Here is a 141,261-nt window from a genome sequence, read left to right as displayed (position 1 = left end):
CGACGCCCGAAGGCTCATCGCCGCGGCGGACGCCACGCTCGCGCGTCGTTGCGACGACGAGGACCTGGAGCTGTCCTTCATCTACAGCTCCAAGGAAAACGAGTACATCGATGGCCCGTACACCGGTTACGACTACGAGCACTGCCACGCCGCCGACATCACGTCGGCGCACTGTTGGGTAGAAAATCGTCCCTAAAAGTGGGACCAACAAGTTTCTAAACGAAGAGAACGAGAAGAGAAAAATTAAGAATGACTTCGGGAGAGTTTAATGGAACTCTCTCTCCGTCTACAACATGTCCGTTTACATTCCTCTTGATCCCATTCTGTAGGGCCGTAATTTTTACACTTTACAACATAACTTCTTACTTTTTTACTTTGTGTGAAGCATATTCGAGGATATTACAGTAACATTACACCACTTTTACCAAACCCTTTACAACTCAACACTTTACAGCTAAGCTTGTGTGGGCTAGCCCTATTGAAGTCATCTTCATCACTTCACTCTGAGTAACGTTTGCCAAGGTTCTCCCAAACCTAAGTCTTCTGTTTACAACTTCGCCTTTGCAACCCGCCCTTACCAGGACCAACCTCTTCCAACGAGAAGTCGCTCCTCCGCTCCACTCACTTTAGTTCGACGTGATGTCCTGTCTTTGCGGCATCCCGTCTTCACGACCCGCGAAGTCACCTTAACGTGCGAGCCCCCTTCACACCTAAAACAGACAACTCACCCCTTCGCCTTTGTCAGTTTAGCGCGAAATCCTGGAATGAGGGAGGGGATACCAAGCGGAGTCCTTTTCCCCAACAGTAGCCCCGTGCTAGTGAGGGTCATCTTTGACGAGCCAAACTAGCGAACTAGCTCTTGAGCTGGGGACACTAGGACTCCCCGAAGCGCCTCCCCATTTCGGCTCGTAATATATTTTTTTTATGTCCCATCCTAAGATGCTTCCTTGTATCACGCTAACTGAACGGTCGCCTTTTGGAAGTTGCGCCCATTGGTTGTCTATATAACGTGGGCTCCCCCTAGGATTTCCCCGCCCACTTCCATTCTCGGCTGTTGCTCGTCTCGCCGCCTGCCTTTTCATGTAGACCCGTCTTGGCTTCATGGTACTCTTTTTTCCTCTTTTATTTTCTTGCTTCATTATTTTACTTCATCTCTAGATTTAAACGCTTTCGCTTCTTAGGACTTCGTTATTAATGCCCTATTGTTCTTTTAGGATTAAACATGGCTCCCCCGAAAAATCAACCTAAAGCTCCCCACTACTGTTTTTGGTCGAAGTCGCGTCACTCCCAAGATGATCCGCGACTTCGTTACTGCTGGACTCATCCGAGACGGGAGCGGGCGTGCCCCTGGTGCTGAGACTACTCCTGTGCCCCAAGACAATGAAGTTGTTGTCTTTCGGGATCTTTTCACTGCTGGACTTCGGTTTCCTTTGGACCTGTGGTTTCCTTTGGGCCAGGTCGTCATTGATATCTTGCTTAAGTACGGGATGTTTCTCCATCACCTTACTCCCAATGGTGTACTTCGCCTCAGCATTTATATGTGGGTCTGCAAGAGCATGGGAGTTATGCCAAATGTTGACAATTTTCTTCGGGCTCACGTGATTCATCATCAACCGAAGTACATTGAGATGATTGGGGAGAATGGTGCGCTAATTAAGGAAGAAGCGCAATTTGGTTGTCTTAACTTTCGATACAAGACTGAAGGCTCTACCCCAGTGACTTTGTACAAAAATCGGTGGGAGGATGACTGGAACTGCTTTTGGTTCAATCATACTATCAAAGTGGATAGTACGTCTGGCACTCACCCTCTTGTGTGCAAGGAATTCAAGGATATTCCTAACGATATGAGCTGTGAGACCGAAGACAAAGACTCCAGTCGCCTTTTCATGGTTGCCTTCTGTGAATTGGTGAAGTCATACGGTACTCGCGACTTAGTTGAAGAGTACTGTGCCGTCAAAATTTTTCCTATTAAAGCTGGTTGGTCCATTGTTGCTTGGAAAGATTTTGGCAGTCCCATAAAGATTCCCGACTTCGCCCGTAGCTTTAACCTTAAGAAAGACGGTAAACGAACCCCTAGCTTTTTTTTTTCATCTTTCTTACTTTCGTTGCTTCTGTGCGCAGACATAGACGTCAAGGAGGTCGAGGAGAGGGCTAACATTATTTTGGGCCCTGAGAGCACCAAAGAGTACAACGAGGTAGAAAAGCGACTGGATGGCTCTCGCAGCAATCGTGTGTTCTTCTTCGGGATTCAAAGTGGTACTCGTGAAGCTACCCTTGTTCGCAAAGAGAATGCACTCAAGCGTGCTCTCCCCCCCGGCTCGTCGCAAGAGGCAAAGCAAACGTAAAACTTCACCGACGCCTCATGCCCAGAAACGCCTTCGCGTTGAACCTTGTCCTTCCAAGGAAGTTGTTGAATCCAGCCCGGAAGGAAGCGATGATCAGGCTACGGGTTCTGGTTCCGATGATGGCCAAAGGAACTTTCTGGACGATGCGCTTAATGCAAGCCCCAGTCGCGAAGAGGATGTTGAGATCTTTTCGTCTCCGATGCAGTCAGTTGCTGCCACCCGTGCTACTCTTAATCGTTCAATCCCTCAAGCTTCTACTGTTCCTCAGTCCACTAGCACTGCTGACAAACCTTTTGAGATCCAATATGGCGATGATGAGCCTGATAGCGACGATGATGAGCCCCTTGCACGTCGTCCGTGAAGCCGGGACCCCGTTGCTACTCCAAGCATTGCTGCACCCGAAGTCCCCACTAGTCACGTGTTAACTGTGACACACAAAACCGAAGCGCCCGAAGATGAAGCTGCCATTGCCAGCATTATGACTTTGGCTCAACAAGCGGTCCAGGATACTTTGGGTCTCGATGTAGGTTCTGACTCCGAGACGGAAAGCGATGATCCGAGCAGCGATCTCTTCATGAGCTCTGAACTGCCCATTGCTGCTGCGGAACGCTTGGACTTAGCTAAAGGCACTCTTCTATTTGGGGGCAACCAACGCAAGCTGCTCAAATTCTCCAGTGGTCACCGAGAGCGCGATGTGCTGCAAAAAGCTCAAGACAGCTTTAGTTTTCCTATCATGGAAGAAGATCTTTGCGAGGACAGAATCGAAGATATATTGAGCCAAGCTCAAGACTTGTCTATGAAGGCATTTGTTGCTTGCCGCGTCGCGCAACGTCGTGTTCGTGAAGATCTTCCGAAAGGCGATCTATCACAGAAATCCTCTGAGAGTGCTTTAGCTAAGGAAATCGAAGTTGTTAAAAAACTTCAGCTTGAAAAGGAGAATTTGACTGCCGCCCTTGACACTGAAAAGAACAAATCTAGGCTCGAGGCTGAGAAAAATTCCCTTTCGAAGAGAAACGAAGAGCTTGATGCCAAAGTTGAGAGACTTTGCGCCCTTGCACAGGCCTGAGAACGAAAAATCTCGTGTGGACCAGCTCCAACTTTCTCTCGACGCGAAGTTCCAAGAGGTTGAACAATTAACATGCTTGCGATCAGAGTTTGAGAAACTGAAGAAAGATCATCAAGAATATACTGATGCTATTGATGAATGCTTCCATTATATTCATGCTAAACTGAAGAAAACACTCGCTGGCTTTGGTTCACTTCCTCCTCCGGTCAACCTTAAAGACTGCATGATCAGTGACATTCTGAAATGGGTTGTGGATGGCATTCAATCCCTTGGAGTCAATGGGCATGCTTTTGGGGAGTTGGGTGCTGCAGTATCTGGGCGAACTCTTACTCATGCTATCTGTTCTCTCATGACTACACCTACAGACGACAGCGAGCCGGTTATCTCGAAGTCAGACTTGTGCCATCTTCGCGACCGTGATTATGCTTGGCCTGATGATGTCTCTGCTGACACGATTTCTCCCTTTCCTAAGAACATTGCCAAGAATTTTATGCGGGGTTTCTTTCAACGAGCTGGTTATGCACTCAGTGTAGTTCATCAGTTTTTCATTTCTTTTCGCTTTTGCCTTTGCTTGTTACTCCTTTGCATTCTTTACTTATCTATACATTGTTTCTTTTTGCACAGCAACGAAGTCAAAGCGCTGGAACTGGTCCATCCGGTACTACACCTGCAGATCCTGCGACTACTACTTCGCAAGGAGCCCCTGCCGCTACCTCCGCTGTTGCTTCTACAGAGACTTCTAGCGATTTAGGCACTAGAGGAGAGGTCTGAGGAAACATCTAGGTCTTTTGCGCCGGTGTAAACTTTGACTTGATGTAGGACCTTTTGTACTAAAACTATGATGGTTTTTGCGCAGGTACCGGAGGTGGTTCCTGCGCAGGTTACTGAGGGTGTAACTATGAATCGTGGTGATTACTTTATGTCTGGCTCTTTGTAGCGTAAATTCCATTCTAAATTTTCTGTTGCATTATTCGACGATTTTTTGGTCTTACAAGACCCATAAATATGATGAGTGCAATGCTTCTTTTTTCCAAGAATTTACTCGCAATCAATATGAACATGACTATGTTCTTCACCATCGTTATGTTGAGAGAGAACTTCGTCGTCTTGATGGTATTAGCCACGGTTTTCCCTTCGTCGGTCGATTCAACCTGCTTGAACCAAAGCCCGAACCTATAGACTTCATTGAAAATTCTACCTTTGAATTTATCCACAAGCATTCTCGCGAGTAAATGTATCAAGATGTAATTTTCCTTTGTGTTAATTCCTTTTACTTTATAATTTCAGGTGTTGTAATTGATGAAATTTTTCTCCATTAAGCTGCAAATGAGATTGTTGATGTTGTGTAAAGCGTTTGATTGAAGAGTGTTGTAATATTGTATGTAACGAAGACTAAATTTTTTAATATTTTAATTAAAGAAATCATGTGTTGCGAATCAAAGAGAAAATTGTTCTTCGCGAAGCACCTCCCCCCGATTTTCTATTTGACTTCTCAATAGAAGATTTCTTATTCATGCTGTACCTGTGTGAGAATACATGAAGTGGCTCGTCAGCCTGACTTTGATTTTTGCTTGCAACTTCGTGGTTCATGAGTTGACTCTTTGTTTCCCTTCACGTTTCATGAGGGGCTGTCACATTTCTGCGACAGAATTTTTGCTTCATTGTTTCTAGCAAAATTAGCGTCACGTTTCCGTGCACTTAAGTGAATATTGTGGACTTCGAGGCTATCTACCTTGCTGTTCACTGATTCACTTATTATGAGTCTTTGACTCTGGTTTGCCGAAAGTGAGTCCTCTTCGAATTGTAGAGGTTTGTCACTTCAGCTTTTTATGCTGTATTTCTCCTCTTTTGTTTTTTCTTGGGGAGCCCTTATTTATATTTCACAAGGAGATATTACACAAGAAGTCCACCTTGTTAAAAACTTCATATCTTCTCTGAGACATTGCATCCTAACAAAGACTCTCCCCGTGAGGAAAGGAGTATGGCTTCGCTCAACATTTCTAATACAAAGATTGCGTAATTTAAATTACAAAAGCTTAAAAATAAAAAAAGAAACTAAAGAACAATACTAAATTTATTCTTCTTCGACTCCTTTGTACCCAATACTTATGTAGCATGTCTTTGTTCCAGGAGTATGGCACTTCTTCACCTTCCATAGTTTGAAGTCTGTAAGCCCCCGGTCTTGTTTCTGCCACCAAGAACGGTCTATCCCATTTCGACTATAAATTTCTCACGGCTTTAGCTTTTCTTCGTAGCACCATGTCTCCCGTTGTGATTTCTCTTGGATGCACTTTCTTATTCCTCCATCTCCTTGTTTCATCTTGATAAGCTGATTGATTGTGGAGTGCTTGCACTCTCGCTTCTTCTCTTGTGTCTAATGCCACATTCATGTCTTCACTTATCGGCTCCTGCTCTATTCGTAATGAAACTAGCTTTATTTCCTCCAGGACCATTGCATCTTCTCCATATAGTAGCATGAAAGGAGAGAACTTCGTTACTCTCAATTCTATTGTGTTATGTGACTAGATCACTCTTGGTAGCTCTTCAGCCCACTTGCCCCTTGGCATGTCAGTTATATTTTTCTTGATCCCCATGAAGATTATTTCGTTGGCTCTTTCTACTGCACCATTTGACCGCGGGTGATATACAGAGGCGAAACATAACTTCGTTCCCACCTGAAAACAGAATTGCCTGAACTCTAAGCTATCATACTGTTTTCCATTGTCAACTGTGACTTCGTGCGGCACACCAAACCTGCATATTATGTTTTTCCAGAAAAACTTTTGAATCACACGTGAAGTTATCGTCTGTACTGGTTTGGCTTCGATCCACTTTGAGAAGTATTCTACTGCCATAATTGCATACTTGTAATTTCTTGGTGCCACTTGCAGTTGACCCACGATGTCAATGCCCCATCTTGCAAATGGCCAAACTGGTGGAAGCAGTTGTATTTCATATGGCGAAGTCTTGCTGTAGTTTGCATGTTTCTGGCAATTATCACACTTCCTCACTATCTCTTCAGCATCTAGAATGCTGTTGGCCAGTAAAATCCTTGACGAAAAGCTTTGCTCACCAATTTTCCGGTGCCAATGTGAGAAGAGCACATTCCTGAGTGTATTTCTTGCAATAAGTTCTTTCCTTCTTCTGTGGATACACACTTTAACAATGACGTGCATACTCCTCTTTTATATAACCCTTTCCCCTTTATCAAATAACTTCTTGCCCTCAAGGCCACTCTTTTAATGTCTGCTTCACTCTCTAGCTCGTAATAACATCTCAAAAATTTGATTATGGGTGCTCGCCAATCTTTGCTCGTGATAGCATTCACAAATTTTACTGGGGCTTCATCGCAATATATGGATTTGTACTTTGCCACTTCATAGAACACATATAGTGGCAATGGCTCTTTTGTTGCTGCTTTCTTCGCTAACTCGTCTGCTTCACCATTCATTTCTCTCGATATTCTTTTGACTGTGAAACCGAAGAAGTATTTTTCCATTGATCTCACGGTTTTTGAGTACTTTGCCATCTCTGGGTTTTTTGCTTTGTATGATTTGCCAATTTGATTTTCTATAAGCTCGGAGTCTGTTCTGATTATCACTATCCTAGCCCCCAGTGCTCTTGCCTTGCGAAGTCCCAGCAACAATCCCTCATACTCCGCAACATTATTTGTGTGACCAGCGAAACTCAAGCACACTGCATATCTCAACTTGATTCTTGAAGGCGATAACAACACAGCTGATGCCGCTGCTCTGTCGTCATAATATGCCCCATCACAATACATTTCCCAAGGTTTCTCTTGTGGCTCTTCATTGTTTTCGTACTCATCAGACGGAGTCCAATCTGCCACGAAGTCAACTAAAACTTGCGATTTTATTGCGGACCTCCAAGTGAAGTTCATTGCATACTGTGACAACTCCGTTGCCCACTTGCCAATTCTGCTTGAAGATTCTTTGTTTTTAAAAATGTCTCTCAGAGGGAAAGAGCTTGGCATAGTGATTGTATAGCTCTGAAAGTAATGTTTTAGCTTCCTGGAAGCCATCACGACTACATAAGCCATTTTCTCCATCTCAGAATAAAACCTCTTCGCACCCGCCAAAGCCTCAAAAACAAAGTACACTAGTAACTGCTTTATGTTACCATTAACCTCTCTTTCTTCTACTAACACCGCACTCAACGCCAAATTGGACGCTGCGATGTACAATAACAACTCGCCTTTTCTCCTAGGCTTGTCAAAATTACCATATTTTCTAGGTGCGTTTTCAACTCTTCAAATGCTTTCTGCTCTGTAGCCCCCCCAAACAAATTTATTCTTCGCTGCTAGTACCCCAACAACTTTCTATGACCTCAAAATGAAACGCCCCAGAGCTACAATTCTTCCTGTCAATTTCTAGATATCTCTTTTTGTTCTTGGCTGCTTCATTTTTTTGATCACCTCAATTTTATTAGGATTTGCCTGTATGCCAGACTTTGACACCATGCAGCCCAACAACTTTCCCTTCTTTATCCCGAAGACACACTTCTCCAAATTAAGCTTGAGACCATACTTTCTCAAATTTGTGAAAGTTTCACACAAGTCTGCGATGTGGTCTTCTTTCTTTTTACTTTGCACAACTACATCATAACCATACGTGGAGACATTTCTTCTCAACTGAGGGCCCATCACTATTTGAATCATTCTATTGAATGATGGTCCGACATTGCGAAGGCCTTCTGGCATTCTCATAGAACAGAATACTCTGAATGGCGTGTGAAGCTCATTTTTTCTTCGTCAATTTTTCTCATCCAAATTTGATGATACCCAGAGAAACAATCAAGTAAAGACATCATTTCGCAGCCTGCTGTGGAGTCAACTAGTATGTGTATTCTGGGTAGGGGGTAGTCATCTTTAGGACACGCCTTGTTCAACAATGTAAAATCTATGCATATTCTCCAATCTCCATTCTTCTTCAGAACCATGACAATGTTGGAGAGCCAAGTAGTATAATGCACTTCGCGTATCACTCCAGCATCTAACAACTTTTGTACTTCGCTTTGCGTTGCTAAAGTTTTCTCCGGGGATAACACCCTCAGTTTCTGTCTTCGTGGCGACATTTTAGATCTGTTTCTAACTTGTGTTCAATGACACTTCGCGGGACACCTTGCAAATCTTTTTTGCTCCATGCAAACACATCTTGATTATTTCTGAGGCAAGTTATTAAGTGTTGTTCTTCTTCTTCGGACAAGTCTCTTGCTATAATGACTATCTTGTCCAAAACATCTTTGCACAATTGTACTCTTTTGGTATGCTCAATGGGACAAACTCTTTCTTCGTCTTTTGATTTCTCATCTTGCTCTTTAAACTTGATCTCCTCTTCCTCCTCTTCTTCGTGTGTACTAGTTTCTAATCTATCCCAGTACTGTGCTCTCTTTCCTTGGCATCCTTTTGATCTCCATACAAAATGAGCACTCCGTTGTCTGTTGGAATTTTCATGCATAAGAATGGCATGTGGATTACGGAAGCAAACTTGTTGATAACTCCTTTGCCAAAAATTGCCAAATAAGAGTATGGGATGTCAATCACATCGAAGGTGACCATCTCTGTTGGCATCAGTGCACCCTCACCTAAGCTTACATTCATCTCAATGGTGCCAGGGGCCTCCACTCTTTTGTTTCTGAAACCATATAATGGCTTCGTTGTTGTCTTCATTTGACTATCTTTGTAACCCATCCTCCTGAATAAGTCATAGGTTATGACATCAGCTGAACTCCCATTGTCTACCAATATTCCCCTGACGTTGTTGCCCAACAAATGCTTTGTATTTTTGCCCATGATGGCCCTGATCACTAGAGGATCTTTGTGTGGGAACTTGTCTAACCTCATGTCTGCCTCTGTAAAAATTATTGGAATGTGAGACCACTTTGATCTGAATGCTCGACCAGCAGAGACATGACTAACTTCGCGGATGTGATCTTTCTTCTGTCTATTGCTTTCGAATACTGGAAAGTTGCATCCCCCTCTGATCGCATTGATCACATTTACTCTATGGCCCGAATGATCTTGTTCCTTGATAGGGTGGTGTTGCAAAGGCATTTGTTGTGGTGGGTCTATCTTAAGTGGCTTCGGTATATTGTAATTTTGATGCTAAACTGGGATAGGCGGTCTCATTTGACTGTACTGTGGAGGAGGTGGATAAAAACCTTGTGCGAAGTAATTTGGTTGTTGATATGAGTGCCAATTTGGCGTGGAGCTGTAAGCAGCTGACTGAAAAGTGGACGAAGTGTGGTTCACTATCTTCACCTGCTCTTCTGCTTCTCTTTGCTTTGCGGCTTCTTTTTCTCTCGCCTCTAGTGCTGCTCTACACTCATTTGTCCAATGACCTCTGTTTTTCCCATGCAACCAACAGTACGGTATTGTGTTTACTTCAGAGCCTCTTCCTGAGTGACCTCCTCTTAAGTTCGTACGACCCCCCCCCCCCCCCCCGGTCCCCTCGCGTTCCAGAGAACTGATATGAAGAATTTTGGAAGTTGGGCTGCGTAGAAACATTGTTGACAGTATTTTTACGCTGCTGAAAATTTGGCTTTGCTGGGTATGCTTGGAATTTTTGGCTATTCAATTGCTGCGGCCGCCAATTTTGCTTCAGTTTGTCATTTCTCTTTCGTGCATTGTATTCATCTATTATCCTCTATCTTCCTCTATCAGATTTGCAGTACTCTTGCATTATGTCAAAGAGTTGTTTTTGGACTTTGGTCTTCATCTGTCCAAGTACTCTCCGCAGGGCCCCAACCTTAGCCCTCCAATAACAACATCAATTACTATGTTTTCTGGTACCTGAGGCACTTTTGCTCTTGCCTTCACAAAACTTCTCATGTACTCTTGCAAAGATTCCTTGTCTCCTTGCTTGATGTTATGGAGGTCACCCGAAGTGTACCCTTGAGGCTGAAATCCTTGAAAATTGCCAAACAACTTGTCCTGAAGTTGATCCCACGAAGTAATACTCCCCTTAGGCAACGATGCGTACCATTGTTGAGCCGAGCCTTTGAGCGCCATTACTAGTGCTTTTAGCTTTTGCACAGTCATTTCCACCTCCCGAAGAAATTGCAGCATTGTACCTCAAGACGAAGTGTCTCGGGTCTGACTCCCCATCGTACTCTGGCATCGATGCTGGCATCCTGAATCTTGGAGGCCAGTTTGCTAACTCCAATTCAATTGTTAGAGGTGAAATTGGCTTCAGTTTGTAAGGATATGCATTTCCCTTCTGCTGCCACTACGGTGTACTTTCCGCCAACACCTGTAGACTTGAATCATCTTCCCAATATTATTTGCTATCACCTTGACCCTCTTTGACATGGATTGGGTTGTTATCATTCTGCGCCTACAAAGAGTTGATCTGTCCTGCAATACATTCATTTGCGCTTGCAACTGTGTTATTCTTTGCCTTACAGTATCTTGCATTCTCTCTTTCTGCAATTGTTCTAGCACTTTTCTCTTTTTCACTACCTCTTTCAACATAGCTTGGCATTTTAGTTTTTCTCCCTTTGGTTACCTTGCTGTGGCGCTTTTGCCTTCCCTATGCCTTCCTCAACTTGTGCTCTTGTTTGGACATTGGACGTGGACTGTGCATCTCTGAACCTCTTCAACAATCTTGCTTCGATTTGCTTGAGAGCCGCCACATCTTCATCTTCCACTCCAGCATCAGTCAAGTCGACTTCGAACTTGCCGTCAGCGATGTCTTCGGCCTCAACTTCATCTTCACTTTGTCTTCGCACCCGCCTGGAACTTGGTACGATGTCCAGGGGGTTCGCTGCTGCTGCCGACGGGTCATCAGCAGCATTTTGTGTATTGGTATTTTTTGCTTTCTTGATCGGTGCCATTGCAGTTAAAGGAATGAAGCACGGTGGGCACCAAAACTGTTGGGGTATAAAATCATCCCTGAAGTGGGGCCAGCAAGTTTCTAAACAAAGAGAATGAGAAGGACAAAAAACTAAGAATGACTTCGGGAGAGCTTAACGGAACTCTCCCTCCATCCAGAACGTGTCCGTTTGCCTTCCTCTTGGTCACATTTTATAGGGTCGTAATTTTTACACTTTACAACACAACTCCTCACTTTTTACTTTGTGCGAAGAATATTCGATGGTATTACAATAACATTACACCACTTTTTCAAACCCTTTACAATTCAACACTTCACAGCTAAGCTCGTGTGGGCCAACCCTATCGAAGTCATCTTCGTCACTTCGCTCTGAGTAACGTCCGCCAAGGTTGTCCCGAACCCAAGTCTTCTGTTTACAACTTCGCCTTTGCAACCCGCCCTTACTAGGACAACCTCTTCCAGCGTGAAGTCACTTCTCCGCTCCGCTCACTTTAGTTCGATGCAATGTGCTGTCTTCGCGGCGTCCCACCTTCACGACCCGTGAAGTCACCTTAACGTGTGAGCCTCCTTCACACCTGAAACAGACAACTCACCCCTTCACCTTTGTCAGTTTATTGCAAAGTCCTGGAATGAGGGACGGGGTACCAAGCGGAGTCCTTTTCCCCAACACACACGTCGCCTCATGGATCCTCTTCGCCGTGCACCGCGTCACCGGCCGGTTCATGCTCAAGGTGCCGATGGTGCCGAAGACGAGGATGCCGCGGCGTTATGCTTCTACTGTGCCAGTGCTCAGATACAAGTACGAAGACGAGAAGGAGGAGGAGAGGGTCCTCCTCGCCAAGCTACCAAGCTCCATCAAAGCACGGGAGATGAGCCTAACCCTAGGCAAAGCAATCCTCACGATCCCAGCCGCCGGCGCCGGCACCTTCCACGCGCTCACTGGCATCCTCCTCAGCCACGCCAAGCTTGACGCCGGCGGCGATGGCCACGCCCGTCTCGGGCACCTCCTCTCGTTATCTTGCAGCCCGCGGTTGCGGAGGCTGCGGCTCAGGTACGTCGAGGGGATCACCGAGCTGCGGCTCGACGCGGCTGCCATGCTGGAGGAGCTCCAGCTGCTACGCCTCAACGGCCTCCGGTCACTGGACGTTGCGGCGCCCGGCCTGCGCGTGCTCGCCATCGAGGAGTCCTACGGGATCTCGGCGCCGCGGCTGTAGGTGCTGGCGTGCGATCACATAGGTCGCGTGGGGTGGCTGCGCTTTGACGACAACGGCACGGCGTGCCTCCGGAGCATGGAGAAGCTCCGCCTGTCGTCACACCGCCAGATCTGGCTCCGCGGCACAGGCAGCTCAGAAGATGATGGCTGCGACATGAGTGCGGCGACCTTGTGGTTCCTGCGACACTGCACTGCAGTGAATCGGCTCGGCGTGCAGTTGGAGTTGCCCTGGCACCAGATGGTGGCTAAGGTATATCGTCTAAGCAGCCATGTCATATTTCTTCCTTTTAACTATAATTTGAGAAGTTTCATAAGTTTGACCTAGGACAAATCTAAAGCGAACTATAATTTGAAACTATAGTTTAAGACAAATATAGCCAGCTTTGCATGATGAACAAGTAGTCTGGTATTATTAGTATTTTTTAAAGATCAAGGTTAAAACTAAGCCTGTCCTCAATTTTGTTGTTTCACATAATTGAGTGATCTCTCCAATCCTTTTGTATAATGCTTTGATTAATTCCCCTTCAATATTATTAATCACTTCCTGTGCTGATTCCTGCTGAAGAAGGTGATGAATGGAGAAGAAGTTGATTACGAAGACAACATGCTGCAGATACCGCAGCTTCCCCACGTCAGCAATTTGAAAATTGAAGTAGGTTACTGGCCAACAGGTGGACATACAATTGGAGCCACCGTAGCCAAGTTCATTGCAAAGTGTACTGAAATTGAAAATCTCTCCATTGACATAAGCTACTTGGTAAGAATGAACGACCTCGCCATCTATTCCCTCCGTCCAAAATTAGATGTCATTTTGGTTTTTCTAGATTCATAAATTTTGCTATGCATGCATCTAGACATAATATATATAAGATAAATCTACAAATCTAGAAAAGTCAAAATGACCTATAATTTGGGACCGAGGGAGTATAGAATTTCCAAAGAGCTTTGGATTAAGCAATGCAAACATCTTCGTTGGGCTGCAAATCAAACCAAGCTAACCTATATTCTGCTATTTGTAGGTCGAGAGGTGCTCCGATCCAAACTGCTTCTGCAGCCACCCAAAGGGCTGGGAGGATCAGAAGCTTCTCTTGGAACACCTAACAAACATAGAGATCAAAGGCTTCCTACCATTTGACAGCCAGATACGCCTCGTGCAGCTGTTGCTCGCAAGCACAACATCACTTGAGAGAATGACTCTGGCTCTTCAGATGCTAGGAGTTGAAGGAAGTGAGGCGGTAAACTTTCGCATCCCTTGTTATGGTGGGCGTTGGGTACCCCCCGTGCTTGGCGATGCGAACGTGAAAAGGGCCTTACATGGGCCACGGAGTGTGAGTGGACGCGGGCAAGCGATGAAGGGGAAGAGGGAGATAGTGTTAATTTGGAGGGTATATGTATATGTCCTAGTCGGTCGTAATTCAATTTTGACCACAACAGTCAAATTTTATATGTCATAGTATATGTGCGTAGTAATTGAACCAAAAAATTACAAGTATCTCAAGAACAAATGGACATGGATTTGTGATAGATAAACAAAAGGATAACTAGACACTACAAGATCCATAATTATTACTTAGGGTTTTGTGAGGACCCATTCGGCATGCATGAGATAAATGGCATCATCACCATGATGACTACCCAAAAAAAATGCAAAGTTCTACCAACAGTTATGATTTTGCATCCGAATGCCTTCAGAAAAAGAGAGGATTTCTACTGGAATGCAAAGGACTAAGATAGAGAAGAATGATCTTTCATCCGAACGAAAAGCACAAAACACAAATAGAGAGGGTGCTTGATACCGCTACCGGTACCCATATCTATGACCTCCCTGCTCTAAAATCATACTTCTTGATGACCATATCATTGATGCCCTCTCCAACCTCCAATGTTCTTACAGCAGGCGTCTAGGATTTATTGGAAAATAGTGGTGACGAGTATGAAAGAGAGAGGATGCAAGGCTATAAGAAGAGGAAAGAATGCACATGTTTATACTGGAAACCAGAGATGGGAGAACTCAGCAGCTCAGTTGTTAGAGCATCTCCAGTAGTCCCCAATAAATATTTCTCAATAACTAGATAATAGGGATATCCCAATATCACTTTTATCATTATTGGGAGAGTTGCTTTTGTAGTCTTTCAATAATCTCATCCCAATACAACTACCGTATTGGGAGAGTCACAACTCCTCCTTTATTTATGGAGAGTTGGGATGAATTATTAGGTTATCTCAATAATTACTAGGAAAAGGGAAAGATAAAGGGAGATTGCTGGAGCACTATTTTCTTATCAACTCTCCCAATATGGTAGTTGGATTGGAGAAAGGGAGACTGCTGGAGATGTTCTTAGGTCCCTTGTGGTTGAATATAATCACCTGGGTTCAAGTTTTTAACTCAGCTCGGGTGCTCATATTTTTCTAAATTCATTCCAAGAACTACCGAACTCTATTTTCTTCGTCGATGGTAAGTGATCCGGTTTAGTTAGTTAAGAGGTTGATTTGCACCAAATGAAATATGGGGATGAATGTCACACTTTTGCAATACTTAATGGATTAAAAATACACTTTTTCCTCAATTTAAATATGTCATCAATCAGTACGGACCACACCCTATTTCATCAAGAAAACATTGAGACTTCCTAACATAAACACCCCCGTGTATTCGTTGACGCAAAATATGGATTTCAGGCTTCTGCGTTGAACAACACAAAGGACCTGGGAGATCTGCTTAACTCCAGTGTAGGCTTGAAATCGACTCGTGTGTGGTGCAAGGCGTGCTAGTAAATTTGACCTAAAAATTAACAAGGTAAACCGAAGCCTTTCGAATTAACGGGTAGGCGTTCTTAGAATAAACACCACAAAAGATAGATTATTCAATGTAATCATGCGATGTAAATAAATAAAGCATTAATGGCATGAACCATCGGCTATACGAGCTAACGGGCTAAGATGAAGTATTGTAAAGCAACAGCCATAAAAGGAGCCCTTGCTAACCATACGCACACCAAATAGACTAACAGATCTAGTCAATATCTTGATAAGTGTAATTGAACTTAGACAAGGTAACACGAATGAGAGGGCATTGACATCAATCGAATAACCTAAGAGATTAGAACATAGCAAACAAGGATTTCTTGCCTACCGCTTACGAGCTAATTAAGCTAATGGAATCCTAATTAATGTCATGGCCGTGTAATTGAACTTAGATAAGGTAACATGGTGAAAGAGCATTAACTTTGGCCCACTAACTTAGTCAAATAAGCTCGCAGCAGCAAGGCCTCGTACACGCTAAGCTCAATGACGTCACCACGCTTATGAGAGAAACGAATAAGACCCGACCAAAGTATCGGCTCTCAACAGTAGCGTGTTGACGTCAAAGGCCAGATGATTAGCAATACGAGGGGTAGGAGCAAAGACCTATTGAACCTAGCATAATTAAAGCAATAAAAATATGCAAGATCTACTAGCCGATATGATCTGATAACTGTGAACGTTTAAACAAGGCAATGGAGCCGATGAAGATAATCTAACCAGATCTAAGCCGTTTGATAACTGTGAGCAACCGTCGAAGACAAGTAGAATATTGGACAAAATCTAGAAAGTTCTACTTGCAATCTAAGATAACTCGATAACTAGCCACACAATCGAATATCAAAATATAAGCCTTTAACTTAGAAAGTTCTGATAGAGGCCATGATGACCGGGTGACGGTACTTACAAGCTCGCATGAGATCGAAGCCGATACAGCCATGCGCGCAGGAAGGAACTCGTCGAATCTACTCTACTCCTACTCCTAAGATTTTTGCGGTGTGGTGCCGAAAGATTGTATTGATTGATTGATTATTATTCTTTACAGTACCCTGGGCTAATGACTCCTAGCTGGTTACGGCGTACAAAACTTACCAAAAAGAAATATCTAAAAAAAGGAAATACTAAGATACATGGACTCTAATTTTTCTTATGTAAAATCATTTCTGATGAAGCTTCCTTTCTCCTTGAATCTGCCTCGGCCAAGGTAATTAGATTAGGAAATCTTCCGATATGCGGCCACAGCTTTCCCATTGACTTCTACTAAAATAATCCGGCCAAGGTGCTAATCGCTTTGGTGAGGGGTCTTGGACACTATGTGCTCCCACTGATCCCCACTGTAGATTATATGAGGGGTCTTGGACACTATCATGACGCTTTGGTGACGAAGGTCACCGGGGTGACTATGGAAGGATTCCGTGGTAGTCTCTGACTCCCTCCAACTCAATCAATATCAACAACATGTCCTGTAAGCTCCTTTAAAATTGCTCCAAAACCTTATTTAGGGGGAAAATAAAAAAAATTTACCTCCACCAGCTCACCCATCCTTCCCGTAAAAATACACGGATGCTAAAAACACTTCCGTTGCCCCACATATATGTAGGGGACCGGTCCTTCCCCAATTCCCGGAATTTCCTGCGGCTCTGGCCTCCTTCCCACTTTTCTCCTCTTTCCCTATTCTCCGCTCCGGTGTAGCGACGAGCACTCCGGCGAGCGTGATGATGACCCTAGACCTAATGGGAGGATACGGGCGGGTGGACGAACAGGTGGCCATCAAGGAGGAGGAGGCGGCGGCAGGGCTGCGCGGGATGGAGCACCTCATCTCGCAGCTCTCCCGTGCCAGCACCAGCAAGCGACCGTCATCGCCGCTGCCAGGGATGGCTCCGGCGCAGCAACATCAGCAGCAGCTGCCGGAGCAGAGCCACCCGCAGCAGCAGGTGGACTGCCGCGCGATCACGGACATGATGGTGTCCAAGTTCAAGAAGGTGATCTCCATCTTGAACCGCACGGGCCACGCCCGGTTCCGGCGCGGCCCCATGGTGGCGCAGTCTACGGGCCCGGCGGCCGCCTTCTCCAAGCTCACGGCGCTCCCGGTGCGGTCGGTACCGGCGGCGAGGCCCGTGACATTGAACTTCACCAAGTTGGTGTCCGGGTACAGCCGGGACTCTGGGTTCAGCGTGTCCGGTGCCAGCTCGTTGTTCCTGTCGTTGGTGATGACCGGTGACGGGAGCGTGTCGAACGGGCGCGGCGGCGGCATGTCATCATCACTGATGCTCTCGCCGGCGGCCGAGGTGACCAGCTGCGGGAAGTTGCCGCTATCGTCATCTGGCGCTGGGCAAAAGCGTAGGTGCCACGAGCACACGCACTCGGAGAACGTTGCCGGCGGCAAGTACGGGGCCAACGGCGGGCGATGCCACTGCTCCAAGCGCAGGTAATTAATCGAATCCGTTGTTGTTGCTGGTGCTTGATTGTTACCGAATGAATCAATCGATTGAGCAACTGAATCTTGTGAAATTGAGCAAGAAGCACAGGGTGAAGCGCACAATCCGCAGCGAGGATGACGAGTTGAAGGAGGAGTTCGCTCTGTTTCGATTCTTCTTCAGCTGGAGGAAGAAAAGAAAGAACGAGACAGGGAAAGAGCAGGAAGGCGCTGGGCTGGGCCCAATTATGATGACGTGGTCTGTTTTGAAATATTGAGGGCTAGTTATTAGCGATCTGTTGTGGGTTGATATGTTTTTTAAGGAAAACTTTTTTGGAAGAGCCTCCAATACATAGTTTTGGGAAAAAAAAATTTGGGTACTCTTGAAGTTGCTCTTATCCCTTCTTTCTTCATGTGTGACCTCATATACGTGCATGCAAGTCTTATTAGAGCAAATCTTCTTAGACTTCCTTCATACATGAACTCCAGCTAGCTGGAACCATCATGTATCAAAGTTCCTGTACGCCTAACATGGCTGGCAATTATTTCCATCAAGCTGATGCCCTTCCTTACTCTGGAATTTATCGGCCAAAATCTGGTATCAACAGCATTGTGCTACATATGTGAAACCTAATAGCAGCAAATATGTTACTCTTGTGGAACAAATCAAGGACGAGATGCACTTTATCAAAAAAAAAATGACGAGATGCCAACAAATCACCCAAGCAAAAAAATCAATTTCAAGATGTGGCATCGAAACATTCCAATGCAAAATACAATCTCCACCGCGCTTCGAACCGCACGTATCCTACGTTTCCGCTCCGGGCGTTCGTGCATGCAGCCATCGGCGGCGGCGCCGGCATTGGCGCCGTCCATGCCGCTCAGCTTCGACAGCCCGAGCAAGATCGTCGGGCTCAACTACGACGACGAACAAGTCCTGCACGCCCCGGCCCTCCGGTTCGCCGTCACGCCCAACCCTTTCGGCGCTGGCACCGGCCTCAAGGACACGGAGGACGGCCGCCGGCTCATCGCGGCCGTGGACGCCGCCCTGGCGCGGCGCGCCGGCGACGTCGAGGAGCTTGAGATCAACTTCGTCTACGGCTCCCCCAGGAACAGGTACATCGATATGACGTCCGGCGGGTTCTACCTGTTCCGGCACGACCACGCTGCCGACATCACGTCGGACCACGTCGCCGCCTGGCTGCGCTTCGGCGAGCGCCTAGTCACCGGGCGCTTCACGCTCGCCGTGCCCGTGCCGCCGCGGCACGCGAAGAAGACGGCGGCGCCGGCGCCTGGGAGGAAGCTCTATGCCGCGATGCCGGCCTCGGCGAGATCCCAGAGGATGAGCCTGACCCTGGGCAACGCCACCCTCGCCGTCCCGGTCGCCGGTGCCGGCGCTTTCGACACGCTCGCCGACGTCCTGCTCAGCCACGCGCGGATCGCGCCAACCATCGCCAACCAGCGCAACCTCGGCGACCTGCTGTCTGCTGCCTGCTGCCCACGGCTGCGGCGCCTCCGGCTCGAGTACATCACCGGCCTCGACGCGCTCCGCCTGCGCGCCGCCGCCACGCTCGAGGAGCTCCGGCTGGATCACGTCCGCGACATGGCGTCGCTGGAGCTGGACGCGCCGGGCCTCCGGGCGCTGCACGTCGCCGACTGCTACAAGATGGCGTCCGACGACGCGGCGGTGACCATCTCGGCGCCGAGACTGGAGACGCTTGCCTGTGCGGAAATGTGCCACCCAGACCGCCTGCGGTTCGACGGCGCGGCAACTGTCCGGCGATTGGATAAGATCTTCCTCTGGTCGCACGGCCGCCCAGGCGTCTACAGCAACGCCGGGGCCGTGTGGCTGCTGCAGCACTGCACCGCCGCGGACAGCCTTGGCGTGCACATATCGCCGCCCGTGGTATATCATGGATGCATTTTTAATTTACTATTAGTAATAGTACTGTCTGATTTTTATTTGTTTTCCAGTTACATTAAATGTTTTCATTTTGAATCTATTACAATTATTCCAGCACTAACAGTACCTTTTGATTTTTCTTCTTGCACCTTATTAAATCGGGGACCTGAAGGCAAAGAATTGGAAGGATATGGAGGAGATGATGAGCCCTGTGCCACAACTTCCCAACTTAATCCAGCTTGACCGCAGATGCACAGTGGCAGCACCTTGAAGCAAGCATTGCCAAACTCATTGCAAAATGTAGTAGACTCGAGCGCCTTACAATTGACATCTCCAGGCCGGTGAGTCAAAATTTTCGTGAGAATTTGATACCTGTCCTGATGTACCGGTAATATAATTTCTATCCCAAACCAGTAATTTGAACTGACATTATTATTTGCAGTGCGATCCATGCTCCAATCCACATTGCTTCTGCAACCAGGAAGCTGGTTGGGATGACCAGAAGATCTCTCTGGAGCACCTTCGAGAGGGGAAGATCACCGGCTTGCAGCCATCAAATGAACATTTAAGCCTCATACGACGTGTAATTGCGAGTGCACCTGCGCTTGAGAGGATGACGGTGGAATTGTGCATTGGCAAGGAGCTAGACTGCAGCAGCATCCCTTGCAATAGAGGGCATTGGGCTCCTTGTGTGAGTGGACAGTCATCGAGACGGGTCTGTGACCAAGCGTATGAATGGACACCAGGTAAGAAAGGGGAAGCAGGACAGGTAGTCGTGCACCCAGGAAAACGAAGTGTTCATCCTTTACTGTTTTGCTCAAAAACTAGTTGTGTGCCTCCACGTAAACGGAGCAATCGAGACTTGTAACCTTTACTGTTGGAGGCTTATGTGTTGGCATGAGAATCCATGTTCTTGTGGCAACGGATAGTCATATATTATCCATGTTTAGGCACTACGGGAAACCTCAAAGTCGCCGAGTGTAATTTCTTCGCCGAGTGTATTATTGCGGGCACTCGGCGAAGGACCGGTTTGCCGAGTGCAATCCTAGAAACACTCGGCAACAATAATACACTCGGCGAAAACACGATTTGCCGAGTGCCACCAAAAAAACACTCGGCAAACACCCACGGGGCACTCGGCAAACATGGGGCACTCGGCAAATACTTGAGCACGTGACTTCCACGTGCCGCGCTGTGCCGTCGCCGTGACGGACGTTAGGGTTTGCCGAGTGTCGACGGGGGGCACTCGGCAAACTCCATGTTTGCCGAGTGTCTCGATGGGGCACTCGGCAAAGATGCGCGTTTGCCGAGTGTCCCAATGGGGCACTCGGCAAAGCCTCTAGTTTGCCGAGTGTCCCTATGAGGCACTCGGCAAACCTGAGGGGTTGCCGAGTATTTTTTGGCACACTCGGCAAAAAAAAAATCCTCCTCCCCCCTCCAAACATTTTATACTCCACATGTATGAGATTTGGCACTGCATGGTACAAGGTGGACTTCTTATTGACCTGTTTGCTATATTTAATCAATTAATTTCATTTAGAGTAATTTGTTGATTTAAATCAAATTTGAACTGCAGGTGTTTGAAAGAATGGAATAATATGAGTGGAAAAATCATATTCATGTTAGTGAGTCCAAATTGAGGTCTTACCCAGAAAATGAAAAGAAATTTTGAACATTTTGTTAAGGAAACACGAGTACGAATGTGTGGCCAAATGATTGTTTAATTCTCAAAAATACAAACGAAGTTTGAAAATCACGAGATTTTGCAAGATGTTATGATTTCATATGCAGAGGCTGTGGTAAAAAATTGACAAGGTTTCACACAAGTTTTGACATATGATGTTTAGAATTCGAAGCATCTCCGGAGAGGATTCGTAGAAGTTGGAAGGATCCGGTAAGATTTTGAGACGAATCGATACTTGAATTTGTCATTGAGTCCCAATTTATTTTTATAGGCCATAGAGAACATAGATTGGTTCATGTCAAATTTTGGGGATTTTTCGGATCCGTTTGATAATTTTTATTTATTAATTGCAAGTATATGAATTTAATAGATATAAATTCAATATGAGCTATAAATCCATGAAATAATGGAACAATATTACTTAAAAAATGTAATACGCAATGTTTAGTGAATTTGACTAGGTTTACACAAAGTTTACATACTTTTAATTACTAAAAGTGTTGTTGCACATGCAATATAGGTACCTTTTTGCCGAGTGTCGCAGTAGGGCACTCGGCAAAGAGCACCGCGGGTCTACGTGCCAGCGTCAGTAAGCAATCCGGGGGAAAAATACCCTTTGCCGAGTGCTAGATCAGGGGCACTCGGCAAAGGTTTCGAATATCATCCGGCTAAGTCCCCACACGCACAGGCATTAGCACACGCACCGCACGCGCCGCCCCCGGCCGCCCGCCCCGCTCGCCGCCCGCGCCGCACGCCCCGCGCCGCCCCCGGCCGCCCGCCCCGCTCGCCACCCGCCCCGCGCCGCCGCCGCGCGCCGCCCGCACCACCCCGCCCCGCTCGCCACCCGCGTCGCCCGACGCCGCCCCGGCCCGCGCCGCTCGCCGGCCCCCGGCTGCCGGACGCCGCCCCGGCCCGCGCCGCTCGCCGGGCCTCGGCCGCCCGACGCCGCCCCTGGCCCGCGCCGCACCGGCCCCGGGCGCCCCGCCGCCGACGCGGGCCGACCCCCCGGCCGCCCGCCGCCGGCCCGCCCCGTGCCGCCCGCGGCCGGCCCCGACCCCCGGCCAGCCCCCGGCCGTCCCGGATCGATCCCGACCCCCGACCGGCCCCGACGCACCGCCCCCGGTCCCAGCACTAGGTGAATTGATGCAATATTATCATGCTTGTTGTAGAGTCGGCCATCGTGCCGTTGTGATGTTGTAGATGTGATTGTCGGCCATTGAGCCATTTTATTTGATGCAAGTGTAGGAAACCTTCCCGTGCAGGGGAGGTGCTGTCGAAATTTTAGCTTGACAGGAGTATTTTTTTTTCAGGAGAGCGTACGTTACTGTCCTCCAGTCGTCACTTTGCAGGATAGCAAGGTGAGGCATCCTACACCTTTCTTTCCGTATAATGTTCGTATATCACGTAACCTAGTTAGGCGTCTCCCGTTCGAAATAGATACGGTTGGAAATATGCAGATTTTTGCATATCTATAACCGTATTTGTTTCGAATTGTCCACGTTTTTTGGACAGCCCGAGGATGTGTAGGTGGGTTTAGTATCCATGATCTATTTCGGTCCGAGATAGAGTTTCGGCAGCACCTCCCTGTTGTTCTCCAGATACACAATCACCTATCAAGGACGTGTATTTGGAGAACAGCGGGGAGGTGCTGCCGAAATTTTATCTCAGGTCGGAGTAGACCATGGATACTAAACCCACCTACACATCCTCGGGTGGGATTAGGACCTATCTTTACCTAGTAGACAATATAGGAACGTGTATATGCAATGTGAATTTTGTATTACTCACTTAAATGGTAGAGGATGGAGGATCGTCAGTGGATGTACACGGGTCGCACTAGTCAGAATACGTTGACCAATGAATGGCTTGACAAGACGGATGCTTTCTTGGAACGGGCGTTTGCAAGTGTCAATGGAGCTCGATCGACTTGGTGTCTGTGTAGCAAATGTGGAAACATGCGTCGGCAAACCAAGCTAGACATGGGCAAACATCTGGTGAAGAACGAATTTACGTCAGACTACACCAGGTGGATCTACCATGGTGAATCTGACCGTGGGAGAGAGGAGGTCTTGAGACAACGCATCGAGGAATTTGATGATGATGCCGAGGTGGGAGACATGTTAAATGACTATCATGAAGCACACTTCGAAGAAGCACGTAGGGAGGAGGAGCCAGAGGCTACCGCTAAGGCTTATTACGAAATGTTGTCTGCGGCACAGCAACCCCTTCACGGCCATACCAAGGTTTCTCAACTAGATGCCATTGCATGCCTAATGGCTGTGAAGTCTCAGTTTAGTTTGAGTCGAGATGCGTTTGATATTATGTTGACAGTTTTTGGAAGCCTACTCCTGGTTGGTCACATCTTGCCAAAGAGCATGTATGAGGCACAGAAACTCCTTCGTGCACTTAAGATGCCATACAAGCATATACATGCTTGCCCGAAGGGATGCATGTTATTTAGGAAAGAGTATGCGGAAGCAAAATACTGTGTGAAGTGCGAATCGTCTAGGTTTCTGGAGGTAGATAGTGGTGACGGTCAGAAAAAGCAGCTAGCAATTCCTGTGAAGGTTCTACGGTATCTTCCTTTCATACCGAGGATCCAACGGCTTTTCATGACTGAAGAATCCGCAAAACAGATAACATGGCACAAAAACGGCCGTCGCTATAATCCTGATAAGCTGGTACACCCATCCGATGCTGAAGCCTGGAAAAGCTTTGATGTGATTTATCCTGCAAGAGCTCTAGAGGCCCGTAACGTACGCGTTGCGTTGGCAACTGATGGGTTCAATCCTTATGGAATGGCGGCCGCCCCATACACCTGTTGGCCCATTTTCGTTATCCCCCTGAATCTCCCCCCTGGCGTCCTCTTTCAACGACATAATATATTCTTGTCGTTGATAATTCCAGAGCATCCGGGGAATAATATGAGTGTGTACATGGAGCCTCTGATTGATGATTTGCTCCGTGCTTGGGAGGAAGGGGTATGGACATATGACCGATCCACAAAGACAAACTTCAAGATGCATGTTTGGTACCAGTACTCACTGCATGACTTGTCGGCATATGGGATTTTCTGCGGATGGTGTGTTCACGGGAAGTTCCCATGCCCAGTATGTAAAGCATCTTTGAAGTTCATTTGGTTGTCGAAAGGTGGCAAATATTCTTCGTTCGACAAACATCGACAATTCCTCCCTCCTGACCATCCATTCAGACGAGACATCAAGAACTTTACCAAAGATGTGGTAGTTACAGACCCCGCACCGCTGATGATGACAGGGGCCGCAGTTCGTGCTCAGTTAGACGCTCTCGAGATCAATAATGAAGAAGGTGGGTTTTTGGGATATGGCGAGCAACATGCTTGGACGCAGAAGTCGTGCTTGTGGAAGCTTCCCTATTTTGATGACCTTCTTGTTCCACATAACATTGATGTAATGCACATGGAAAAAAATATCGCCGAGGCAATTTTTGGTACCATAATGGACATTCCTAACAAGACAAAGGATAACGTTAAGGCTAGAGTGGATCAAGCGATGTTGTGCAACAGACCACAGCTAAACATGGCGCCTCCAAGAGCTGGCAAGTCATGGAGGAAGCCTAAGGCCGATTTCGTTCTGACGAGGGCCCAAAGGAGGGAGGTTCTAGAATGGTTCCAAACGTTAATGTTCCCTGATGGCTATGCAGCGAACTTGAAGAGGGGAGTGAATTTAGCAACTATGCAAATCAACGGGCTCAAGAGTCATGATTACCATATATGGCTTGAGCGCCTACTTCCGGTGATGGTTCGAGGCTATGTCCCTGAGCATGTGTGGCAGGTGCTAGCGGAGTTGAGCAATTTCTTCCGCCGGCTTTGTGCGAAGGAGTTATCTCGTACCGTGGTTGCAGAAATGGAAACAATGGCGCCTGTGTTGCTCTGTAAGTTGGAGAAGATCTTTCCTCCAGGCTTCTTCAATCCAATGCAGCATATGATTCTACACCTTCCGTATGAAGCACGAATGGGGGGGCCTGTGCAGGGTCGTTGGTGCTACTCAATTGAGAGATGTCAAAAGGTTCTTCGAACTAAATGTAAGAATAAGTGCAAAATTGAAGCATCCATTGCAGAGGCATATATTTTGGAGGAGGTGTCAAACTTCACATCAAAATACTACGCTGACAACCTTCCTAGCGTGCATAATCCACCTCCTCGTTACAATGCCAACGAAGATGAATTGAGCCTTAGCATTTTCCGAGGGCAACTCGGAAGTGCAAGTGGTGTGACCCGCAAGACTCTAAACCATGAAGAGTGGCGCTCTATCATGCTATATGTGTTAACCAACCTTTCTGAGGTGGAGCCATACATGATGTAAGTTCTCAACAAACTTGTTTCGAAGTAGTCACCATTCTCTTGCTTAAACGTATATTTCTCGTTGCTACAGGCAATTTCATCGTCAATTCTGACGTAAATCAAGGCAACCGTACCCGCACGAAGCTGAGACTCTTCTCAAAGAGGGTGCGGGAAATAGAATGCCCGATTTCATTTCTTGGTTCAAACAAAAGGTACAACTTCATTTCTTCGGGCATTCTCGTACATACGATTAATATAACGAACCGCCCTGTTTGAACTTGCAGGGCCGAACCGATGCGTCTATGAATGTCGAGTTGAGACAGGTTGCCGATGGCTGTGACTATAGGGTCAGGTCGTTTGCCGGTTATGACGTCAACGGATATCGTTTTCACACAACAAGGCACGAGCAGAGTCGGCCCAATCGAAGAACCACAAATACCGGAGTTTTCACGCCAGGCTCTGATGGGGTCGAGTACTACGGAAGAATTGAAGAAATATACGAACTCACTTTTCATGGGTGCAAACCTCTTAATCCAGTTATATTCAAATGCCATTGGTTTGATCCATCTGTCGTGAGACGGGCCCCTAATCTTGGGCTAGTCGAAATTCGACAGTCATCCAGGTTACCAGGAGACGATGTCTATATTGTGGCTCAACAGGCCACGCAAGTTTATTATTTGTCATACCCGTGCCAAACCGACAGCCGTCTTAAGGGTTGGGATGTTGTGTACAAGGTATCGCCACACGGTAAACTACCTGTACCAAACAATGAAGATTACAATATAGACCCCGACACGTACGAAGGAGAGTTATTCCAAGAAGATGGGCTCAAAGGGAGGTTTGTGATAGATTTAACCGAAGTGATCGGAATGGAAGTAGACAATGAGAGGGTTGAGATAGAGGACGGTGGAGACGAGGTTCAGAATGTGAAGGACTTAGAATTACTTCAACGATTACAGTTAGCTAATGATAGTGATGACGACATTCCTCCTTCGGAGCACGGGCTTGACTATATCGACACGCGTGATAGTGATGATGAGACTTATGATCCAGCTAATCCCGATCATGATGATTATTTCTAATACATGTATGATTTGTACTAATTTATTTATAATTTAATTATAATTTCCATATCTTTGTAATTATGTTTTGTGTGTCTATGCTGACTAGTTTACTCTTTTTAATTGCAGGTCATTAAGCAATGGTGGGCGGTATGAGGAAGCTCACGTCGATTTGCGAGAGACTGGCCGCGTCAGGGACTGGTTCAGGGTTAGGGTCACGTTCAGGGAGCGGTCGAGGGAGGCGTCGAGGCAGGCCTCGACGTAGGGTTGAGGAGGAGGAGGAGGAGGTGGTCCAGAGGCCTCGAGGGAAGGGTAAAGCAGCGAGGCCCCCGTCGCCTGAACCTGAGGTGGAGGAGGAGGAGGAGGAGGAGGAGGAAGAGGTACCTTCTGCACACGCCTCTGGGGACGAGGAGGAGGAGGAGGCGGAGGAGGAGGAGCAGCAGGAGCAGGAGGAGGACGGGGAGGCAGGGGATTCCCAGTCCAAGATATGGTTGCGAGGTCCCTCATCCCTCCCGAAGCGGCCGATACCTGAGCATTTACGCCCGCTCATTAAATCGGTTGGGACCAAGTAAGTAACTTTAAATATTCTTAATATTTTTCTTTTGTTGGAAGTTACAAAAACTAATAATTTAAATTAATGACTTGTGCAGGAGTTGGATTAAGCTCAGTGGGGGTGACCACAACCGTAAGGCCAACGGGATCCTTGGCCTTTTGTGCAGAGTTCACTTCCCTGGCTTGGTGGTGTACGCCGGACAGCAGCAGCCGGCCTACACGTGGGACCACTACGTCGCCGCCCCCGACATCCCTGATCGTCAACAGAGGAGATTCCCCAACATAGCGGAGCGGGTCAAGGCCGAGCTGTGGGTAAGTACTCCTCGTACTAAATTGCTCAATACATCATCTAGTTTCGACATTCTTGAAATGATAACTGTATACGCGTCTATATGCAGGATTTCTATAGATGCCAGGAGGGGCTCGAGGCCAAGGCGAAGGCCATCTGTGATGTAGCCGCCAAGAAGCTCGTGAAGGACATGCATTACGAGGCGCGCATGCAGGCCATCATCGAATTCCACGCTCAATACAGACAGATGAAGGTTAGAAAAGAGGAGGCAAGAACAATGAACATGACTAAGGACCAATTCATGAGGGTAAGTAAAGAACGTTGATGCTTACTATTTAAGATTAATTAGGCTCATTTTATTTTTCATATGTCACACGCTTGATGATGTAGGTGCCTCCGTGGTGGTGTCGTGCGCATATGCCGTGCTGGGAGAGGATGGTTGACGTGTGGTTGGAGCCCGGGTGGTTGGAGAACCACCTTGCTTGCCGGCAGCGGCGTTTGCAGATGCCGACTGCACCACACCATCAAGGCAGCCTAAGCCTTGATGAATATAGAGAAAAATGGGTACGCAACTTCAATTCTTTATTGTAACGTTCAGTTCTACATAATTCCTAATCATTTCGAATTTTTTGCCGCAGTTGGCGTCACATGATGGCCAACCTTGCTCCCAGCTCAAGGCATGGGTCCTCTCCAAAAAGGGCAAGGCGACGGCCGATATCGATTTCAACCCAGACGACCCGTCCGAGGCGTACAGCCACCCTAGCATACACAGCCGCGTCAGCGAGTATACAAAGATGGCTAGGGAGGTTCACGGGCCAGACTTCGATCCGAGCTCCGAGGATGTTGATGGAGAAATCATGATGAGGGTGGGAGGAGGCAAGAAGCATGGCCGATATTGGATTGGCGACGGCGTAATCGACATGGCCTCTACTCCCACTCTCTCCCAGATCCGAGCTAGGAGCACGGACTCGAGCCCGGCGATACGGCCACGACCCACCGCTGCACAGTTCCAGATGGAGGCTCTCCAGGTTCTTTCTCTTCCATTCATCGTTCGTTTGTTGTTATACTTTAGCTTTGCATTATAACATGTCAATGAAATATTGTAGGCCCAGGTGGAAGAAGCAAGGAAGAAACAAGAGGAGATGGCGGCGCAGATGGAGGACATGTGGCGGAGGATGGAGGAAGAAAACCGGATTAGGATGGAGCAGATGTTCCAGTACATGCAGAATTTTGCTTCGAGCATGGGACAGTCTTTGCCTCCGCCACCGCCGATGATGTTCCCTCCGTCTCAGCCACCCACGACTACTCCTGTGAGTCACTTGACACATTGTGCTTAAGATTCAATACTTTAATTTTTACAACTTTAGATGTTAGCTTAGAATATCCTATCCTATGTGCAGAATCAATCGGCGGCTTCGAATAATAAAGATCAAGACTTGTCGCAGTGGTCTCCTTGGCCTCCACGGAACTAGACTTGGTTGTGAACTAAATTGTGACTTGAACTTGGATTTATGGATTGTTTTGTGCTTATGTTGAATTATGCCTGTGGTGTTTATGAATAATGTTTCTAATGGTGGTTGTGAATTATGCATGTGATTGTTTATTACAAATGCATGTGATGATGTGTATTGTGAATTGAGAGGGGTCCGTTATACGTGGGAAAACGGGGAAAAAGGGGGGGTTCTGGTCACTTTGCCGAGTGTAACACTCGGCAAAGAGGAGCCTTTGCCGAGTGTTTTGGCTTTAACACTCGGCAAAGGTGCATTTCCCAGGTGTACGACAGCTTGTTTGCCGAGTGCCAGGGACAAGGCACTCGGTAAACAAGGGGTCTTTGCCGAGTGCCAAGCGCGAGGCACTCGGCAAAGGCCCTAATTCCCAGCTACACGGGCAGGGTTGTTTGCCGAGTGTTTTGGCTTTAACACTCAGCAAAGGTGCATTTCCCAGGTGTAGGACAGCTTGTTTGCTGAGTGCCAGGGACAAGGCACTCGGCAAACAAGGGGTCTTTGCCGAGTGCCAGGCGCGAGGCACTCGGCAAAGGCCCTAATTCCCAGCTACACGGGCAGGGTTGTTTGCCGAGTGCCCACCCCCTGACACTCGGCGAAGACACCATGTTTGCCGAGTGCCAGGGGCCAGGACACTCGGCAAACAAGCCCGCTTTGCCGAGTGTTGGCACTTGGCAAACGTCGGGTCTTTGCCGAGTGCCTCCCGTCTGGCACTCGGCAAACCCGCCGTTACGCCCGACGCCGTCAGCGCGTATTTCGCCGAGTACATCTTTTCGCCGAGTGTTTTTTGGCCGTCGGCAAAATGTTTGCCGAGTGCTCGCGTTTTGACACTCGGCAAACTAGTCTTCGCCGACACAAAATTTTCCGTGTGCTGTTTGCCGAGTGTTACACTCGGCAAAGCCTTTGCCGAGTGTTTTTGGGGTTTCGCCGAGTGCCTGTGGCACTCGGCAAAGTTTCTGGTTCCCGTAGTGAGGTAGTTAGTAATATGGTATAGATGGATTTAGCTGTTAGCTTTAATCTTCTCTAGGAGTATTGAATAGATCATGAGAAGCAAATGATATGTATAAGTTCATTAGTTTGGAAGTCCCTAGGATATATAGTCTATAAGAGTTACGCGTTAGGTTTTGCCCCTTTTTCACTGCTACACGGTTATTGTGGTCTTCTCCATTCCGTTTCGTCGGCATCCACCGACAGGCGGGAGAGTAGTCTCCAGATCCTCTCATCATTGTGATTCTGCACCGGGAGAGGGCGAATAAGCTTTTCGGTGCTCCGTGCGATTTCACCGCAGTCATCTTGTCCTGTGGTCAGTGGTACTAGGACAAGGGTGCTTGATGGTAGCAGAATTTCAAACTTTTATGATGTTCAGAGACTTGTGTTCAAGAGAGCAGGAGATAAATCAGCAATGTGCATGTGTTCCAGGTTTGGATGTCCCAATCCTTGAGAAGTAAAGAGGATAAATGATGACAGCATCATTGGAGGTACACCTTGTGTTAATTATTATGTGAACTATGCTTAGCGTTTCAGGCACCATTTTGTGTTTAAGTTAAACAGAACTTCACTGATTAATTTTCACCACAATAAGAAACCAACATTAAAAGGGCTTATTATTCCATATAACAAGTTGCAGACTCGCATACAAGTCCAAGATTCACTAGGTTACATTAGAATATTACAATGGGGCTCCTCACAACATGTTTGTCAGAGACCCACCTGAGGCTTCCTTCAGCATGCTTAGTTCCATTGGCATCCCAAGTTAAACTCACAGTAAATGTTTTCTTCTCATTTGCCTTGGTAAATTCTAGCTTTCTTGGTGACACTGAAGCTGTTACTTCCTTTGGCATCTCAATGTCCACAGAGTAGGATGAAATTTCATCTCCGACATTGGTGACTGTCCTGTTCACCACAAGTTTGCCGGTGCTGGCAGCTACTGCAATTGAAGGATAGTTCAGCTCGGCTTCGGAGATTTTTCTTCCTTCTCCGCAGGCACCCTTGTGATTTGTGATTATCTCAACTTCTGACTCTGTGTAACCAAGCCCACAGAGATACGGAATGTACTGCTCCTCTTCAGTGTCATAGATTAGACCAGGATTGATAGCTTGAGAGGAGTTAACATGTCCTGCACCTATAATGAAATGCCCAGCTGGATTGAGCTTCTCATCTAGGATCGGCTTCTTGTTATCATCCAGCACATAGGCAGTTGTCATGATTGCGGACTTGATCGCCGCAGGTGACCAGTCTGGATGCGCACTCTTGATAATAGCTGCAATTCCACTAAGGTGAGGTGCAGACATTGATGTTCCAGATAAGGTATTAAATGTCATATTCTTTTCACCTTCTGCTCTTGGTCCAACCTTGACTGGCCAAGCTGCAATAACATTCACTCCTGGGCCGATTATGTCAGGCTTAAGAATACCAGGGGTTTGAGTACTTGGACCGCGAGAAGAGAAGTAAGCAACCACAGGAGATGGAGTATTTCCCAATGATGTGCCATTGAAGACAATCGAGGCCGTCGGCTTGTCTGAGTTCTTGATATACTGTCTAATTACGGCAGCATCTATGGCATTGACATATGATGCTGGTAGCATGTGTGCTGCAGCAAAAGTATTATGTCCACCCTCCTCTTTTCCAAGCACTATCATCCCAGCACCCCCAGCATCATGAACAGTTTCTCCAAGCTGGAGTTGGGCGCGAGAACCATCAAGGTCGCAAGCAACAACCTTCCCCTTAACTTCTTCAGAACCAAATTCATGCACCAGCGGCAAAGAATCAAGGTTAGATGGTTGGTAGGCTGACTCACCAACAAATGAACGGCCATCACCAAGCTTGACAATAGCTTCCATCTTCCTGTCTACTGTACTTGCACCAACCGTCAGGACCCAGGGTGCTTCATTTTCTACAGTGCTAGATAATGGACCCGAATTCCCTGCAGAACAGCTGACGAATATCCCTTTCCTCATGGCAGAAAATGTACCAATGGCTATAGCATCTTCATGGAATGGCACTGACTTACCACCGAGTGATATGGACAAGATGTCAACACCATCGGCGATTGCTGCATCCATTCCTGCGATAATGTCTGAGGCATAGCATCCAAATCTATTGCATACCTGATACATAGCAAGGTGTGCATGTGGAGCCATGCCAGCTGCAGTACCATTTCCATTGCCAAGCACACTTGCACCTTCTACAGATCTTCCAGCAGCTGTGCTTGCAGTGTGTGTTCCATGGCCAACTCTATCCTCTGGAGGAAATTGACCTCCTAATAATGACCTACCACCGATCAATTTCTTGTTGCAGTTGACATCCCCAAAGTTGCAGGACCCACGCCACTTGGCGGGTGGTGGCTTCATCCCTTCATCATCAAACGAGCTGTGTGAAACATCTATCCCTGTATCCAGAACACCTATTATGATCCCCTCACCCATCCCTATGCTACTCCAAGCCCCTTCGTTGGACCGCAGCCCCAAGAATTCTGGGGTGTGGGTTGTCAAGAGTGGTATAAGGTAATCTTCATACACCTTAAGGACACCATGTCTCTTCGTAACATACTCTGCCTCATCTTTTGTGAGGTTCACAGCAAAGCCAAGAATGGCTTCCCTATAGGTATGGATGAATGGTGTATCAGACCTGGATGTACTCACTAACGGTGGGAGGAGTGATCTATACCAGGTCTCAAGGTTGGTCGAGCTCATATCAGTGGAAAAGTTTGGTGGAGGGCGCACATGTACAATGTATGTGGATCGGCTAGATCTTCCGTGACTTCCATGGATGACAGTTGCTGTTGCACAAGCTAGAAGGCTTGCAAGAACAAGCAATGCCAATTGGAGTCTCGGATCCATAGGTGAAAGCTGGGGACTGGAGGCAAGAACTGTATGTAAAGAGTTTGGTTGCTAGCCTATTTATAGAATAAATTTGATTATTTTAGTATCTTCAAGATTATTTTGTGAATATCTATGTAGATGGATCTTATTCATTGAATATCTTCTATTATATTGTGAATATTTATGGTTGGAGATATGATACAGATGGTTTGTACTATTTGGATACCCTAGAGGTAATTAGAATTTTCTATACTAGAGAAAGATACACTAGGTAGCCTTCTCCAACACTGAAAAGATTTATTTTCTTTTCTTAGTACATAATGTTACTATAATATTTATGACTACATGTACAGCTTGGCTTTGGACGGATTGGATATCTCTATTAGCATTAAAAGTATATAGATACCTGGGTCTTGTTATCTCAAATGCCTTGAAAGATGTAATAATATTTATGACTAAAGATAGGTTTTGATAATACGTAATGTATATAGATACATTGTCATTTAGAACTATATACATACGTGAGCCTTTGTTCATTAATTTTGAATCCTTGTTTGGATATTTTGACAACTCTAGATTGCAATTCTTTATTTCCATGAAGCTAGTCCAACAACTGTTTACAACTCTAGATATCCTTGAAGTGATCAGAATTTTTAATATAAGGGAAAGATACAGTTGGATAGCCTGCTACCGAAATAGATATAAAAATGTACAATGATCACTAGAAAGATTTATTTTGTTTTCATAATACTTAAAGGTAATACAATATTTATGACAATAGCTGGAATTTGGTTTTGAATAGATTCTACATCTCTATTATCATTCCCACACCAAATTTTAAAGGCAAAACTGAGTGGCAACCGTATGTGTGCTAGAATCAAGTTACACACATACAGTGACAATAAGTGAATAACAAAAATAGTACCAAAATGGTGCCGAATTTAATTATTACAAAGTGACACAAGTCTTTAACAGAGTAAATAAATAAAGTGTAGCAGCGGAACACCCAAACTCCACGGGAAGTCAACTGGGGAAACATATGCCTAAACCTCCTGGAAATCTTGAAACTCCTCAAAATCCTCTTATTCTGAGTAGCGGTTTAGCAAGGTGAGTACACTTATGATTGGTACTTAGCAAATGCATAGGAATCAAAAATGAAATGCGGCCAATGAATAAAGGAAAAGGTTGGCTGACTGACTGCATTAGCAACCTGATTGCTACAGTGCAAATATTTTCCATCCCACAATTAACATATAAAGAACATAAACGTTAATACTAAGTAAAGGTTTAGGTTCTTTTATCATGCGAGGTCCAGGTCACTCTTGATTGTGAGCACGGCTATTATAATAGTTTACATCTTTATCCACAAGTCATTACTCCCGTTTGTCATGCTGATCGGGCATATCCACACTAACGAGGTGTGGTGGCTGGGTTATTTCACTACGTGGCCTTTACAAAGATGCTCTGGCATGTAGTAGTCCGCTAAGGTTGCAGGGTTTGCATGAGTCAACACTCCCCCAAGGCATGACCAACACCAAACAAAAGCATCCTTGCCAGGCAATGAACCACTCCATCGCATTGCTCCTTGTGCCCTTTCGGTAAGACTACCACACCCTAGAGTATCTGATTAGTTAGCCAAGACTAAAGCCCATTAGTGCTTGTGGTTGCACTATTTCCCTGGGTGGTCACTCCATGTTTCAATTAACCATTAACAGATGTGAAGCCAAAGTGAAACAATAATAGTTGCAACATCTCATTTATTGCTATTGTTAAGACCACCCACACCAAAGTGCAGCAACTAAGCATAGCTAACCCAACAAGAGAGTAAAACCCATGCTACAAGGACAATATAAAGAAAAAGGGTCGCCTCAAATTACACACATGCGTGAATTGTATAGTTACATATTATTAGGACAAAAGCATGAACACATGCCTTCCGGGTATTGCTGCTGCTCAAAAGCTTCAAACTCTTGTTGAAAGTTCACGTACTACTACTCGTCTACACGTCACGATCATCCAAAGCAACCAAGGTGAAACATATAAGTAAACAAAGGAATAAAAATAATAATAATAATACACCAATAATCATGAACAGAACAATTAAAGCACTCTAAACTGTTCTACACACTTCTATGATTGCAAGAGCTCAAGAGTTATTGAAAACAGAGCTAAAATGGTTAAGATATACTTAAAACAAGGCTCCAAGGGCTTTTCTGCAAGAACTGAGGGACATAAACATAAATATGTATATCAACCCGAGGTATGAAGCACTAAAAACTATCCATAGGAGGGCTTTATGCAAGGAAAATACTAAAACCTAAATATTGTTGTATTGCGGCTAAGTGGAGAGAAAAATGCAGAAGTGCAAGGGCTTTTCTTTAAAACAGTCGGTGACCGGCTAGGTTGACCTCACCGACTAAGTACTGGTAATCGGAGCCTGAGCATCCGATGGCCCAGGATGGATCCGGGTGACCGGGGTCATCATCGACAGCGGCAATCGGCGGTGCTATGCGCTGGGGCTGTGACACATTGCTGGAAATCTGCCGGGAAGAGACTGAGGCGAACAAAAAATTGCATGGATGAGCTCCACCGGGGCTTGATGGCAAAGTTATCCAACGGGTTCTTGTCGGAGGTGGAGAGATGACGGACGGCGGGTGACAGCGACCTATCAAAGTTGAGAGGTGGTGGAACTCCGGTGAGCAAAAAACACGAGCAAATGAGTAGGATAACGAGCGTGGCCAAGGCAGAGAGGTTTCCCCACCTCCAGGTGGTGCTCCGAAGTGGGTCGGGCGAGCCGGAGGGGCGACGAATAGGGAGATCGCTGGCGGCGGGCGAAGCTCGGGTTGCTGGTGGTGGCATGCAGCTAGGGCACGCGCGCTACTTCCGGGAATGGGCAACAAGATGGTGGCTACAGACTTTATGCACGGCGTGTCAGGCTCATCCATAGCATCGATGTGCGTGCCTGATCGGTGTAAGGCGTGGAGTTGGATTGAGTTTGGGTTCGACTCGGGGTGATTGAGGGAGAAAGGTTAACCCTTGGGGTCTACCTGCCAGTGGGTCAAAAGAAGGGCACCACCGCGACAGTAGGCTAGCAGGAGCAGGAGATAGGCTGCGGCCCAAAAAACCCAGGCAGGAGCCGGAAGAAGAAATAGGGTCGACCCAGATTCGGCTTAGCAGGATGAAGAGATAAATGGCAGAAAGAAAAGAAAACACTTTCCTATTGAACAGAAAAATACAGAGAACTTCAATAAATTGAATAATGTCTGAATAAATTCAGGAAAAATTCAGAGAAGTCTAAACTAATCAAACAAAATATTATGCAGGAGCATGAATGCATCAAACGCTTGTATAGCATAAGATTAATTGATCTTGCTTTAGAAAAGAGTTTCTCCTGGACCTTAGTTCATAAGCAAGCACTCTAATAAATCTGACTAAATTCTAAACTGTTGGAAAACTGAAAATTCAGGGTGTTACAATCATTTATAACAATATAGACATGTAGGTCTTGCTCTTTGAAAAGTTGTGATAATATTTATGACAAGAGATAAGTTTTAATGTATATATCTCCATTACCATTTAGAACTATATAAACTAGTGGAGATTTTCTTCCTTCAATTATTTTTAATGCTTATTTATATATTTTGAAATATTTAATTGCAACTCTTTATTTTTCAAAAAACTAATGCAACCGCTGTTTTTAAAATGTAAATGTCAAACCTAGTAATGTAACAAATGGAGTTTTTTTGCCAAATGTAACAAATGAGATACGATATAGATGGTTTTTTCTCATTGAATACCCTTGAAGTAATTAATGTTTTTAATACATAGAAAGGTAGTTCAGTAGCCTTCTACACTAGAAATATAGATGTACAATGATGACTACACTAGAAATCATGGAGTTTTTACGTGTTCAAAGGTTTCTCATTGAACCTTGTTTAAACATTGTTTCTTGCAGAACCATGTTTCTTACTGAAGTAGAGAACCTTGTTTCTTGCAGAACCATGTCTCTGTATATGTGACACATTATTTCTTGCATCTATTTGAGTGAGGATTTTTATATGACACAATTTGAAGGTTTTGTTGATCTTAAAAATATTGGGAAAACATGCAAGCTTTAGAAGTCCATCTATGGATTTAAGCAAGCATCTCAGATTTGTAATCTTCATTTTGACGTAGTGGTCAAAGGGTTTGGCTTCGTCAAAACTGAAGAAGAGCCCTGCAAGAAGGCTTTTACCTTTTACCTTTTCTAAGAGTTTTGAATAGATGAGCAGAAGCAAGTCATATGTATAATATAGATAGTGCAGCAAAAAGAAAAAAGACCAACACTGCTGCCTCAATCCTACATGTTCATCAACTAATAATGGTGCACCAGATTGCTGCTGTAAACAAGCGATCATCCTCCCGTCAAAACCCACCTTGGCGTGATTAGACCTGAGGGCATGAATAGAGGATTAAGCTCAAGAACAGCGGATACTAACTGTATATTCAGGACGAGCGGCGCCGGCCGGATTCTCGACAACGAGGTTCAATAATCACCAGCAGCTCAGGCAATCACCAGCTTGGAGCAGCCTCGCTGTGATGTCCTCCTTGTAGTTGATTGGTTGCATCGTCTTAGTGAGAAGAACCACAGGGTTATGTGCAAATTTGTAGCATTAAACTGTCCACTACCAGGACCGCCTGCAATAATGCACATGCCGCAAACTAGCCATTAACCCTATGACCTGACATGTCAGCATGTATTTTGCCACGCTATCTACATTTGGACTGCAGACACACCAATTTGCCAAGATGTTGCACCAATTGAGCTTCCAATGATCATAAGAAAATCATACGCCAACAGTTATGGATTATTGGCACATTTTTCATTACCAGTACTCATTGCATATAAGAAAAGGCCTATAGAAAACACTAAAAATATTCTAGCAGCTAAAAATAAATCCATGATACTAATTAGCTAGCAACCCCACAAAACCCTAAAACCTTGAAAAATATGACCATATGTCAACCCTTGACTTCTTCATCTTCTTCCCTTTTATTATCCAGTGTCCACTCATAGGCTTTGGTATGAACCCTTTTCGAAGAGTCCATTAGACAAGGAGCCCAATACCCTCTGTCACAAGGGATGCCGCTGCAGTCTAGATCCTTGCCGATGTACAACTGCACGGTCATCCTCTCGAGTGCAGGTGCACCTTCCATCGTAAGCTGCACAAAACTCATGTGGTACTTCGATGGGTGAAAGCCGGTGAACTTCACTTCTCGAAGGTGCTCCATAGAGATCTTCTGGTCATCTTTCCCGTTGCAGAAGCACTGGGGCTTTGAGCATGCGTCGTTCTGCAAATATGAATAATCCAAAGTGTTAAGAGTTTGATCCATGGAAATCTATTTCTCCCTCCGTTCCAAATCGTAGGTCGTTTTGACTTTTCTAGATTCATAGATATTATTATGCACCTAGATATATACTATATCTACATGCATAATAATATCTATGAATGTAAAAAAACTAAAACGACCTGGAACGGATGGAGTAGCTTCTTTCAGAAAATCTACATTTTTCTCAGAAAAAAAAGTTTGTTGGAATCCCTATCTTGGTCTTACCGCGCATTGGATGTTAATGGAGAGGCATTCAAGCCTGCTACATTTTGTGATCAGCCCGGCAATGATGGCTTTAAGATTGTGCCAGTGCCCTGGACTAATTTCGATGGTCAAGTTTGTAATGTTGGGGAGTTGTGGAGCATGACTCTTCATATCCTGAATATCGTCGCATTGCTTCATCGTCTGGTCCTGATTCAATGCGTAAGAACAACAATTGAAAGACTTTGTTAAGCGATACAAATGTAAATGCTTACGATAAGATGGATTAGAGAATCGGAATTGAATAAAACTAGTTAGCTATTGAAACACCAAGAGTTTTGAACTTTCAATTGCACCATACCCATGGCATTGCTAGGTCCACGCCTAGGCTGTCACACCGGTGCAGTGCTGCAAAAGACACACGGCTCCGTCGTTACTGTGGTCGTCACGGTGCCCGTGCGACCAGAGGGAGATCTTCTCCAGACGCCGGACAGCCGCTGCGCCGTCGAATTGCAGGCGGTCCGGGTGGCACGCCTCGGTCCATGCCAGCACCTCGAGCCTCAGCACTGAGATCCTCGCCGTGGCGTCGTCATCCACCATCCTGAAGCTGTGATAAACCAGAGGTGCAAAGGAATTGGTGGAACAACGTGACCTCTTCCTGTCCGACAGGTACGTGTTTATATGGTGAGGAAAAACCCCTCACATGGTTGTTACAGAGATGACGTGTGTGGCAAGATGCATAGCTGGAGATAAAAGATTTACAACAACATATATCTCTAAGCTTTGACATACAACAGAATATCTCCAACCCTCAACTAACCCATGCACACACACAGTTTACATATATCTATTATTCTATCTAACAGCCCCCCCCCCCCTCAATCATAACCGCACAAGGTTAGATTGTGCTTAAAATTTTGCAGAAGCCTTATAGTGAGCGCCTTTGTGAACCCATATGCTATTTGATCTCCTGAGGGGACAAAATCAATTTCCAAAAGATTCCTGGTTACACGTTCTCTGACAAAATGGTAATCCACTTCAATATGCTTAGTTCTAGCATGGAAAACAGGATTAGCTGATAAATATTTAGCACCAATATTATCACACCACAGCTTTGCCTTCGGTGGACATTGTATACCAATTTCCTTCAGCGAAGTTTGAATCCACATTATTTCTGCAGTAGCATCAGCAACAGCCTTATATTCTGCCTCAGTACTTGACCTTGACACGGTTGCTTGTTTCCATGCACTCCATGATATCAGATTTGATCCAAAGAATATGGCAAAAACCCCCGTCGACATTCTATCATCCAAGGACCCTACCCAATCAGCATCAGAGAACCCACTTATTAACATAGAATTACACTTGCTAATTTTCAAACCAATTTTGGTACCGAGCTTCACATATCTTAGGATGCGCTTGACAGCAGCCCAATGAGCAATCGTTGGTGCATGAAGAAACTAACAAACCTTGTTAACAGCAAAGGTAATATCTGGTCTTGTGAGATTTAAATACTGAAGTGCACCAATTATGCTTCTGTACTGAGTAGCGTCATTAGCACCTAAAGGAGTTCCCTCAAAGGCAGATAGTTTCTCACTTGTTGATAGAGGAGTAGTAACGGGCTTGCAATCAAACATATTAACCTTCTTTAATAAATCCGAAGCATACCTTTCTTGTGATAGCACATTCCCATCACGCACAGTGGTTACCTCCATGCCTAAGAAATAATGTAGTTCACCCAAATCTTTTAAGGCAAAATCTTGCTTAAGATTGCCAAGAAGACCTGTTGTAGCTTCCACACTTCAACTTGCAACAATTATGTCATCAACATTAACCAACACAAATACTATTACTCCCCCTTTGTTAAAGTAAAACAAAGATGTATTTGCTTTCGAGGAAGCAAATCCAAGTTCATAAAGTTTGGAACTGAGACGTGCATACCATGCTCACAGTGCTTGCTTGAGCCCATAAAGTGCCTTGTCAAGTTTACACACCTAATCTGGTGTGTGTCTATCCTCATAAACATGTGGTTGCTTCATATATACTTCCTCTTCTAAAATACCATGGAGAAAAGCATTTTGCCCCAAGTTTCATCCTTTTGACATGGCAATAGATAAAACAGTCCTAATTGTAGCCATTTTAACAACTAGACTAAAAGTATCTTCATAGTCTATGCCATACATTTGCTTGAATCCCTTTGCAACAAGGCGTGCTTTATATCTATCTAGGCTTCCATCAGACTTGAGTTTGGTCTTGTAAACCCATTTGTAATCTATGACATTCCTGCCTCTCTGAGGAGGGACCAAGTGCCACGTTTTATGGAAAAAGGAGTTATGAAATATTCAAGCAGTTGTGGTTTTTAAGAAATGGCATGTACTAGATGTCCAAATTAAAATCATACCGGAAAGTTATCCCTGATAGTAAGTTGTTCCTTGAACAGTCCTAGGTGTTTTTCTATGAAGCGAACCCATACCCTGTTAAGCGTGTTTATGAGGTTTTAGTACTCTACTTTTGGTTTCCTCTTCGGGTCCAGCACTGTGATGTGGCTTCGATCAATCTCTATAACAAGTAGTATCCAGTGGAACTTGTTCATATACATATACACACGCAATGTTAGATATACTTATTATTAACTTGAATGGATGATGAAAATAGGGATGAATGACTCACTGAAAGTTGTACGGCAAAAGTATGTATTGCATGTGATGTTGTTTATCTAGAGTTGAAAATAGTCTTCACAGTCCGCTTTGGCCATTGCATTAAGCATTCCTCATTTATAACATGTGGGTCCATGAAGCCGACATGATTGTATTGTTTTCTCTAGCAATGTTGAATCTCCATTCTGCATGATACAAAATAAAAGAGGGGATGAGATGGCGCACAATTAATGTAGGAGCTAGGATGTAGATATCAGAGCAAACACTTATAGAACTCATGCACTAATGAGGGACTTGTCAAGGGCATCTTGATGGTACAAGTATTCCAACTCAATCCATATGTCATCTGGCCCTTGAAAGTAATCACGATCTTGAACCCGAGTAGCGAACATGATCCGTCCATTTGCAGTTGCCTCCATGTACCATTTATGAAATGCATACATTTTCGTTGCCAGGTGAGGCACCAACTGTGGCCGTACAAGAGGTTCCCCCAACTTAATTCCCATTTACCAGCACCTGGGTGAGTTTCGATATCATCCTCCCCCCCAGGAGTTGCTCTTTTGTGAGATTGGTCTCACCAATCCATTGAACTGGAATCTCATCTTCTTTTGAAAGAACTTTGTTGAGATTGTTCTCTGAGTTGGGGAATGGTGTACCGTAATCCTTTTTTCTTCTCAAATGCCTTGGTAATTGAGCGATCATAGTCCAAGATGGGTTCTTTCACCAGGGATTTAAAGTATTTCTTTGTTGCTTCATCAATTGGTGCTTCCTCAAGCTTCTTCTTTGGCCTGAAGTGAGCAGCAACCTCAGCCATAGATATCGCATGACTTTCCTCCATAGTTCATTCATATGGAAGCTTCGGAGGTGGAGGCTTTGCTTTCTTAGGAGGTAGGTTCTTCTTCTGCTTCGGAGGTGGTGGGACCGAAGCCTTTGAGTTTTTCTTTTTACGAAGTGCAGGCTGAGGTAATGGTGGACTCATGTTGTGGTCCCTTGTAGCTGGTGGGGACGATGGACTCATGCTTTGGTCCCTTGGAGCAGGTGCATCCCTAGATGGTGGCATTGGTGATCTATGCCTTGAGCTCTGAGGGGATGATGCGGGAACTGTGGCTGCATGTGGAAACCTTATGTAGAGCTTAGCCCAATAAATCCAAGTGTGGATGGCGTGTCCCAGTTCCATTTCACCATTGCCTCTAGGGATCTCGAGGTCCAAGTCTTCCCATCCTATTTCCACTCGGTCAACATGGAGTCTAGCATATCCTTAAGGAATCTGCACGCCATGAATTGTCCCGCCCGGTATCGGTACTTCAGCAATACCGTGAGCCACTACTTTGATTGTTTTCCTCACTAGAGTAAGAAGCCCACATGGGGTCCTCACAATGATGTCGTCCACGTGGTAGTGTTCCTTGTTGCCCGCAACCTAGTCAGATGATTCTTCTACTGGTTGGAACTCCGTGGAAGCGACACTGCTACGACACTGGGAAGTAGGGCTTATTCTGTCCACATTAGCACCTGATGCAGCTCCTACTTGGCTAAGTGCTAACGCCTCTTGAAGCCGATCCATTCTTTCGTTAGTCAAAACTACTTGTTATTCTAGGATACACAGCTTCTCTTCTGTTGCGGCCTTGCTTCTTCTTCGACTTCTATAAGACTCATTATCTTCACTGAAGCCTTTCTTCCATGGAACTACACCCATGCCTTGGACACATCCAGTGTGTTTCGAATTCCCAAGTGCATAAGTCAGCTCATCTTTCTCTCTGTCAGGCTTGAAATTTCCTTGTTGTTTAGCCTTTAGCGCAACTTGCAACCTGGTGAATTCTGCTATTAATGAATCGGTAGTAATAAACGATCCATCTTCCCTATTTAGTGTGCCACCATGAGTATAGAAAAAGTTTTTTGCTCGCAATGGCCAATCGACAGTTGCCGGCATGATTCCTCTTGCCATTAGGTCACCTTCCATCCTTTTCCATTTCGGCATCGCCGTCTTATAACCTTCTTGGCCAAGACGATGATGATGTTTCTTTTTGCTCGCATTATCTTTAGCTTGTACAGCTCACTTTTTGGTATCGACAACTTGTATTGCTTGAATGCTTCCCAATAAGGTGCTAGCTTCTAGAACTTGTCCTCCAAATCTGGTTCGATGCCCTTCTTCATAAAGTTTTTGTGCAAGTTTTTCTTGTACGTCTGGAAAGCAATTGCCATCTTCCTAAAGGCAAGCAAATTCCTTCAGTTCTTTTGCTTTTGCTTCTGGATATATGAAGTGCAGTATCAACTATTGCCAACACAATTCCTTCTCTCGCTTAGAGAGGAGGTCTTCAGGTGCATCAGTAACTATGGTTGCTCTCCATTTTTTAATGCTTATGGGGATGTTTTCCCTAACAACATACCCACATATATTGAAAAATGTCATTAACACACCGGGAGATGATGGTACACCCCTCCAACTTTTTCTTCCCGCCTCGTTTCCATTTAGGCCTCGACGAGGATGCCGATGGGTACAAAAAACTTGCATTAATTATGGGCATCAGTAAGTAATCTCACTGATTTCTACCAATTCCCTATATGTTGTAATGGTTTCCTATATTTTTATCTTCCATATTAACAAGTAGTTCTAACCATTACTAAAAGAAATAATTAACAAAGTAACTGTAAATTGAATGAAACTAAATCAATAAACGAAATAATTCTAGGCATCATATAAGTAAGTTTCCATGCCATTTTCCAATAATTTCAATGATTTCTACCAATTCATTGTTTATTTTCTAATTTCTAGTTGTTCACATCATCATGGGGCTTGCTGACATTAGCGATCGGGGTGGGGGTTGGAGGCTTACATACGCAGACGAAGGGCCAAGGGTGCGGCGGCGGGGGTGGAGGCTGGAGCACGACGAGCATGGGGTCCTGGCGACCAGGGCGAAGCGCGGCCGACATCGAGGAGCCCGGAATCCTACAGGGCGGAGTGCGCCGCGGTGATGGGGAGCTCCAAGTGCGATCGGACATCAAGGATGTCGAGAAGGAGCCGGGGCCACGGCCAGCAAGGAAGGGGGTGGTTGGCCGGGACGGCAGACATCGAGGAGGAGCACTCCGTGCGGCGGGACGGAGTGCGCCATGATGTCATGGAGCGCCGGGTGCGGCCGAACATCGAGGAGGAGCTGGGGCGGCGGGTGATGGTGGACAACAACGGCAAGGGCGGCGGAGTGGCAGCGGGATTGGGAGAGGAATGAGTGAGCGGCTAAGTGTTGGAGAAGACGAGGGGTGAGGTTTTGTAGGTTAGGCCAGACTAGTACCTGATGGAGGCCTAGCTGGGTACAAACGGCTTTTAGTACCAGGCGGAGGCCTTGCCCACTGCTCAGTGCTAATTTAACCAAAAAGGCGGGAGTGAAACTGGTGAAATTTAGTACCGGGTAAAGGTACTAATCTTCCCCCAGCGTCTCGTTTCCCGCCAGCACTCTATTTTCTTTTCTTATTTCTAAAATTATTGTTATATTAGTTTTATGCTTAATAAATGGAGTAAACTTAGGAAAAATAATTAAAAACATGTCATACCTTACTATTGATTATCTCTACACCATACAACAATTTATTTATATAGTAAAATTAGAAGTTTTTAATTACTAATAGGATATGAAATATTTCCATACTGTTGACAATCCATAAAAAAGAAAAACTACTATTTTGAACATGCAAAAATATTAAAAAATATTAGCTATAATAAATTTGACAATTATGCCATCAGTATACAATGTACTTGTATAATTGCCTCTAATTTAATGTTTTCAGACTTTTGATGAGCCAAAATAGTATCGTTAATTGAGAGAAATACCACATAATTGTTTGAATTTTACAAAATACATTACATAGTTCATCACATGACCACAAAATATTAAAGTTCTAAAGCTACTCATCGTTATTCAATGGAACATTGATAATGTTCTTGACGAACGTTCCTCGGTTATGATCGCAGTGTAAGTACGGAGCGTCTTCTTTGGATAATAAGATGCTGGGGTTAACCTGAACTGAGAATGGAGGAAGGTCATCAAACTGATCAAAATCTTCTGACTTGTCTGAAATATCCTCAACTCCAATGATTTTTCTTTTCCCGGCAGAACTATGTGGCGTTTTGGCTCATCTTTTGACTTTTTACCAGCCTTCATCTTGGATTTGCTTGACATGTCCTTCACATAGAAAACCTGACTCACATCCTTGGCTAGGACAAATGGTTCGTCTCTATATCCAATCTTGTTTTGATCCACTATTGTCATCCCATAACGGTATTTTGTTAAGCCTCCTCCCAGCGAAATAGAGAGACCTTCAAAGGTCCATAATCAAGTTCCCAAATCTCCTCTATGATACCATAGTACCTATCCTTATTCCCATTATTGTCTATTGCAACTATACAGACACCACTATTTTGATTGGTACTCTTTTGATCTTGGGCTCTCGTATAAAATGTATACCTATTTATCTCATACCCTTGGTATTGCAATATCGAGACAGATGGTCCCCTAGCCAACCATTGAAGTTGTTCATCAATTGTCTCATTACCCATGAGGTGTCATCAAATCCATGTTGCGAAAGTATCTATGTGATGCCGTGTAATCCATGCCTCAGACTTCCCCGGATTTTCGGACCGTACAATATTCTTGTGCTCCTCCATATATGGAGCCACCAAGGATAAATTCTACAGCACTGTGAAGTTTGCTTTGCGGATTTTAGTCTCATGTATGTCCATATTAGCTTTGTTCCCGAGTGTGCCCTTTACCTTCATGTGGCCCTCATGTCGTGACACGGGGACCCCTATCGGACTAAGTCCATCAACAAAGTCAACACAAAACGCAATGACCTCCTCTGTTCCATATCCCTTGGCGATGCTTCCTTCTGAACGGGCACGATTGCGAACCTACTTCTTTAAGACCGACATGAACCTCTCGAAAGGACACATATTGTACAAGTATACTGGACCTAGAATGGTTATCTCTTTAACAAGGTGAACCAAGAGATCAGTCATAATATTAAAGAAGGAAGGTGGAAATACCACCTCAAACCTGACAAGATATTGGACCACATCATTTTGTAGCTTTATTAGATTGTTTGGATCGATTGCCTTCTGCAAAATTTCATTAAGGAACGCACATAGTTTTACGATTGCCAATCTCACATTCTCTGGTAGAATACCCCTCAATGCCACCGAAAGCAACTGTGTCATCAGGACGTGGTAGTCATGTGACTTTAGATTTGTGAATTTCTTTTTTTCACATTTATTATTCCATGTATATTAGAGGAGTACGCGGATGGGACCTTCATACTATTCAAGCAAATAAACATGCTTTCTTTCTCCTCTTTGCTGAGAGTGTAGCTGGCAGGACATAAGTAGTGTTGTCCATTTTCTCTCTTTTCCAGATGTAGATCCTCTCGTTGTTCCATACGTTTCAAGTCTTGCCTTACTTCCAATGTATCCTTTGGCGCCCCATAAACACTGAGGAAACCTAGCAGGTTCATGCAAAGATTCTTCGTCGGGTGCATCACGTCAATTGCGTTACGGACCTCTAGCACTTCCCAATAAGGTAGCTCCCAGAATATAGACTTTTCTTCCACATGGTTGCATGTCCATTATCGTCGTTCGGAACAGGTTGGCTACCGAAACCCTTACCAAAGACTACCTTCACATCCTTTATCATAGAAAATACACACTTTCCATTATGGTGCAAAGGCTTAGCACAAGTGTCGGGCTCCCCTTTAAAATGCTTTCCTTTCCTTCTTAAAGGGTGATTCGAAGGAAGAAATCGACGATGGCTCATATACACCATCTTCCGACAACGTTTGAAATACATGCTATCGGTTTCATCTAGACAGTGGGTGCACGCCTGATATCCCTTGTTCGTCTGTCCCGATAGGTTACTAAGTGTAGCCCAATCAATGATGGTTAGAAAAAGCAATGCTCTGAGAATGAAAGTCTCTTGTTTGTCCTCATCCACACAGGTACACCTTTTTCCTTCCAAAGTAGTAAAAGTTCATCAACCAACGGTCTTAGGTACACGTCAATATCGTAGCCAGGTTGTTTTGGTTCTTGGATAAGGACTGGCATCATGATGAACTTACGTTTCATGCATAACCAAGAAGGAAGGTTGAAGATATATAGGGTCACAAGCCATGTACTATGAGCACTACCGAACTCACCAAATGGATTCATTCCATCAGTGCTTAAACCAAACCTTATGTTCCTTGCATCCTTCTCAAAATCTGGAAATTCTCTGTCAACATTTCTCCACTGGGAACCATCTGCGGGGTGTCTCAGCTTCTCATCTTGCTTACGTTCTTCTTTGTACCATCACATCAACTTAGCATGTGCCTTGTTTTTGAACAAGCACTTCAAACGTGGTATTATAGAGAAATACCACATCACCTTTGCTGAAACTCTCTTCCTGATAGGCTGCCCCTCAACATCACCAGGGTCATCTCGTCTGATCTTATACCGCAGTGCCCTTATACCACAATGCCTCGCAAACAGGACAAGCATCCAATTTCTCATATTGCTTGTCATGATAAAAGATACAATCATTAGGACATGCGTGTATCTTCTGTACAACCAATCCTAGAGGGCAAACAACCTTTTTTGCTTCATATGTGGTTGAGAGCAGTTCGTTACCCTCGGGAAGCATGTTCTTTATGATTCTCAATAGCTCGCCAAATCTCTTATCTGTCACACCATTTGTTGCCTTCCACTGCATCAATTACAGTGTGCTACCCAACTTTTTGTGGCCTTATTTGCAGTCGGGGTACAACAACTTTTTGTGATCCTCCAACATCTTCTCAAATTTCATTGTCTCCTTCCTATTTTTGGAGTCTTTCTTTGCATCTAGCAACACATGACCTAGTTTGTTAGCTCGTTCATCTTCTGCAAAATCTTCTTTAGCCTCGCCCATTTCAAAATCTGCAAAGGCACCACCTTCAGCCCAGTCAGCTGAAATGTTGTTATCATCATCTTCTTCACCGTCTTCCATTACAACTCCTCTTTCACCATGATTGGTCCAAAGAATATAGTTATCCATGAAATCCCAATGAAATATGTGGCAATGTAGAGTTTTTCTATTAGAGTAATCCTGTTATTTTTACACATTCTGCATGGACAGTACATGAAACCCTTTGGCAACTTGTTGGCCTCTGTCGCTTTGAGAAAAGTCTTTAGGCCATTAATGAAAGGCATTGGAGCACCGGTCGCTGTACATCCATTGCTGGTCGATCTGCAAAAAGTTTTTAATTTACTTCTCCATTTGTAAAGCAACAAATGTAAAAAAAACTTTCTAAAAGATATTGCTAACCTTTTATATATGGACCACTTTTGATGAGCAAATTAAATCCCTACAAATTTTGTGGGGAATTTCGGTAGCAACTCTCTTTGTCCCAAATCGTTGTTAGCTAGAGCTCAACTATGTTATTTATGTAAAGCAACAAACTTAGTTGATTATTTTTTTTTCAACATTGTACTTATGTTATTTATGTAAAGCAACAAAAGTAATTAACACAACACATGTTTGTTTATAAAATTATACATTCTACATGCATGTATAAATTGAAAAACTCTCCATTCATCCTCACTCTAAAAAAGCATAAATTTCTCTAGCTACCCAGCATAAAACATAGAATACTAATTATGAGAGGGGGAGGATGAAGTTCCTAACCTTTAGGATAGTTGGAAGAGTGAAATCCCCCAAATCATGGGAAAAATGGGTAGCACCTCCCCTAGGTCGCCATGGGAGTGAAGAAGCCCGAGCTCTCGGTCAAATGGTTGAGCTCAGGCTCGGGAAGGAAGAAGGAGCTTATTTTATAGATTGTACGTTAGTAACGGTTGGTGGCTCACAATTTAGTACCGGCTGAAACTAACAACCGGTACACACGTGCGTGAACACCATTTAGTACAGGTTGAAGCTACCAGCGTAAGGAAGTCCTTATTGCTAACGACCATGTCTAGGACCACGTGCTACGGTCAAGTATGGCTCTGATACCAACCGAAATGAACTGGATTTTCATTTCTGAAAATCTGACTCCCTGTATCCTCGTGATAGTCCCTGGGTCAGTAGCTATCACATACAGAACTTATTTCAGCATAAATATCATAGCCATATCAAGATAACATTACAAGTTATTTATTACATCCCAGAATATGAGAGTACGATCTACTACATACCCCTTGGGCTAAACGACACAAATAAAACCAATGCAGCGGAAACTAGCTTCTGGCAACACCTCCATCTTCACAATCATCTCCACAGGCATCCTTGAGCGTAGCACTCAACCCTCAATCGTACCATCCATCGAAGTTGTTGTTGAAGTCGGACTCATAAACTACAAACTCACGAGCTGTCCCCAAGGAATGGGACAGGTCCACGTCACCATCCGTATGCAAGCTTTAAGTGGCCTATTACTAAGGGTCAGAAAGTAGTCAAGGGATAGGCTCAGGTTCCTTAAGCAGTAGCAAGCATAAAGATAAACTCCATATCCATCATCCCAATCTCTCAACACATCGGGCACACCTGCCTCGACAGGGTCCCTATCACCAACATCCTAACTCCAAACTAGGGTGAGGCGAAGACTTCCTCTCTTCGCCTCTCAACAACTACAGCCAGATCCTAAAGGCAGAAGGAAGCAACTTCTCCTCTTCCCGATTGCAGTTGCGGCTCACATCACACACAAGTAGCTAAAAGGGGAGGTAGAGAATTCCAAAATAATGGAGAGTCGTGAAGTCACAGGGTTGTCAATGACCAAGGACGCGGCTATATGTATAGTTTTAACTCTGCAGAGCGTGTACACCTGGACCCATCTCGGGGTGAGCCCAGCCGGTAACTCGACTGAACCACACCCTACCGAGTGACAAACCTAGGAGTTACGATACCATCCTGCAACCGGGCTTGGATGCGATCCCCTACAGTGGAACACCCCGATACTGTGAAGCACTCCCACCGAGGCCAATCGGGGGCAAAAGCAAATCAGAGGGCTATAGGTCAACACCTCTCCCCCCTACACTGATACTCTATCCTACAACAGGTATGGTACTACACTTGCCAGTCTCGACCCGGGCCTAAACCCATAATGCGGCAAGTGGCGTGAACGTTTAACATATTCCCATGAAGCATGGCGACCCACTCGGATTCAGATCGGGTCGAGCTCCTCATCTTCCACAAAGCGACTCCACCACTTGGATCGCAACGGTACCCAAAAAAGGTATCACCACCAACTCCTATGCTCCTCAACCATGTACTCGCAACAAGTACCAAACAGGGAACGTCTGAGAACAAACCCCAAGCCCCCAATCTAAGGATTGGGTTGTGTAAAGCTTACCCCCATCAAATATCCCAAAAGCAGCTTCTCCTGCTAATTTTAACCCCACACACGCCAAGAAACCTAATCACGATATCCCATACACATGCAAGCATCGCACATAGCATATATAAGCAGTATGGTAGTAGGTCACCCAAGGATTCAAGGCACAAAATAAGCTATGCATGGTTCATCATCATAATGCGAAGAGCTGAAATGTCCTTAAGCTATGCACGTGTGTAACAACTCTATGTTAATTAGGTATAGTTAAAATTAAGCAAGGCATTAGTCTCTAAGTAGAGGAGGTGAAATGTCCAAATTACCCCTAAAAAGCTTTTTTTGGAGTTAAATAGAAAACTTGAGTTTCTGTTTACCAAATTAATTTTTTTCCCAAATAAGAGTTGTTAAACTTTTAATTTCAAACAACTTTTATTAATAACACTTTGGCTAATTCGGAGTGGGAGAAGGTCAAAAATAAGAATCAAATCAAGAGTACATCAAAACCCTGCAAATGACCAAGTCGTGGAATTCATGTTTTTCCTCAACTTTGCAACCTGTTATCTCATCATTCTATATCTAACCTCAAGTAAGACCTTTAATAGAAGTTGTAGTTCCTTGAGTGTGTTCCAACTTTATTATACTGACCCAGGTCCAAATCACAACTGAACCTGCTCAAAAACTTGGTCAAAATCATGTAAAATAGTCAACTCAGCCTACATACATCCCAGCGCTAAGTCTAGAAACCATCCAGAGCACGCATCTTGGCGACCCTATTCCTCATAAAAGCTGAACTGAACTCAAGAAAAGTCCCTAATAGAAGTTGGAGTCCTAAGACCGAAGAGCTTTTCCTTAAATTACATCTTGGCCTGATTCAAACAGAAAGCTACTAAAAATCTGAGCCAAAGTTGGCCAAAATGTTGAAAAACAGCAAAACCGGGATCTGTCTAAGTCCCCGGAGGCCGGTGTTCTGCCGAACTTTGCAACTCCATAGTTTCAAATTTGTCTCATTTTCAAGCAAACTCCTTTTGTAAAGATTGGAGCTGGGTGTTAGGTCTACAAGTTTTACTTTTGGAGTTTCACGAGTTCTTTTGGAAAGTTTGGAGAAAAAGGCCCCAAAACCGACCCTTTTTGACTGCCCCGAGGAGCACCCCGCCCAGCGTGTGCCCAGAGCTCGCCCGCACATTCGCCTGTGCGCCGCCCACCGTGTGGCTGCCATCCACCGGCGAGCGCGTTGTCGCCCAACCGGCTACCGCGACAAGACCACTCGTGCGCCCGGCTACCCAGTAGGCGAGCACGCTTATCCCGCTCCCTGGCGTCACGCATCTCCTTCGCCCCATCCCGAGCAAGCTCCGCCCTCCAGAGGACGCCACGCCGCCGCCTCGAACCGGCCAAGCTCCGACTGCCTATCGTTGCCCAAACAGCGACCACACGAGCGCCTCGCTGCACCAACCCCCGGCCACGGCAAAGTCGCGCTTGCACGCCCCGAATCCCCCTAGGCCAATGACCGGGAGATCCTATCCCGCGGTCTCCGCACCCCGGCCAATGGCGCCGCCGCCAATGGAGCTCCAGCCCGCAGCCCACCGAGCCCTCCAGTCCTATCCGCCCGCGTTCAAAGCTCCGCCTCACTTACCCGCTCCTCCCCAGCCCTATAAAAGCCACCCTCGCCTCGCCGCGACCTCACCCCGCTCACCCAAACCACGCCGCTCCCCTGTTTCTCTACGCCACCGCACCGTTCTCCCGTGGAGCCCCTGTCTCCGTCGTTCCCCGCACCTCGACACCTCCACTGAGAGCTCCGCCACCACCCCGGGCTCCTAACCGAGCGACTTGTTGCCCTCTCGGAGCCCCGCCATCGCCGGAACTCCGCGGGACCCACCGCCAAAGCCGCCTCCCATCCCCAAGCCGTTCCACCGCCGCCGAGCCCTCTCTGCCACCCTAACCGCCGCCAATCGACCCTAGGTGAGCCCGTGCTCCTCCCCGGTAACTTGTTGCCCTAGCCCGAGCCTCGCATCACTGGAATCAGGCGAAGATCGCCGCTAGCCGCCGCAGGGACCTCCCTATGTCATTACCTTCTTTCAGGGGCCTTAGCGCAAGAACTAGGGACCCCTATGCAAATAAACCATAGACACGGGGGTTAGCTTGCAAGTCTGCCACGGTTAGTTGTTTTTAAATTGGCAGAAAATAGGATAAACTTTGTAAAAGCACCATAAATCGTAGAAAAATCAGAAAAATGCCAAATCACTTTTGTTGAACTCACTGAACTGTCTAGTTTCATACAAAAATAATCTTGTCCATGTTACTATTGGAAATAATATGCTATACTTTTATTTCTTTCCTAGGCATTTTAAATCATAGTAAATCAAAGAAAAATGCTGAAAAGGTAAATCCAACTCTATGGTGTATGTTTCAGTGAGTAGAAGCTTAGAAAAATACTTAGGGTTCTGGAGTAGAACTTTAATCACTGTTTTAACCTTATATTTGAAATCTAGGGTTAAATCTTTCTTTTTGCCTAAGTTTTAATCCAGTGCTGAGAAAAATGTGAAACCACTTGGAGTAGCTTAGTTTTGAAGTTTAGTTTGTAGGAAAAATATGGAACCTGGTCAGAAACAGAAAGAAACCCACCTTCCTTTTTAGAGCAAGATAAATAGGAGAAAAATATGGGAAATAGATGTCCTTCTCTAAAAATCATGAAAAATCCACCAAAGTCTCTGTAACATGCCTTCAATCTATTGTTAAAGTTTCACCCTCAGAATCACTATAGGTTTGGAGATAAAAATGGTTAAGTGCATGCTACCCTTGGTGGTAAAATACTTTTAATTCTTTTTGTCATAATCCAATGGATCCCAAATTTTTACAGTAACTCATTGATGACATAAGTAAGGTGCTATAATTTTCTCAGTGCCATATGTTACTGTTTTCTTGTGGAACCAAATTTTGGATAAGGAATCGGTTTAAGTGAATAAAGAAATGTAAGTTCTAATAAGCCTAATGGGTAATTTTTGGAAGAGATACAAAAAAACATTCAGAAGTAAATAACTCCCCAAATGAACCCCGAACAACCCTAAAAGTGACCCTACCTTCCTTGTGATACTCTAAGTTGTAAGAATCTTAAATATGTACACAATCACCATCAAAGTCAACCTCGAGTTTAAACCACAACCCACCTTACTTCATGAAGTTAATGAAGGTTAGAACCTTGTTTAGGTGAATGTGGCCGAAATGCAACTTTGTTTCCAGCAATGAGTCATGCCTTGCATCATTCGTACGAAGGCATGGAAAAAATCTGAACTCTTTGCATGTGCATGTCGTGTAGAAGTTAATATCGCCGACGGAACCTACGAGCTCCACCCTACGTTGGAAGAGGAAACTGTCGCGGAGCTACATCACGCGGAAGTTGAGCCCGAGCTAGATTAAGACCCTAAAGACCCGCTAACTTTTCCTGAAGGCAAGCCCCAGTGCATGCTTCCCTGTTTTAAATTATGCAATATGTTGATGATTATGATTGTGCATTTACGTTGTAGGAATTGATTAAAACCATAGATGCATGAACTTAGTACCTTGATTTGAACACTAGTTGCTAAGGTCGAGTAGTTGCTGTGCTAAATAGGACTCGGTAAAAGTCAAGTGATTGTCTGTCACTCGCGAGTTATAGGAGTTGTTTGTTTACTCATTCTACAACTATAAGGATGACGGACGGGACCAAGAATGGTTTCAATGTGGTGGTTTGCCCCGTCTGTCTAGTAATGAATTTACTAAGGTCGAAATATGTCGGCGTTCGTGATCAAATTTTTGAAAGTACTAATCCCATACCTAGTATGGGATAGGGAAGCCTAGTAGCTGATTGAACTGGGGCGTGGCTTATACTCCTGCTGTCCTTGGAACGTCGTTCCCATGGTGCATCATGTGGGTGCAAGTGCGGTCACAGTACGGCAAGAAGCCGGGACTATGAAGCATTGCATGCCAAAGGAAGTTTGGCCTTGACACGTGCCTGGGGATCGATGGGGACGGCTGACAAGTGAAGCGACCTTTCGTGGTGCACGGATGTCGTGAGATTAGGTTCACCATGCATGGTTAATAAATTCGAATCGATTCGTCTACCTCTCACAGTTTGGGACTGCTTGATCGCTATTCTGCACTGAGTAAAGATGGAATATGAGGATATTAATCTTGATGCTTGATCTTTAATTGTTTGAAAATAATGCTTGCTTAGTATAAGTCGCTAATCTAGACTGGTTAATGAACCTAGAACTTGAGCTAAAACATTGAAAGTAAGGATCAACTTTAGGCGTTTTGGCAAAAACAAACCCACAGCCAAAAAGCCTTGCATGTCTAAGAGTTGGTGAAGTAGTTATCACCTATCGAGTCAGTCTTGTTGAGTACTAGTTGCTCAGCCTTACTTGTGGCTATATTTTCAGGTAGTGTTGAGCACGAGGAACAGGTTGCCAGCTTGACTTGGCCGACCCAGTTTCCTCCGGGTTGGTCGGTCGAGTGGACACCCACCTCAGACAGCGTGGATCGTTGAAATGGATATTATGGTCAGCTTCACCATGGTATTATGTATCATAGTGTAGCTTCCGTTGTTTTACACCTTCGTGGTTTACAACCTTGCAAACTTGTTTGAATTTTGAAAACTCTGATGTAATAAATTGTTGAACTATGTTAATGTGATAGGAATGTTGTAATGTCTGTGCCACTCACCTTCGTGTAAGCAATGCTTCTCGATCCTGAGTAAGTGGTTTATCGGATGAAATCCGACGGACGATCAAGTTGGCTTGGTTAAAATGCATGATCGCGTGTCAGGAGACTTAAGTGCATTTTAGTCAGGTTAATTTGGACGGTTCCGCCACAACGTGGCACTCTGCTAGCTATAGGGTAGCTATAGGTTAACTTTATGCCAGCTCTAGGCTAGCTGTTAGTCCTAGGTGGCAGCTGTAGCTAGCTATACAATGGGCTGAGTAAGCAACCACGTGGAGGCTATAAGCTAGCTTTAGGCGACTACAGGCTGGCGCTAAGGGTCACGTGGCAAGCCAGGTGGCACTGACGTGGCTGGCCCCTCCGATCCGGTCCGCGGGATCCTCTGCGGCTCGTGCGGCGTCACCTTCGTGTGGCCCCTGGTGCGGCTCTTCTCCTATTGGCTGGGACACGACACTCACCAGGTGTTCGGCGGATGGTAGCAGTGGCAGTTCGCGGCGGCGGCGCACGGCCGGGCGACGCTTTCTCCAGCAGCAGGCGACAAGTGGCGACGGCTCAACTCGAGACGGTGCGGCGGCTTGGGACGGCCTAAAGGTTTGGCCTTTGGGCCCTAATGGCGGTGAGGCCTGCTCGCGGGCCAAGGTCGAGCCTTGCCCGCCACCGCCGTGGCGGCGGAGCGGTGGCGCGCGGCGGCGGCACCTGCAAAAAAGGGGCACGGCTCGATGGCCAGCGCACAGATGCGTCGCAAGGCGGCGCGCGGACTCGGGGTCACGCCCCGGCTGCAGCGTGGCGCGCGTGCCCGCGGGCAACGTCGCGCACGCGTGCGCGGTGATCGCGCCGCGGCGCGCCTCTCCTCAGCGGCGGCGTTCATTGGCCTAGGCTACGGCGCTACGGAATAGAAGGCGTGGAGATGGGCAGGGCGGCTCACTGGCGGCGCATGGTGGTGGCAGAGACGGCATGGCGGCGTGGCGACGCGGAGCGGCGCGGATGGCCCGGTGAAGGCGGCGGCGACGCTCCAGGCATGCCATCCTCCTCCGGTCTGCAGCAGCCCCTTCCCCCCCCCCCCCCCTCCCCCTCTTCTTCACCCTCGGAGCCCCCTCCCTCTCCCTTCTTCCCTGATTCTGGCGACGGATAGGGGAAAACCCCGATTTTGCGGCTAGGGCATGGACGGACGGGCGTTGGGCGTTTTATAGGCGGCGGCTAGGGCATAGGACGGTCATGGATGGTAGGGATAAAGCGAGGGTGGCGTGGCAGCCATCAAAGCTTGCTAGCGCAAAAGGGATGCACGGTGGAGCGGTAGTGGTGGCGCGCGCACGTCGCTGTCCGCGCTCGTGTGCGGCGTGCGTGAAGCGGCTTAGGGAAGAAGCACAGGTGGAGGTGGGCCGGTGCGCGGCGTGGGCTGGCCCAGCAGGCCTGCGGTCTGGCCGGATGTGGGGTGGAGCGGTGACTTAGGCGGGCCGAGCCAGTGCGGAGGCGGGCTAGTGCAGGCCGGCAGCCTGGTGGCCTTCGCAGGCGAGTTGGGCCAGCAGTCGGGTTACGGCCCAAGGTCGGTTAGGATAGTTAGAAGAGTTAGTTTTAATTCAAATTTGAATTTGGAATTCAAATTTGAATCCACTCAAATTGAAATCCAAATAAAATTCAAATAGTACACTAGCATTTATTCAACCTAGGTTTTCAAATTCAATTCAATTTTATTCCAGGAATTTAGGAAAGATTTAAATGAAGACACTCTAATGATTTGTTACAAGCAAGGCCAACATCCTCCAACAAGGGGAGCACTAGGACGGCTGCCAGAGCTTCAGAGGCATGTTTTCATGTTTGCCTCAAGGGCATGTTTTCTTGTAGCTGCTGCAATTGTATGGCCAAGTGCCCAACAATGCCGAACCAAACAAAGTCGGCGATCCCTGTCCGACTGTCCGACTCCCCTGTAATCTAATTCCATTTTGCGGAGTTGAACTACCACAGCACAAAGTAGGTGTGGTCTCTGACGGCCAGCTTCACGAACGAAGCCACAAATATGCAACTCTTCCCGTCGCGACGTTGGCACAGCCTTCCTACCTACGCCCAGTAGTTAAAAAATCACCAATTACCTTGCTAGATCTTCGAACGAAGTCTTCAATCTATGTTTTTGAACTAGTTATCAACAAATCACCATGCAACTAGATAACAAAAGCTCAAAACAAACCGGTCAACAATGAACGCCAATCACCAACGAATTATTCGCAAAATCATCCGACAGCTACATGTACACGACAATCCTGACACGGCGCTACCCGCTGCTATTACAACCATGGGCACCATGGTGATCTAAAACCTCTCCGGTTTTCCCTACCCTACTAGAATCTAATGGAAGCCAATGGGCTTTGAACAGCACGAACACGAAAACTAAAAAGTCTGTTACATGCTAGGCTAGCGAAACATGGGCCCCAACAGGCAATGTTGCGCTCCATGTCTCCTCCAGTCAGCAAAGGTGGTGATGCAGAGAATCCGCCAGGAACAGCAGCGGTAGCAGAGTCTTCAGCGGCTGCCAAGACTCTGCTGCTGCGTTCATGGCAATGTGTTGAGTGAGAACATGGCCTAAGCTGCAGTAAGGGAAGGCTTCATCGCTTCCTGCCCTTTGATCCAGCTATCAAGCGAATGGCCTGTTTTCCCAGCTCCACGTTCTCAGATCTGCCATTATCTAATTGAATACACAGCATGCCACTGACGACATTCGACACCACACCTTGATGCCTGCCAAGACGAACAATAGTATTTGAGTCAGCTGTCAGTCATCAACAAAAAACAGAGGTACCTATAAGCTGAGGTATTTATTTTGACTAGCTAGGACACCTATAAGCAGATATAGCTAATCTTTTAACCTAGAGATATAGAGAACCTCAGACCAAAATCAATTTCATATGCTTCACTGAGTGCAGGTGACCAGGGCATGGCATTTCAGCTAATAGACTCCAGATAAAGTTCTGCTACTGAATCAAATGGAGATAAGGCTTCAACAGGATAATACAATAAACAACACATGTGAAGGTTAGAGGGAGAACAAACCATTGGCCATCAGAAGCTTGATGGACCTCAATCCTCTTTCCAATTGCATCCTTGCCCAACTTGCGCAGTATCCAGTTTGCATCCATAACTTCATCAGTGCTCTGCAGATGCCTCTTGGCTGCAGTCTTTCCATCTGAATCATCAGCCTTCTCCATTGAAGGTCTCTTCCTCTTTGATCTCTGGCCTTTAGCAACATTTAACTGCTCCTCTTGCTGAGAAGTCCAGGTGGCCAGCTCCTCTGGCTGAGATGCCTGGGTGTTTAGCTGCTCCAAATGGGGACGCTTAAATTTAAGTTTCAACAAAGATGGCTTCAAGTTGTCAGAAGAGTCAGATGAAAATAAAGCAGTAGTTCCCTGGTTCTCATCCACCTGACTGGAATGAGATTGTTTAAGTCCAAATGATCTGTTTCTTGTACCAGTTTCGTTTGCATTTTCCATTCCTGATATTAAAGCATTGCTCCTTTTTCCGGTTGCATGCTTTTTTGAGGTACCAAGATCTCCCAAAAGGCTATTTCTTTGCTGTGTCTCAGTCTCTCTAACTAGCTTCATTACACTTTTCTCTTTTATCTCACTCCTTGAGCTTTTCATCTGGCTTGTGACATCTATTTTCCCTCCTGAAAGATACAATCAGTGGGAAGCCCAGTTAGTTCTCAACATAGCATCAAGGTAAAAAGCTAGAACGTAACTCAGATAACTCTTAGCACATACTCCCTCAGTTCAAAATTGTAAGGGGTTTTGGCTTTACTACATACATAGCCTTTGCTATGTATCTAGACATAAAGATAAAGATTGGATAGATTCGAACCGCAATTGCAAAGGTAATAACTACTATGCCAGCACAAATCATGATCTTCACCAACTTGGATTTGGTTCTCTCGTGTAAATCACAAGTTGCAGAGATGAGAACCGTGAAAAGCTATGCATCTAGAAAAGACAGAACCCCTTACAATGTGGAATTGAGGGAGCAGCATAGAGCGAAGATTTAAGTAACTTCTTTAAAATGCAATTGATATTCAATAAATAATTAAAAATAACTTCACTGATATCAACAGAAGATAATATCAGGTGCATTTAATTTGGAAACTAGGAATGGGAAGTAGGATTACAGGAAAACTGCAATGCCACCTTAAGTTAAGCGCATATGAGATGAAATCACAATTTATGCAATGAGAGTTTAGGGTCACTACTGCATCCACCCCAAGGGTTCAAGGACATGTCGATTTTGACTGTCAGTAGAGGAAAGATCTGAGACTAATGAAAGTCTCATTCGTAGGAAAAACCTTAGATCTTAAGTCGCCGATAGAAATATGAAGGCATTTGGCAAAACTGCTAGGATTTAAAAGTTTAACTCTGGATTCCTTAGGTTTTTCTTCTTCAAAACTGAGAAATCAATATCTCAAATGCACTTGAAGTTCAATCAGAACAACAGAAGGAAACCATTCCACAGGATATTATGGACCTCCCACAAAATATAAAACTGCTAAACTTCTAGGTGTGCAGATATGCAAGGAAAAGGCATGAAGTCGTTCTAGTTTTTTTACATGCCTAAAATTACTAACCCCTTAAATGCAAGATTGTACATGCTCACACATTTATTATATATAACAGGGAAATTGAACTGGTAAATGGTGAGCTTCCACAAAAGGAGCACATACCATGTATTGAACCCAGATCTTGCTCTCTTTGAGAATTGGACAGTTCAGACTTAGGAGAGCCACTCCTAGTTTTGTGCCGTGAACCAAGATGGATAACCAACTTCGTACCTTTCCCAGTATCATTCTTGGGAGTATTTTCTTCACCAGAATCTTTAAAATGCAAACTTGAAACCTTACTGCCTTTAATCTTGACTTTGGGTATCATATCAGCATTGTTTGCCACAGCTTTCATAGATGGAGATTTCAAATTCTTTTCTGAACTTCGAGTTGAAGACGAAATATATGAATTGCTATCATTCTTAAAAGGACTCCTATCATGATTACCATCTATACTTTGATCTCCCAAACGGCTATTTGATGATTTGGCATCATGCCTTCTCTCCAAAAATATGTCATCATGCCTGTCGTCTGTTTTATTACCCTGACCACCTTTCTTTTTGGATGCCTTCTTATTCGACCCAGAGCTCTTCAAAACAATCTTCTCTTGCTCAGGTGTATCTGGTGGAGGCTTACTACTGTTGCTTTTCAATGAAAACTTTAGAGTATTTCTACCATCATTTTTCAATACATATGCACCAGGTTTCTCATCATCCGAGTTTGGATAAGATGGTGAGACATCTTCAAGAGAAGGTAGTGCAGCAGCAGCCCGCAAACTAACCATAAGTTCATGATCGACAACATCCCTCCTCTTCCAAAGCTCCCGAATTGCATCTTCAGTGTCCCTGATCTGAACGTAGCAAAATGGGTGTTAGATGACACACTATAGCAGTGAGGCATGATTATAGAAGTAATTATCACCTGGGAGCATTCGCCACGACATGCTGCACATGTGTACTGAAGGTTTTGGTCAGCTTGGAACTGCTGGTACTTTTCCTCGCTGCATAACATATGGACCAATGGTAAAACATAAACCCAACAAGAAGAAAAGGGTTGGAAAAAGGGTGGCAATGCATAGTTGAAACAGAGAAGGCCACACATGAGTATAACTATTCAAACAAACATATATGATTCACACTCATGCAGACCTGATGCCATCACACTCAATATGCACCCACTTTTCACAAACATCGCAGCAAACCATAGGTATCACTTCAGAGTCTCTATAAACCTGAGAAGGGAGGGAAACCAAAACAGATGATATCATATAAGCATAGGTCACAAAAATAAAATCAGAACATTATGATATTTATGAACCAAGATTACTTCATATATACTTCGATCTAAAACAGAAATCAAGTCTCAATCAAAGAGACTTCACTACAAACAAATAAATTCCATCACTTCAATATCTCATGCACATAACCACTATCTCGTAAGGCAGTGGAGCAGAAACAAGAAAAAATTAAATCCAATGAACAGTGGATGATAAATTCCAAAAGCTAAAATAAATTTTTCGTTGTTGAGAAAATAGTACTTAAACCAGCAAAAAGGTAATAGGAAAGGAGGTTACCTTCAAGCAAATCGGGCAGTAGTTTCCTTTCACAAACAATCGTCCACAAGCATCACAACATGTGTACCCCAAAAACCACCTATAGACCAAAATTCATATTGTTACACCGAAAAAAAAACTACATGAGACATCAGGTAGTCAATACCAGTTAAAAAGATGAAGTTTTGAACAAGTACCTTGTGCTATGGCCACTACCTGGCACACCAGATCCACAGCTGTGGCACCTTGTATGTTTTGGACATAAATAAGGTCCATTGGTAACATTCTGCAATGCCACATTCAGTGTTCAATGATGACAAACGGATGTAGATACAAAGCTATATCTAATATATAATAGGTTGTGGTGGAGGGACAAGTACACATAAAATTCACCTTGTGTGATGGTTGCTGACAGTAACAGTGATAAGCACCATCACACCTTTTACAGAACATCAACTTATTGGGATCACCAGGTCGCCGGCATACCTATATAGATGGCATGACACCAAATCAAGTACAGAAGGTCAGAAGCTAGTGGTACTTATCATGCAACAGAAGCGCTACATGCTCTCAAGATGTTTAAACATATCACAAGAACAAGGAAGAAAAGGGAACAATTGTTCTTGACTGGGAGGGGGAGGTATAAGTATAATATAATGCAAATAGAGAGAAAACCGACCTCACAATTGCGGCAGGATGAACAGACCCATGAGTTCCAGTGGAAAAGATCTAGAAGGAATGTTGATTAATCAGATGATGTACAAGAATGAATAGGTGCTGAAGAGACAATACAACGGAAAAGGTTGTGTTACCTCTATTCTCCCCCCAGCTTTTTAAACAGTGTCTATGGTATCTTTTGCTGCAGAGCTTACATGGAAGCATTTTGGCAGCTTTTGTGCTGCCTTCGTTTTCTCCTGTATAGCATAAACGGCACATAACCTTGACAGAAGCATTTCCTTGATCCTCTCGGTCCCATTCATCTTGATCTCCTTCTGCCTCCTGAAAAAACAGAAGGGAGCTTCTTATATTAGGAGACGAAAAGAAAATACATTAATATGGAAAGTTAGCATTCATTATTATTTGTTAGTCAACAAAAGAAGCAACAAACAAAAACCTAAATATCCTATTGGCTAGTAACATTGTGCACAACTGGAACTTGCCAAGATGATCAGAAGCTATATCCAAGTACTAAGCATTACTGGATCATGTGGTGAGTCAAAAACAAAAAAATTAAAAATGAGAGTCTATTGTGGAAAATTTACAAGATATTGTTTAGACTTAATTAAAGTTACCATTGCCACTAAACAGCAAAGCTAGAACATAGCAACTACTTGTGTGTTACTCATGTATCTAACAGGGGCAGATATAAGTGTTTCTGTAAGGTAAGTCATACAGGCATACAGCACGATCAACAAGAGTAGAGTTCATGAGAAGCTTCACGAGAAACGGGTCTGTTCCTAAAAAGCTTAGGTTCATTTGCTCCGCAACACGTGTCTGTTTCTAGAGCTTAGGTTCATTTATAGCATGTACAGTTATTTCTAGTACAAAACCTACATGTCTGTATTACTCCATGGCTCTTCCGAAGAACTTCCACCCCATTTCTCCCATTAAGGCCTAGGTAACATCTAAGAGCAGCACCATGCACAACAGGACAAACACGTGTACGCACACGATCACAATATCCAAGCACAGCTCTTTTTTCCCCATTCCACAAACACCATGCATGTAACCACTCGTTTCGCATTTAATATGTAGGAAGCTTAAAATCGTCCAGATAACACAAAAGCACAACGGGCGGAAAAAAAAACCATTGTCATATTATCCTCAAAGAGCCGTACCTCATTAAATTCGACTGTTAGATCCAAAACCCTGAACTAGATAATATAGTTGAACCAACTCATGGACAGCCCAAAACCCAAACAACAAAGCAAACAGCGCCATCGGTTCCATCTGGAATAGCCAGCGCAAATGAAGTCATCGCGGAATCAAGCATTCAAAATCCCCTGGCAGCAAATAGCAAACTCAGCTGTGCACGAGCGCACCTACACCCATTGATGGTGCTATTTGCGCACACGAACACAATCCCTGCCCTAAAACCTGCCCAATATTCCCAAAAGGAACATTACTACATCGACTACATGGACCTACAAAGACTTCCACAGAATCTGCAAATCAGGGTACTTTCTCTCTGCAGAATTCCCACAAATCCACAGCAAAGCACCACGAGCTCCTCACACCTACACACACTCCTGCGCCAAGCTATTCACAGAACCCGCTAGAAATCCATAAGCGCGAACCCTAGCCAGGGAACGCAGCAAATCATCCACGGGAGAGCGAGAGGGCGAGAGGAGGCAGGGATGGAGAGATCCGCTGACCGGCGATCCGTAGGCGCCGCTCTCGAAGCGCCTGGCGAGGTCCTCGGCCGCGGCGGCGCCGCGCTGCGCGGCCGCCCGGCGCGCCTCGTCCTCCTCGTCCTCCGGGGCCGGCTCCAGGGGCGGCACCTCCACCTGCACGGTCGCCCCATCCGCCTCCCCGGCCCCGGGCGGCCGCAGCAGCCACGGATCCGCGAGGAAGCCCTCGAGCGCCGCCGCCGCGCCCGCCCATACCTCCGCCGCGGCACCGCCGCCTCCTCCCTTCCTCGCCGCCGCCGCGCCGAACCCTAGCTCGCAGTCGCACACCCTCCTGCTGCAGACGCACAGAGAGATGGGGCGAGGGAAACCACCCCGCCCGTCAGAGACCGCGAGAGTTATAGAGAGAGGAGGGGAGGGAGAGAGAGAGTGAGAGATAGAGAGAGAGGGCGCTTACCAAGTGATGGGGCACGCGACGTGAAACGCCATGGGAGGCGAAGGCGGGGGGGAGGCGGCCAGAGCCCCGGATGGGTGGTCGCGTCGGTCTGATTCGAATCCAAACGAATTCGGTGAGAGGGCGGGGTGGGGTTTGGACGCGGTTTGGGGAAATTCGGGGGGGATTTGGTGGGATTTGGGTTTTGGATTTGGAGGCGCGGGCGAGGCGGGCGGCGGAGGTGAGGAGCACGGCGAGGAGGAGGGTGGGGGTGGTTTTGCGGATGGGCCCCTGGGATGATGGGATTATGTAGACTAGGACTCTGGGTAGGCAAGGACGGCTGGACTCCGTCGCGTGCAGGTCTGGGCGTTTTCGCGTGGAGACCCTCACAAAGTTACGGAATTACGGGTATCAGTTTCGCCGGGTCTTGTTTTCTTTTTTCTGTGGAGGAGAGCCATGGGAGGGGCTTCGCCGACTAGGTTTCGGGCCCGAGAACGTGCTGGGCTTGTACGCGCAGATGGGCCGTTTTAGTTTGGGCTTTCGTGGGCCTCAGCCTGTCAACGGTCTTTCTGACAAATGGGCCACGTCACGTCCTGATGAAACAACACTCCGACGGGCGAGGATTCGGCCTCGGCTTGCCGACCAAGCCATGCTCGCGCGCCGGCTAGCGTCCCCGTTCGCCGCCGCCGCGGCGAGGCTGCTCTCCACGGCCGCGCCAGCGGCCTCCTCCGGCGGCGGCGGGGGCCGAGGCGCGGGGAGGGGGGACACGCTCGGGAAGCGGCTGCTGCAGCTCATCTACCCGAAGCGGAGCGCGGTGGTGGTGCTGCGGCGGTGGGCGGAGGAGGGCCGCACCGTGCAGAAGTACCAGCTCAACCGCGTCGTCCGGGAGCTCCGCAAGTACGGCCGCTACAAGCACGCCCTCGAGGTACGCCGCGCGGCCCCCGCCATCACACCGTCTCTCCGCCGCCGACGCAGCTCGCCACGGTGGCTCTGGGCTCCCGCCCGCCACCTGCTCGACGTATTGCCGGCCTGATTCCTGACCTGACACGGCTCGCCCCGCGCCGGAAATGCAGATCATGGAATGGATGCGGACCCAGACGGAGATGCGCCTGTTGCCGGGGGACCACGCCGTGCACCTGGACCTCGTCGCCAAGGTCCGGGGCCTGCCCAGCGCCGAGAAGTTCTTCGAGGACATGCCCGAGCGCGCCAAGGCGCCATCCACCTGCAACGCGCTGCTGCACGCGTACGTGCAGAACGGCGCGAGGGAGAAGGCCGAGGCCATGTTGGCGGAGATGGCCCGGGCGGGGTACCTCACCTGCGCGCTGCCCTTCAACCACATGATGTCGCTGTACATGGCGAGCGGGGAGCTGGAGCGGGTGCCAGAGATGATCAAGGAGCTCAGGAGGTACACCGTCCCGGACCTCGTCACCTACAACATTTGGCTGACGTACTGCTCGAAGAAGAATAGCGTGAAGAGTGCAGAGAAGGTGTTTGATCTGATGAAGGATGACAGAGTTGTTCCTGATTGGATGACCTTCAGCTTGCTGGCAAGCATTTACATCAATGCCGGCCTTCATGTCAAAGGACGAGATGCACTGGTTGAAATGGAGAAGAGGGCCTCCAGGAAGGAGCGAGCTGCCTACTCGTCGCTCCTCACTCAGTATGCGAATTTGTCAGATAGAGGTAACTTGGACAGGGTATGGAACAAAATGAAACAAACCTTCAGGAAGTTCAGCGACACCGAATACAAGTGCATGCTCACATCGCTTACGAGGTTTGATGACATCGCAGAAGCAATGAACATTTACAGGGAATGGGAATTGGCTTCAGGAACCCGCGATTCCAGGATCCCAAACACGATCCTTTCTCATTACATCAAGAATGGCATGATCGAAAAGGCCGAGAGCTTTCTCAGTCACATTGTGGAGAAACGAGTTAAGCCCAGCTACAGCACCTGGGAGTTATTCGTGTGGGGATATCTTGGCAACAACAGGACCGACAAGGTCCTTGAATGCCTGAAGAAGGCCCTGTCAAGCTTGGAGAAATGGGAACCAAACCATAAGCTCGCCACGGCGATCTTTTCTCAGGTTGAAAAGATGGGCGACATTGAAACTGCAGAGAAGCTCCTGGTCATGTTCCGGGATGCAGGGTACGTCACCACTGAGATGTACAACTCAGTCCTGCGCACTTATGCAAAGGCCGAGCTGATGCCTCTGATAGTTGAGGAGCGCATGGAGCAGGATAAGGTGGCGATGGATGAGGAGACCAGGAGATTGTTGAGGTTGACGAGCAAATACCCAATCGGCGAGGTCTCAACATTGATGTCTTAGGTGTGCTGCTAGTTGAAGGGATGTCTCGGGATGCAATGTGTATTTGCCCTTATGTTTTTGCACACTTAAGTTCGAAGTACAATACATAGAGCAAGCATTTAGTTTTGAAGCAGAATACAAATGGGTGTGTTGATTCCGTGTTAGCTGTGGATCATTCATGCCTTTAGATGATCCAAACCTAACATTATATTACCACAAATCCACAATCAAATGTTGTAAAGCCTGTAACACTTCTCTCCAATTTAACCAGTTAGGCGTTACACCACTCTCTCTTAATACATACAAAACTGAAGGCCAACTGAAGTGGAAACAATTTTCAATTTGCAATATCATGGCCCCATGACTCAAAAAGTGTTGGCACAGGATCTGACTAAGATGTTACAAAATACTGTTACAAGCTAGATCAGAGGTAAATCCGAGCTAAATTTCACCAGATTAGAAATAAGCCAGTACCCATTCAGTTGGCAATCCAACCAAATAGCTCTGCAAATTTCTGATAATATAATAACAGAGGTGTTGCACCTTTCACCATAAAAGCGCATGCCATCCATTGTAGTTGCAGATATTTTACAGAGCTGACCAAGACCACCAAACATTACACCTACAGTGGGAAGCTACTACGAACTAAACCAACTGTCTCTAATCAATAACCTAACACTGCAGCACAAAAGAAGCATATGTATTCGTACGATAGAAATGGAACTCTGTGGACCGATTCTCATTTTTCCTGTAGGAAGGATGCATCTCAATCTTCAGTTCCACATAAGCTGCCTTCACTGCATTGTTCACTTTGCCCAGATTTTTGATATAGCAACAACAAATGCCCTAAGGACAAGCCAGAATAGGTTGTCATCTTTCTTCTGCTGCGCTTTCGAAGTTCTCCTGCAGGCCACAACATGGAACAGAATGTTCAATTCATTAGAAAAGTATCATGAGTGCTCAACTGGGGAAAAAAGAACTAGGTTCGTGGTATCATGAATGGTTCCATTCAACCACCTAAGCATAAATATGAAATGCAATATTATCCATAAAAACAGGTATAGAATACCTCCAATAATGCATGAACTAAAAGATCTGATCTTACTGAAAAAGCAAAACTACCTAGGCATGACTCAGTTAATAGTGGATTACAGGAAACTACCAACTAGCATGTTATTTAGTACAAGACACTTATGGCCAAATTCACAGTATGACTATTATGTTCCGCAGCAACCAATCTGACTAAATCAAGAGTTTCAGGATGGACTGCACTACGATGTTGCAGGCACTCACAATGACCATGGAACTAGAAATTTGTTCTGATTCAGTGCAATAGTTATCCAACTCTAATAATAGCGCTAGGAAGAACCAATGGAAACATTGACTCACCTAATATACTGTCGCCTTTTGCGACGTATGAAGGAAATTATAAACAGTAAGCATGCAACGCAAAGTTAGAAGGCAAAGTGCATGCCTGCTGATCACAGTTGTGGTGCTCATTCCTTGTTCATGCCTGGCGTCGGTTGCCTCAACCACTTCCTTTGTGAAACCGGATGTTGATTTCTTAAATTCACTACCATCTACCTGTACTACACTGTGCTGGTCTTCTGTGTGCAATAGCCCCTATAAAGAAGCAGAGCAGATTGAATCAGATATGTTGAACAATAGATAGATTGAGCATACCCCAGGCAATGTTATTTTACGCACAAATGAACACCATACCAGAACTTAAAAGCTTAATAGCTCCTTGCCATACAAGAAGTATGACAATAAGAGGCAGAAAAGGTTGTGTTTTGAGAGTACCCAGTTTGCTAACAACAAAATTTGGTCCCAACCAAAACAATTTGGCAACAAACCAACTGGAAGAGTTTAGCTAGCCAACACATTCCTGTTGTCACGGAGGGGCTGGGGTTTGGTGAGTAGGGCACACATTCCAGTTGTCCTTTGAATAGCTTTATCATTTCTGGCAAACTTTAGAACCAAAAGATAATTTAATGTTCTCTTTTGCTCTACAACAATTTCTAAAAGATGGTAATAAGAAAAAATAAATCCAGTTGTCAACATAACTATGCTGCATGTGACAAATAGATTTACGAAAATCAAAGCCCATATGCCCACCCTAAGATGCCATGTAATGTGGACTGCATCTGCGCTCGAGTGCCCAACACTATAGATGATGTGTAGTGTGAATTGCATTCGACATCAGATACAATGGTTACAATTAGAAGAAGCTATCGGAATATGAATGGACGCACAAAATCAGTTGTGGATATATAATGTACCAACAAGCATATTATTTAATCACTTTTTGTTGTCTGGTGTTATAGAATACTACAACAGATAAAATCCAAAAAGAGAAAGAGGAGATGCTGCATATTACACAATGTTCACAGAAAACTTGGCTAACCTTCGTATCCGATGCTTCGATAGTCTTGGTTGTGACTTCAGCCTCTGAGTCAAAACCATTTATGGGATTAGCAGATAATGTAGTACTAATCTGGCAATCTAAGCTCTGAACATCACCTTGCACACTTTCATTTGATGGATCATGCTCCTGAAAAGATGCTTGCTTTTCTTGAAGAGCACCATTGGCTGCCGCAAGGAGATTTCCATCATCAACAACACTATCATTTGAGCCACCATGACTATCATTAGGTAACATCTCATGCTCTCTTAAAAGTGCACCATTTGTTTCATAAACATCAGTAGCTTCTGAGGAAAGAATATCAGTAGCAACACTTCCCATCCCCTCATGTGCATCCTCCTGACTGTTTAGGGCAATGTCTTTATATGAATCAGAAGCAAGAGAAAAAGGATCTTGCTCTTCAGAACTATTCAGGCCTACCTCAATTGATCCCCCAGATGGAACTTCATCTTGCTTCTCAAGGTTTGTCTCCAAGAATGCTGTACCTGATGCAGTCCCATTTTGGACTATACTTTTCAGAACACCAGCCTCTAAAATATTAGATGACCCCAGCAGTATATCAGTGTTGATGGAGTTGTTTTGCAATGAAAATGATTCCTCGCTGCTGGATGACTCTGACACAGAACCCTGACCGGCTTGGCCATCATCAGACATTGCCAAGCTCTCTATATTGTCTTGACCCAATTCATGCTTCATGGATACCTCTGAGGAATCAGGGCAATCTTCAAAACTCAGAGCCATAGAATCCAAGCCACCAGGACCAAGGACTCTGTTCTCTTGGATGACATCCCTCACGATCTCACGAACTATATAATAGGACCCTCCAACTTCCTTGTGTGTAAGGTTGACTGACGGAAATTTCCCATCATTTGCAACCCGGTAGCTGAAACAGGACAACAAGAGTGCCAATTAGATTACATAATTTTCAGTCTCCATTACAGCCCATAGGATGTTCATCCAACAGACATACAAACGAAACGAAGATCATGAATTGTTTCAGAAGTAAATCCTACGGCTATACACATAAACTGGGAGGTAAGAAAATTCCGGTCATTTAGCAATCCTGGAAGTTGGAGTATATGCACAAGGTCACACAGGTAACAAAATAGATTTTTTATTCTTCATGCCACAAATCAGTGGCTTCTATATAGACTAAAAACGAACCAACGTTTTTGGTCTTAGTGGATAATGGCTCAAGGCAAGACCGGATTTGGAACTCCTAGAAATGTTGGCTTTTACCTGATACCGCTAAGAGACGCCATCTAGGCAGCTACTTAATTTCAGTGCCAACCATAGGGAGCATATAAACTGGATGCTGAAAACCTACACAATCAGTTCCACTGCAGATAAGGCGTGATTCCAAGCACAACAAGTGGGACCATGATGCAACAACACGCGACACTCGCATAGGAATACATGTAGGGGGGAGTGGCAATCTGGCATGAAACGGAAACAACAGCGCAGGAGAGACGGGGTCCGGTACCTGTTGATGAAGGACTCGACCATCTCCCTCCTCTCCTCCTTGGACTTGCGCACCCGCGGCGGCCGCTTCTCCTGCGCGCGCGTGGAGCACCGCACCACGCCGACCCCGCGGACGCTCGCGCCTCCTCCTCCTCCTCCTCCTCCACCAGCCCTCCCCTTGACCGAAGCGGACTGCGCGCCGCCGCCGCCGCCGCCGCACCTGCCGAGGACGGACGGCTGCGCGGCGACCCAGGAGACGCTCCCGGCCGCGGCCTGCATCCTCCCCTCCTCCCAGGCCCCAGGAATCGAGGGGGAGAGCGAGGCGGCCCCACGAGGAGAGACGAGACGAGAGGGCGGGGCAGGCGGCGGAAATGGAGGGTTTTGCCGCCGGGGGGTTTTGGAGGCGATTGGGTTGGCGGAGGAGAGATGGGTAATTTTTGTGGGGAGAAGGGGAGGAGTCGAGGAGACGCCGCGGAAAAAGCGACAAGATTGGGGGCTTTGGTGGTGGGGCCTGGCCGGGTCGCCGGGGACGGCTGCCGCTTTCAAAGCGGTCGCCCGTCGCGGTCGGCAATGGCTTCCCTCCTAGGTTTTCTCCGGCGCAAAATCTTCGCACTTTTTTCCCTTTTTCCTAATTTCAATAATTTTCTGTTATTATTTTCCCAAAAAATGTCTTTTTCCCTCTTGATAATTTTATTTCAGCTATTACTTTCATATAAAAAAACTTGTTTTATGTTCCAGCCGCCAAAGATCGTGTAATGATTTATCCAAGAATATTGCACAAGGGAACTAAAGTACATGCAGTTATGTAGTCATGTACTGCACCATCTCATCGAATCTTTTAATATTAACCTAATTCCATAAAAATTCCCAAATTTATTACTCCCTTGGACTGAAATTACAAGGGTTTTTTTTATTTCATTATGTCGATGTTTTGGCCCACAATTACTCCATTAGTGTGCCATTTATATGATACAAAACTGTAGTAATGAGTAAAAACTAAAGTAATTTTAATAAGAATATAAAGCTATTTACTAATAAAATAATTGTTGGTTGATTTTAAATAGGAGTATCTATTTGAAGTTAAAAAGGTACTTGCCTTATTGCCGCATCCAAATTAGCCTACCAAATTCACATTTGCAGGGGACGTAAATGTATTGATAACTCATCATAAAATCCAACTTTTGTTACCTTTATTATGAGAATAACAAAAATCTAACCTGAACAAAAGAAAGGAAAAGAAAAGGCAGGAAATCCTGGTATCCTACCCAACTTTTGTTAGCAAAAAACTAAATGCAAGAGTTCCTTAAACATGTGAAGAAAAAAAACGTGCTAAAGTGAATACGTGGAATCCGTGTCTCAAAAAAGAATGCATGATACAATAAAGAAAATTCGAATCGAATGGAGCATCAAGACTATTATCACATTATTTTGCAAAAAAGAATATTGTCGCATTTAAGATTGGTCTCATACAAGGATAGGTTTTTTTAAGCATACTTGCCTAGGAGATGATGAACTGAGCGAGACGCTGAGGCGTAAGGCGTTTAGTCGTTGAAGTGGGCTCAATTTCTTTGTGACACAAGATCAAGACCCATAGCCGGCGCCCAATTCACACTACGTGAAACAGATGCACAGCGAGGCAATGCCGGCAAAGTTTAAAAAAATGCAATGCGTAGTAAATCAATGCATTGGCTGATCTCCTATTTCTTCCGCTATATATAGGAGATTTCTAATATATGAGCCTGATTGGTTTGATGCTAAAGTTTTGGCAAGCTAAAAATTGGGGAACAAAATTGCCAATACTTTGGTAAAATAGGTGTGAGATGTGAGCAAATTTTGGTAGCAAACCAAGTAGTGGCTAAAAGATTGGCTTGCCAAAATTTTGGCAAACCAATCAGGCTCTATGTGACAAACTGTCCAACAGAGAAGTGCGCAAAATGGTTGGAAATGGGTGAATTATATATGAACAAATGTGAACATTGCGGATTTGTTTCGATTAATCTTAAAAGAAATGAAGTTCTGAGTACAAGTTTAAAAAGGAATATAATCAGTGCCAGCGCAGGTGTCGAAAGTTCGAGCATGCTCCAGAGCAGACTCAGAAAAAGCACATCGCTTGTTGACCTAAAGCTAGCAATACATACGCGTCACGCGTGGTTGCCTACTGTCGGCCTGACTCTGGCCACATGTGTGGCCTCTGCCTTCTGCATGTACGCACACACAGGATGCTTGGCTAGCTCACTAACCGTTCGCTTCTAAGACCAGGCATATGCAGCGATGATCCGTGCATATCTTGCTCCAAAAGGGTAAGCAACTAATGAAACAAGCAATGCAACAAAGCAAATTAAGGGACTCAACGAATCCAAAAGGGTAAGGCTTGGCGATGGCTAGATCTTGGTTTGGCCGGTGTACGTAAAGCCATGCATGTTCTAGATCGTCTCTGGGCGGTCTGGCCCATCAGGCGCAAACCGTTCACATGATTGATGTTTCTCGGCAATCTTCGCGTGGATCAATAAGCTAAAACTCTCCTTGCTAGAAAAAAGACACAAGTTTTTTATGCATATATAGAAACTAATGTTCATACCTTCGCCGAAAAAAAAGAAACCAAGGTTCATAGTATAAAATGTTTAATTGTTGCACTAGAGAAAATAACGCTAAAGTTTTATATTAACAACAAAACGTTAACAGTTACTCCCTCCGTTACAATTTGGAAATTTGGAGAGGAGGAAGTAGCTCTGGAAAGTATGGACGCCATTGACAATACTGTGCACGCGTCTCGTGGCCCGAAAGCTACAGCTTTCCAGAATGGACTGTACGGTTCGGTTGGATAGACTGTGACGCCGAGTGATCGTACGTACGAACTATGCATAGCTACAAAACGACTTGAAGTAAAAATACGAGCCGACTTCAACTCTCCAGATCCTTCAACGATCCCATGACATGTGAGCGATGAGAGGCGTCAAGGCCAGTGGGGTGCTAGCAACTCGCTCGAATGATGCAAATCATGCAATATAATAATCATGTAAACAAAATTCACGGACATTTTTCTTCTCGATCCTGGATCCTGAAATGTCGTCTAACCAAGCAGACAAAAATAGTAAAGCCGACGATGGATTGACCTACATAGCGAGATTGCATCAGCAAGGCGCATGAACGGATCCTCGTACGCTACTCATCTAATCACGATTCACGCCACCTCTGCAAGCAGACTGCATCTAACTGCGTCATCCATGCGCGTGTGCCTGCTCCCGTGGCCTCCAAATCAACCATTCCATGGTGGATGGACCTTTGTTCTTGCGTCCACCCCACCGCATCCTCCCTGGACCTCCACCCCTTCACACCGCCGGCTGGCTGGCGCACACTCGAACCGCCACCCCCTTTCTTCTCTTGCCTTCCGGACAACCTCGTCTCCCGCGCTCACGCAACCGCCCCCTTGCTCCACGCCAGGCGCATGCACTCGCGTATATATCCACTTCACTGACGCGGCCCTATCAATCATATTGCATCTACATTTCCATCTCCATCGATCAAACGAAGCTTGGATCTTGTGAGGACCGAGGGATCGCCGGCAGATTGATATGGACGTCTCCGACCGGTCGGTGCGGCTGACCATCGAGGCGCAGCCGAGCGACACGCCGGGGTTCCTGGCGGGGACGCCGTTCGAGCCGCAGCTCTCGGACTCGCCCCCGCGCCCGAGCGTGGCGGGCGCCGCCGACGATGACAACAACAACAACGAGGCGTCGTGCAGCGCGCGGCGGGAGTGGACGGACGACATGTCGGCCGGCGGCGTGGTGGCCGCGGTCGGGCCGGAGCGGCGGCTGACGCTGCTGGCGCTGCGGCTGGCCGTGCTAGAGAAGGCGGCGAGCGGGCTGGGCGCGCTCGGGTTCATCTGGGCCACTGTCGTCCTCCTCGGCGGGTTCGCCATCACGCTGGAGCGGGTGGACTTCTGGTCCGTCACGGCGATCCTCCTCGTCGAGGGCGCCCGCATCTTCAGCCGCAGCCACGAGCTGGAGTGGCAGCACCAGGCCACGTGGTCCCTCGCCGCCGCTGGCCGCTCCAGCGCTCGCCTCGTCGCGCGGTCCTTCCGCTTCGTCTTCCGCGCCGGCGGCTGCGGGAGCGCCAATAAGGCGGCCAGAGGAGGAGCCGCGGTGTCCTGCGGCGGGCGGCGGCGGGGCGGGTGGGCGTGCACGTGGGCCTGGCCGTCGAGCTGGAGCTGGAGCTTCCTGTCGTGCCACGTCGGGCGGGTGTTCTACTGGCTGCAGCTGGCGTCGGCGACGGCGTGCGTCGCGCTGTCGGCGGTGCGGCTCGCCCGGCAGGACTTCGGGGACGCCGTGGACGCGCGGACGAACCGGCGGTCGGCGCTCGACATCTTCTACGGGCTGGCGCTCGCCGAGGCGCTGCTCTTCCTGGCGGAGAAGGCGGTGTGGGAGTGGGAGGTCAGCCACGGCCGCCTCCTGGAGCACGTCGCAGCCGAGTGCCGCCTCGCCGGCGCGCCGGGGCTCGCCGCCGTCCGCCGCTTCTTCTACGACGCCTACTCGCGGTGTGTCGAGGGGAGCATCTTCGACGGCCTCCGCATGGACCTCGTCTCATTCGCCGAGGAGCTCATCGTCGGCGGGTCCCACGACGAGCAGCGCATCGGCGTCGGCATCCTCGTCAACGTGGCAGCGAGCCCGCAGCTGGGCGAGGACGCGCTGCGCCGGGTCGGCACTTCGGCCGCCGTCGTGGAGCGGCTCGTGGAGATGCTCGGCTGGAACGGTGCCGACGAGCGCGGGGCCCGGGCGTCGGCCGCGCTCGTCGTGTCCAAGCTCGCCAGCAAGAAGCGGAACGCGCTCCGCGTCGCCGGGGTGCCCGGCGCCATCGAGTCCGTGTCGTCGCTGCTCTACGCCGCCGACGAGGAGTGCAACCTTCTCGGCCTCCTCATCATCAAGAAGCTCGCGCGGGACCACGACAACTGCAGCAAGATCGGCAATGCGCGCGGCCTGCTCGACAAGATCATCGATTTCTCCGCCATCGGCGTCGGCGCGTCGTCGCCGCCGTCATCCCCGGCCGCGGCGCTCATCACCGCCTCGCGCGCCAAGGCCGTGCAGCGGTCGTTGCAGGTGATCAAGATGCTGGCCGAGACGACGGGAAGCACGGGGATGCAGCTCCGGCGGGAGGTGGCCGAGATCGTGTTCACGGTGAGCAACATCCGTGCCGTGCTCCAGCACGCGCCCGCTGGGCTGCGGCGGCTCGGCGCCGAGGTGCTCACGCGCCTCGCCATGGACGCGGACGCGCGTGAGCGGATCGGCGGCACCGGCGGCGTCGTGGCCATCCTCCTGGACATGTTCCTCCGGCCCGGGTGCTCCGACGAGGCTGCCGCCGCCGACGCCGCGCGGGTTGAGGCCGGCAAGGTGCTCGCCATGCTGGCCCTCGAGAGCCCGCGCAACTGCGAGCGCATACTCAGGGCCGGCGGCGTTGGCGGCGCCAGCACCGTTGACCGTCTCGTGGACGCGCTCGGCGACGCCGCCATCGGCGTGGGCGCGGGGAGGATCCTTACCAACCTCTGCGCGTACGCCGGTGGCCGCGGCGAGTGGTTCCCGCATCTTCGTCGCGCGACGCGCGGCGCGGGGGCGGCGCTCCGCGGCGTCGTGGAGGTGAACGAGTCGAAGCCGCTGGAGGTGTCGCTGGGCCTCGCGGCACAGCTAGTGAGGCTGATGGGCCCGCGCGAGCTGGGCCACCACCTGGCCGGCGCGGGCTTCAGCGAGGCCGGCCTGGTGGGCCGGCTGGTCGCCGTGCTGGCGGCGTACGCGTGCCCGTCGATCAGAGCGCCACGGATCCGGCGGTTCGCGGTGGAGCTCGTGATCGCGCTGCTGCGGACGGCGCCGGCGCCGACGGCGACGGCAACGATGGCGGAGCTAATGGCCGCGGCGGGGATGCGAGAGGAGCTTCAGCGCGTGGCGGAGACGACGTCTGAACTGGAGTGCTTCCACGTGTTCTCCGGCAGCGCGGGGTTGAGCCGGCACGCCGTCGGACTCGCCGCGCTCGTCGACGTGGCGCTGGAGCTCATGGCCGCCGCCGCCACCACCGCCGAAGCGGAGCCTGCGCACGTGTGAGTGTGACTGAGCGCGAGCGCGTGAACGTGACAAGGGCGCGCGTGTTGCTGTTGCGTGCAGGCGAGAGAAGCTGAGAGAGGTGCTAAGTGTGTAGTGTACACGATTCTTTGGTACGTAAATGTGTTGACACCGGATTGACCAGAGTCAATCACTGTGGATAAGATTTTAACAGTCGATGAAGGAGAAAGAAGAGCTACCAATGAAGCCGGGTTGACTAAGAGCGTTGTTGATCACGATTCTAGAAGCCGATACCGATGGAAGACTAGGCGGGCCCAGTCCGAAGCAAAATCGACTACACCAAATAAGGGAAAGTGTGGAGATTTATCTTTAGTAGTTTTTATAAATAGCTGTAATAGTCATGTCATAATCGACTAGAATTTTAGCTTGCTCCAGGGTATAAATATAAACCCGTGAGCCTTGTAATAATCAGTCAATACAACCTTTCAGTGCTATGCTGCTAAAACCCTAGGAGTAGGAGTAGAGTAGATTCGACGAGTTTCTTCTAGCGCGCAAGGCTGCATCGGCTTCGATCTCAGGCGAGCTTATAAGTACCGTCACCCGATCATTATGACCTCTATCAAACTTTCTAAGTTAAGTCTTATATTATGATATTATTGTGTGGCTAGTTATTGAGTTATCTTATGTTGCAAGTAGAAGTTCCTAGGCTTTGACCAATATTCTGCTTGTCTTCGACGATTGCTCGCAGTTATCGAGTTTACTTTTATCTATCTAGGTTATCTTTATCGGCTCCTTGGTTGTTCCTAAGAGCTCACAGTTATTGGGTTGTCTTCATCAGCTCTCTTACCCTGTTTAAACGCTCACAGTTATCAGATCATGTCAGCTGGTAGATCTTGCATGCTTTTATTGTTTTACATATGCTAGGTCCCATAGATCTTTACCCCTGCCTCTCATATTGCTAACCGTCGGGCCTTTGACGCTAGCACGCTACTGTTGAGAGTTGATGTTTTGGTCGGATCTTATCCGTATCTCTAAGTTTAATACACGGTCATTACATTGATTAGACTTTGTTACCTTAATAGGCTTGTAAGTGGTAGGCAAGAGGTCTTTGGTGATTGTGTTCTAGTCTTTTATATTGTGAGATCAAAGTTAACGCCCTCTCATTCGTGATGCCTTTTCTAAGTTCAATACACTTATCAAGACATTAAATAAGATCTGTTAATGTATCTGGCTTGCGTACAGTCAGCATCGGCTGGTCCTTGTTGCTACGTTCTATATAGTATATTGATGCCAATGACCTCTCATTCGTGTTACCTTGTTTGAGTTCAATACACTTGTGAACACATTGGCTAGATTTGTTAGCTTATCTGATAAGCGCATGGTTAACAAGGCTCCCTTTTATTGCTGCTGTGTTACAGTACTTTATCTTAACCCGTCGGCTGACATATCCGATGGCACATGCCATTAATGTTTTATTTATTTACACCGTATGCTTACATTAAATATCTATCTATTGTGGTATTTATTCCAAGAACACCTACCCATGAGTTCGAAGGCTCAGGAATTTAATGTTTACCTTGTCAATTTTCAGGTCAAATTAACTGGCACGTCTTGCACCACTCGCGAGTCGATTTGGAATTTGCACTGGAGTTAAGCGGATCTTGCAGGTTCTCCGTATTGTTCAACGCAGAAGTTTGAGATCCAGATTTTGGGTCAACAAAATGTAAATGTTATAGGATTCTTGCATGTAATTATGCGACTAATGGTTGGACGAGAATGGATGAGACGAGCTCTTGCTTGTGTTTTATGTGTGTGCAAATGTCATGTTTCTTTTGCGTTAATTCTGCTCTGTGTTGGCATCAAGTGGCCGGCCATCACGCACAATTGCAAGACGTGCAAGGAACAGGAAGGAATGCAAGTGGCATGGTCCTGTGATACATAAGATTCACATGACATGATGACAATCCAATGCTCCATCATTAAACTCATTTATAACTTAATCCCTTTTTAAGATCGAACGTAGTTCTACTTGCACACGTGGTGAGAACTGAGTAGAGCCACGGTTCACCATCCTCCCCCTCCTCCCGTAAAAAAAAAAAGCCGCCCCGCCGCCTCTCCTCTCTCCTCTTCGTCCTCCACTCCGGGGCGCTCGTTGCTCTGCCCCCCATCGCAAGAACATGCATTTAAATAGGAGAGGTGTCAAATGCTTATACTTGTGCAAAACCCGTCTCTGCTCAGTAAGCAGTATTTCTGTTGCTTGTTGTTTCATCTCTGAAACCTCTTCAATTTTGAAGAGAGTGAATACTCGAGAGAGATAAACTGCACAGCTTGTATTGATCATGAGATTACATATTCATACATGTACATTGAGTCTATCGGCTATGAGCAGATGAGAATGAGTCCCGCGGGAGCGAGCGGGACGCCGTGGTGCCCCCCCCCCCCCCCCCCCCCCCGCCGCAGTCGCGACGTCCGGTGAACCGACGGCGAGACCGTCACGAAACTCAGTGAATAGTATTTGTGAAGATGTCAGCGAGTTGACGCAAGCTTGGAACGTGTAGAACGCCGAGCTCGCCCAACGCAACCTTCTCACGAACGAAGTGCACGTCGAGCTCGATATGCTTTGGCCGTCGATGATGAACTGGGTTCTTCGACATGTAGACGGAGGAGACGATGTCTCAATACGTGATCGTCGCTTTGGGGACGGCGCAGTGGAGCTCACCAAGGAGATGTCGCAGCCAGGAGCCCTCCGCGACGGCATTGGCGATGCCGCGGTACTCTGCTTCGGCGCTGGACAGTGACACCGTCGACTGGCGCTTGGAGGACCAACGAGTCACCGATGAAGACGCAGAAGCCTGACGTGGAACGGCGAGTGTCCGGGCAGCCTGCCCAGTCCGCGTCCGTGTACGCTGTGATCGTCGGCGAGGAAGAGGCGTGAAGCTGGATGCCGAACGACGTAGTTCCCTTGACGTAGCGAAGCACACGCTTGAGCATCGTCGAGCGACAGTCACGGGGCGAGTGCATGTGCAGGCAAATTTGTTGCACTGCATATGCAAGATCGGGCCGCGTGATCGTCAAGTACTGTAGAGCGCCGGCCATGCTCCGGTACGAGGACCCGTCGGTGAGCGGCTTGCCGTCGGTGCTGGACGTCTTGGGCTTGGTGTCTGCAGTCGTGTCGGCGGGCTTGCAGTTGCTCATCCCTGCACGTTCCAGGAGCTCGACGGCGTACTGGGACTGCGAGAGGAAGAACCCGTCCTTGTTGCGCTTGACGTCGATGCCGAGGAAGTAGTGGACCGGCCCCATGTCCTTCATGGCGAACGCGGAGCGGAGGCGCTTGACGAAGTGCCGGAGAAGAGATGTCGTGGATGCCGTCAGTACCATGTCATCGACGTAGAGCAGTAGCTATGCCATTTGGTCGCCGGCGCGGTACACGAAGAGAGATGAGTCCGAGCGAGTCTGCTTGAATCCAATGGAGGTGACGAAGGAGACGAAGCTCTGGAACCTAGCTCGTGGCGCCTGACGTAGACCGTAGAGCGAGCGGGACAACAGGCAGACATCGTCTGGCTGTTGTGGATCGACGAAGCCCGTCGGTTGTTGGCAGTACACCTGTTCGTCAAGATGCCCATGGAGGAACGCATTTGACACATCGAGTTGATGAGCCGGCTACTGCATGGAGGCGACAATGGAGAGGACGGTGCGGATCTTCACCGGCGAGAACGTCTCCCCAAAGATGCTCGGGTGTTGATCGAAGCCACGCACCACCCATCTAGCTTTGTAGCGTTCGAGACTGCCGTCGGAGTTGTGTTTGTATTTGAACACCCATTTACCAGTGATGACACGTGCGCCTCGCGGACGAGGAACAAGACGCCAGGTTCGATTTGCTTGCAGGGCGTCGTACTCGAGTTGCATCGCGGCGAGCCAGTTTGGATCCTTGAGGGCGCCGCGAATGGAGGTTGGGAGAGCTCTTTTAGGGTGCACAATACTACCAGGTGGTAGTACAGAGTATAGACTTTTTTTGTATGGATAAAATTGTAATTAGCACACCGTGGAGATCGGCGTCTACACTGGCTACTCCCTCCTCGCCACCACGTTCGCCCTCCCCGAGGACGGCACGGTCAGTTCCTTTTGTTTCCTCCTAGATCTGCCTCGTTCTAGGATTGCAGCAGCAGCAGCGGTCCACTGATGGATGCAGTGGCGGATCCAGAAACGGGCTCCACCCCGGGCTAACTAATATAAGGCTTAAAATCTTACTAGCCATACATATTAGATATAATATATTTTTCAAAGAGCACAATTCAACCAATAGACTCAAACAATACATAAAATATTGAAGGTAGAAAAGTACCAAATTAAGAGTCTTCCATGATAAAAAAGAACCATACATGTTTTCATGAATTAACACCACTTCCACTTGTTCCGACGTCCTCAATTCTACATTAAAATTTTCAACATATCAGCCCTATATAAAGCAAGATAACATTAAGTATTGAAATAGACTAATACAAGTAAACAACACGCACCTTGAGCACTCGTTTGGCAAATTCATCTTACGGTTTCTTAAGCCTTGAAAGCGCTTTAGAATTTTTTCATCTTCAATCGACGCAAACAAATCTCGCTCAATATAGCACATCATGCTATTATTCAACCAATCATCATTCATTTTATTTCTTCGTTCAGCCTTGATAATATTCATAGCAGAGAAGGCTCTTTCAACTGTTGCTGTTGCCACCGGCAAAATCAATGCAAGTTCAATGAGACGATACACCAAAGGAAAAACTGTATCTCTTCCGGTCTGAACCATCTTCTCAGCAAGGTTCCCAAGATCAATACAAGTGTCAAAATTATCATCATTTCTGACTTCATCAATGAATATAGGAAGGTCACCCGCAAGCTTTATGCAGTCATAATCACAGAAGTCATCTTTATAAATCTTAGCAAGCTCAACTAACTTCTGTACTTCAAAGTTGGTAAAAGAATCCCTCGGATCAAGACAAGCAACGCATCTCAAGAGTTGAGTTGATCTTTCTGGAAATCGATTGTTTAACTCACAATAAACTTGATCAATCACAACATTGAAAATTCCATGATGAAAATGATGGTAGTAACTCACTAGTTTAGCACCACGACATCTCGAACGACCTCTAACTGGTATCATATCTTCCATATTAGGAATTTCTATGTTGTGAGGAGGCAAAACTCCTTTACTTCTTCAAAAAGAGCATCCCAACCATTTTCCCTCATTTCATTCATATTTCTCATCACAGAGCCAATTAATCCTATTGCACGAACAATGTTTTGATATTTCTTTTGCAAACATTGTGATAAGTCTTGAGTCTTCCCCAGTACTCTAATCATAAGATGTAATATGAACATAAATTCAAATGACTCCATTCTTTGAATCAATCCAGAGGCTGTAGTTTTTGTCCCCATCAGTTCCATCTTCACTAATATTTTCCAACACCTCCAATACAGAGGACCACATGATCATAAGACGTGCCAATGTTTTGTGATGTGTACCCCACCGTGTATCACCAGGCCTAGCAAGACTAGTTTCTTGGTTTTTCCCTCTCCTAGAAAAAATAGCTCTACTATCTAACTGCTCAACAAGCTTATCATGATGACTTTGAAGGAGTTGATCTTTCCTCTTGCAAGAAGCACTAACAACATTGACGATTGAAGTGATATAATTGAAGAAATCAAAAGTTGAGCCACAACATTTGGCTACAGAAACTACCACAAGCTGCAATTGATGAGCAAAACAATGGATGTAAAAGGCATATGAGTTTTCGTTCAATACCAGTCTTTGTAACCCATGAAATTGTCCTCTCATATTTGAAGCTCCATCATATCCTTGCCCTCTAATCTTGGAAATAGATAGACCATATCTTCTAAGCATAGTATCCAATGCTTCTTTTAGTGAAGTTGATGTGGTGTCAGAAACATGTTCAATGCCAAGAAACCTCTCAATCACACTTCCTTTATCATTGACAAACCTACAAGAGAAAAGAGAAAATAGTGTTACTTGAAAGCAACAAAACAAAACTAATAAAATAACCAAATAGAGAGAAGGTATATACCTCACAACCACAGCCATTTGTTCCTTAATAGATGCATCACGAGCCTCGTCGACAAGAACCGCAAAACAACGATCTCCTATTTCACTTTTAATTACCTCACTTGTCTCCTCTGCACAAGCCCTAGCCAAATCTTTCTGAACCATTGGACTACTCATTTGATTATTCCCTGGAGCATTTTCACCAGTCACAAGTGCAGCCTTAGGATCCTTCTTTCTGTACCATTCGAGCATCTCCATAAAGTTCCCTTTATTTCTTGATGTTTTAGACTCATCATGTCCACGAAAGGTTAGAGCTTGCAAACGGAGAAATCTAGCAATGCCTAACATGATACTTAAACGAGCTTTATATGCCTCCTCTTCTGCTGCACTTGTAACAGTCCACACATGTTCAACACTTTGCCTCTGATTTTTGAAATCAAGTGCACGCTTTCTTGCATTATTATGAAAGCCATCAATTGATTGAGCATGCTCCTTGAAACAATTTTTTGCATTCTTCCAATTTCTAAACTCAACTTTGGTAAATGTATCATTAGAATGAAACCCAGCTTGTTGTGGCTTAAAGAGATAGCAATAAAAGCAATAAGCTGCATCCTTGGCTACACTGTACTCTAACCAATCAAATTGATCAAACCATGATCCAACAAATCCTCTTGATTGGCCTTTACCATCTTTTTTCGTTTTTGGAAACTTATGACCAGCTGGCCTATATGGACCTATTTGTAGATATGCTCTCCTTGCCTCATCCCTAATGTCATGATGAAAATCATCAATTGGCTTCCTTTGTCCTGGATCAACAACTATATCTCTCATATCAAGTTCAATCCATGGTCTTTTTTGCTCAACCCGGCTCTCTATAGTTTCGGCACTACCACCGCTCTTTGTTGCATCTTTTTTAGCATAGTATTTCTCCATTCTAACTTCTAAGATATGAAATGTTGCAATTGCAAAGTAAGACTCAATCACTCAAATACCAATCCTGCTCAATCAGTCAATGAAATGAAATATTCATGATTTTGCATTTTTGCTAGTAGGCAGTAGCAATCATAGAGCAATTTTCAAAAAAAAATAAAATAAAACCTCAACACTTGCAGATTGCAGTTCAGCAGACAGCAGGCCTGGGGGCAGGGCACTGGCCGAGTGGCCGGCCGCAGGGGCCACGCGCCAGGGGCCAGGGGGCAGCCGGGCAGGGCCGCAGGGGCACCGCGCAGGGCACTGGCCGGCCGCAGGGGGTAGGGGCCAGGTGCCCAGGCGCCAGGGGGCCGGGCGGCCAGCGCGGGCGCTGGGCGCGGCCGGCCGCGCCGCCGCGTCACGGGCAGGGGCAGACGCCGCAGACCGGAGGTCGGAGACTCGGAGGAGCGCCGGGCGCCCGGGCGGATTTGGGCCCCTGGCGGCTGGCGCGTGGGGAGCCGCCGAGCCGGGGACGGCGGACGGCGGGGCGCCGGGGGCAGGTGGCGGCGCGCGCGGTCGGCGGAGGCGCGGCCAGGCGCGGCGCTGCCTCCGGCCGGACTTCGGAGCGGCGGAGCCTGGGACCGAGACTCGTCGCGGCCTCGCGGGCGTCGGGCGGATGTGGGCTCCTACCTCCTGCGCGCGGGGAGCTGGGGACGGTGGCGGCCGGCGGGTGGCGGCGCGCAGGACTGGCGGTGCGGCCGCGCGGGTGGCGGCGCGGCGGACTGGCGGAGTGAGTCGGGAGGGAGGTGGTCTGGCGGACAGGGAGGCAGGGGCACAGGGCGACGGGCCGGGTGAGTTCGCGAACCAGTACGAGCCAGAGCCAGCTAGATGCCTGCTAGCCAGCTAGAGCGACTCCGCGAGGCCTGCGACGGGGGACGGCCTGCTGGCCAGCCTACTGGGCTTTCTCCTTCTCGGGGTGGGCTAATAGGCTGATAGGCCTTTTTATGCTATTTTTATGAAGCAATTTTCCACTGTTCATGAGCCTCGCCCCGGGCTGCAGCCCAGGCAGCCCGGGGCCCAAATCCGCCCCTGGATGGATGGAAAAGAATGCTGATTTTTCTTTTTGGGCTCGACTTGGAATGGCAGATCTTGGCCATGGACATCAACTGCGAGAAATACGAGCTCGGCCTGCCAGAAGGCCAGCGTCGCCGATCGCCCACAAGATCGACTTTCGTGAGGGCCCCGCGCTCCCCGTCCTCAACGACCGCATCGCCGACGTACGAAAAAAATGCTGTCCGATTCTCCTATCCTTGACCTTGCCAGTCCAGAAATCACTGCCGGCCCCTGACATCGAGCTTCGAATGATCCTGAAACCTCTACTCCGTCGATCCGACCGCGCTCGGCTGCCGCCACCGCCTGCACGCCGCGGCGTGCGTCAATCTTGCGACAATGCTATTTTTCATATTTCCAATCATACCCTATACTACATATACTACTCATGCATATTACCTATACTACATCTTAAGGTTTTAGTAGTATACAATTAATCTCAACCGTCGGATCCTTACATACGAGTCCTTTTCGAATCCTTTTCGAATAGTAGTATAAGGTAGTATTGTGTACCGTAAAAGAATTCGGTTGGGACGGAGGAGACCGACGACGGAGTGCTCAGTAGAGTGTACCTAGGATTAGGCTTGAACACGCCGGCGCGGGCCCGAGTGACCATCGGATGGTGTGGTGGAGACGTCGTGGACGATACAGTGGCGGGTACATGAGCGGCGTCGTCCATCGCGGGCGACGGTGTCGCTGGCATCGCTGATGATGCCGGCGTGGGCGACACGTCGTGTGCGGGCGACGATGGTAGAGATGTTGTAGCCGGGGCGGGCGCCGTAGTCGAGGGAGACGTGGACGACGCGTGCGGTGTGGGTGTAGGTGCAGCAGGTTCGGACGCCGGTGCAGTACGTACCGGTGGCGTGCTGGACGCGGAGGGTGGCGCCGGCGCGCGAGCGACGGCGGTCGTGCTTGGAGGAGCGACGTCGTCGACGACATCGTTGATGGGTGACGGTGGTGGAGGAGCCGGAGTACCTGAAGCCGTCAGCCATCTGAAGGGGAAGCGTGTCTCGTCGAAGGTGACGTGCCGGGACGTGAACACACGCCGCGACGTTGGCTCGTAGCAGCGGTAGCCACGGTGATCAGCTGGGTAGCCGAGGAAGACGCAGGCCACTGAACGTGGGCTGAGCTTGTTCGGAGATGTGGTCGTCAAGTTGGGGTAGCACAGCGAGCCGAAGACGCGGAGGGTGTTGTAGTCGGGGGCGACGCCGAGGAGGAGCTCGTGCGGGGTGACCGTGCCTGTGGCGCGACACGGGCGGCGGTTGACGAGGAAGGTCGCCGTGGAGAGGGCCTCCGCCCAAAATCGCGCAGGAGCTGCACTATGTAGAAGTAGAGTGCGCATGCAATCGTTAATGGCGCGGAGGATTCGCTCAGCCTTGCCATTTTGTTGTGATGTATGTGGACAAGAAAGGGGGAGGGCGACGCCGTGAGCGAGGAAGAAGGAGCGCAGTGCGACGTTGTCAAATTCACGTCCGTTGTCTGTCTGCAGTGCTAGCCACTGGAGCCCAAACTGCGTACTGACATAGGCACGAAACGATTGTAGAAGAGGGAGAACGTCGGATTTGTTACGAATCGGAAATGTCCAAACATAATGCGTGAAATCATCCAGGAGCACGAGATAATACTTGTAACCTGAATTGCTATACACTGGTGATGTCCAGACATCCGAATGAACAAGTTGGAAAGGGAAATATGTAGCTGTTTGAGAGGAGCTAAATGGCTGCCGAACATGTTTGCCCAACTGGCAAGAATGACAAACATGAGCTGCAGATTTATTACAACTAAAATCAAAAGTTCGCAAGATCTGAGACAAAGTTTTATTCCCTGGATGACCTAGGCGTTCATGCCAAAGATCTACGGTCGGTGTAGACGCGGTGAAGGCGAGATGCTTCGGCGGGCGCAGAGGGTAGAGCTCGCCGGAGCTCTCACATCGGAGCATCACCGTGCCCGTTGGAAGATCCTTTATGGAGAAGCCAGTGGGGTCAAATGCAACCGAAATGTTATTGTCACGAGTGAGCTTACGAACAGAGACGAGATTCTTAACAATTGATGGAGAAACAAGAATATTTTTGAGCTGAATTGGGGAATGGTGGCGGCCGCCGAGTGAGAGACTAGCAGCTGCGCGCCGTTTCCGACAATGATAGAAGTAGGAAGCTGCAAGGGGCGGAGGGAGTGGAGATTACCGGGGCTCGAGGCAATGTGTGTAGACGCGCCGGTGTCGAAGAACCAGTCTGATGAGCTGGGCGGCGGCGCGTCGCGACGCCGGCGGAGGAGAGCGCGGTGAGGAGTGCGCTCTGGTCCCAGGCCGATGAGCCTGGTTGTTGGTGCTCGGCCGTCATCGCGGTGTTGGGCTGGAACGGCGGACGAGGCCCCAGAACGCCTGCACCGGGGGCCCGGGAAGGCATGGGCCATGCTTGGACCAGCCCGGTCCACGGATTATAGCCGGCCGTCCAGGTCGGGGTCGACGGTGCGGTCGGCCGCTACGTTGGAGTGGCGGCGCCGAAGCCGGCGCCCGTCGGAGGTGGTCCGCTCGAGCCGGGGTTGGTGGAGCCCTTCGATCGCTTCTTGGTGCTTTTCTTGGAGCGGTTGAAGCCGCCGCCGGAGCTCGATCCGGAGCCGGCATCGCCGGATCCGGTGTTGGACGAGGAGGACCCGCCGCGGCCGGCGTAGAGGGCGTGGCCGGCCTGCGTCTTGGCGTCGTGGTTGTTGCTGGCTTCCTCCAGGAGCAGGTACGACCTTGCGCTCATGAATGTATGCGGAGGGTATTTGGCCTTGATGACCGGCTTCACATGGCGATACCTAGGATTAAGGCCGAGGAGGAGATTGAGGACTTGGCTCGGAGACGGGGTGGCCGATGTCGTGTAGATTGTCGGCGAGGCGCTTGAGCTTGGTGCAGTAGTCGTTGATGCTCAGATCGCCTTGCTGGATGTTGCGAAATTCCGCCTCGAGGTAGACGGCGCGTTGGAGTTCGTTGTCGCGGAACTGCGCCTCGATGTCGTTCCAGAGCGTGAACGCCGAGGTGCGAGGCCAGTGGATGATGTCGAAGACCGGGTTGGTGACGGTGGTGTAGAGCCAGTTGACTACGCTGTGGTCGATCTGGCACCACTCCGCGTTACGCTGCGCCATCGGAGGTAGGGACTTGACATGGTCTTCAAGCCCGAATTTGCCCAAGACGGAGTCGAAGAAGCAGCGCCACTGGCTGTAGTTGGAGTCGCCTAAGACGAGGACGGGGACGTGGGAGAGAACGTTCACCGTCTGGACGACGGCGGCAGACGCGGGCTGAGGAAGGTCGAGGTCGTCGTCGGAGTCAGAGGAAGCAGAGGAGGCAGCAGAAGAGGCCATGGCAGCAGAAGCGGTGGCGAACGGATTCACAAGAGAGGATCCGTGGGTCACTGATACCATGAAGAGAGTGAATACTAGAGAGAGATCAAACTGCACAGCTTGTATCGATCATGAGATTACATATTTATACATGTTTATGGAGTCTATCGGCCTACAGCAAGCTCCGCTTCAATTAGCTCTGAGCAGGCGCTTGCCAGATGGTAAACAGTACCTAGTGTTCAGTCAATGTGTTCTTTCGTTAATGACCAAGCCACTGCATATTAGGGTGAGGTCTGGACTTGTAAGGGTTATCGAAGAACACGGAACTCGATCTAGAACACTAGGGTACTGTGTAGTCGCCATCTCATTGTTGGCTCCTCATCTCCGATTTGGTCTATGCATTTACTTCTTTACCTAGAAATTCTACCTAAATTTCTAGCGTTCTCGCCGTTCTTGCTTTTGCCTGTCGTTCTTATTTGTTCATTCTCCCATCTCGTCGGTCGAGTCCTCACACCTCGTAGTCCATCTCTATTTCAGAAAGTAAGAATAAAATCTTTCTGGCTTGATATGTGTTTGTCGGCTGGGTAAATTTTCTGTTTTTGGAACTGAAATTTGTGATCTGACAACTCTCTGATATTCAGCAAATAATCTCCATTGAAATTCTCTTGTCATCGGAGGTTACATGGATGCATCTGCTTGATTGTGTTAAAATATGACAATTCGACCCTGTCCAAACCTGGGGAGCACTCATCTATCTGAATTCCATGGAGAATTGTCATATTTAGAAACTGTGATCGGACCAACGTTACGGAAAGGAAAACAATGAATAGTCTGGGGAGCACTCATCTATCTGGAACTCAATGCAGCTGTACAAGACATGTAGAAGTAACATACTTAATTTATTGATAACTTAAAAGCACACAAAGCAGTCTAACGAAAGAAATTAAGTCACACAAGGCAGTACAACGCACACCGAAACTACAGTAACATAACATCTCAACATTTAAGGTTACAATCATGATTAATGCCTCATCCCTTCTCATATATTTCGCGGTTCTCCCCAATCAGTGGTGGATCCTTGCAAATGCAGCCCAAGCAAAGGTAACAATGAGGGGCCAAAGATACATCAGTATCATCCGAATGATCGCCACTGCGAAAAAATTCATTGTTCGGATTGGTGCCCTCCTAACAAGCCGTAGAAGAAAACCCCATTTATATATTTTCTCCACATTTGTATATAGCACAGGGAGAGGGCTAATCATAAAGATCGCAATAGCAGTGCTACGAGCAACCGGAGCTAGCACCATATACGCGGCAAGTGCAAAAGCAACCGTCATGCTTGTGACTGAACTCGAGAACAGATAACCAGATGCAACCAAGTTCCATTGCCTGGTGCCCAAGCCAACCATAGTAGTTCCAGATAGTATGAGGGAAAGAGTAGCTACGGTGGAGCAAACAAAAGCCAACGTGTTGGCCATCATGTATGCGTCGAAAATATAACTCCCAGCAAGTGTTGGTGTGCCTCCATTCAAATGATCATCTGCTTTGTAACCTCCAGGAATGGCGAAAGTTGCACCGAAAGCCACAGTTGCTATCAGGACTGCACCGACAATAAACATCTGCGTTGCATCTTTAATCAAATCTGATTGTTTCTTCTTCTCCTTTTGGTTCAGAGGACGTCTATACTTTTGCTCAATGTGATCACAGCGAAGACCACTGTGCTTTGCACCGAATAATTTGAGAGCCGTATGTATTCGGCTTTCAGCGGTCTGAAAAAAAACAGCCACAGAAGCATGAGCGACAAATTCAGAATGGGCCCACAGAAGGAGAAAATTCTGAATGTTAAGGTCAAAATATATTACCAGAGTATAGTAAATGCCCCGAGGAAGATTGCTTCTGGAAAGATCAAGGGGAGTATGCCCTTTGACATTTGATAAATTTAGATGCACTTTCTTATTCCCAAGTAGAGCACTGCACATCATAAGCATCCTTCTTTTGATAGCTAAGTGCAGTGCCGTGTTTCCGTCCTTGTCCTGCATATTCAAAATCCATTCTGCAGATGGAGTCTGACAAACAAATGAGACTATCGCCCATCTTCTTTTCTCAACGGCAACATGAAGAAACGTCCTTCCTTTAGCATCGCGCAATCCAGCACAACTAGGAGACTTCTGAAGAAAAAATTCTACGGTACTCGTGGTACCTACGGAGGCAGCGACATGTATGGGGAACAGTCCGCTGTTGTCTGCTTGGTACAGAGCTGCTGGGTTAGCTTCAAATACTTTTGCGACTATGTTGGAAATCCTGGTACGCCAATAATTACGAATCCAAGGACGGTACCAGAAGAAACCAAATGGACAGGGCAGAGACGAAGCGAAGTGAAGAGGCGTACTCCCATGTTTGTCCCCTTGTGTAGGAAGGCTCCTGTTCCATCTAAGTAGTACTTCTACCATCACTGCGAATATATATTATCTAAATCTCAATAGCTCTCCAAATAACGGGAATTATTTAATGGGAGAAGTCCACCTTTGGCCATCCAACTTTTGCTGGAGTCTGATTTTGACCATCCAACTCAAAAACCTGAAATCATTGAGCATCTAGGCTACCAAAATAAGACAAATTTGGCCATCTATCTTGTTTCGAATGTTCTTCTCCCTACACATATTTTCTAAAATTAAAAAGTTGGGCTAATCACTGAAAATTTATAACTAACTTATTTCAAATCAGATAAATATGTAGCACCAAATTGTTTTTTATAAAGTTAAAATCTATCTGTTGGTGATCAATTTGGAGCTATTTTGATCTTATTTGTTCAAATTTCTGGTGTTATATTGCTCGTAGTCACACCTTTTATTTATTTGAATTATAATTTCACACTATATTAGACCTGAAGATCAACTAAAAGGATCCATACTCCACGTACGGAACCAAATCTGTTGGAGTCAAATTAACTAAATCTTATTTGGAGGGCTAGCGAAGGCATGCTAGTTGCGATACCTAAATATGTTTTGTATGTGGTAGAGCATGGCACCGGAGAGGTTCATGTCATCTTCCAGATCTTTTGTATACTCACAGTCGCTAGATCCTCTTGGTTGATCTCTAGGTCTAATGTAACACAAAACTATAAATTCAATAAATAATAGGCGTGATTATGAGCAATAATACATTAGGAACATGAACAAATAAGATCCAAATAAGCACCTTCTAAACCATCAAGATGACCAAATTTGTCCGGTTTTGCTCGTTCGTTGGTCAATGGATTTTGGTTTCTGAATCGGATGGCCAAAATCGAACTTTGACAAGAGTGGGATGCCCAAGAATGGACTTCTCCCTTATATAGAGGAAATCAACAATGTGATATGTAGAGATGATTACAGATGAGACATTAACTTACATACATGTGAAAAAAGACATAGGTAAGTGTCACAGAGCAAAAAAGGGATAAAATGGGGATGTATGTATATTAAAAATCCCGAAACATAATGTTAAAGTTCAACGACTCAAGATCATCTTTTTTATCTGTGGAAAATAAAAACACGACCATGATAGATCTTTTTCAGATAAATGAACTCTAGGGCAGAATTACTGTTTAAGCATGTTGATTCTAAACCATTATTTGTATTGTATTGGCCCTATGACAAGCAAAAATGGTATGCAGGCAGTATGTATATATAACAGAATCGACACATCTAGTTGGTACCTGTGTTTCTAGTAGCTCGGAGAACCGCAACATGCAATGCATTTTGTCCATCTGGTCCAGAGTAGGAGAGATTGCCGCCACTCTTTTTATAAAGAGTGACTGCAATGGTATCCTTCTCCAGCAAGATGGCTAGGCACAAAGGCGAAATGCCTTTGGCAGGATAATTAGCCAATTCGGGATCAGAACCCATTAGCAGCCTGACCATATCCTTCTCTTCTGGTGCACCGCCGCCGTCAGCATCACCCTTATGATCCGGGCTTCTAATGTCTTCATCAGTTAGGACAGCATAAAGTGTCTCCTGATCATCCAGAATTCTGCCATCTTCAATCCGGACAGCCTCATGCAGTGCCGTCTCGTGACGCTCGTTCTCCATTCTCAAGAGCTTGAGCTTCCCTTCGGCACCCTCATGTTCAGCTAGAGCAATGAGACGAGAAACCATTTTGGAGCTCCCAGAACGGACAGCACAATGCAAGGGTGTGTCGCCCATGTGATTCTTCGCAAACAGGAGGTCCCTTTCCCGATCACAGATGATGCCAGCACACTTCAAGAAATCATCGCCGTTGTCTCCATTGCTGGCAACTGCATGTAGTGCGGTGTCCCCATCTGGAGTGACGCCCTTGAGAAGTGCTCCTGCTGCAGGCGGAGCAGGCTCGTGGTCAACGCCCTCTTCTACGTCACCAGCAGCTGACACCGCAATTCTTCCCTTGGTGTCGCTGCCTCCTGCTAGCAACTCAAGGAATTCTTGAGTAGGAGCCACCATTGGTGCCTTCTTTGCGTCTTCCCTCTCGAGAAGGAAGTTCAGTGCCTTCCAGGAGCCAACGCACGCAGATGCCAGCAGGAGGGGATTGATGCGGCCAGCAGGGAACTGGTCCTCCTTGGAAGGCTTCTTGCTCGTCGCCGCCGTCACCACAACCATCGCCATGGCATCCTCCTTGTTCAGCAGACCCTTCAACTTCTTGACATCACCACGGTCTGTGGCCACCATCAGCTTGGCGTCCATGGCTACTGTCGGAGCATTTGGAGAACTAGGAGCTTCTTCTTCATTGATGCTTGCCATCTACCAGTGCTTTGTGGTTTCAACTTTCAAGTTGGATGAGGATGCGGAGTTTGTGGTTGGTTCTGCTCGTAACTCCTATCTCGATGCACTCTTAAAACAAGTGCCAAGTCCTCCTTCCCCTCCGTTTACCAAATGCAAGTCGTGTTTTTAATTAGTTGCTCTCTCGCACAGTAAGTCTTAATCTTAATTGTTTCTGGCTTCATAGTGATATGATCTGGTGCAGGTTCTCCCGGGGTCCATGTGCCCTCCGATCCTCTCCGTTTACCCAATACAATGCAAGTCATGTTTTCATATATTTTTTTTAGAACCTTCATGTTTTTGTATGATCTCTCTTACAGGTATTAGGATCTAGTATTTGTTCCAGCTTCTGTGCTTCTGGGATTTTTGTACCTCTTGTGCTTCTGGGCTGTTTTCTTTTGATGAATGAAGGCATCCGTTTTTTAGACATCCTAAAAGCTACCTGTACAAAAATGCCTCAAGTAAACAGAGCATTAACCTTAATCATTTCTGGCTTCATAATAATGGGGGTCGGGTGGAGGTTCTTCCGGGTCACATGGCCATCCATTGGCCCTAAACATACTCTTGCTTTAATTAACCTATCTTCACAAAGTCATCGAGCTGCGCAGGGCCACATGAACACTGGCTCCAGACCTACTCCTGTATTAATCTGTCTTCACAATGTCCTCGATCGAGATATATCAACTTTAGTTTATTACAACTTGAGCAGCTTACTCCTATTGAGATTAGTAACAAGGTGTACCGGTTACATTAGTTTATTACAACTTGAGCAGCCCTGACATATATCAACTTTGCTCGGTCTTGCAGGCTGCAGCTGAGTTCCTCTTCTTTAATCCAAGGTTGGCTCTTCTTGACAGCACCAGGCCACCAACCATTACTCCATTAGCAGCAGCAACCCCCATCCACAGAAGCACACAGCACATCAGAGAGGACCAGGGGCGGACCCAGGGCCGGCGACCCTAGGCGCCTGCCTGGGCTCTAGCTCACAAATTACAAGGTCAAATCAGCCGCAAGCACCTTGAGCCGGAGACAAGAAAGGCGGCAGCCTGGCCTGGTTTGGTTCCTTGCTTAATTAGGTTTAATAGATTCGTCCCGCCATTTAGCCTCCACTTATGCAATGGGTTTTGTAAATAGTCTACGTTTAATACTCCTAATTAGTATCTAAACATTCGATGTGACACGTGCTAAAAATAAGTAAAAGTAACCAAACACCCCCTATGCCGGGTTCGATTCAGTCGTTGGGTCGGCCACTGATGGAGGCCACAACGCTGAGCTTGGGAAAGTCTGTGCTGGATGGAGCGCTTGGCTATGCCAAATCCGTTGTAGCGGAGGAGGTGGCCTTGCAGCTCGGCGTCCAGCGCGACCATGCTTTCGGGGCGTTTGGTTCCCTGGTTTATTTTTAGCACGTGTCACATCGAATGTTTAGATACTAATTAGAAGTATTAAACGTAGACTATTTACAAAACCTATTACATAAGTGGAGGCTAAATGGTGAGATGAATCTATTAAGCCTAATTAATCCATCATTAGCAAATGTTTACTGTAGCAACACATTGTCAAATCATGGACTAATTAGGCTTAATAGATTCGTCTCGCCGTTTAGCCTCCACTTCTGTAATGAGTTTTGTAAATAGTCTACGTTTAATACTCCTAATTAGTATCTAAACATTCGATGTGACGGGTGCTAAAAATAAGTAAGAGTAACTAAACCAGACCTTCATCAGGAAAGATCTCGAGATGATGCAGGCTTTCCTGTCTTCCTGAGGGCCGTGCACGAGGAGTGAGACGACCACAAGGTGCTCATGAGTCATGACCTGGGTGTGATGGGGCCTACGATGCTGAGGATTGCCTCCAAGATTGTTCCGTTCATCTCAACAAGCCATCTCAAGATCCAAGTCTGCAGAGGACGCTGGGCTGTCCGGCTTCGCCGGTGCAACAACAATGTCAGGCATCGAGGAAGCACAGCGGCAACAGAACAAGTCCAAAGCAGATCTCATTCGACTGATCAACAACAGAACTACTCTAGTGGCGCTGCAACTGACTGGCGTACAGAGATGCTCAGGAGGTGAGATCGACGTCAAATCTGTGCAGTTTAAAGACGGAGCAGCGCCTAAGCTTGATATGTTAGACTTTGGTCACAGTGGCCGTGATGGAATAATCAATGCTGGGTTGTTTTGTGGGCTAGCATCCCTACAAAGCCTCAAGAAATTTGAGCTGAGCAACAGTAGCTTCGAGGGCAGTGAAGCATTCGTGGAAGACGTGCGGGCCCAGCTTGCCCAGAACCCAAACCGGCCTGTTTTGATAAAAAAAAAGATGGTAATTGCTGTGGTGCCACTGCAAACACTCCAAATCCTGGATTTGTCACCGGACTTATCCATCTCCTCTATGCAATTGTATCTGAACAATTGACGCATGCCTCTGTCAATTTTTCATTTCTCTTGCTCCTGTATTGAACCATTGATGTATGCACCTGAACAATTCTGAATCGGTAGTGTGTCATGTCATTATCCTACTATCCTGGGTGGTGAGTGTGTGTGTGCCTCTATCCCAGTTGCGTTTGTGTGCCCACGTTTTTTTTCCTTTTTTTTTTGGTTCTCTTGACGAGATCTGCTCTTGACATTTTAAGTTCTTGACCAATGGCAATATGCCATCAAATCCTTAATCAAATGCTGAGCATCTAAAAATTACAACAAAACAGGGGCAAATTGTAGAGAGAATCGCATTTAAATACCTGGGTACCTTAGTATACTTGCTCGATTTCTGCACTGCTTCAGCCTGCTGGACTAATTTTGCGCCGCGCTCGCCGCCGCCTGCCTGCCGTCAGCAGGCCTGCAGCCGTGCACCCTGGCATGCTGCTCGCCGGCGTCGTCGCGCCCAGCCGCCTTGCGCCCGTGCCGCTCCTAGCGCCCTGCCCACGGTGCGCCTGCATGCACTGTGCCCCAGAAGCCGCCCTTGCCAGCGCCGTGGCCCGTCACCGTAGGGTTGGGAGTTTAATGGCGACGGGGGCTCCTAGCTTCGGTGTGCTGGATAAGCAATATGATTTTAAAGTCTGTTAGGTTCAACTAATATGCCTAACTTATAGATAAATAAATTCAACATTTTTGAAGATTACATTCAACATTTTCTGAAAAATATATTAACATTTACAAATACTACATTCAACATTTTTGAAAAAATAACTACTTTCAACATTTTTCTTGAACTATCACTAGAATGGATTCAACATCTACTGCAACCTATATCAACATTCGAAAAAAATCGGTTTCTTCTCCGGTAGTGGTAGCATGTGCGGCGGCCCGGGGGGCGGGGGGGGGGGGGCAATGACGGTGTGCATGGCCGGGCTGCTCTCGGCAGCAACGCGTGGCGAGGCCCAGCGGTGCCGCGGCGCGGGGAGGCGAGGACGCCCGACAGTGCAGAGCCTGGCGGCGCAGGGAGGTGAGGAGCTCGGCAGCGGAGGGAGGGAGGAGACCATGGCGGCGGGGCCTGACGACGCTTGGAGGCAAGGAGGCCTGGTGGCGTAGAGCCCAACGGCGTAGGAAGGTGAGGAGCCCGGCAGCGGAAGTAGTGAGGAGACCCCGGCGACGCGGGGAGGCGAGGAGGCCCAGCGGCGCATGGAGGTGGGGAAGCCCGACGGCATGGTGGGCAGCGGCGGCGGGGCAGCACAAGCACCGCGCGACGCGGGAGTAGTGTGGGAGGCAACGGTTGGGGGAGGAGATAAGGTTGTATTGGACGGTCTATATAGATTTGTTGACGCTCGTTATTGACACACTGATTTTTACCATTTAACTATTGTTTTCATGCATATTCTTATACTAATTAGTCACTTGGCACCTGAAATAACCCTATTTTCATATATGCAAGATATTTTGGAGGATATTCTGTTTTCACTGGAAATTGAGCTAAATATGCATTTTTGATAAACCCTTGAATGAGCAGTGGACCAGAGGAAGACAAAGACCAGGAGGCAAAAAAAGGGTCCAGGCCGATCGGCCTGGTGCCCCTCAGGCCATCGGCCTAGGGTCTTTTGATCCCTGTCGTGCTCGTTTTTGGCAACCCATCCTCCAAGATGACTTAAGGACTAAATTTGTGAAGATATGACAAGGATCACTTCGGGATCAAGGATGAATCAAAGAAGATCAAGTGGCAATTTGGAAAGTTATTGAAGATCAATCTCATCCCGAAAGTACCGACGTGTCAATCCCACATGCAAGTGAAAATAAGCTTCTATAACATCAGAAGACTTGGGGACAAAGAAGGATGCAAGAGGCTACAAGGAAACCCTCCTAGCCGATCGGCTTGGGGCTTTCGTCGCTCCCCTCGCCTCCCAATTTCTGCCACGCGCTTTCCATACTATAAAGTGTCGGAGTTACGGATCCAGTAGTCCACGAAGGGGTTACCTAGGTGGTTGATTTGTAGGCAAAGGCAATTGTGAGATCAAGAACTCAAAGGTGATCACGAGAACACGAAGGGGCACAAGGGTTTTAAACAGATTTGGACCTCCAAAGAGTAATACCCTACGTCCTGTATACGTGGATTGTATTTCTTAGTATAAGAATCGATGCCCTAGGAGGGTGCCCTTGGCCGCCTTATATAGTTCGTGGCCAAGAGTTACAAATCGGTTTAGATCTAATCTACTCGGTCTTTACATGAAGGTATTCTAAGTCGGATTACAATACGTGTCCCACAAAGTCCGAGTAGATTAGGACAGCGTAGTTGCCTTGACGTGTACTCCAAGTAACTTTGTGTCCTCGACCCGCACGCCCTGGTTGGGTGGGCCCACTTATCATGTACGGCCAGTATCCTGGTCGGTGGGGACCCATAGGATACCCGTATCCCTCAAGCCCCCGAGCGATGTGTAGGTGAACAGGAACTTGAGGTCATCCTAGGGAAGCTTGAAATGAGGTCGGTTGAAGCTATGATGATGTCATGGTGATGGAGAGGCTGCGCAGTGCTCAATACGTAGAGCGAAGACGAGTGCCGAGTTAGTGGAGGTCAGGCATCCAACAAGTCGAAGCGAAGGTTGCAGAGGGCATCGCAAGATGGACTCCGTGGGAGTAGCCCCCGAGCATTGAAGCGATTAGTATAATCGGTGCAATGGTAAAGAAAGGTAGTTGTCTCTATGAAGCAATCTTTAGTGTCTAGGTATAGCCATGGGAGCATGCCGACCATAAATTTGCGCCCAAGTCTCTTGCAGGGAAATGTTGAAGCAATAATGGGTAAACGACAAAAAGGTCCTTCTTCACGGGAGTGTTGCTGTATCAGTGGAGCAGCACGAGAGTACCTTCACGGGGACTTTGCTTCGTCATGGTATCTATACAGGGATTCTTTTGTTGCCACAGCATGTGCATTGGAGTACTGTTTTGCTAGGAGAACTGCACGGGAGCTGGGGGGTAGGGGGCGTTGTTCACCAGTACCTTGAAGATAAGGCTAGGCACCAACGTGAATACTGTAGAGACACGCTGGTGTGAGGGGGCTCTGCTGTGCATCCACATGCGCTTACTGTAGCATCTTGGAGGGTAGCCGACTGCTTGGCTATAAATTGATCTGCCCTTCATCTTCGAGGGTCATGGCTTGGGTTATAGTGCTTGTTGGATTGAAGCTTGTAGTGTTTGATAGGTGTAGTAATCACCAATGCTCTTGATGCTAGAAGAATTCTCGTGAAGAATGCCCAGGTGCTCCTTTCCTCTATAGTCTCTGCGATCGAGTTAGGAGGTAACGATGCTAGAAGAATCCTCGTGAGGAGGCTGTATCGTGAACCCTCCCAACTTTTTCCAGGACACTGGCAAGGAAGCTTGAGCGCAGCTTTCTTGTATTGCACTTTTTTCTTTTTTTTGCCTTGCTGCTTCTTATCTTGGGGTGTCATCTATTCTGGAGCTGTTCATACACGCTTTGTGATATTGTAAAAGCCTAGAATTTGATTTTAGTCCAGTGAAAGCTTCTCTTTATATCTATTTTTTGTTTTATGAGGTCATGGAGGAATGTTTTGTCTTTTGGTTTGTAGTGCTGTGGAGGTAATCCAAGTAGATTTAGATGCCCGGCCCTCGAGGGTGAGTACTCACAAGGCTGTGGAGGCACGCCGAGTAGAATTATGTGCCCAGCCCCTGAGCAGAGGACTGGTGAGGGCCGCGGAGGCGCGCTGAGTAGAATTAGCCCCCAAGAAGAGGATTGGCGAGGGCCACGGAGGCGTGTCGAGTAGAATTAGGCGCCCAACCCTTGAGGAGAGGACTAGCAAGGGCCGCGGTGGCGCGCCGAGTAGAATTAGGCACCCAGCCCCCAAGGAGAGGATTGGCGAGGGCCACGAATGCACGCCGAGTAGAATTATGTACTTGTCTCTGACGATGGATGATGACAGTGCCTCAGAGGTGCTCTTCCGCAAAGATCTTGAAAAATCCGTCAGGTGCACATGGTGTTTAATGGAAGGCACCACAGATTGCACCCCTGCACAGTGCTAACAGTAGGGCCCGTGATTTCCGTCCGCAATTGACGCCATTTTCTCCTTTAAAAATGCAAGGGTCGCGAACCGTTGTTGTTCGCTTCTTCAATCTCTCGCAGCGTCGCGCACCTAGACCTCACTGAGTGCTCTGCCTTTTCCTTCATAAAACCCTAGGTTGCGCTGCCGCTTTCTCGCACGTATCGCCACCGTTGCCTGAACTGTTGCATTGCTGCCACCCGAGCTGCCACACCACTGCTGCCGCCATGCTGTTTTATGCGCCAGAAAACCCTAGTGTATTTTAGAACCAATTAGTGGGCTTGCATAGTAATGGCGCAGTGCAATTCCCAATCCTTCCTCGGTGTGGATGAAGAGTGTGATGATGCAAGAGCGGAATGAAGCCCTCGTCAACCGCGGGCTCCTCAGCCCGCTAGAGCTGCTCAAGTGGTGGGCCACCAATGGCCAGGAGTTTCTGTCCGAGGACACGGAGCAAGCGATGGTCTTTGCCCCATTCTTCGAGTGCAGGTTAGGGATCCCAACTGGTGATTTGTTCCGCGGGCTCCTGCATTATTACAAGATTGAGTTGGTACACCTCAATCCTAACTCGATCTTAGATATTGTTGTTTTCATTCATTTGTGTGAGGCATATTTAGGCATTCCCCCCCCCCACTCCAATCTGTGGTGGTATCTGTACTGACTTAAGCCTGTCAATACCAAGGGTAGGAAGGATATGGTTATAGGTGGGGCTGGGTTCTCTCTGCGCCCCAAGAAGATGCATGAATATTTCAATCTTCAGTTGAAGGAGTCCCAAAGGGGTGGCACGCCAAGTGGTTTCTGATTGCTAATCAGAAGCCTGAGTTGCCGCCGTGCAAACAGGATTTGGTCCTGTCTCAGTGTTCGAGTGGTAGGATCAGCTGCCCTCGGTGGAGCAGGTCCAGGTGAACAAGCTACTGGTGAGGATTGCCGACCTCAAGGCACGAGGATTGACGCCTGCGGCGATCAGGATCAACTTCTGCCAAAGGGCCACCCAGCCGATCAAGCATCGAGTACACCCGGCATTCGAGTACTCGGGGTACAGTGATCCAACTTGGGAGGTTGCTAGCTCTATGCCTACTGAGGAGATTGTCCACCGGTTGGGTGGGTTGTTCAGGGGCGAGATCCACAACACGGGCGCCCCTAAGGCCTTTTCTTTGGGAAATTTGCCACCTTTCCCGGTGAGTCTGCATTCATTTTTGCTTAGATGTAATGTGCTTCAAATTTGCAATCGTACTAATTTGAGGCCATTTTTGATTTAGAGTGATCGTTGTGTATATTTCTACCCTCCAGTGTTGCCTGGCGGGGCTCAGGCGATGCTGCCCAAAGTCACGCTGGTTGATGTGCCTGTTGTGCTGCCGCCTAGTCTTGAATTTGAGTCCGATTCCTCACTGGGGCCCACTGAAAGCGCAGCTGGCGGGGACCGAGGTGCAGATCGGGAGACGTGGCAAGCAACTCGCAAGCAACCCCTGTCCAAGGCATCTGTGCCTGCCAAGAAGAAGAAAAAGCTGGCTGGTCAGAAGAAAACTGCCTCGACTACTACTGCCGCTTCTAGGTCAGGTGGCAAGGCGAGGACCGACACACTGAGTCTGGCTGCACAAGAGGAGGAGCCGGAGCTCGGGGGAACTACTGCGTCTGACACGGCGCGCCTTAGGGAGGCGCTAAAAGAGAAGATCCGGGGCAGCTCCAGTGGCGATACCCCTACCCGCCACGCGAGTTGCACCCAAAAATGCGCTTAATGAAGAGTACCCTGTAAGTATTGCTACCTTCTATGATTTCTGAACTTGTTGCAGTGATCTGACCTTTCTGTGTTTTCTACTGTGATGATGATGATGCAGATCTAGGTTGCGATCGGATGACAGCAGCACCCAGTTGAACAGGTGTTCCGGCCAAGCTGAGGCCACCAGAGGTTGCGCCGCTGAAGAATTGCCGACCACAGAGGTCGGAACGGCGGGGGTGGCCGAATCGAGGAAGCCGTGCCAAGTCTTGTGCCGCAGCATGATGAGGTCGGTGCTAAAGCCACCGATGATGGCATGGCCAGCCCTGGGATTGCAATGGAGTCAGAGGAGGAGGTCGGAGCTCGGGACACGGCCGGTGGTGAAGGCGTTAAGGTCGAGTTCCGACTCAAGGCGAGGTCAAGGTTGAAGACGTGGCCCGGGATGGTGAGGGGGATGCCAAAGTGAGTAGAGGACTCTAGGGGACATCGAGGTCGAGGACACGGCCCGAGAGGACACTGAGGTCGGGCAGGTGGCGCGAGAGGGCATGGTGGTGGAGGATGAGGCTGAGGAGGGCATCGAGGCCAATTGTCAGCGAGATGATCCACCCATGGATGGTTCGTTGCCTGGTGCGCCCCCTTCACATGTTGCCCAAGATCCTAACGCCATCCCTTACACCGATACTGAGGTTGAAGAGGACGAGAGGAAGGATAGGGGGGCTCTAGCCGGGCTGCGTGAGGTGGGAGCCAAGATTACCAAGTACCTTCACGTAAGTGTGTTGTCCAACCTATTAGGTTTGTGCTTGATAGTTAACTTCTTCTATGGAGATTTGATGATATGAATTTGAACAGGGATTGGCTGAGCGTGCTCAAAAGAGGAAGGAAGTGATCTTCATTGCGATTGCTTTCAAGAAAGGTCAGCGTGTCTGGAGGCTGAGCTCGAGAAGGCAAAGAAGGACTTCCAAAATCTGCAATCTCACTAGGACATCGAGAGGGTAGCTCATGATGTAATCATGAAAGGTGAGATGCGTTGACCTTTTTCTTTGATATGCTTTTAATTCTGCAGTCTTGAGTTCTGATTTTGTTTCTGATTCTTCTGCAGAGTCTGCGACATAGATTGGTAGGCTAAAATGGAGCCTTAAGGAGAACAAGGGTGTGAAAGCACGCCTCGAAGCTAGCTTTGCTGCTGAGAAGGAAGTTATTAGCTCGGAGTTGTCAAGTGAGTTTTTTCAACCTGTCAAACCATATTTTTCTTCAATGCCAATGTACTGATGCAGGCTTGATTGGCTGAGCAAATTCAAAGAGTAGAGAGGTGAGGCTGCAGTGGGATCTCAAGGAGTGTGAGGATGCCAATGCATGCTTCCAAGAGCAGCACGATGCAGCGGTGAATCGTGAGTATGTGGTTTCCTAGAAGCTGGTCTATGAGGCCAATGCACATAGAGACCTCGAGCGCCACTTAGAGGATGCCGTAGGTAATCTTTAGAATGACCAATGTATAATTGCAGGGTTGGAGTTAGAGCTGGAAGAACTACGGAAGTCGGCTGGGTATGTGATGGATATGATCAAAGCATACGCCGACCCAGCCAAACCAACGCCTCATCTTGATCGTCTCAGAGCTGCTCTGGGTCTTTTGAGGAAACTGCTAAAGGATACCGCTGTTGAGTGTCTCAAGAACACTTTTGCGCTGCTTGTCTCGTACTTCCCGACCACTCCCTTTAAGCGTGTCGCCACTTGAATTGCCACTGACTTTGAAGAAGATAAGAATCCGGAGGTGGCCGAGGAGTAGCATGACATGGCTGAATTGATTGTAAATGGTCTTGACCTGTAAGAAAAACTTTGAGATGTATTAAACTCCTTTTGTGCTATGTTAAATGATATGCATCTCGCTATATTTTAATGTAAGAAAAGTTTCATGCCTCCCTTGGCATATATGACAAGACAACGTGTAGCTAAGGCCTGTAGCCACTAAGCACCTAGCCTCGCCTGACCAGCATCCTGCTGAGAGCGGATCTCGAGCTTGTAGGAGGGGTGAACGCAAGGTAGTCTAGGTTTCGCTAGCTAGGACACCGACTACACGTGTTGTTCATATAGCCTTGAGAGGGGGAGGAAAAAAGGTATGACCCAGAGGTTGGCGAGGTGAAACCCTCGAGTTTAAAACCAAACATGTTGTTGAATAGGTCGGGCAACCCCCGAGCATCTAGCATAGCTCGGAAAAGAAAAAAACAGTAAAGCAGTAGGTACATGAAAAAGGAACCACAGGGGTACTTATTTATTCAACATAAGAAAGAGAAATAGAATACTTAGCTGTTTATACTAGAGATAGAATCATTGTAGATGCTTGATGTTCCATCGGTTGGGGACACCGGATCCGTCCTCCCATTGTAGTTGGTAAGTGTCTGGTTGGATGACCTCTTTGACGATAAAGGGGCCCTTCCAAGGGGCGGCCAATTTGTGCATGTCCTTGGTTGACTGTACTCGGCAAAGCACCAAGTCTCCAACATTGAAGGAACGTTCCTTAACGTTGCGATCATGGTAGTGCATATCTGCTGCTCGTGGCATGGATGCTGGAGGAGAGCTGCTACACGATGTTCTTCGAGACTATCAATGTCAACTCGCCAACTTCTTTCTACCTTGCCCTTTTCGTAGTATTGTATACGTGGGGCACCAAAGGCCACATCAGACGGCAAGATAGCTTCGGAACCATACAACATGAAGAAAGGTGTGGACCCAGTAGCTTGGCTCTTTTGCGTTCTTAGGCCCAGATGACATGGGGCAACTCTCATAGCCACTTGGTGGCGTACTTGGATGCGTCGTCGAAGATGCATGATTTGAGGGATTGGAGGACCATCCCATTTGCACATTCCACTTGGCCGTTGTAGCGTGGATGCACTACTGAGGAGTAGTACACATCGATGAGATTGTCTTGGCAAGAATCCCAGAAATCGGCGCGTGTGAGCTGTGCACCTCGATGAGATTGTCTTGGCAAGAATCCCAGAAATCGGCGCGTGTGAATTGTGCACCTAGGTTGATTATAATTCTGTTAGGCACTCCAAAATGATGCATAATTTCTTCCACAAATTGGGCTGCTTCAGCTGACTTGATGCTGGTTACTGGCTTAACCTTATTCCACTTTATAAATTTATCAACTGCCACAAGAATGTGTGTATACCTGCCCGAGGCGGTTTTGAAGGGTTCGACCATGTCCAGCCCCAAGCATGCGAAGGGCCATGATGGAGGGATGGTGTGTAGGGCCTGAGCCGGGAGGTGTTGTTGCTTTGAAAAGAATTGACAACCTTTGCATCATTGAACGAGCTCCATTGCATCAGCTACTGCTGTAGGCCAATAAAAACCTGAGCAAAATGCTTTGCCGACCAGAGTGTCAGAGGCGGCATGGCTGCCACACATCCCCGAGTGGATTTTATGCAACAGTTCAATGCCTTCGCTGCGCAAGACACATTTTATCAATATCCCTGTAGACGCAACTTTTTTGTAGAGTTCTTTGCCGATGACAACGTAATTAGCATAGTGCCGAGCTATTTTTTCGTGCTCTACTTTATCCTTTGGCACCATCTGATCGGTGATTAAGGCTATTAATGGAGCACGCCAATCTTCTTCTGCCTCAATCATCATGACTTCAATGGATTTTAGGTCGGTCGGGGCCTGAGCGTTGGCTTCGCTGGCTTGGTTGGGATCCAGGATTTTGATAGAGGGCTTCTGGAGATCTTGAATGAAAATGCCGATCGGGACCTGCGCACGTTTAGAGCCGAGTTTGGATAGGACATCGGCAGCCACGTTATGGTCCCTAGGGACATGGTGGAACTCGAGGCCGCGAAAGTGAGCTTCGAGCTTGCGGATTTCTGCGCAGTAAGCATTCATGGAGTCCTTGGTGCAGTCCCAATTCTTATTGTCCTGCTCTATGATGACCTTCGAATCGTCATAAGCAAGAATACGCTTGATTCCAAGGGAAACAACAATGCGGAGTCCATGGATGAGAGCTTCGTACTCAGCGCCGTTATTGGTAGCTTTGTAGTGGATCTGGAGTACGTACTTGAGTTGTTCGCCTTTGGAAGATATGAAAAGCACGCTTGCACCGGCTCCTTCGAGGTTAAGGGCGTCATCGAAGTACATGACCCAATGTTCCGACCTTTCTAGGGGGGTGGTTTTTGAATTTCCGTCCATTCTGCCATGAAGTCGGCCAGAATCTGTGACTTGATCACGTGACACGAGCGAAACTCATCAAACTCATCGAGCTCCACAGACCACTTGACAACTCGGCCGTTGACATCCCTGTTATGCAGGATCTCGTCGATGTGTAATGAGGAGACTACACATATTTTGTGTGCCTAGAAGCAATGATATAGCTTTCTTGAAGATATTAGCACTGCAAAGAGTAGTTTCTGCACCTAGGTGTAGCGGGTTTTCAAATCACTGAGGAGTCCGCTGATATAGTAAACTAGTCTCTACACCGCGTAAGCGTGGCTGGGTTCTTGACGTTCTACGACTAGCACGTGCTGACCACATGTGTTGTGGCAAAGATGTAGAGGTAGAGTGTTTCTTGGTTGGCCAGGGCTGTCATGACCGGAGGTGTGGTAAGGAAAACCTTGAGCTCATCGAGTGCCTTGCTGACCTCATTATCCCATACGAATTTGTCCACCTTTTTGAGGAGCTTGAAGAGGGGCAGACCTTTTTCTCCAAGTTCACTGATGAAGCGGTTAAGGGCTGCCATCATGCTAGTAAGTTTCATGACATCTTTCTTGCTAGATGATGTCGTCATGTTTCTGATTGCATCCACCTTGATGGGGTTGGCTTCAATGCCTCGTTTCCTGACCATAAAGCCCAAGAGCTTGTCACACGGGACATCAAAGATGCACTTGCTAGGGTTAAGTTTCCAGCGGCAAGCCCGAAGGCTGTTGAAGGTCTCCTCGAGGTCGGCTATGAAGCTGTCTTCATCTTTGGTTTTGATGACCACATCATCAACGTAGGCCTCAATGTTTCTGTGGAGCTGAGTTGTGAGGCAACCCTGAATAACCTTTTGAAAGGTGGCGCCAGCATTTTTCAATCCAAAGGTCATAGTATTGTAGTAGTACATACCAAATGGCGTTATGAGCACCGTCTTGTCTTGGTCGGCCGGGTTGAGGGCAATTTGGTGATACCCCGAGTAGCAATCGAGAAAGCAGAGCAAGATGCTTCCCGCAGTAGAGTCTACGACTTGATCCATACGCGGAAGAGGTAAGGGGTCCTTAGGGCAGTGCTTGTCCAGGTCGGTATAATCAATGCACATTTTCCATTCACCGATCTTACAAGGATTGGGTTTGCTAACCAGTCGGGATGCTTACATTCGTGGATGAATCTGACGGCTAGGAGCTTATTCAACTCTACCCTAATGGCCTCCTTACGATCTTGGGTGAAGCGACGCAGTTTTTGTTTCACCGGGCGTGCAGTCTTGCTCAAGTCCAAGGAGTGCTCAGCCAGCTCCTTGGGGACACCGAGCATGTTAGATGGCTTCCATGCGAATATGTCTGAGTTGTCCTCCATGAAACTGGTGAGCATGAGCTCCTATTTCTCCGAGAGGTCGGCCCCAATGAGAGCCGTCTTGGTTAGGTCTTCAAGCCCGAGGCAAATCTTCTTGACCCGGGAGGTTAGGTTGTAGTGTTGTGGAGGTCGGCTCCTTCTTAGGGATCGTTAGCTGATCCATTCTTATGTTCTGAGCCTCGGCAACCATGACAGTGGTAATTGCTAATAACTCCAGGACTTCTGCGAGTTGGACTACTCTGTGTTGCATTTGTATGAGGTCTCCACTCGTCGTAGACAGAAAGGACTCCATTTGGAGCTAGCATCTTGAGGACAAGGTAGGTATGGTGCGGGATTGCCATGAACCTTGCTAGCATTGGCCTACCGAAGATAACATGGTACGATGTCTTGAAGTTGGCCACCTCAAATGTGAGGTACTCAGTGCGATAGTTGGCCTGTGTGCCAAAAGTGACCGGCAAAACAACTCAGCCGATGGGGTAGGATCCTTTTCCAGAGACAATGCCATAGAAGGGTTCTTCACAAGGTTGGAGCTACTTGAAATCAAAGTCCATGCGTTTCAATGTCTCAGTGAAGATGATGATAAGGCCACTGCCGTCATCAATCAGCACCTTTGGGAGCAGGGCCCAATCTATGGTCGGGCAAACCACCAATGGGTAGGACCTGGGATCTGGGATATGGTCTACTCGGACCAGCGTAGGTACTGGACTGGCTGTACTGAAATGAAGTGGACCTCTCGCTAGCGTAGCTTTTGCTGGCGATTGCTGCAAAAGGCGTTGTGGCCGCCTACAATAATGTTGACTTGGCGTTCAGGCCATTGGAAATCTCCATTCTGGTCGGTGTTGGGCCGTTGGACATCTTGCTGCGGCAAGTCACGGTGCTCTTCTCTGCTGTCATGGTCATCGCGTCTACTGTTGCGGTTGTCATGGTCATCATCCTGGCGGTTGTTGCGATTGTCTTGGCGATGGTCACCATCATGTACACGGTAGTCACGCTTGTTGTTGTCCCAACGGTAGTTGTTGCGGTGAGGCCATTTGTATTCCACCGGGGCGTCGAGCTCTTTTTTCAAAGCCATGCAGTCTCGTAAAGTATGACGGGCATCCTTGTGGAAAGGACACGGGCCACTGAGGGTTCCATCAAATTCTTCCCGGTTGAGAGTGCTCTGCCTAGTCGAATTGCCTTCAGCATTGTAGATCTCCGGGGCCATTTTCCAAAATCGATGTTCCAAATGTGCTCGGGGCTCGTCATGGAGTGGCTGATTGTAATTATTGGCCTGGCGATGTCTCCGGAATTGGACTTTGGATGCTTCTTCGAGGTCGGCTTGAGCATTGACAACATCCATCATCTGTCCGACCATCTTTGGTTTTGCCTCATACAATTTTTCGAACATCTTCTGGTTTGTCAAACCAGCGCAAAAATACCAAATGATATCCTAATCATCAATGCCAGCTAGCCTGTTGCGGTTCTCGAAGAAGTGATTGGCGTATTCTCGAAGTGGCTCACCTTCTATCTGGTGAACTTGGCCGAGTTTCTCCCTGTTGCTAGGTCGGCTGTAGGTGGCCTAATAATTCTGAGTGAAGGCTCTAGCGAGCTGATCCCAAGTGTCGATGCTATTTGGAGGAAGATTTTCTAGCCACAAGAGGGGAGCAGGTCCCATCACTATTGGGAAATAAGCGACCATCTGGTTGTAGATACCATTGGTAGCCCTCACACGGTGTTGTATGTCTTGAGCCATATAGTGGGGTCGGAATGGTCGTTGTACTTTTTGTTGATGGCTGGCTTGAACATGGGTGGCCAAACAACAGCCCTGAGGCGAGGTGTAAAAGCAGCGAAGCCATCTATCGCCATGTCGTCATCATAACCATCATCATGGTAATACTGGTAGGGAGGAAATCGTCCACCATTGTTGCATTTAGGTGGGTAGTAGGCATCTTCATAATCATACTCATGGCTGGGCGGGTTGTACGCATCTTTGTAGTTGTACTCGCACTTGGGCGGGTTGTATGCTTCCTCGTAGTCATAATCACGCCTGGGGGGATCATGGGCGCCTCCAGGGGCGCCATATATGCGGTCGTAGTCGGCGCAACGACACATCTCATCTTCTTGTTGATGCCTGTTAGCACGTGCTACGTCGCAGTTGGGTACAGGAGCGTCGTAGTCGCGATTGTACTCAGTGCGTCGACACTTCATACTCATCATGCTCGTTGTGGTATTTGTTTAGGTCAGCGCGTATGTTGCGGTTCTGACGGAGATCACGCTCTAGTTGGCCTTGGTCTCCATCATTGCCTCCGTCGCACGGTCGGTTGTCATTTGCTGGCGGCCATTGTTAACATTGTTGTTAACAGGAGGGTTGGCGTTGTCGTGGGTGAGTTGGGCTGCTGGTTGGTTGATAGGTTGAGCAGCCGGTTGAGCAACCGGTGGGTTGGCAAGTTGGACGGCGTTTTGCTCCACCTCCTCTTCGTTGATTGGGTCCAGCCGACCACCCGCACGTTCACCTCGGCGACGGTCGGATTTGCTATGCCCGAACCGGCTCCGAGAATGTCTAGAAGACGTGGACCGAGAGTGTGTGTGTCGGTCATTGAATTGCACCTCGATTAGAGCATTAGTGGCTTGGAGTCGTGCTTTAGCCCGCTAGACCTATTCTGAATTTGGGAGATTTTCCAGCTCGGCGATAGCAGCCCCCAGGTTGAACTGGGATGTAGTGAAGACATTGTGGTCGGCCTGCTCGAGGTCGCCTAGTAGATTGCGGCCTCGTGGTACGTGCCTGTGTCTCTCCCGGGCTCTGCCTTGGTCGGCATTATCACGGTCATTGCGTAGCTCTGCGCGCTGATCGACTACTGCATTCGGGTTAGCGGCATGCTGTAGTTGGGCGTCAACTTGCTCCTACCGGCGCCGTACTACGCAGTTTTGGTTCCTGGCGTTACATCCTTCTTCTTGAAATTCCTTTTCTCCATTGTAAGGTGGCTCGTCAATGGAGACAACGAACGCTTCTCGATCTGGTGTGGAAGAATTGCTCTCATCGTCGCTTCCATAAGGGTTTGGCGTCAGGACGATGCGAGGCACCTGAAATTCGCCATAGTCCGGAGGCTGGGCGGTTATGGGTGGGTCTCCAGATTGGATCTGGAAAACTTGGTCAATCCTAGTGGAGTACTCGGAGGCCGAGTTCCGTAGACCGAAAGGGGCGCGGGATGGACCCTGCGCCAACCTGGAATCACACAGTGCTGCCTCGGATAGCTCTATGCACTCGGCGATAGTGCGGCTGATACGATCTAACCCCGCGATCATATTGAAGGGCGTAGGTGGGTGGGCGCTGGCGACTAGATTTGGGACCCTCTCGGAGAGGGATAGTTCACCGACTTGCTGGGCAAGCGAGATGATGATCCTTAGGTGAAGGGTTTGTTCCGATGGAGCAGATCCGACAGGAGCCGAGTTGGAGGCAGATGTCGAGCTGGAGCTGGACGCTGAGTTGGAGGCGGACACCGAGCTAGAGCTGGATGCCGAGTTGGAGGAAGCCACCGAGTCTACGGGAGTCACCGAGTCGACAGAGAAAGTGGTCGGAATAGATTCCGCCAGCAGGGTTTCGAATTGAATCTGGACCGGATTGTCAAGGAAGTCCTTCATGCTCTTGGGAAAAATAACGTCGGGATGGGATGCCATCGAGGTCACAAAACCTGGCGCACCAACTGTCGGAGTTATGGATCCGACAGTCCACCAGGGGGTTACCCAGGTGGTTGATTTGTAGGCAAAGGCGATTGCGAGACCAAGAATTCGAAGGTGATCACAAGAACACGAAGGGGCATGAGGGTTTTAGACAGGTTCGGACCTCCAAAGAGTAATACCCTACGTACTATATGCATGGATTGTATTGCTTGGTATGAGAATCAATGCCCTAGGAGGGTGCCCTTGGCTGCCTTATATAGTCTGATAGCCAAGAGTTACAAATCGGTTTAGTTCTAATCTACTCGGTCTTTATATGGAAGATATTCTAAGTCGGATTACAATACGCGTCCCACAAAGCCCGAGTAGATTAGGACAACGTAGTTGTCTTGACGTGTACTCCAAGTAACTTCGTATTCTCGGCCCGCATGCCCTGATTGGGTGGGCCCACTTATCAGTTCCGGCCAGTATCCTAGTTGGTAGGGATCCATGGATCCATGGGGTACTTGTATCCCTCATAAAGACCTTGAAAATTCACTAAGCTCGCAGATTAATCCACCATAACTCGATGAAACCAAGAACATCCACCAGAGGGAGCTGAGGGCCGCTGCAAGTTTTCGAAGTTGTCTAGGAGATGGCTTAGGCCGACCCTCGCCTCCAAGACCTCCCTGCGCGGTTGTGTCATGGTGGAGTTCAGGAGCTAGCTGTGATTATCAATGGTATGTACTCGGAGGTGATGATCTAAATATATCTATTATATAAGTAATATTTTTCATATCATCCGATCTGTTAGCGATGCAATGTCTCCTTTTATACTCTTATATCTATCATGAATATGCTTGTTCCTTAGTCTAATTCATGATTAGACTACATAGCTTGCTTTATGTAATCATGGTGATTAAATCTAGTAAGTTGATCCATCTTGATAGCTAGACACGTTTACCTTGTGACCATACTCTTAATCTATCTACGCTGATAGAGAGGATCGTGACGAGGTCTTTCTTGTGTAAGGTGGGGGTTATCGGGAGGTTGGCCGGAGGTAGTAGTTTAAAGATTGCTTTGGATGAGATGCATGTTGTGCTTATTTATTAGCTAGAACTACAACTAGATGATGATAGACACTTGCTATCATTTGTGGTGTTATCATATATATCTGTGGATGAGATCTACTTTTACTCGTGCTATTAATCTTTACATCAAGTTTGCTCCCATATGCAATCTATGCTTCATGCTAGGATTAGTTCCGTTGAGCTAGAGAACCCTAGTCAGTTCGCTGCTGATTCATGGATTAATAAACCTTGGATGGAATAATCTAAGAGAAAAGCTACGAAAATTCGTACACTTTCATAAATTAGCGTACTAACTACTGTCAACCAAATTGAAGCACGAATCTTAAACACTGGAAGCCATGTAGCAAGCTAGGTACCGAAAGACAGATAGGATCCACGAGTCGGAAGGCCCAAAGGGCACGACGCACGGCACGAGTCGACCAGTCGACGGAACGAGAAGGCTTGGGTCGGAACTCGGAAGAGTCTGGGCTTTTTTATTCACTTCTTCAAAGCTACTTGCGCACTCAGTTTTAGAATTAACCCAGTCACTTGCCGGCCCGAAATCGCGAGTTCCTCGTCATCTTCAACCTCTCCTAGACAGGTTCAGCACTCAGCATGGATGGATGAAATTTAGAAAAAAACGATATTACTTCCTACTACGCTAAAGGTTGTCTTATGCCTTGGCACGTATAATTTTAATTAGGTGAATTGGAGGAGATAAAAGAGGTCATTTTTTCTGAAAAACAAATGATTCATAAGCTAAATTTAGCACTACAGGACAAATTCATATGGCACTGTACCTTATTTGAGATTCAGTATGAAGGTATCACAAAACAACACTATGCTTGCCCTAACGGAGGGAACACATTTGCATGTCCAAAATCGTAATAAAATAAAAGAAAAAAAGAAAATCGCAGATGGGTCGGTCGGGCCGGACTCCAGGATTGAAGAGAATTTGGGCCGTCAAGCCTTCCACAAGACTCAGGAATGTCACTCGGCCCATCAAGTCGTCTTCCACCTCCGTCCCGAAACGCAGCAGCAGCGTCAGCGGACAGCGGCGGCACGGCTTCTCCTCCTCCTCCCCCCCACCCATTCCCCGGCGAGCCATGTCCGGCGGCGGGTGCAGCGTGCGCGCCATCTGGATCCTTACGCCGCACGACACCGTGGCCTTCTCCAGGTACCCATCCGAACTTTTCCCCGTCAAGGATTTGGCCCTTCTGATCCTATGGGGCTCACCTCTCCCTTCCTTCCGTCAGGCGGTTCGCGGTAGTGGAGAAGCGATGGCGCGCCTCCTGGGAAGCGGAGGGCGGAGGTGGCGGCGAGGGGGACGGGTGGGGCGCTGGGGCGACGACGCCGCCGCCGCAGCTGCCGGCCGACCACGAGGTCGCTGCCGCCTTCGCTGAGCGCCGGAAAAGGTTAGCCGTCGTTCCTTTGGTCCTTCGGTCAGCTGACTGTGTCGCGGATGCGTGTAGATTGGTCACTGAATTTTACTCGTGAGTAGAAGTGAATTGGGTGTTGGGATATTATCGATTATATGGTAGGAACAGAATGATACAGCAATGTTGTTTTGCCTGAAAACACCACAAACTGATTAACCGAAGATCCTAATACATGTAACGCAGCGAACATATAAACATCAAAGTACAGATCATACAGGGCTTAAAAGAATCGAATGTAATACATTTCAGTTTATCAAATAAACACCAGTTTATCACATTTCAGTCACTGAAGCCATGAGCCTGTTGCATAATGCACCATTGCTGTAGGAGGTAGAAACAAATGTAATACATGATTGACGTATCGTTGTCACTCTGTAGGGAAGGAACTGCACGTGGTTCTGGTATTCGTACAAGCCTGTCATCTGTAGGGTCAGATTCCTGGGTTGACGATCCAATCACTCGCCAAGTTATATCACTTCACATTGCTAAAGAGGAATCAGATGGCTTCATGATCTGGCCAGTGGTTCTGCAGAAGCGCGGATGGTATTATGTCCTTGTGTTGCCTATGGTGGATCCGCAGTCATTTAGAGCGTACGAGAATCTTTTAAAAAGGTCTGATTGTGGGAGTTCGGCCAAGGAGAATGGCAATCTCTCATCCATCCTGCTCAATCTTCCATGCATAACAGGGTAATGTAAGTTTGCTTACCTATTATTGGTTGTGTTTTCTAATCCAAGTTTTATTCTTATCACCACCAACCCACTTAATATGAAAATGTTTCCTAGTGATATGTTGCCATCTTCAGCATCCAATTAACGATTATATGTTCATTACATGAACATCTGATGTTGTTCAACCAACAGCTTGATTAACTTACACCTCATGTTTAATGATAGGGCATTTATGGTTGCGCATGTTATTGGGGACATAATTACTGGTGATGTTGCTGAACCTGAGGTGATCATTAGCTCCGGGCCCTCTGTTGGTGGACTATTGGATTCATTGACTGGAAGTATAGGTATTTCTGCCCGATCAAAGCCTATTGCTGCACCTGTTGCTGCACCAACTGCTTCAGCCTCTTCACCTGTTGGCGCTGCTCAATCCGAGTCCTTAAAAGGTGGTGTTAGACCTTTTGACAAGGATTTACTGCGGAACTTCATCATTGGTGCAATGCCTTTTGGTTAGTATAACAAAGCCTCCATGGTGTATAATACGTCATGTTGTTCTCTTATTCTTGAATGCCTGTTATTCTCTTTTAAAGCTTTTTCGTTGATCTATACTCTAACAAATCAACTTAGCTAATAATTTCTTTTGCAGGCACACCTCAGGATCTCAATTATGCCAATGTTAATTCAATTAGAACTACTGGATATTCTGGCGATCCTCTTCCGACAGACCAGAAGCAACCTGCCTGGAAACCCTACCTGTACAAAGGGAGGCAAAGGATTCTTTTTTCTAGCCTGGAGACTATACATGCTGCACTGTATGACCGTGACGATGTGCCAGATTTCCTTTCTGTTTCAGGACAAGTAACCTGTAGGGCTGAACTAGAAGGACTACCTGATGTTTCTTTGCCACTGACTGGGTTAAAAACTGCTCATGTTGAGGTCTCATCATTCCATCATTGTGTCCAAGCTTCAGAGCCCACTAATAATAAGCAAACCCTTGTTTTTCAGCCACCATTAGGAAATTTTGTATTAATGCATTATCAATCACCATGCAACACTGCTCCTCCTGTTAAAGGGTTCTACCAGTTGTCCATGGTTTCTGAAAATGAAGGTGCTTTTCTATTTAAGCTGACATTGATGGAGGGTTACAAGTCTCCCTTCATTATGGATTTTTGCATGATTACAATGCCATTCCCTCGAAGAAGGGTTGCATCGTATGAGGGAAATCCATCAATTGGGACAGTTTCAATGACAGAGCATTCAATTGAATGGAGGATTGTTACAAGTGGCCGGGGCCTCAGTGGTAGAAGCATTGAGGCTACCTTCCCTGGTACTGTTAGGTTTCTTCCTAGAACAACACAGAGAACAAGTTCGTCATTTCGGCTAGTTTCAAGCACTGCATATACTGATGATAGTGACAATGAGCAAGATAACGTTAAGAATGGAGCTAGCTTGGATGATTACATCATGGAAAAAATCAATAAGGATCTTCAGGCAGTTGATTTAGAAGAGCCATTGTCTTGGCAAGCATATAATTATGCTAAGGTATGTCACTACCAAATGGTATACTAGGAGAACTTCAGAAGCCTTCTTGTCATTTACTTTTGTTTTGAAGATATTGTTGTAAGGAAAGTAAGTGCCACATCTGGTCATTGATTAATGGCATGCTTGATCTCCATGTTGGTTCATATAGGACTGTGAAACATTTGACTTCTGTATTATTTCTTCGTATAGTACCTATGCCCAAAATTGATAAAAATATTACTGGGAATCAACATTACACTTGATATCTATATCAACTATATTGGTTCTGTCGGTTGGGTATGATGGACGTGTTTATTCTTCTACGCACTCATGAAATTTTCTAGTGCCCAAAGACTTTCTTATATTCTTGTGTGGGTTTTCCATGAGCATGCGTTTTAGTTTTTTTGAGCTTCTTACTGCTCTGTTGATTAATCATAAATCATTTTTTTAGGTTTCTTTCAAGATCACTGGAGGCACGCTATCTGGTCTTACAATTGATCCAAAATCTGTAAGTTACAGATTACTTTTCTCACTCACTGTAGTGAGGTGTCATCATTAAATATAGCTCTGATATATAATTAAAATGAAGTATTGTTGATAATCACTGCTTTTTGTTAAGTTGCCAAATGGAAATCACACCTCAACATGTCGCATGCATTTACAGATTTTTTTCAGCTGCCAGTTTATAATGTTGTGTTATTTTTGAAGTAGCTAAATTCCGAGCAAATCATATTTCTCAGTTTGATGTCAGGCAGAATTTATCTATGTATTTGCTCAAGATTTTCTGCTTAAATATCTGGCTCTCCACCTTAAAAGGTTATTTGTCAGTGCGATGATACTGTGCTGCTGCACACGTGGTAGAATAAGTATTGAAGTTACATTTTTCTCTTGTAATAGTGTCATTAGAAGTGCACTGTGTGCAATGCTTTATTGAAATAAATCTATCACAAATTTATTTCATGTTTTGATGTTTTAATGACCTCCTGCAGGTAAACATATACCCTTCTGTTAAAGCCCCACCTGAATACTCAATGCAGGTACTGTTTTGATCTTGATAGCTACTCAACTCTATTATTAATCATTAAATAGCGAACCCACTGAAATTGGATAGCTGGTTCGCAGCAGTTTTGTATTTATTCTTGGAGGATTTTTTTCTGTCAGGCTACAGTTTTGTAAGCATGCATCTAATGAGCTTGTTATGTCAGTGCCAAGATAGTGACAACTGACAAGCTAATACAGATTTGATCTACCACCACACCACTTTGTAGCTTATCTTAACTAAACGTCTCTGTATGAACTGGCCAGTTGAGATCTTCATTTCCATTTCCATTGAGTTTCAGAAAGTAACAAACTTGCTGGCTGTGTAGCAGTTAACTACTCAAGAAAAAATAAATAAATAACCACTGCTTTTAAGTTGCTTTGGTTTTCCTCCCAATGTCAAAACTGGTGCTGTTGCCTATTCTTCTGTTATGCTTTTCAGCTTCATGCTTACTTCGTATCCTCTTCCTCGGAAAGCAGACTTGATCTCTTCATTAGTTGACTCGCAATAAAATGGTTTCTATTTCTCTAATCTGCTTAAATGATGTTTGTGTATTTGTTCCCCCGTTTGACAGGCTTCTTCTGGAGATTACATACTGTGGAACACCTTGGGAAAATGTCCTACCGCTATTCTACCTAGAGAACTATGATTGTCAGTGTGTTTCAGCATAGTGTCAGCATAATTTGGTGTAGATCTTTTTGTTGTACAGACTCCACGTTTTGTTTTCCCGTGTTTCCGTTCCTCGTACAAGATCTGTGGTGGGAAGTTTTTGGTCCTTCCCATTCATGAGTTCTTTCCCTTTTTTTAAGGAGAAAAACTACAAACCTGCAGATCTTTCTGTCTGAAGTCCCATCACTTGTGGCTGTCGTGTGGCAATACAATATGAAATCCATGATATTTTGAGCAATGGAATTTCCCATCTCCTGTGGTTGGCAACCTTTCGGTTGATAATTGTTTTAATTGTGGATTTGGTGTACCAGCGGCGTGAAATCCAGATTACATGCTGCTGTTGCAATGCCTTGTAACCTGTATGATCATCACCGGTGGAGGTGTGACATGGTAAACGCTAGCGAGGCTCATCACGCATTCTACTTTTTTTTGGTTAGCTTGTAGTCATGTTTTGGTTAACTATGATATACTGTTTCTACAGAGATATACTCTGTTTAACTAACCATAAAATTTTTCATCTCTTGCTGTTTGGTCCTTTTTTTAAAAAAAAATTGTAGTGTAACTGCTCTAGTTACATGTTCATTCAAGATGCAGGATCCGTGAAAAATCCCACAGCATGAAGCTGAAAAAGAAACGAATTTAGAGAATTTTTAATAGTAGCTTTATTCTTTCGTTGATGTTGGTGGAGGCGGCTGCCTAAAGCAGAGATAAGGGGATTCGATTGGCACACTTTTTACAAAAGGCTAAAAAGCCTAGGTTGACCCCCTGCCATTTTCGTGCAGCCCCCTCCGCTTTTCTGGAAATCTCAAGCCACATCCCCTGCCTTGCCGCAGCTATAAATTTGAATTCATTTCGTTTCATCCGCTGATCTGCAAACCAAACCAGAGCGAGGCCTTAGGTTGCGATTGCAGTTACCCCTTCCACGAATTGCCAAACTCTGCGCTCCTCCTGATTGGCTGATTCCACTGCCACTACCCGCGAGGCTGCGATGAGCGCCGCCGTGCCGCCGCCGGCGGATCCCGCCGCGGCGGGGGAGATGGCGCGGGAGGCCGCCGCGTGGTGCGCGCTGCACGGCCTCGTCGTTGGGGACCGCGCCGATCCGGTGACCTAATTCTCGGCTCTCGCCGCTCTTGTGTCTTCTACAATCCTGTGCACAGCGCCGATCCGCTGAGACTCTGCTCAGTGTCATACTGTCATGAGCAGAATTGTGTGTACCAAACATGGTTGCCTCAGGATTTGATGCTGAGTCGTGAAATATAATTGCAAGCTATTGTCCTAAGTTCTGGCTCCTGACTGAACATTGTCGTTGAACTCTGGCAGAGATCAGGAACAGTCCCTGGTGTAGGATTGGTTCACGCTCCATTCTCCCTGCTCCCGGCGCATCTTCCAGAACCCTTTTGGAAGCAGGCGTGCGAGCTGGCTCCAATTTTTAACGAGCTTGTGGATCGTGTTAGTCTGGATGGGAATTTCTTGCAAGATTCTTTGTCCAAGTAAATTTCTTTTCCATAGTAATTTCTATCCACGTCATATATTGTCATTCAGAGTTCTGTTGGCAACGTGAATTAATAAACTGCGAATGTTAGTTCACCTGATTCTAGTAAATCCCCTTCAGGCTGTATACTCACTGAATTAGATCGTTGAAATGTGAAACAAACTGTGTATTATTTTTAACGGCCTGTTTAAACTTCTGAGCAAACAAAAAGACCATCCAGGTCACAAGCTCAAAATCTCTATGAACCGTTGGACTGATGGTCTTGGTTGATCATGTTGTAATTTCAGAACAAGGCAGGTTGATGATTTCACATCTAGGCTCTTAGAGATTCACAGGAAAATGATGGAAATAAATAAGGAGGAGGTAATTTACTAACGTTACTACTGAGTACTAATAAGCATATATTATCTCTTAACTTCTTGGTGTCAAACTTCTTAACCTGCACATTAAATATTACTAGACATTAAATTATCTTAAGATCTGTTTTCTAATCCTTTTTTTGGGATGGGGAGGGTGGTAATGCCTTTTTTTTGTATGGAAGTACTGATCAGTGCCCAAATATTTATCAGAATATTCGCTTAGGGTTGCACCGATCAGATTATATGCTAGATTCAGAAACAAGTTCTCTTCTTCAAATAGAGCTCAATACCATCTCAACATCATTTCCTGGGCTTGGTCCCTTAGTAAGTGAGCTTCACAGGTAAAGTTCGGCATATTGTTTCTATAACAGAATTATCTTCCTGCGCATGAAGGTTTTCCTTTTTTTGTAAAAAAAGATCTGGTTCAAGAATAGAGATATAATGCCCTGAGCATGTAGACTGAAAACTCTGCTGTTCTTTTTTAAAATGATAGATAAGTAGGGCTTGCTAAATTACACGTGGTACTGTGGTAGAACAGTAGGGCTTAGTTGTGTCTACCTCATATGTTTAATTTTGCTTAAATATGGAAAATCCAGTCCAGTAGCATAATATGTACCACTACTAATTTGGGACCATATTAAGGATATCATCTGGCGATTTCTCATTCTAGAAGTAATGAAATACTAGCCATATATTACGTATATACTGTATTCTTTTCTCGTAGGGCTATAATTCTCTAGAGAGTTGCATAGTATTGAAGAGTTTCTGCTCCAAGTTCTTTAATTGTCAGTGGATATGGAAAAGGCACTCTTAGTTGTGCTTGTGCATCGAATTTATTTCCATTTCTCCCCAATGAATCTACCTTGAGTTTTCTCCTTTTCACTAGTTGAGGTTCTTATTTGTTTAATTTATCAGCATTATTGTGTCTTCAACATGATGAGGATACAAATTGAGCATTCACTAATTACTATGCAGGACCTTAATTAATCAGTATGGACGTGTATTGAGCCTGGAACCAAAGAGGGTTCCTGGAAATGCGGCTAGCAGTAAATTTGCAGAAGCTTTGGCCAGAGCATGGACTGAGTTTGATGTTGACAGGTTTGGTATTCTCTAGTTGAACATGCATATTCATTAGGTACCGTTTGGATGGACTAAAAGTGGTGGACTAAAAATTAGCAATAGGTGTGAAAATGGGAACATGAGCCACTTTTGAGATAATAGGGGTTAGGGCTAATGGGCTGTAACCACCAAATTTGCCCTTCTCTGTGCAAATTAGCCCGCAATTAGCCCATGTGTAATCCTCCTATTCAACATCCAAATCCTAGGACTAAAAATTAGCCCTGGAATCCAATCGGGGCTTTATATGTTATACTACTATCTAAATGAGTATTAACTGTCATTCTTTTCCATGAATTTCTCAGTGCTATAGTTATGATGATTGTTCAGCCTGAAGAAAGAAATATGTATGACCAATACTGGATTACCAAATATTTGAAGGAATCATATCCTTTTATGTTCTGCTTTCATATTTTCTGTAATGATGAAAACTACAGTTTATTTTGTCAGATTCCTGTGTAGTGACTCAACTGCTTGATTGGCTTTATTCAATTACCTTTTCTCCCATATAACAGCTATCATTTTGCCTTCCCATCTCTAACCTTGAGTTCAATCTTGTCATTGCTTTTTCACGTATATCTTTCTTCCCAGTTTGCCACTAAAGATTGCTAAGTGTTTGGTAATTTTGGGACACTGTTTCAAGTATTTGAATTGCAATATAAAAATTGTAAGATCAAACTTGTGTTCCCTTGACAACGTATCACACATGGCATAACAACTCTTAGAAAAACATTGACACAGGTGGAGGCTGAAGGGCATGTTCTACCAGATGGAACTCTTCTAGTGTACGTATCCATAGATGTCGAAAATCAATTATTAATTATGTATTCTAAGCATTTGAGCAATCAACCTTGCAGTATGTTCATTGTAATTTTTTTTTGAAATATTCAGAGACGGCAAGAAAGTTGCTGTGGTGTATTATAGAGCAGGATATACACCGAATGATTATCCTTCAGAAGCAGTATGAGTGCATTACTATTTTCCTTTCCACACATAGTCTTTTCCGATCGAAAACTGAGTTGCCACAGATTATTTTTCTCTGTGACCTATTTCATTCTTATTTGAACATGTTTTAATGCTTCTAGTTCTATATTCCTTTATTACACTTGAAGTTCATTTTTTGTCTTGTTAATAAAGTCAAACACTTTGCTGTATATGATCTGGATACATTTGGGTTATTTTTTTTAATGATAATATGCTAAAATTATCATGACAAGCTTGTTGTGTATTCTAGGAATGGAGTGCGAGACTTTTGATTGAACAATCATCTTCTGTGAAGTGTCCTTCAATATCATATCAATTAGTGGGAACCAAAAGGATTCAACAAGAACTGGCAAACCCTAATGTTCTTGAAAGGTATCAAGACCTCTTCAATAACAAATAGTACACACTTGAACATTCATATATTATTCATATGGCATTTTGGGTCTACATGCATTCCTAGATAAATGTGGTGCTTGTAGGCCAATTGTGCTTTTGTTGTTCTGATACAACTCAACTGCTAATATAATGATCAGATCAATTATTAGCCTTTCATGTAGGCTAAAAACTTTAAGTTTTCTTAACCATCATTTGTTCTTTCTATAGGTTCCTTGAAAATAAGGAGGACATTGCTAAGCTTCGTAAATGCTTTGCTGGGTTATGGAGTTTGGATGATGAAGAGATTATTAAAACTGCAATTGAAAAACCTGAGTTGTTTGTATTGAAGCCTCAACGTGAAGGCGGAGGTTTGTGTATACATTAGCAAATGCGTATCATACAATTTCTTACTGTTTCCTGAATATGCTATTTCTATACAGGGAACAACATCTATGGTCTTGATTTGCGAGAAACACTTACCAGACTCCAGAAGGAAGGAGGGGATGCGCTTGCAGCCTATATACTTATGCAAAGAATCTTCCCCAAAGCTTCTCTTGCTTACTTAGTTCGTGGTGGTATTTGCCACGAGGGTCTTGTGATTTCTGAGCTTGGAATATATGGCTCTTACTTGCGGTATGGTTGTTTCACACGCACGCACGCAACACTTGTGGTCTGCAAATGATGGTCCTTTTCTAATGAAAAGTACTACCCTGCTCAATATCTCATCAGGAGCAAAGATAAGGTGATAACTAATGACCAATGTGGTTACTTGATGCGGACAAAAGTTTCTTCATCGGACGAAGGCGGCGTTGCTGCGGGGTTTGCTGTTTTGGATAGTTTATACCTGACTGATAAGGTGATACACAATTGATCAACGTTTTCACCCATTACTTTCCCTTAAAGAGATAAAAATTTTCTGAGTGTGAGGCTGTTGCTCAGCAGTCAGCAGTCTGAAAATTCTATTGTTCCACTCTTATTACTACTGTTAGTAAACGTTTGCTAGTGACCTGGTCAAAACCAAAGGAGACTTAAGAAAAGTTGTTTCATCATAATGATTGCATTCCGTATGTCCTAAAAAAGATCAGCATTTGTATTTGTTAACCAGATCGTTAATTTGCATTTTCCTAAAACTGTCTTCCCGACAGGTACTTCTGTAATCATTAAAAAGAGTTTCCCTATTTGGAATTAAATGTGAAATGCTGGAATCTTCTGCTAGATTGCCTATTTTTTCCAAATCTAGCTACAAATTTCTTCGTTGCCCGTTTAATTCTGCTTTTCTACGGGAAATTCACGCTCATGTGCTTGCTTTGTGCAGTGAAGTAGCAAAAGGAGTGTCAGCTACAGCTTTCAGCAGGCTTACATCGACAATGGATTCGACATCATGTTCTGTTCTTCATTGAAGATATATAGGCAGCAAATTTGCTGCGGACTACAGCCATGTCTGATCTGTCATATTGTTTGATGATTTCCTACTGCCTGTTCCTAGGGAGTGGAATATATGTAATATGTGTAGATTACTTCTACGTGAAATCCATGAAAAATAATGACGAATAAATACATATGCACAGGCCATTCCAATAACCTGTTTTCTGGTCTCGTTTCTTCGATATATTGATGTATACCATGCTGTGTATACATCATAATGGTTGCAGTGATCCTTCGTTGTTTCATGGTGCGTCGGTGCGTTTTGCCGCTTCTTGTTCTTCATGACCATGACCATGCCAGCAACCATCTGTGCTTCTGTTGAAGACACTTGTGCTGTGTCTGTGCATCACCAAATACAGACTATGATATGTGCAGCGTATAAGTAGAAACGAACAGCATAGCCACACCTGGTGAGCATAGAGAATCACCTCACTCAGCGGTTCGCTCGGTCTGCAGCGCGCTTCCTAAAGCAAGCAAGGAACAACACAAACGGGCCGTCGGCCTTGGGCCCATTGGGCTTGTCGGCCTGGTATCCCTTTTTAAGGCAGCGACCGGCTCCTGTTCCCCGAATTTTTTATTTTTGTATTTTTTCTTTTACGATTTTGCAGAAATAAATAGCCGAGCAAAAATTTAGCAGAACTAGACTCCTATTGCCGGATGAAACGGCTACCGCTGTTTGAACCGGCTGTAAAAAAAAGTTACCGCTAGCTGAAACGGCGGTATCTATGCATGTGCACGTGGCACACGGATCCCTAGCGGCCGTGGGAACCATGGAGTTACTGTCGGATGAGACGGCGGTAGCTCGTTATCGCCGGATGAGGGGGCGGTAACAAGCTGCCGCCGATTCAAATGGCGGGAGCAGGAAGTTTCCGCCGAATCAGGCGGCGGTAGGCGCCTTGCCCTTTAAAACCCGAGGAACGGCCGGGGTCGGGGTGCGCCTGCTCATTCGGGACAAGAGAAATAAACCGAGGGAGGAGAGGAATAGGGGTAGAGGAGGGAAGTAGGGTGAAGATTGAAGCGAAGCTCTACCGGATCTTTGATTCGCTTGAGGTATTATTTGAAATCTCGCAATTTAGCTTAACTCGTAGTTGGTAGATGTAGTAGTTGATATGATATATAAATGGTGCAGTATTAAAAATTAGATGAAATCTAGGTGTACATATGAGACATAGACAAATATTAGTTTGTCGGTATAGCAGATTAGCTTAGTTAATTTGATTATAGTAAATTTGTTTGTCGATTTGTTTAGATAAATTTAAGATTAATATTATTGGCAATGCACGAGTTATGTTTTATATAGTTATTCAGAACTTTATATAGTTTTTTAGAATGTAGGTGCGATTAGGGTTAGTTAAATTTAGTAATATTTAGTAATGATCTCTCTTGATGTCGTGTATATTGACAGGGTAAAGTAAAATTAATTTGTTGATATATTTAGATAACCCTAAAATTAATATTATTAGTAATGCATGAGTTATAATTTTATATAATTTTTAAATGTAGGTGTTGTTGGAGTTAGTTAAAATTAATAACATTTAGTAATAATATCTGATCATGTGGTGTATATTGATAGGCATGTCGGAAAGTTTATTTTTCTAGGTGTTGTAAGGTCCGGGAGAGGTTAGATATGGTTCAGAGGGGTAGAATTATTTGAGTTTAAGTCATTTTGTAAATAAGTACCAAGAGCAAGAGAGGACTTGGAATCACTATGCAACTGGCTATTTAAGGCTTTCAATCTTGATAGAGATCAAGTTGAGTTATCCGTTAGGGCTGTCATGGAGTTTCAAACTGACATAATATTTTAGGAGTTGATGTCGCTTGAAGGAACCCAGAACTGGAGGGCCTTTGTAAATGCTACTATTAAGCGCGATTTACCACTATTATTGTTTATTGAAGTGTTCTAAAAGATTGGGTCTAGCAATCAGTTGCAAGAAGTCGGTGGTGGGAATGTTAGAAGCGAGGAAGGTCTGGACATTACCGATGGGAAAACTGAAGAAGATACTGAACATGGGGTAGAAGAAGGAGATGCAGAGGATGAAGAGGCACCCCGTGAGCCAAATGGCGAGGCTGATGAGGGGAACACATCCCTGGGTTAGTTGAGCAGGTAATGAGGGAAGGAGAAGAGCACCTTCGTGCCATGGATGCTGACTCATCAGATGAGGATGATGCTAATCCTGTCCGGCAGAACTGGTCAAGTTATGACCATTCAAACCTAGCAGTCAATGAAGGGGAAAATGTCCCTTGGGAGTACACGGAGAATGAGGTTTGTATCGGTGCTTTGTACCCTAGTGGGGATGAGGTGAAGGCAGCTGCAAAGCGATGGTCGACTTTATCTTTGCAGCAACAGTTCAGGGTGGTCAAGAGCAACCTGATAAGGTATGATGTGTGTTATGTCAAAAGCAATTGTCTGTTTAGGGTGCATGCATACAAGGGCAAGTGGAAGGATTACTAGGAGGTGACTAGAGTGGTGGAGCACGAATGCGTGCTGGATGAATTGGAAGCAAAACACCGCAACTTCACTACTGATTTTGTTGCTCAATACATGTATCCTCAGATAGTCAAGAATCCTAGCTATGAGCCCTAATTGATTATTTGTGCCATAGAGGAGAAGTTCAAGTACAAAATTAGGTACCATAAGACTTATCAAGCCAAGCAGAAGGCGTTAGAGATGAAGTGGGGTACATACGAAGCATCATATGATAACCTCCCTACTTTGTTGCACACCATATGCCTGAGGAATTCAGGAAGCTACTACGACTTGAAAGCCTATCCTGTGCTCAGAATCTAGGCAAACAGATTCTATAGCAGTCATTCTTAGCCTTGGGTCCTTACATTGAGGCTTTTCAGCGATGTCGCCTAGTCATTTGTATTGATGGTATGTTTTTGACTGGTAGGTATAAAGGCACAATCTTGACAACTATTGGGTCTGATAGTAACAACCAGGTGTTGCTGCTGGCGATCACCTTTGTGGAGAAAGAGTCTGGAGATAGTTAGTATTGGTTCCTAGAGAGGGTTAAGCAGATGATTGTGAAGGACATTTCTATAATTCATGATCGGCACAAAGGCATTCTACAAGCAATCGAAGACCTACATAATGGCAATGTGGAATGTTGCAGGACAGAGCAGTGGCCGGACTTGAAGAGTAGGTGGTGCATGAGGCATATGGGGGCAAACTTTCATAACCAATTAAAAAACAAGACCCTTATGAAAAATTTTAAACGGCTATGTGCCCAGAATCAGGAGAGGAAATTCAATCTACTTTGGAAGAAACTTGATGAGCTTACAAAGAAACAATCTGAAGAGGTAGGTAAGAGGTCGATAAACAGCGAGGCGGACCACCCTGTGTCTCTCAAGGATGTTGGACTGGATGATCTAAATGTCAGGCAAAGATGGGGTAAACGTCGGACTGGATGATTCAAATGTCAGGCAAAGATGGGGTAGGTCCATTAAGACATTCTCACAGTGGATTGAGCATGAGCCTCTACTCAAAGTGCCATGAAACATATCACACATACAAGCAGTGCCCTGCAATGACATATGGAGGCGGGAGTAACCATGCTAGACAATCAACAGGTGATCCAAATGCTCCAGCATATGGTCGGGGTCATCGTGCACGTAGGAACAATGACGTGCTTCTGTGATTAATATATGCACCACTAGTAATGTGTGTTGTATGTTTATGAACTCCTACATTTCATGAACTTAGTCATATGTAATGTAATTCATCATGTTTGGACTATGTGGAGAGACTCCTGTAATTTTTAGATTGTGGACTGAAAGCTAAGTTGTAATATTAAGACATTAATTATTCTATATTCTGTAATATTTCATTTATGTTGTATTTCTAACTCATATGTATTCTAATTGTATTTCAAAAATATGTGATTATATTATTTTGTCTCCATGTCAGCCATATATATTTCATTCATCTTGTAATAATATTATACGTGTTGCAGGTATGCCAGAGGAGCTTGGAGAGGGGTACAAGACCCCCCGAGTTGCTGGACCCTCGAGTGGACACTGCTCACCGGTCGTTCATATCACCCGTACGGGGTGTCAACCTTAGCACGCTTCGCGCACGTGTGCCGCTTTCAACGATGTCGACCGATGCTCGGTGGATTCCGAGGTACATGCTACTTAGTTTACTCAATTTCATTAGTAACATTGTGTTCTTTTAAATAATAAATGCTATCCATGCTACAAGTTACGCACTGCGGGGCTCCTCCCTATAGCGTGGTTGGTTGAGGGAGATATGATGGATGCAGGAGTGAAGCCCGCAGACAAGGCGGCACGTTTCCGCTTCGACATGTCACTCCTAGCAAGTCTTCTTGACCGTTGGTGGTCTAAGACTCACACGTTCCACCTCACAATGGGTGAGATGACCCCTACTCTTCAGGACGTGTCGCTTCTACTAGAACTGCCTTGTGTCGGTAGGGCCTTTGGCGCGTAGGACGTGCCAGTTAGTTGGTGTGAGGATCTTTTGGACTAGTTTGCCCACGTTTCGTGAAACGATCGGGCCTTGCCATATCGCACCTTCAGCTCAACACACGGACCCACAAAGAAGTGGCTCATACAGTTCAGTATGAGTACTTGTTTACCTATCTTTTCATTTCCTTATCGCTAAGGTTTGTGAATGTAGAAACTAACTTCTATGGTTGTGCAAGCCGACTACATGAGAGCCGATGCCGCCGACGCCATAGTTGCGAGGCACTTGGAAGTGTACTTACAGTGGCTGTTTGGGTGGATCATGTATTGCACGTCCTAGGGGAACCTCGGCGCCGAAGCACCTCCTTCCTTATGCGAGGGCTATAGCGGAGGCCCCGCTTGACGAGGTTCCATAATACAACTGGGGTTCAGCTGTATTGGTGGCAACCTATAGGGGGCTTTGCATGGGCTGCAGTAAAGTAAACTCGATGGAGCCCATCTTTGTTTGTTGCCCGTTGCTTCTTCAGTGTTGGTTGTATGAGCGATTCCCGATAGTTCAGCCACTAATTAATGTGGCACCCTACCTAGAATTGCATGTCGACCACGACGATGTTGACAGACCCACGATGGGCTCCATGTGGTGCTTGAGAAAGGTACGATAGTAAACCTACAATTAGTTTGTGTACTCATTCATATGTTGCATTCATTGACATTTCAAGTACTAAACCTGATTGTGAAATATTTTTTTAGGGATCGTGGGTTGGAGTTCAAATGAAGAAGTCGTACTCAGACTTTATCGGGCAGTTCAACACTCTTGTCGACACCGACGTCAGGTGGACACCTTACACCGCAGCGGACATCTAGGCTCGTGCCCTGCATGGGCTGTCTTCGTTGTTTCTACGAGACTACGAGTACTGGATGACGAAGAAGCCACTAGTGTACGACATCCCTGTCGAGGAGTACGCGGTACACCATGTGATGCGGCAGTTCCACCAGTACCAGGACTCCCTAGTTGCAGTGACTCACATCATGCCGACAAACATGCACAGGTAAGCCCCATCTAATCATTAGTCTAACCCATTGCACGATTGATATGTTAGGTGGACACATCAGGGTGATGGTGGGCTAGCGACGCAGTGGGGTCCGAGGGTCCGAGGTTGGTTTCGTACGTGGAGCTGTGGGTCGATGCTTCGGAGGACTTAGTGTAGGAGGATCATCTACAGTCCAATGACGCTTTCGCAGCGTACCTGCAGTGGTACTTCCTGAGGACACGGACACACGTCATGCACGTTCCCAGGCAGGCACTGACGGAGACCGCACCACTGACACAGACGTACCCGCGTTCCAAGGACCAGAACTTCGACATCGTGGTATGCTTCTGCATCATTTGCTACTCATACTGCATTGGGTTATGTTTCACTTTGTATGGAATATTTTGTGCCTAACTTGAACTATGTAGTTGACATCGGTATGACGTTATTGCAGTGGTTTCGATGATGGCGAGGATCAGCATGGAGCACCACTGGCACATGACCCCGCACGAGCATGAGTCGACGTACAAGAAGATCACGACCCTTAGTATTAGGTTTCTGCAGGCCGTCAGTTGTCGTGGTCGTGACACTCACGTTCTACTTCCACCATGGGCTGCCTACCCTAGGTCATCTTCAACACCACCTACGTATCAACCCGGTTCGTCTTTAGCACCACCTACGCAGCACCTCGGTTCGTCTTCTGCTGCACCCACACATCCAGCATACCACGCGTCGTCTTATGCACCGTCTTGGGTAGTAGCTACAGCAAGTCCTTCCACTTATGCGTTGGGTCCATAGTATTTCATCCCCAAAAGGATGTATTCGTTAGTTTCTCATTTTCCATTCACCATTTGTACTCTAATTGGTCGTACTAACTTATAATTTTGTGACACAGTTCCGCAACACTTCTGAGGACTTAGTGCAGAAGGACCATCTTCACGTGGACTCTGTGTGGATGACATAGGTGCATCATCAATACATGCATTCGATTCCATTACAAATACGGATCAAAATTGACAATAACACTTATTGGTTCAATCACAACGTACACAAGCCACGGAGGGACTGATGACGAGACCGTAGAGGACAAAATTCAGAGGACGAGTACAAACTGGGTGGACTCCTTTTTCAGCTACGACGCTGAGGAGATAGATCCTTCGTAGTTGGGTGAAGCGCTAGTGCCTTCGACACAGGGCTCCACCCAGGAGTTCGTGACACCAGTTGCAGATGCACCAGGACGTCCGGCTCGCGAGGTTGCTCCTCTGAAGCCCTTTACTATGACCAGCTGCAGAATAGAGCAGCGCAGTGGGTCCTGAGACATGGTCCTGGTGCTGTGCGTCACAAGCAAGGACACATTTAGTCCATAGGGCCTTCTTTATCTTTTGTAGGATGGTGCAGGCTATGATGTGTACGATGTTGTAGACTATGATGTGTGGTCCTTTGCAGACTATGTTATGTAGGCCGGTGCAGAGACTTTGATAGGTAGGCCGGTGTATATTATGATGTCCATGCATGTCCTTTTCCTTTTTCCATGATGGACATGGTCCGTGGACCATGTCACTAGCGTTCTATATAACATGCATCCAGGCAATGTTCAAACGCACTACTACCACTTTCCAACCCGAATGCAACGCTTGTAGTGAGGTTGCTTCTCCCTCTAAGAAATATCATCATGGAGGGATGAGCAAAATAGGATTTCACCATGGAATGAGCGCCCCAAATGCCACTGCGGCTTCCGTGCGTGGTTGCAAGTATGGGAGGATCAAGTACCTAGAGGGAAAAAGGGATGTAGGTATTTCAAGTGTCCTGACATTGATGATGATTTCAAGGTTAGTCTATTCATAAACATTTTCAATGGGTTAGTACTTCAAGGGCAGTCATCAGTATATTGCATGCAGCTGAACAGAACCAATACCGGATGCAATAAATCTGTTGTGCACCTGCTTCAGTGCAAAAGTTACATTAGATAGTAGCATTCCAGTGAAAGCAAATGAATATGGTGCTACACCGCTATGAACAACACTCACTTGTATGCATTTTCTCTTATGAAAGTTTATAATCAGACTTTGTAATAGAACTCACTGATATGCAGGCGAAAGAACATTCAGTAAGGATAGCAGAAGGCTTTGTAATAACCATGGAGCTAGGTGCTTTCAATTATGATGCTTCGAAAGGTATTGCATTTCTTTTGATAATGATTCTCTCACTCTATGCGATTATGTGTGTGTGTTCGAATTGTCAGCTAGAAATGATTAATGCTATTGTTTCTGTTTTTTATGGCTAAACGCTACATCAGTTACGACTTATATTATGATCGAGCTCAGAATGTGTCACTGGAGGATGACGTTTACGAGCTGGAGAAGTTTAAATCAAAAAACAAGTTTGTAGTCATAGCGACACGTGCAGATGGCACTTTGGCTTGGGACTATGAAGCGTCCCCACATCAGCGGAGATTAAACGTGATACAAATATCAGTCCCAGAAGGCTCATAACACATTTATTCAACAGATGGTTCATAAACAGTACAACTCCCGAGGGAGCGGGCGCGAAAGCCATGCCGAAATGATAAGTAAATAAACAACAGCAGCGAGCCAAGCTACTATCAAGAGACAGCACTCGGGACTACACGGTAGCGGAAGCATTCTGCAAAAGCCAATACCACAGGCAGCGTTGGGTGCGGAAGCGATCTTCTACTCGAAATTCTCGGCGACGAAGTCCGGGTCTTCCTCTGAAGCAACAAAACAAGGGTGAGTACAAAAGTACTCAACAAGTCCAACCCCATCCACGAAGGGGGATACAATCAAGAATATGCACAGGATATATCAAGGATAAGGCTAAGGTTTATTTTGCCATAAAGCTAGGTTTTTCAACACATGCAGGGGTTCATTTTCGAAAGGGTTTTCACAAAACATTTTCTTTAGTAACCGAATCAATAAGAGGGGTTGATTCTTCACAAAGGATCCAATTTTTAATGCTACTGGACTCTTCGTCCACAGTAGCTCACGGCACAACTGCCAGACACCTTCCAAAATTCCACTCACACCATGGAAACCATCCATCACCTAAACACTAGTTATGTGTCCAAGCCGTAACTCGTCCAATGCCGTGGACACGGCTACCCGGATAGGTTTTAACTTTGCAGAGGTTGTACACTTTACCCACAAGCAGAGTACCGCAGCACGATCACCTTAGTGTCGGTGCAGATCCTATCAAAGCCATTACCCACCTTAGCTAAGACTGACTAGCTAACACGGAAGCACCCAAGGGGTTAACGACCTTCCAACGAGGTCTTAACCGGGATCTAAGTTCACAAAGTTTTTAGTCCTTCTCCATGGTCTCCCGTTGCTCACCAGCTCTCCTGATGGCTAACAGGCCAGCTAGTGGGATTTATGCTAAGCCGCCGCCCACACAACGGTCGAGTGGTTGCACGATAGTGGGTTAGGCAAGATGGCACATCAACTCGGTCCTTAACTATGACAAGATGGATATCTCCTAACCTTGCTCAACCACAAAGGTACGAGCCCAACTTATTAGCATTTCACACAAGAAACACCCATCCATCTCATCTAAGCATTTCTTTCCTTTATTTCCAAAAACCCATTTTTCTCATTTGAAAACACTCACACATTTATCCTTTAAATAAACCATTTAGTCATGATTGAATTGAGTAACAAGGTCCTAAGCATTCTAGCAGTAATTATCATCCAAGCAGAGCAAATCATATTTAGAGATAATTATAGGACAAACAAGGAATGTTCATAACAATCAATGGGTGGCTATCCAACCGTGTTTCAGCAGTAAAACAATATGCAATTTTATAAAATGGGCCAATAGGTTGTGTTTGAAAAACTAGGAATAAATATGCATCAAAGGGTGAGATTGGACTTACCATCCTTGTAGTTGGCCGGGAGTTCTTGCTCACGGTGCTGGTCCTCAGTCTCAGGCTTGCGGTCAAACTCCTCCTCGTGATCCTCCTCAGGTACTCCGCGATCTACGGTACACACAATTGGGCACACAATAAATAAAAGAAAATTAAAGTTTTACCCGTTGAGCTTCGAACAGAGGACGCGTACGAAAAATAGAAGGAATGAGTATTTTCATGAGATTTGGATATGACTCGGTGGAAGTATATTGGAGGATGCCATGGTCGAATTTGGAATTAATCGGAGGAAGTTCGGCGCATGAAATGATGAGATAACTGTGTGTTAGGGGCTTAAAACAAGGTTTAGGACTAAACTGCAAGAAACTAGGGACCTAGTTGTAAATATCTTTGAGAGGTGGAAGGGCTTATCTGCGAGAGAATCTTTGAGAGAGGTGGGAGGGCTGTTTCACGAATAGGAAGAAGTAGGGGGTTAGATCGAAATTGGAGGGGAGTTTTGCCTTTCTCCTTCCTCAGTTCAGGAACAAAGGGTGGGGGAGGAGATGGCTGACGGCGACCGGCCGGCCGGGCCTCACCGGTGGTGAGCCGAGTGGCGGGGAAGGAGAAGGAGGGTGAGGAGGTCCCATTTGGCCCCTTACCTTGGGTGGACGGCAGCGGGAAGGGGGTGCCAGCGGGCGGGCTTTGGCGGCAACGGGCGGCATCCTGGTGGCGCGAGTGTGGCGGGGGAAAGGGGGCGAGCTAGGTGGTGAGGGAGGTCGGGGCGTCAGCCCTTTTATAGCCAGCGGCGGAGGTGGGGAGCGGCCGGAAGTGGGGGGGCCTGGAGCCGGCGCAATGGGCGGCACGGGTAGGGGCGGGGCGACGGCCGGCGACGTGGGGGCCGGGGCCGGTGGGCATCGTGTGGCGCAGCCAGGGCTGGCACAGGCACGCAAGCGGGAGCGAGGGGCCGACAGCGGTGTTGCGGCAGGGGGCTGGGTGAGCGGTGGGCACGGCGCCGGCAGTAGGGGTCGAGCGGTGCTCGCAGCAAGGTGCTGCTACGTTGGGCGCGGCGCGCAGGGGCCGAGCGCCGGGATGGCGAGGTGCGCAGGAGGGGGGCGGGCGCGTGTGGCAGGGGGGTCAAGGAGAGGGGCTAGGGCCAAGGGTAGCATGCGCTGGGGGGGCCGGCCAGGAGGGCGGCACTGGGGGGTGTGCGCCAGGAAGAAAGGAGGAGGAAGAAAGAAGAACAAGGAAGAAGGAAAAAGAAGAAAGGAAGAAAGAGAAGGAAGAAAAAGAAATAGGAGAAAAGGAGAAAAAGAAAGGGAGAGTCAGCGGTGATTGCGGAGAACGGTCAGAGCACGCGCAGTGGTTTGTCGACCGGCACACGACAAAATTTGCGGAGAGGATAAAAATGATGGTTGTCAGCTTTGGGTGCCGGGACAGCGAAATCCTCGGGAAGATTAGATTTTCGGGAGCTCAACGGTAAAAAGATTTTGAAAACAAATTTTAGCGGGTGATTTAAGTTGGTGACTTTTACGGATGTTACAGACTACAGGCTTGTGGGCCATCTGGTAAGGAAACCGAGTTATCCAATGGTATTGGAAGTTGGTAAGAGAGCAACATTATCTCTGATAAGGGATGTTGAGGAAAATTTTAAAGCTGGAAGTTGTTTCACTCGTTTTGCTTCATCAAACGTCGTCTTAACTAATTCTGCTCAAGCCTTGCTGAAGAATGTCAAAATTATAAACCCATCTTATGAAGCCCATACAAACAATATCGAGGACCTTTACAATGTTGTGAAGGGATTCTTTGGCAAGAATCCTCCTCCTAATATTGATCATCTACTCAAAAATCATGCATGAAAGAACCCTTCTCAGTCTATATAGCATGCATCCATGCGTCCCTTTAGCCCATACAAATAAGGGGTGGGCTTATATACAGATGTATGAGTATGTGATGCGGAAGCTCAGTCGTGCAGAGAAAGAGCAGATCTTGCTCCGAATTCCGTATCATGATAAGTGGAGATCTTTAGTGCATTGTAATTTTGTTCTTGTCGGATCCTATGGATTTATTGAGGGTAGCTATGATCCCAGCACTGGAAGCAAATCTGTTGTTGAGAGACAAATAGAATCTGCTGATTTGTTCTTAGATTTCATTCGCAATGGTTTGAGCCACCGTTCGCAGCGCAGTCTAATTACTGTCTCATGGCAATTTGATCTGATTGTCCTGATATTATTTCCTCTGCTTCTTCCTTGTCTTCAACAAGCAATCCTTGAGGTTTTGTGCAACAACGGGCTTAAAGTACTGTAGACAATTTTTAGTCCTTTGATGTACAGGTAAGTTGGCTTTTTATGTCTCAGTAGCTTCATTTTGGTGATGACGATACCTTGTAAATTAATGGTGTGTTAATTTTCCTTCTGTACCGACCTTGCAGGCTTTGACATGGTAGCTTCTGTGCAATACTTGATAGAAATGAGTGCTTAAAGAGGACAATCTGTTTCAATGTTGCAGCTGATGTGCATCTATTATTTTGCTTTGCGTTGCTGTGTTTTGCCAACCACCAGGAACTTTTGTTGTCTTAGTTATCTCAGTAGTGCATGTTATATTACTATGAGCTATATCCTTGTAACATTTATGCAGATTTCGCACTTATCATGTATGAATGTTTAAATTTGGTTAGGTAACAGATCTAATTCTTATGTTTGTGATCCGGTTCTTGTGTCTGTAATATGCGTAAAGTAAATGGATGTTTCATGAATTTGGTTATTGATCTTGTTCTTGTGATGTTTACGTGTGCTCTCATGTTTGTTGTTGAATTGTTTTGTGAAGGAAGGATATACTAAATGAATGTTTCCTAAATTTGATTGTAAATCTTTATCTTGCGATGTTTATTTGTGCACTCATGTTTGTTGGAGTTGTGTGAAGACTTGATGTGTGACGTGAATTTCTACTCATTTTTGTGAGTTGAGTCCATTTGCAACGTAAGTTCGCTCATTATTCGTTGCTATTTTTATTGTTGCGGCATGCAGCCTGGTTAACTCTTAATGTTGCTGGTAGCAGCTAGAGCCATTTCTAAGTTTTAGTACAGAATTATATTCATGCTCATGCACATTCCATTGCTTGTACTAGCTGAGCTGTTCGTTTGCAGTTCATGATGTGAAATGCGATAAAACTGAACATCAGCAACTGAAGACTACAGTAATCACTAATCAGCATCCATTTCATCTTGAGTGCGTAACTGAGTGCCGTCTACTTTGTACTCTAATGCCCCCACTCAAAAATGGAATAGAAAAAGATTGTGAAAGGGACAACGATTTTGTTAATTGGGGGTGCAAGATTTGAGCAGCAATTTTTCTCAGTGCGTAACACGAGGCAGGATCCGCACGCCACCTACAGCATTTTCAATCAGGATTAATAACCAGGCACAAGTTCCAGATTACTGCTCAATATGAAAGTGCCAGGATATCCAGGTTGTTGTTTACAACGCTGTTAAGATCACTAGGGAGAAACACAAAGATATATGAATACCCAAGAATCTCAGGACCAGTATGTGTCACGATCATAGGGGGGCAGACACTAAAATATATAAATATCTGATAATCTCTAGAACCACTATCTATACCTAATAAATATTAAAGTGCGGTTGTTTCTTCCAACCGTCGTGCTTGTTTTGCAAAAAAAGTCCCTCAACTTTTTTTAATCAACTTGCAGTCCTTGGAATATGTCTTGATGATTTTGCAAAAAGGTCCCCAAAATTTACTGCATTGACCCGAGGTCCAGCCTTTGCTCTATTCTTTTATGGTGTAACCCATGCATGGGAGGCAGCCCTTCGCCTCACCAACTCGCCATTGTCGCTGTCCGATCGATGCTTTACGTCCCAAAAACGAGGATTCCGTAGAAAGCGCTTCCTTCGTGCGGCGGGCGGGCGATGCTCTTTCGCGTCGCCAAAACATGCGGCCCCTCGCGCCTTTGCCTCGCCAAATCACAATGATAGCCGTCCGATTGTTTGCCTTCCCTTACTAAAGTGGGAACACCTCCGAAAATAGCATCTTCCTTCATTGCGCATCGATCTTTCCCTGTATAGATCGCCTCCACATTCCAATCTATAGTGGCCGATCCGTCGTCGTCTTCCTGCTTGTCCCTCGTGTGTTGTTATTGTGACCTGCTCGTCCGGTCTCTCGGCTGGTCACACCCGCACCGGTGCCAGCGGCGATGAGGATGTCCTCCAGGATCGCTTGATCCAGCTACATGCATGTCGATTCGATTCTTGAGGTTGGCCCTGCACATGCTGGACGCGGACACCCACATCACCGTCTTGAGGAGCTTTGCCAGGAAGGTCATCGGCATGGGGCTCCTCTGCGACTGTGTCGGGAGCAGGCCCATGATGGCCTCGACGATGGCCCACTACTTCCTAGCGGTGTCGGCGTCCGCTCCGCCACTGCCGCACTTGGCGCCACCGCCATGCACGTCCCTCACCATGATCCAGTGCAGCAAGTTCTGCACGTCGCTGATGAGTATTCGGGTCACCGCCTCCTGTTGGCCTTGGGCCTTGGGACATGTGCTGTAGAGACTTTATGTTCTTTGCAGTTCGTGTGGCTGGTGCTCTCATGTGCAAATGTCAGGAGAAGGTCAGGAGGAGGAAACAAATCAGGAGTTCAAGACAGAAGGGGGGAAGAGGCGAGGAAAGTCACATGTAATCTATCTGTCTATATCTATACTATAAAGTCTAAGAGAATTGATGCCAATTCTTACCTAGAGTTTTATTCCCGTACCTCTCCTCGTGCTCACCACGCACTACTGTCGCTTCCTCAGGCTGCACGTCCTACCTACCACGTGGTCCTAAGGGGTGAAGGAGAGAGGAGGAAGGGGAAAGGAAATAAGGAGCCAAGTGCCTCCTTGCAGTGAACCAAGTAGAGTCATATGCCAGGGAGCCGGGGGGGGCGCAGTGGTAGTCGGCAGGCAACGCAAACACGGGTGGAGGCCTGAACCTCACACCCCCCTCTCAATGATGTCCATCCCCTTCATATCCGGAACTAAGGCCTCCACATCTAGCAATTGGGGCTTCGATTTTGCACTTGATTGGAACGATTTGGAGTAGATTATAGAAGGGAGGTGGATGGAAACAAGAAGAGGAGGAGAACGCACTCCTGCTCATGGCGGCCAGAGGTGTTGTGGCCTAACACTCAAAGCGGGAATGAGGCTAGGTACGGGGAGGATGAGCGCTTGATGGGTGATGGTGAGGACTGCAAGATGCGCAGCGCCTGGGCGATGGTGAGGATGGGGCAAGATGCGAGTGGCGCTGATGGACGAAGAGGCAGCGACAGGCTGGATGACGATGAGTGCGAGGGAAATCGAATGAATGGATAGAACGGAGGTTAAGCAGTGAATTTTTTTTATTTCCATGTGTGGGTCCCACGTAATAAACAGATGGCATCAAACCATCCACAAATATCTTCTACTACTTATACTTGCAAAGAGAGGACTACTTGGGACAATGCAACAATATATTGTAAAGCAAAGCCAACATATTAGAAATAAGCGAATAATAACGTGAGAGTAAGTAAGGACCCGTAGCAACGTAGGGGCATTTCTACTTAGTACTTTAAAAAAAGCCTTCCCATAAACACCAGATACAGTGCAACGGCATTTCATGGTCCTAACTCCCATCGCATAACACCAAAGTTAAGGGTTAATGAGGTCCATAAATAATGTGGATCACATTTACATCTAGATGACATAAGCGCATTATCTAGCACAGTGGACGAAGGGCGTCCAAGATTCCACTTTGGATGTAGATATTTTTTCCTCTTTGAGGTATGTTCACCTGAAGCAAATCCTTGATAGTATGCACTGTAGCATGAAGAAAAATGATCAGAACAGACCTTTGCAAGAAACAGATGAAAGTAACACAGATTGGACGTTTTTTCAAGAAAAAGTTTAACATTGACCAAAAGGAAAAAGATTTTATGAATTATCAATCTCATCTAATATGCTAGTGCATTTGGAGCTTCCAGGCGCAGAATGCGCATTTATCGATCTCACCAAGAGGATCACACCCAGCAATTGAGACAACCAATTTCACTGACAAGAGGATAGTCGGCCTTCAAAAAAATATTTGTAGATTCATGACTTCTATTCCATCAATTCTCAAGAGGGCCTAGCTTTCACCTTGATTTTTTTTTCTAAACATAAACTTTCAACTTGAATTTCAGTACTATTTTTACTGTCCTCTCAATTGTCAAAAACATTAAGGTCACTTCAGTCATTCTACATTACAGCGCATTTGGTTCTACCATTGTACATCCCACTAATTGAAAATCTAGGTGACAGAGCGCACCTACAGTAACAGCCACACAGATTAACAATCTATTATCCTCCCCCACGTGCCTACTGGTAACACGGCAAAATTCACTGCATGGCAGAGCACCTACTCTATCAGTGACCACCAAAAAATTAAAAATCTATTCCCTCCCTCACACACCTATCGTAAGAAGAGTAGAAGACATGTCAATATTCATGATCTGCAGCACACCTGCACACAGTGACCAGCAAAAAGATTAACAATTCATCATCCTTTCCCACATGGATATTGGAAAACAAAAAAAGTTAGACCCTGGGGAAGAGACTGTCCCCCCATGGCATTGACTCTAAGAAGAGTCCACAGCTGGGTCAAGAGAAGTTCCCGAAGGCTGTCCCCGCCCAGGCGGCGCTCCCTGCACCTGCAGCTGAAGGCAGTTTGCACATCAAGGGACCTGTTTTAAATGTGCAGACTTCTGGGATTGAACCAGGTCTGGGAGCGCCACAACAGATAGCTACAACTGCACACCAAGCTGAACTCGTGTCTGCATGCCTATTGGAAGATGACATGGCAAAAATTCATAATGTGGCAGCCACACATCATGTCTTACATTCAGAGGCGATCAGTTATCTGGACATTTGGGGGATGCGAAGTAAACATTCAAGTGTAGGGAAAATTTAATTGCACTGGGTGTTAGGGACCAGATGCTGACTTGTTCCTAAGGAATTCAAGAGAATCTATCATTATGGTTCCATAGACTCCTTTTTTAGTATTTTTAATAGCAGAAGTGGTGAATGAAACGAACATGAAAATGGCACACAAACTAATATGTCAGTTCAAACTCTCCATGATGTTCTCATCTTCCTTCACTCAATAGTGTTGGGACATTGGCTGCAAGAGATGTATGTCTTAACTAATTCAATCGCACTTATTTCGGAGCACAAAAGAAAACTCATAGTCATTAGCAAATGCAAAAAGAGAAACACACTCTATAAATTCAATCGCATATCACGCTGTGTGGAAAAAATATACAAATATGAAATGCAATTACATCATTTTCTTGGAGAACTCAACAGGAAGAAAGGGTTCCAAATACCCAATTTTTCTCTCAAATAATTCATTCTCTTCAGTAGTGCAGTAATCATAATCCTTAATATATAAGATGCTTGACTTAACGGTCTTCTTCATCATATTGATTGCAACCAACCAAATTTTACCAACATCATCTTCCTTTTTCAACACAAAGCTGACAAGATCAGGATTATCTAGGTTGAAAGTAGGGTACTGTTGACGCCGGATTTCGACACGTAGGGAATCGGCGTCAAGAAGGAAAGGATTGGCTGATACGGCAAGTAGAAAAGTCACGATGGGAAATGAGCCGATTGGTGCTACAGTTGGAGATCGGTCGATTGGCTCTGTAGTGTTTTGGCGGACGGAGTTGGTAGAGATCGGCCGATTAAGAGGCTGGAGCAGTTGGGCCAATGTGGGCTTAAAGTGAATCACAAAGAGAAAATGAAGGGGGATTGGCCCGTAGGAGCGCAACAACCAACTCCGATACGAGTTGTACTTGTAAATATTCGTTTTTTGTTTAAAATTAGAGATAGAATCCTAATCGGTTAAGAAATTGGTTGTAACAGGCTATAAATAGCCATCTTTAGAGATATGTAAAGAACACATCAAATCAATACAACAATCTACTATTTCATCGTACTTTACTTTCAAGTTGGCGACTTCGCCAATATTTTTCTTCTTTCATGAGTTCGTACAGGTTGGCAGGCCTGAATCGACACGATCTCCGGCCGATTCTGTAAGTTCCGTTATCAAGTAATATCTAAGCTTTAACTTCGGGCGCATCGCTGTCGTTTCGTTTAGATTTATTCACCAGTTATCGATATTTACTAGAATTCTAGGTTTTACCTGTTGTTCTAGTTTTATCACCAGTTATCCAGCTTGAGATTAGATCTTTCGATTTATTTATCGTTATTTTCATCTATTACTTTTGCACAGCCGATTAGATCTATTTCAAGTGTTGCTCCTGTAGCGTTATTTAGTTTACTCCAGTAGTTTTCTTCATAACCGCTGCCTAGTTGTCGGTTGTACCATAGCCGATTACCTTGTTATAGCAAATCGGCCGATTCGCTGACACGCTTCCTCGAGATCGGAACCTTAGCCGATCGCAACCCCTGGAATTTGACACGTTTTCTCCTTGCCAATCAACAGGTCAGATTGGCTGGCACGCCGCGCGAACTGCATCAGGGCGATTACTCGAACAGGAGCTAAGCAGATTCTCCCGGATCGTGTGTCCGACGCTGAGAGTTCAATCGGCTGACTTTTAGCGCCAACATGTACATAAGCAGTTCCCGAGGAAGATGGTCAAATTAATCAAGATCCCTAAGTTGATCCGCTGTAACAGAACTTTCCTCCTGCCAAACCATGCTGTTTCCAGAAGATAGTCTTAGTGACCAGGTGGTGACAATGAAACGATTTGGAAATGGGTGATATATAGGTCTGACAATGCCATCGGGCGAGGGAGCTTCATCAGCGAGAACACGCGCGAACTTCAATACATCACCGCCTTTAGTTGCGCCGAGAGCATGATATGCCTCTAACCATCCTCTGCCAACCTCATCCCGATTGATGCAAGACTGCTTGACGGGCAACTCCAAGAATAAGATTTCTGATTCAGAGTTTTCATCGAACAGATTGTAGAGCATGACGCCAGTGGTGTAATCTACCCAACACAGCCAGGTTCCGAAGGGAACAACGGCATCTGTATCCCAATACCACAGTATATGGTGCATATCAAGCTCACCACGGGGATGTACTGGAACGATGCGCGGCGTCTTGAGCACCCACTGGTCGGAGACAGAGGGGTTGAACACACGTAGCTCGGGCCGCGCCGTAGACGTCCCCATGTCGGAAGTGATCTGAAGCTCCCCCACGGCGAAGTCCCCTGGGGCTCGATGGATGATGCCGGTGTCGAGAGACTCCATCCTGCGCGCCATCTCCTTGGAGATGTGGAAGCCCTCGGCCTCGGCCCGGGCCTGGACCTCGGCGATGGTGCCGCCGAGCGAGGGGAGCAGACGCAGAGACGGGCCGGCGGGGTTGTAGACGAAGTAGTCGATCATCGGGAAGGGGAGGCCGCCGCGCACGGGGACGGTGTAGTGCATCAACAGGAGCACCGCGCCGTCGTGGGCGGCGGCGGCGTCCAGCGGCTCGCCCTCTGTCGGGCTGTTCGGCCACCGCAGGTAGAGGGATCGGACGGCTGCGGCGGCTTCTTCAAGCTGAGGCAGACGTCGAACGGGTCACCGCGGGAGTTGGCGAGGGAGGCCGCGGTCGGGTCGCCGGTGGGGAAAGATTCGTCGTCGCGGCGCCTCACGAAGCGGTCGAGCATCATCCAGCCTGGGAACGCGCGGCGATAAGCCATGGCGGGGAATGTTGCCGTCTTCGGCTCTTCCAATCCAACAACCCGCTTTTTTGTGGAGGTGGTTTCGGTTCTGAGTCGGATTGGAGCTGGGCTGGGCCGGAAACCGAGTCCGTCTGCGGTTACCGTGCCTGTCTGGTTTCGTTTTCCCTTTTTCCTGTGTAGTATTCTCTCTCTCTCTCTCTCTTGCGAATTCCTGAGTCATATATAGGCAGTTCAAAATCACTATCCCAACTATTTAACAACATATTGTCCATCTTAAAAAACAAACTATAAATATAGCTAGTTATCAAATTTATGTTTTTAGATCTAGTTATAATATCTGCACCCCGGTATATAAACAAAGCCGGTAGTTAAACAT

At 46.6% G+C, this 141,261-nt stretch overlaps 10 protein-coding genes and 3 pseudogenes across 14 annotated transcripts; 5 read left to right on the top strand and 8 right to left on the bottom strand.

Moving 5' to 3' along the window:
- Positions 1–16,727: 16,727 nt before the first annotated feature.
- On the top strand, positions 16,728–18,062 carry LOC117851011 (WRKY transcription factor WRKY51). The gene is made up of 2 exons (XM_034732911.2): positions 16,728–17,707; positions 17,796–18,062. The coding sequence occupies exons 1-2, from the start codon at positions 16,995–16,997 to the stop codon at positions 17,971–17,973; spliced, it is 891 nt and encodes a 296-aa protein (XP_034588802.1). The 5' UTR covers positions 16,728–16,994; the 3' UTR covers positions 17,974–18,062.
- A 12,571-nt stretch (positions 18,063–30,633) lies between these two features.
- Positions 30,634–32,855, bottom strand: LOC117850647 (subtilisin-like protease). The gene has a single exon (XM_034732505.2). It carries the CDS (start codon positions 32,844–32,846, stop codon positions 30,669–30,671), a length of 2,178 nt encoding a protein of 725 aa, XP_034588396.1. The 5' UTR covers positions 32,847–32,855; the 3' UTR covers positions 30,634–30,668.
- Positions 32,856–44,950: 12,095 nt separating this feature from the next.
- LOC140222291 (uncharacterized) lies at positions 44,951–48,054 on the bottom strand (annotated as a pseudogene).
- A 9,198-nt stretch (positions 48,055–57,252) lies between these two features.
- On the bottom strand, positions 57,253–64,224 carry LOC117846923 (uncharacterized). Of its 2 annotated transcripts, none has more exons than XM_034728043.2 (12): positions 63,991–64,224; positions 63,561–63,870; positions 61,998–62,184; positions 61,865–61,914; positions 61,579–61,671; positions 61,383–61,471; positions 61,207–61,285; positions 60,782–60,864; positions 60,555–60,633; positions 59,757–60,483; positions 58,103–58,715; positions 57,253–57,790 (listed from the first exon to the last, which is right to left on the bottom strand). In XM_034728043.2, exons 1-12 carry the CDS (start codon positions 64,020–64,022, stop codon positions 57,658–57,660), a joined length of 2,475 nt encoding a protein of 824 aa, XP_034583934.1. In that variant the 5' UTR covers positions 64,023–64,224; the 3' UTR covers positions 57,253–57,657. The 2 variants fall into 2 exon arrangements, with proteins under 2 accessions (XP_034583934.1, XP_034583935.1); XM_034728044.2 differs by having other exon boundaries at positions 63,561–63,867.
- Positions 64,225–64,578: 354 nt separating this feature from the next.
- LOC117846924 (pentatricopeptide repeat-containing protein At4g02820, mitochondrial) lies at positions 64,579–66,561 on the top strand. The gene is made up of 2 exons (XM_034728046.2): positions 64,579–64,891; positions 65,040–66,561. Exons 1-2 carry the CDS (start codon positions 64,616–64,618, stop codon positions 66,294–66,296), a joined length of 1,533 nt encoding a protein of 510 aa, XP_034583937.1. The 5' UTR covers positions 64,579–64,615; the 3' UTR covers positions 66,297–66,561.
- Positions 66,562–66,595: 34 nt separating this feature from the next.
- On the bottom strand, positions 66,596–70,652 carry LOC117846925 (uncharacterized). Of its 2 annotated transcripts, none has more exons than XM_034728048.2 (4): positions 70,184–70,652; positions 68,683–69,583; positions 67,665–67,898; positions 66,596–67,178 (listed from the first exon to the last, which is right to left on the bottom strand). In XM_034728048.2, the coding sequence occupies exons 1-3, from the start codon at positions 70,438–70,440 to the stop codon at positions 67,665–67,667; spliced, it is 1,392 nt and encodes a 463-aa protein (XP_034583939.1). In that variant the 5' UTR covers positions 70,441–70,652; the 3' UTR covers positions 66,596–67,178. The 2 variants fall into 2 exon arrangements, with proteins under 2 accessions (XP_034583939.1, XP_034583938.1); XM_034728047.2 differs by having other exon boundaries at positions 67,750–67,898; positions 70,184–70,648.
- Positions 70,653–73,578: 2,926 nt separating this feature from the next.
- Positions 73,579–76,697, top strand: LOC117847787 (uncharacterized). Its single transcript, XM_034729075.2, has one exon. The coding sequence runs from the start codon at positions 73,734–73,736 to the stop codon at positions 76,245–76,247; it is 2,514 nt and encodes an 837-aa protein (XP_034584966.1). The 5' UTR covers positions 73,579–73,733; the 3' UTR covers positions 76,248–76,697.
- Positions 76,698–78,880: 2,183 nt separating this feature from the next.
- On the bottom strand, positions 78,881–79,583 carry LOC117849330 (uncharacterized mitochondrial protein AtMg00810-like). Its single transcript, XM_034730879.1, has 2 exons — positions 79,092–79,583; positions 78,881–79,018 (listed from the first exon to the last, which is right to left on the bottom strand). The coding sequence occupies exons 1-2, from the start codon at positions 79,581–79,583 to the stop codon at positions 78,881–78,883; spliced, it is 630 nt and encodes a 209-aa protein (XP_034586770.1).
- Positions 79,584–80,633: 1,050 nt separating this feature from the next.
- LOC140222290 (uncharacterized) lies at positions 80,634–86,615 on the bottom strand (annotated as a pseudogene).
- LOC140222395 (uncharacterized) lies at positions 85,931–88,187 on the bottom strand (annotated as a pseudogene).
- Positions 88,188–88,477: 290 nt separating this feature from the next.
- Positions 88,478–92,518, bottom strand: LOC117847556 (uncharacterized). Its single transcript, XM_034728775.2, has 3 exons — positions 91,295–92,518; positions 89,460–90,049; positions 88,478–89,366 (listed from the first exon to the last, which is right to left on the bottom strand). The coding sequence occupies exons 1-3, from the start codon at positions 92,349–92,351 to the stop codon at positions 88,662–88,664; spliced, it is 2,352 nt and encodes a 783-aa protein (XP_034584666.1). The 5' UTR covers positions 92,352–92,518; the 3' UTR covers positions 88,478–88,661.
- A 19,261-nt stretch (positions 92,519–111,779) lies between these two features.
- LOC117848102 (AP-5 complex subunit mu) lies at positions 111,780–116,385 on the top strand. The gene is made up of 8 exons (XM_034729418.2): positions 111,780–111,958; positions 112,038–112,196; positions 112,599–112,907; positions 113,115–113,398; positions 113,536–114,431; positions 114,862–114,918; positions 115,400–115,447; positions 116,024–116,385. Exons 1-8 carry the CDS (start codon positions 111,888–111,890, stop codon positions 116,096–116,098), a joined length of 1,899 nt encoding a protein of 632 aa, XP_034585309.1. The 5' UTR covers positions 111,780–111,887; the 3' UTR covers positions 116,099–116,385.
- A 595-nt stretch (positions 116,386–116,980) lies between these two features.
- LOC117848103 (glutathione synthetase, chloroplastic) lies at positions 116,981–122,025 on the top strand. 3 transcript variants are annotated; one of them, XM_072292874.1, is made up of 13 exons: positions 116,982–117,220; positions 117,439–117,608; positions 117,898–117,973; positions 118,180–118,310; positions 118,945–119,067; positions 119,391–119,472; positions 119,791–119,870; positions 119,977–120,046; positions 120,320–120,441; positions 120,673–120,812; positions 120,885–121,077; positions 121,174–121,300; positions 121,760–122,025. In XM_072292874.1, exons 1-13 carry the CDS (start codon positions 117,107–117,109, stop codon positions 121,760–121,762), a joined length of 1,431 nt encoding a protein of 476 aa, XP_072148975.1. In that variant the 5' UTR covers positions 116,982–117,106; the 3' UTR covers positions 121,763–122,025. The 3 variants fall into 3 exon arrangements, with proteins under 3 accessions (XP_072148974.1, XP_072148975.1, XP_072148976.1); XM_072292873.1 differs by lacking the exon at positions 121,760–122,025 and having other exon boundaries at positions 116,981–117,220; positions 121,174–121,659; XM_072292875.1 differs by lacking the exon at positions 121,760–122,025 and having other exon boundaries at positions 117,100–117,325; positions 121,174–121,659.
- The last annotated feature ends 19,236 nt before the right edge of the window (positions 122,026–141,261 follow it).

This window comes from Setaria viridis, chromosome 3 (genome assembly GCF_005286985.2).
Source record: "Setaria viridis chromosome 3, Setaria_viridis_v4.0, whole genome shotgun sequence".
NCBI lineage: Eukaryota > Viridiplantae > Streptophyta > Magnoliopsida > Poales > Poaceae > Setaria > Setaria viridis.
This window is presented reverse-complemented; position numbering and strand designations above follow the sequence as displayed.

Excerpts from the sequence above, each read along its gene's own strand:
- LOC117848102 (XM_034729418.2), top strand. The coding sequence starts at position 111,888 with ATGTCCGGCGGCGGGTGCAGCGTGCGCGCCATCTGGATCCTTACGCCG. Across the intron at positions 113,399-113,535 it reads CATTGGTGCAATGCCTTTTG|GCACACCTCAGGATCTCAAT; the intron begins GTTAGTATAACA and ends TTTCTTTTGCAG. Across the intron at positions 114,432-114,861 it reads AAGCATATAATTATGCTAAG|GTTTCTTTCAAGATCACTGG; the intron begins GTATGTCACTAC and ends TCATTTTTTTAG.
- LOC117846924 (XM_034728046.2), top strand. The coding sequence starts at position 64,616 with ATGCTCGCGCGCCGGCTAGCGTCCCCGTTCGCCGCCGCCGCGGCGAGG. Across the intron at positions 64,892-65,039 it reads GCTACAAGCACGCCCTCGAG|ATCATGGAATGGATGCGGAC; the intron begins GTACGCCGCGCG and ends CCGGAAATGCAG.
- LOC117848103 (XM_072292873.1), top strand. The coding sequence starts at position 117,107 with ATGAGCGCCGCCGTGCCGCCGCCGGCGGATCCCGCCGCGGCGGGGGAG. Across the intron at positions 117,609-117,897 it reads TTGCAAGATTCTTTGTCCAA|AACAAGGCAGGTTGATGATT; the intron begins GTAAATTTCTTT and ends TTGTAATTTCAG. Across the intron at positions 117,974-118,179 it reads TGGAAATAAATAAGGAGGAG|AATATTCGCTTAGGGTTGCA; the intron begins GTAATTTACTAA and ends AATATTTATCAG.
- LOC117846925 (XM_034728047.2), bottom strand. The coding sequence starts at position 70,440 with ATGCAGGCCGCGGCCGGGAGCGTCTCCTGGGTCGCCGCGCAGCCGTCC. Across the intron at positions 67,899-68,682 it reads TCGAAGCATCGGATACGAAG|GGGCTATTGCACACAGAAGA; the intron begins GTTAGCCAAGTT and ends GCTTCTTTATAG. Across the intron at positions 67,179-67,749 it reads ACCACAACTGTGATCAGCAG|GAGAACTTCGAAAGCGCAGC; the intron begins GCATGCACTTTG and ends TGTGGCCTGCAG.
- LOC117847787 (XM_034729075.2), top strand. The coding sequence starts at position 73,734 with ATGGACGTCTCCGACCGGTCGGTGCGGCTGACCATCGAGGCGCAGCCG.
- LOC117846923 (XM_034728043.2), bottom strand. The coding sequence starts at position 64,022 with ATGGCGTTTCACGTCGCGTGCCCCATCACTTG. Across the intron at positions 61,915-61,997 it reads AAGCTGGGGGGAGAATAGAG|ATCTTTTCCACTGGAACTCA; the intron begins GTAACACAACCT and ends CATTCCTTCTAG. Across the intron at positions 61,472-61,578 it reads GTCAGCAACCATCACACAAG|AATGTTACCAATGGACCTTA; the intron begins GTGAATTTTATG and ends GTGGCATTGCAG.
- LOC117849330 (XM_034730879.1), bottom strand. The coding sequence starts at position 79,583 with ATGGTACTGACGGCATCCACGACATCTCTTCTCCGGCACTTCGTCAAG. Across the intron at positions 79,019-79,091 it reads CGTACACGGACGCGGACTGG|CGCCAGTCGACGGTGTCACT; the intron begins GCAGGCTGCCCG and ends TGGTCCTCCAAG.
- LOC117850647 (XM_034732505.2), bottom strand. The coding sequence starts at position 32,846 with ATGGATCCGAGACTCCAATTGGCATTGCTTGTTCTTGCAAGCCTTCTA.
- LOC117847556 (XM_034728775.2), bottom strand. The coding sequence starts at position 92,351 with ATGGCAAGCATCAATGAAGAAGAAGCTCCTAGTTCTCCAAATGCTCCG. Across the intron at positions 90,050-91,294 it reads CCGAGCTACTAGAAACACAG|TGATGGTAGAAGTACTACTT; the intron begins GTACCAACTAGA and ends ATATATTCGCAG. Across the intron at positions 89,367-89,459 it reads GGGGCATTTACTATACTCTG|ACCGCTGAAAGCCGAATACA; the intron begins GTAATATATTTT and ends GTTTTTTTTCAG.
- LOC117851011 (XM_034732911.2), top strand. The coding sequence starts at position 16,995 with ATGATGACCCTAGACCTAATGGGAGGATACGGGCGGGTGGACGAACAG. Across the intron at positions 17,708-17,795 it reads TGCCACTGCTCCAAGCGCAG|CAAGAAGCACAGGGTGAAGC; the intron begins GTAATTAATCGA and ends TGTGAAATTGAG.